This window comes from Trachypithecus francoisi, unplaced genomic scaffold (assembly GCF_009764315.1).
Source record: "Trachypithecus francoisi isolate TF-2019V2 unplaced genomic scaffold, Tfra_2.0 Lachesis_group6, whole genome shotgun sequence".
In the NCBI taxonomy this organism is placed as follows: Eukaryota; Metazoa; Chordata; class Mammalia; order Primates; family Cercopithecidae; genus Trachypithecus; species Trachypithecus francoisi.
The window spans coordinates 71,971,901-72,111,767 of NW_022681471.1; the positions used below are offsets into that span (position 1 = coordinate 71,971,901).

The window sequence follows — 139,867 nt, forward strand, 5'->3', positions numbered from 1 at the left end:
ATAGTTTTATTGTCCCACCACTGCCCCCTGGAGAGGAAAGCCTTGATCTAGAGTTGGAGTCTCTTTCCAAGGGGATTGGTAGAATCTTTTAAGAGAAACCACATTTCTGATGTGATGGTGGGGTTAGCATTTCTCAATGTGGAGAGGGCGTGAGGTTCCCTGCTTCCTCCCAGGACCAGGATGGAATTTTCAAAAGAAAATATTTATCCTGATGTTATGTTGTATGGAGAGGGGATGTGTTTGTTGTATTGTTGTGGGTGAAGAGGATGGATTTCGATAAGAAAAGGAATCTTTTCCACCATGAGGGGTGGGGACCTCTCCTCTGACGGAACATAATGTCAGTTTCTAAGGGGAAAGGAAATTTCTTGTAGGAAAGGAATGTTCCTCTTTTAGGGAGAGGAAGCTCTCTCTCAGGGATTGCTAAGTGTGGTGGAAAGGAATACTTACTCTCTCCTTTCTTTCAATTTTTTAAAAATAGAGATAGGATAGGGTCTTGCTATGCTGTCCAGGCTAGTCTTGAACTCCTGGCCTCATGCAATCCTCTTGCCTCGGCCTCTAAAGGTCTCCTTTCCTTCCCTCCTTCCCTCCCCCCTCCTCCCTCCCTCCCTCCCTCCCTTCCTTCCTTCCTTCTCCTTCCTTCCTTCCTTCCTTCCTTCCTTTGTTTCTGTCTTGACAGGGTCTCACTCTCTGGTCCAGGCTGGAGTGCAGTGGCATGATCACGGCTGACTGCAGCTTCAGCTTCAGCCTCCTCCTGGGCTCAAGTTATCCTCCCACCTCAGCCTCCGAAATAGCTTGGGACTCCAGCACATGCCACCACACCTGACTAATTTTTTTTTTTTTTGTAGAGATGGGGTCTCTCTATGTTGCTCAGACTGGTCTCAAACTCATGGGCTCAAGTGATTCTCTCCCCTTGGCCTTCCAAACTGCTGGGACTACAGGCATGAGCCACCACATCCAGCCTTCCTTTTTTTTTTCTAAAGGAGAAATCTCAAATAAGGAAAATTTCCATGCTTTCTCTCTGAAGAGGAAAAACTGTTTCAAGGAAGAAAAATTCATATGAGATTGTGTCTGATTTTCTCTCCTTTTCTGATATCCAGCACTTCCTACATGGAGTCCACATACTCTCAGAGGGAGTGGCAAATAATTTCTCCTGTTCGGAGGTGAGGAACTGAGGAGGTAACTTGCCATGGGGGAAACTTTTACTCTGAGAGGCTATTTGTGGGGGCAGTGACTCTGAGGAAACCCCCGGAGGCTGCGGGAAGATAATGCGTTGTTACTATGCGTTGTTACTCGGGGAAGTCTTTTAGGAATCCCAGAAGCACAGAGTGTTGAAGGGAGCTGAGAGATGTGCTGGGCCAGTTCTCATTTGCTCGTAAGGAAGCTGAGGCTCGGGGAAGGGAATGCCTTGCTGCTAAGTGACAGCACCAGGACTCCAGCACAGCTTTTCCAAGTCTCAACCTGGGGCTTTTCCTACCACAGCTGACAGGGAAGGGTGATGCTGGTGAGGAAACTGCTGCTGTGAAATGTTTGACCTGTGTGGAGGCATCTCTGGAGTGGGAAGCATTGATTCCTGAGAGAAGGAAACTGGGAAAGAGGATGGAATTAGGGGCTATGTCCAGAGGAAAGGGGCCGGGGTCATCGTGCAACCCAACAGGTGGACTGTGGGACATCAGCTTGTAGGGGATGCTGAGTTTGGAGGGAGTAAGGAGATAGTTCTCCAGGTGTGTGGGGAAGGGGCTCTCACCGAGTACCCCTGGAATGTGTGCCACTCTCTGGGGCATGAGAAATTTCCTAATCATTTCTTGTCTCTTCAGAGGGAGTTGTCATTTTTAATCTTTTCAAAATCAGAGGAGAGGATGTAAAATTAAATCCCAATAAGCTGTTATTAGACAATGAAAAAGACAAGAACCACAACAAAAACAGGGCGGAATGGCTCAGCGGCTGGCCTGCAGCCCAAAGTTAGTGGTTCCTCATTTGCAGCTTCAGCTACTCAAGTAACTACTTATTTTGCCCTATTCCTTTCTTAATCAGTAAAACCCAAGGCCAGCCATCCTGGGGAGGTCAGAGGTTGCAGGAGAAAGAACTTGACAAACCACGAGCCACCTCTTCATTTACTGTAAAATCCTGTTTAATGTGTAACATTTCAGGCAGAGAGAGGCCTTGGGGACTAGAGGAAGAGGCAGCCCTGACCAACCCCCGCTCCAACTTATCTGCCTGCTTCTCCCTCCCTAACTCCCTCACCCCAGACACCTCCTCCTTTTCCTTGTGGCCAGCAAGCACTGTTCCTCCTTTACTAGTGCTCGCCACCCTCCCTTCTCCACCCACATGTCCACAGTACCCCCGCCCTCCGCTCCACTTACCCACATCCCTCCCAACTGATGTGACTCCAGAAACAGGGTATCTGACAGCACGGGTTAAGATTAGTTTCATAATTGGAGACGCTGTCGGAGCATCCATCTCTTGTCCCCAATGGTCCCAGAGAGAGGGAGAGGGAAGAGGGAAGAGTGCAGGCAACAAGGCAGCCCACACTCCCAGTAACCTTGAGCACTGGCATAGGTGGCCTCCAGCTCCCTACCCCTCCAGCTCCTCAAATGGAAGGCCCTGGGAGGAAGGGAACAGCCAGGGAAGGAGGTTTTGATCGAGTAATCCCCAGCAGGCAGAGGCCTGTGCACCAGCAGGGGAGAAGGAGGGGCTCGCCCAGGGCAGGGGCGGGGGCGGGATGGGAGGTTGCCTGGTATGTGGCATCAGCAGGCCGAGCAGCGGTCGCTCTTCTCAGCCAGCCCGGCCCCGGTGCCAGGGCTGCGGCGCAGTATGTCTTTCAGGGAACCATCCTGCTCGCTCAGCAGCTTGTTGATCTCATTCTGCTTGTATTCAGGTGAGAGGCGGTGGCCAAAGCCCGAGCCCTTGCGGGAGGGTGGATTGGAGCGGCGCTGGGCTCGGCGGGCACAGGCCCGGATGATGAGGTACACCACCTCGGCCACATTGAGGATGATGCAGATGCCAGAGGCGGCTAGCATGAAGACGGTGAAGACGGTTTTCTCCGTGGGGCGGGACACGAAGCAGTCCACTGTGTTGGGGCAGGGGTAGACGTCGCACTTGACCAGCCGCACCATGGCATAGCCAGGGTAGAGCAGATAAAAGACATACATGAAGACGGCCTCGAACAATAGCCGGAACACCACGCTGATGACATAGGTCCACCACAGTGTCCCTGAGATGTGGACCTTGTGCCTCTTCACCTCCTCCAGGTGTAGGGGGTCCCCATGGCCCTCAAGCCGTAGCATTTTCTTCTCTATGTGTTGCTGGTGAGCCACGTGCATGGCCACGAGGAGAGCTGGGGTGGAAACTAGGATGAGCTGCAGGGACCACAGCCGCACATGGGAGATGGGGAAGAACTGGTCATAGCAGACGCTGTTGCAGCCAGGCTGGAGTGTGTTGCAGATGAAAGAAGACTTCTCATCACCCCACACACTCTCTGCAGCCACCACCAGCACCATAATTCTGAAGATGAAGATGACCGAGAGCCATACTCGTCCAATGGCAGTAGAATGCCGGTTCACGCCACTGAGCAAGGTGTACAAACCTGTCCAGTTCATCCTGCCTCATTCACACCTGCAAAACACCAGCCATGAAGCAAGCTGTCAGAAAGCTGGGGTGGAAAGTCGGGCGCCATAGCACTGCCTGCGCACTCCCCCCACCCAACTCTTCCAAGAGCCAGTAGCAGGAAAGGAAGGATGGTCATGACTTTCCTCGTCACCCCATCCCCTTGCCAGCTTCTCCTCCTCCTCACTCATTTGACTTGACCTCCCTGAGCCCCATCCCCCTTCTTCGCTTTCATCCAACATTCTTTTCTCGCCAGCCCCTTTCTTTGCCAAGCCCATCTTGTTCCAATATCAGCCATCCCTATGACTCCCTGTCCTCTAGCTCCTTAACTCCAGACCTGGGGCAAACTCAACAAAGCCCTCTTACCTTGGGGAGCGCCTATCCTGAGGCCACCCAGACAGGTCCCCTATGGTCTCATGTCTGTGCAGGGGGAGTGGTCCCTGGGCTCCGCGCCTGCGTCCCAATTCATCACCGCCCGGTGCTGGGGAGTCATATGCTGCTTTATACCCAGTGTCTGCACAATGAGACCTTTGTGGGGCTCTGAACAACGCCCTTTAGAATTCAGATCAAACGCCCTGACTTCCGCCCACCCTACACACAGAGCACTTGTGTCCCAGCGCCGGACACCCAGCCTGCACCCACCTGTTCTGTGCCCCCCGGTCCATCGCCGCACCCGCCCCATAGCCCCACCAGAAGAATGGCCACGCGGGGGAGGGAGATAAAACTCAGGCAGGTGGATGTGAAGAGGGACCTCAGGGGACCCGGAGGCTCTGGGCTGAGGCCCTCCCCCATGGCCCTATCAGAAGTTTAAGGTCAGCAGGATTTTCCCTGAGGCTTAGATCCCCTCCGGAATATGGAGAGGAAAGAGAGCTCATTTATCAAGCCAGGAACTGTGCTGAGTGTTGTTCCATACCTTTTTTCTTTCGACCCATTTAGAAGCCTGTTATCCCATTTTCCAGATGAAGAAGCTGAAGCTCAGGTAAGTAACTCCTTAAGGTCACACTGTTACAAAGCGGTAGTATAAGTAGGATGAAACAATGTATCTGAGACAGAAGTCTTTCTCTACAGCAGGCTGCTTGTGCTTCTGCAGATAGTGTCTGTAGAAAGCAAAGGCTGACCATTTGGGAAAAAAAAAAAAAAAAAAAGGCCGGGCGCAGTGGCTCACGCCTGTAATCCCAGCACTTTGGGAGGCCGAGGCGGACGGATCACAAGATCAGGAAATCAGGACCATCCTGGCTAACAAGGTGAAACCCCGTCTCTACTGAAAATACAAAAAATTAGCCGGACGTGGTGGGATGTGCCTGTAGTCCCAGCTACTCGGGAGGCTGAGGCAGGAGAATCACTTGAACCCAGGAGGCCGAGGTTGCAGTGAGCCAAGATTTCGCCATTGAACTCCAGCCTGGGGGACAGAGTGAGTGAGACTCTATCACAAAAACAAACAACAAAAAAGCAAAGGCGAATGTTAACCATAAGGCACAAGAAGTATGGAAGCTGTCGATCCGTGAGCACATTCCAACTCCAGTGTCATGGAGCAAACCCTGGCCGTCTCTCTTTGAGTTTCAGGAAAGGGAACTCATGCAGGGGGTGGTCAAGTGGGCACAGGGTGAGCATAAGCCAGAAGGAGAAAGCAAAAGGTCACTGAGCAGGCCGGGCGCCGTGGCACACGCCTGTAATCCCAGCACTTTGGGAGTCCGCGGCGGGTGGAGCATTTGAGGTCAGGAGTTCGAGACCAGCCTGGCCAACATGGTGAAACCCTGTCTCTACTAAAAATACGAAAATTAGCCGGGCGTGGTGGTATACACCTGTAATCCCAGCTACTCAGGAGGCTGAGGCAAGAGAATTGCTTGAACCTGGGAGGCAGAGGTTGCAGTGAGCCGAGATCATGCCATTGTACTCCAGCTTGGGTGACAGAGCGTGATTCCATCTCAAAAAAAAAAAAAAGTCACTGAGCAAACAGAGGGTCAGGAGATAGGCTGTGACTCTTACCTACAGTCACATAGCTTTAGGTTTGGATTCTGGTTCTTCACTTGATGTGACCTTGGGCTAGCTACTGAACTTCTCCGAGCCTGCTTGTTCATCTATAAATGGGGTTAATACCCAGGGTTATTGTGAGATTCAACGAGGCCATCTGCAAAAGTTCTTAGCCCAGCTCCAGGATCATAGTTGGTGACCAAAGGGTTAAGAATCTTCTCAGGGGCCGGGCACAGAGGCTCACACCTGTAATCCCAGCACTTTGGGAGGCTGAAGTGGGCGGATCACTTGAGGTCTGGAGTTTGAGACCACCCTGGCCAACATAGTAAACCCCATCTCTACTGAAAATACAAAAATTTAGCCACGTGTGGTGGCGCATGCCTGTAATCCCAGCTGCTGGGTGGGAGAATCACTGGAACCCTGGAGGCGGAGGTTGCAGTGAGCCAAGATTGCACCACTGCACTCCAGTCTGGGCAACAGAGCAAGACTCCATCTCAAAAAAAAAAAAAATCTTCTCGGGAAGAGAAAACAAAGTTGCTTTGGTGGAATAAATGGTCTGCCAAACCCAAGATCTCTCCTTTTTCTCCCTAATGCTGTGGGCTTTTTTTTTTTTTTTTTAATAGAGGGTGGGGACAAGGTCTGGCTATATCACCAGGCTAGAGTGCAGTGGCACAATCACTGCTCACTGCAGCCTTGACCTCCTGGGCTCCAGCGATCCTCCCACCTCAGCCTCTCAATTAGTTGGGACCACAGGTATGTGTCACCATGCCCAGCGAAGTTTTCTTTTTTTTTTTTTGTAGAGATGGGGGGCTCACTATGTTGCCCAGGCTGGTCTTGAACTCCTGGGCTCAAGCAATCTTCCCACTTTTGCCTCCCAAAGTGTTGGGATTACAGGCGTGAGCGACCTTGAGCAGCCCCCGATACTGTTGTTGACCTATAGGGTCTGTCTGAGACCAATCCCCAACCCCAAGTGCATATTGTAACCTCATGGTTTCAGGAGCTTGCCAGTTGCTCTAGGGAGGAAATTCTCCTCCATCCCTTAGGCAGGCTAAGAAGGCTTCTCCCATCTCTTGCCACTTCTGCCATTAAGTTGCAAGGAGATCATACTAGCAGCAGGAAACCGAATGTGAGGAGGACATGCAGGCCTGGACCATAGGAGATGCAGTGATCCCTGGAGTCATTTCCTGACCCCAATGCATGCTCCACAGCAGAGCAAGTGGTTGTGGAAGAAGCCTCATATTCAGCCCTGGGTGGTCCTCTATGCTGTAGAGGAAAGGGGTGGGGTAACAGCAACTGCGAAAGTTGGGAAATGGGATGAAAGAATCAGGGGAAAGGACAGTCCACAGGACATAGATTACTTCTCAGAAGAAGTTTCTTCATCTAACTAAATAAATAAATAGCCTTAGTGAGTTCATGTCATGTGCCAACCAGCATGGGGAAGCAGGGATATGGGTGCCCTTTCTCCCAAGCCTAGGATTCTACATGCAAAGCTGCTGCACTAGGCATCACAGCTAGCCATAAAGAAATGCTTCAGAGGCTGGGCACGGTGGCTCATGCCTGTAATCCCAACGCTTTGGGAGGCCAAGGTGGGCAGATCACGAGGTCAGCAGATCGAGGCCAACATGGTGAAACCCCTACTCTACTAAAATTACAAAAATTAGCTGGGCATGGTGGCACGCACCTGTAATCCCAGCTACTCGGGAGGCTGAGGCAGGAGAATCGCTTGAACCCAGGAGGCGATGATTGCAGTGAGCCAAGATTGCACCACTGCACTCCAGCCTGGTGACAGAGTGAGACTCCGTCTCAAAAAAAAAAAAAAAAAAAAAAAAAAGAAAAGAAAAAAAGAAAAGAAAAAAAGAAATGCTTCAGGTGGTGAGATGTGTTACACTCTAGAACAGGTGGCCAGAGAATTATTAATAACCGGCTGGGTGCAGGGGCTCACGCCTGCAATCCCAGCACTTTGGGAGGCTTAGGTGGGCAGATCACTGAGGGATTCGAGTCCAGCCTGACCAACATGGTGAAGCCCCGTCTCTACTAAAAATTAGCTGGGTGTGGTGGCTGGCACCTGTAATCCCAGCTACTCAGGAGGCTGAGGCAGGAGAATTGCTTGAACCCAGGAGGCAGAGGTTGCAGTGAGTGGAGATCCTGCCACTGAACTCCAGCCTGGGGGAAAGAGTGAGACTCCGTCTTGGGAAAACAAAACAAAAGAAAAACAAAACAAAACAAAACAAAACAAAAACCTAGGCCAGGTGCAGTGGCTCACGCCTGGAATCCCAGCACTTTGGGAGGCTGAGGTGGGTGGATTGAGCCTAGGAGTTTGAGACCATCATGGGCAATATAGCAAGACCCCTGTCTCTATTGTATTTTAAAAAAGAAAAGGCTGGCTGCGGTGGCTCACGCCTGTAATCCCATCACTTTGGGAGGTTGAGGCGTGTGGAAAACGAGGTCAGGAGATCGAAACCATCCTGGCTAACATGGTGAAACCCCGTCTCTACTAAAAATACAAAAAATTAGCCAGGCGTGGTGGCGGGTGCCTGTAGTCCCAGCTATTCGGGAGGCTGAGGCAGGAGAATGGCGTGAATCCAGGAGGCAGAGCTTGCAGTGAGCAGAGATTGTGCCACTGCACTCCACCCTGGGTGACAGAGCGAGACTCCATCTCAAAAAAAAATAGAAAAGAAAAACAAAAGAAAAGGCCAGGCATAGTGGCTCACGCTTGTAATCCCAGCACTTTGGGAGGCAGAGACTGGTGGATTACCTGAGGTCAGGAGTTCGAGACCAGCCTGACCAACATGGTGAAACCTCGTCTCTACTAAAAATACAAAAATTAGCTGGGTGTGGTGGTGCAGGCCTGTAGTTCCAGCTACTCAGGAGGCTGAGTCAGGAGAATCACCTGAACCCGGGAGGCAGATGTTGTAGTGAGCCGAGATCATGCCACTGCACTCCAGCCTGGGTGACAGAATGAGACTCTGTCTCTTAAAAAAAAAAAAAAAGAACAAAATAAACAACAATAGTAGTAATAATAATAATAATAAAAGAATAACCTGGTCAGGTTCTTTTTTTTTTTTAGATGGAGTCTCGCTCTGTCACCCAGGCTGAGTGCAGTGGCGTGATCTCGGCTCACTGCAAGCTCTGCCTCCCGGGTTCACGCCATTATTCTGCCTCAGTCTCCCTAATAGCTGGGACTACAGGCACCCGCCACCACGCCTAGCTAATTTTTTTTTGTATTTTTAGTAGAGACAGGGTTTCATCGTGTTACAGGATGGTCTCCATCTCCTGACCTCGTGATCCACCTGCCTCGGCCTCTCAAAGTGCTGGGATTACAAGCGTGAGCCACTGCGCCTGGCCCCTGGCCAGGTTATTCTTAGGCAACACAGGGAGACCCCTGTCCCTTAAAAAAAAAAAAAAAATTAAAAGGAGGCTGAGGTGGGAGTATCGCTTGAGTCCAGGAGTTCAAGACCAGCCATAGGCCACATAGTGAGACCCCATCTCTACAAAAAAAGAAACACAAAAATTATCCAGGCATGGTGGCTGTGCCATTCACCCATAGTCCTAGCTACTCAAGAGGCTGAGGCAGGAGGATCTCTTGAGTCCAGGAGGTCGAGCTGCAGTGAGCTTCATTGTGCCAACTGCATTCCAGCCTGTCTCAGAAAATAATAATAATAATAAGACCTCCCAACATTGTAGCATTTTTATTAAAAAAAATTATTGGCCAGGCGTGGTGGCTCAAGCCTGTAATCCCAGCACTTTGGGAGGCCGAGACGGGCGGATCATGAGGTCAGGAGATCAAGACCATCCTGGCTAACCGGTGAAACCCCTCTCTACTAAACATACAAAAACTAGCCGGGCGAGGTGGCGGGCGCCTGTAGTCCCAGCTACTCGGGAGGCTGAGGCAGGAGAATGGCGTAAACCCGGGAGGCGGAGCTTGCAGTGAGCTGAGATCTGGCCACTGCACTCCAGTCCGGCGACAGAGCGAGACTCCACCTCAAAAAAAAAAAAAAAAAAAATTATTGAGTACCTGTTATATGCCAGGCCCCTGCACATGCACTCTCGTTTAATCCTCAAAAATACTTTTTGAGGTAAGTTTTGCTTTATCCTCGTGTCACAGATGAGCAAACTGAGGCAAAGAAAGGTGAAAGGACTTATCTAAGAGTCACATAATCAGTTAAGTGATAGAGCTGGGATTTGAGCCAGATCAAGCTGACTCCAGAACACACACTGTTTTTTTTTTTTTTTTTTTTTTTTGAGACGGAGTCTCGCTCTGTCGCCCAGGCTGGAGTGCAGTGGCCAGATCTCAGCTCACTGCACGCTCCGCCTCCCGGGTTCACGCCATTCTCCTCCCTCAGCCTCCCGAGTAGCTGGGACTACAGGCGCCTGCCACCACACCTGGCTAATTTTTTGTATTTTTAGTAGAGACAGGGTTTCACCATGTTAGCCAGGATGGTCTCGATCTCCTGACCTCGTGATCCGCCCACCTTGGCCTCCCAAAGTGCTGGAATTACAGGTGTGAGCCACCGCGCCTGGCCACACACTTTTTTTTTTTTTTTTTTTTTTTTGAGACGGGTCTCACTCTGTAGCCCAAGCTGAAATGCAGTGGTGCGATCTCGGCTCACTGCAAGCTCTGCCTCCTAGGTTCACGTGATTCTCACAGAGCACATACTTTTTCCCATAAGCTCTACTTGGCTACAAGTATAACTTTACTTTCTGTGGGTATTTTTTAGGAACAGGGAGATTAAAAAAAAAAAAAAAGAAGGAACAGAGAGGGAGATTCAAAACTGCTATGTCCTATTTTCTTTTATCCCCTTCTCTCCTTTCCTATCAATTGACAACTCTTTCTTTTCTTTTCTTTCTTTCTTTCTTTTTTTTTTTGAGATGGAGTCTTGCTCTGTCACCCAGGCTGGAGTGCAGTGGTGTGATTTCGGCTCACTGCAACCTCCGCCTCCCGGATTCAAACGATTCTCCTGCCTCAGCCTCCCGAGTAGCTGCGATTACAGGTGCGTGTCACCACGTCTGGCTAATTTTTGCATTTTTAGTAGAAATGGGGTTTCACCATGTTGGCCAGGCTGGTCTTGAAGTCCTGACCTCAGGTAATCCTGCTGCCTCAGCCTCCCAAAGTGCTGGAATTACAGGTGTGAGCCAGTGTGCCTGGCCCAGCTCTTTTTTTTCTAAGGTACTTTTGTTGTAGTAAAATTGACAACTCTTTCCCTCTCCTTCTGTCCCAGGATTTTTTGCTGCCTCTTGATTTGGTCTGCTTTTCCTTTCCTTACCTTTCTTGGGCTGCTTCCTCAAACTGCAAAGCAAACCTTAGCTGTTTCTTTTTTCTGCCCTTCAGGGGTGTGCGTCATAGCCAGTAGCTCCCTGTGGGGCCTCTAAGGACCCTTGTCTGGGTGCTGTGATCTCAATTTTTGCTCTTCCCTTTGGAAGGAGAACTGATCCCTATGTCAACATCAATGCCTCAAGGATTTCATTCTAAAAACATCCAGGGAGTGACCTGATTTTGAAATCCAACTGTTTTTGTGACTTTGGGTTAAGTCCAGGTATTGATATCCTCAGTGTTGCTGCAGGCAGGTGTGTTTTGCTCTCAAGTTTAATTAGACAGGACTTCTCTGGCCTTGTCAGGCTCTGGCCCTAATTTAGATTTGGCCAAATTTAGATTTGCCCTAGCACTCAAGCACAGTGCAAAATCAGGTGATCTCACTTAGTTCTTACAACAATCCTGTAATATTATCCCCATTTTTCAGACAAGGAAGTTGAGGCTCAGAGACGTTAAGTAATTTGTCTCAACGGCAATTGCACTGCTGCTAAATGGTAGAATCAAGTTCCAAGTTTATTTTCTTACCTCAAAGTATTTGTATATAGTGCTGCTTATGGAGGCCTCTCTTCCTTTAAGGAGTTTGCATTCTAACTGAGACCAGGCCTACTATTCAAAAACCTATACACTTTCCTGCGTGTGCTGGCACGTACACACACACACACACACACACACGCACGCACACACATTCGTCTAGTCTGTCTCTGTCTCTCTCTGTTTCTGCCCTCACCTCCTCCCTATCCTTCCAACTACAGGAAAATCCTTGTGATTTGGGGTTTGGGGAAGAGGGATGGGCTGGGATAGATGGGGTTACATTCAGCCTGGGACTCCATGCTCCCTCCCCCATTTCACAGGCAGTCACTCGTCAGGAAGGGACATGGGGTTTTCTTTGAGATTTACTTAGGAATTTCTGGCTGCCTTCATCAGTTTGGTGTGGCTAAGGCCAAACTCCTCCAGCTCTTTTCCCCTTCCCCTGCTTCTCTCTCTTGCCTCCGTCCTGTGGTTTTACAGTATCTCAGTCACTGGACTTAGCCTCTTTACCCTGCCATACATATTCCGTGGCCAGGCTTGGGTCAGGTCAAGTCTAGCTCATTCCAATTTGTTCCTTCCCCTCTCTGCTGCAGTCTTTTCGGAGCGCTTCTGCTTATGCCAGCTCCCTTCCCCATTGTTTGGACGCTACTCCCTTACTCTTCCATCACCCACCTGACTTCCTGTTGCTCTCTGCTTGGGTTATTATAACAGCTGCCATTTATGGAGTGCCCCCTGTGTGTATATTCACAGACTCTCACGCTCACAACAACCCCGTGAGCCAGGAGCTATTGTCTTCAACTCACAGGTGAGGCAATGAAGGCTAACAGAAGCTGAGGCACTTACTACACAGGTGGTAAGCAAGTGCTGGAGCTCAGAGTAAGAATTGTATTGGCCCCTCAACCCAAGCCTGGGTCCCTTTTCCATTGCCAGGCTGCATTCTAATCTATACTTCTCTCCGTTAAAACCTCTCTTGTCTGTATTCTCCTCTCCTCATCTCGTTTTCTAAGTTTACACATTCTGCTGTGCCATTCCCAACAGCTGCAAAACTTTCAAACAGCTGGGGAACACCTCTCCTTTAGATCTCCAAGCTGGCCGGGCGTGGTGGCTCACGCCTGTAATCCCAGCACTTTGGGAGGCCGAAGCGGGCAGATCACCTGAGTTCGGGAGTTTGAGACCAGCCTGACCAACATGGAGAAACCCTATCTCTACTAAAGATACGAAATTAGCCAGGCATGGTGGGGCATGCCTGTAATCCCAGCTACTCGGGAGGCTCAGGCAGGAGAATCGCTTGGACCCAGGAGGCAGAGGTTGCAATGAGCCAAGATTGCGCCATTGCACCTCAGCTTGGGCAACAAAGTGAAACTCTGCCTCAAAAAAAAAAAAAATCTCCAAACCATCAGTTACTCCAAGTTCAGCTTGAGTCTGTCTGCCTCCTTCAAGAAAGTAGAAACACACGCTCCCAAATCCTTGGCCCTGTTGGCTAGCCCTCTGCAGCCCGCTGAGCATGCTTTATTCATCCACTCGCAGCCCCGTGTTGGGTGCATGCCTGGTTTGCCTTGTAATCAAGGAAGGAAAACAGCACCTGGCAGTGCCCAGCATTCCCATTAAACCCTAACCCTGTGCGGCAGGAAATGGCTCAGATAGACAAACTTGGCCACCTTGCACCTAGGGGGTCCCTCAAGTCTTCCTGTGAATCTGACCCTATGGAAATAAGGGGAATCTTTGGCCGGAGGAAAAAAAGTGAGAGGAGAAGCAACACTGAACTTGGAAAGAGGCTGCAGAGAGAGGCTAAGCAAGCCTGGCACCTGGTAGGAGGGGCCTCACCCCAGCTTCAGAAGGAAGCATGGAAGGGACCTAAGTGACTGAAGGCGGAGGTCAATAGAAGGCAAGACCCGGCCCCTATTTCCGGCCCCCTGTGCCACATCAGCCCTCCCTGGCCCACCTCCCTCAGCCCCCAGTCTCCTCACCTCCCTGTCACTGCCACACCTGGCTGCTGCTGCCCTTTCCCAGAGAATGTCTGCAGGTGTGTCTGCCCTATGCCACCAGGTACTGTCAGCCCAGCCCAGGGGAGGGACAACGAGCTCAGGGCCAGAGCCAGAAATGGCCCACAGCCCAAGAGGAACCAGACAAACATTAACCAGCCCCACCTCTTCCCACATACAGTCATTAAACACGATTGATCCTCTGAGCGCCCTATGAGTTTGGAGAGACAGATCACATAGCCTGGAGTCACTGCCTTGTCCCAGAGGAAGAGAGGCATCATTGTCACCCACCCATGTTTAGTCTCTCTGGGAGACTGAGCTGGACCTGTGCTCCTCAGCATCCCTCAGGCTTCCCCCATGCCCTAGCCTTAGGTAGATCCACAGTGTAGGCAAGCTGCAGAGATGGATCCTGTACAGGCTGCCATCCTGGTCAACCCTTCTAGCTCCCAACCTCTGAAACTATATGACAGGGCCAGGCATGGTGGCTCATGCCTGTAATCCCAGCACTTTGGCCAAGGCAGGAGGATCACTTGAAGCCAAGAGTTTGAGACCAGCCTGGGTAACATAGTAAGACCTCATCTCTACAAAAAGTATAAATAAATAAACACATTATATGACAACGGGGAGGAAAAAGCCATGGGTGATGCCTGCTGGCACCTGAGGTCAAGATGGGAGCTGGCAGTGCTTCCCACCCATATGGCAGTACCAGGGTGCCCTTCGGCCACTTGCTTATTGTCCACATCCTGAGTGGCTGGGAACGGACCAAAGTATTTCTAATCCTATCCCAGAACCCTAAAACCTCAGAAATTGCTTTCTACCCTCAAGGCCAAGGCAGTTGAACTGCAAAGTGTATCATGTGCAGCAATGAATCTTGGCAATCATTAAAGTAAACAGAGAATGTCAACCATTAACTGAGGGATCAGTCTAGTTTCAAGGTCTGCACCACTGATGGCTTACCTGAAGACCCTGCTGGGTTCTGTGGCCTGAATGGCAGTGGAGAAATAAGGGAAGTTAGCAGAGAAACTGGCCCCCTGCCTTCTGTTCCTCACTCCAGCTTGAGCTCACTGCTAGAAAGGGAGTCAGAGCCTCAGCTTTCCTTAGCCAAACCTGGGCATATGGATACATCAGTCCATGAGTATTGGACACCTACTAGGAACCCAACAAAGGGCTACGTGCTGGGTGCAGGTGGCAAAGGAGGTGAAAACATCTCAACTGTTCATAAGAGATTTATCAACTTCTTTTTTTTGAGTTGCAGTCTCACTCTGTCACCCAGGCTAGAGTGCAATGGCGCAATGTTGGCTCACTGCAACCTCCGCCTCCCGGGTTCAAGCGATTCTTCTGCCTCAGCCTCCCAAGTAGCTGGGATTACAGGCGCCTGGCTAATTTTTGTATTTTTAGTAGAGATGGGGTTTCGCCATGTTGGCCAGGCTGGTCTTGAACTCCTGGGCTCCAGTGATCCGCCCACCTCAGCCTCCCAAAGCACTGGGATTACAGGTGTGAGCTATCATGCCCTGCCGAACTTCTGGAGGAGAGGGGACCAAGACCCAATAAATTGCTGTGAAAAATATCAGTGCGTATTCAATCGTGTGGTTCTAACTTTGATTCCTGAGAGAGTCCAGAGGAATGATGAGAGGGAATGATGAGAGTAAACTGAAGTAATCAGGGAAGGCTTCCTAGAGGAGGTGAGGTTTGAGTGGAGATGTAAAAGACAGGTAGGAGCTGGAAGGGGAAGGACAGGGTTAGCATTCCAGGGAGGAGGAACAGTGTGAGTGAAGGCACAGAGTAGGAAGGAGCAAGGCATATCTGGGAGCCAGTAAGGAGGCAGGACTATGTTGAGGGGCTGTGGAGGAAACTGTCAGTCAGTTAAGAGGCTTAGAGTATGGAGGACATTTAAAGCCAGATAGGGAATCCTTTAGTTGTGCCTGGTAAACTTGGTGAAAGGCAAAACTGAGCTGGACATCATGGTGGGTGGGGGACAGGCTGAAAACTATTCTTCCCTCTGAGAGTACAAGTTGTAGTGGATAAAGAGGACTGCCGTTTCCCGAGTACTGAATGCATAAAAGGCAATGTTCAAAGTGTTTTGTATTACTTTGTTTGATTCTCAAAATAACCCTACAAAGTAGGCACTATTAATATTCTCATGTTACAGGGGAATTAAGGCACACAGAGGTTAAGTGACATAATTGAGGTTAGCTGGCTACTGGTAAGTAACAAAGCTGGATTTGAACCCAGGCAGTCTGGCTCCAGAACTTGTTCACTTGACCACTATATCACAGCTGATGAGCTCTACAGGGTCCCACTGAGAATCTGAGTTAGAGGTGGTCCCTGACTCCAGGAGATTCTAAGCTAACAGGACAGATGAGACACTCACCTGAGTAACTACAAGGGAGTTTCTCCTAAATGCCATATGCAGATATGAGATGCCAGAAGTTCAGATGCAGAAGAAAAGGGTAGGTTTAACAGAAAGGCAGAGTTGGATGTGGGTCATAAAGGAGATGGAGGGACAAACATTTCAGGTGACAGGAAGCTGTGAGCTGTGTTTGGGGAACTGTAGGCAGACCTGTTTGACCAGAAGAGAGAGCTCCTATACATAGCGGAGTTCATAGGAAGGGAAACTACAGGTTAATATTAGTGTGTACTCATTGTTCCTTGGAGCTCTGGCAGGATTTCTTTGTGGTGCTTATAGTTCTAAACTATAGAAAGTCTATTTGGATACTTTGTAGCTGTATAAAATACACTGTTGCTAGAATTGACCTGTCTGCTGCCTGTTGACTGTTACTTTTTTTTTTTTTTTTTTTTGAGGCGGAGTCTCGCTCTGTCGCCCGGACTGGAGTGCAGTGGCCGGATCTCAGCTCACTGCAAGCTCCGTCTCTCAGGTTTACGCCATTCTCCTGCCTCAGCCTCCCGAGTAGCTGGGACTACAGGCGCCCGCCACCTCGCCGGCTAGTTTTTGTATTTTTAGTAGAGACGGGGTTTCACCGTGTTAGCCAGGATGGTCTCGATCTCCTGACCTCGTGATCCGCCGTCTCGGCCTCCCAAAGTGCTGGGATTACAGGCTTGAGCCACCGCGCCCGGCCTTAACTTGAGCCATCTTCTGGATGGTGTGCGGCTGCTAGAGAGAGGAAAGGCAAGAGAGAAGGGAGGGAAAAGAGGGAGAGCAGGCCAGGCATGTGGCTCAAGCCTGTAATCCCAGAACTTTGGGAGGCCGAGGCAGGTGGATCACAAGGTCAGGAGATCGAGACCATCCTGGCTAACACGGTGAAACCCCGTCTCTACTAAAAATACAAAAAATTAGCCGGGTTTGGTGGCGGGTGCCTGTAGTCCCAGCTACTTGGGAGGCTGAGGCAGGAGAATGGTGTGAACCCGGGAGGCAGAGCTTGCAGTGAGCCGAGATCGCGCCACTGCACTCCAGCCTGGGCGACAGAGCAAGACTCTGTCTCAAAAAAAAAAAAAAAAAAAAAAAGAAGAGGACAAAGGGAAAATGACTACAGCAAACAATGTAAATCCATTTGCTCCTGTGATGCAGCTGAATTCAGCTGCTACCTGGAATCCTAAGCAGACTTCCTTCTTGTTTTTTTTGAGACAGGGTCATGGTCTGTCACCCAGGCTGGAGTGCAGTGGCGCCATCACAGCTCACTTCAGCCTCTACCTCCAGCTACCTCCAGGGCTCAAGCAATCGTCCCATCTCAGTCTCCCAAGTAGCTGGGATTACAGGTGCGTGCCGCCACACCCGGCTACTTTTCAAATTTTTTGTAGAGATGGGGGTCTCGCCATATTGACCAGGCTGGTCTCGAACTCCTGAACTTGAGTGATCTGTCCACCTTGGACTCCCAGAGTGCTGAGATAACAGGTGCTCTGCCCAGTCTTTCTCATTACAATGAATGTTTTGGGGGAATATTTAAAAACTTTACAGCCAGGCGCAGTGGCTCATGCCTGTAATTCCAGCACTTTGGGAGGCTGAGTAGAGCAGATCATCTGAGGTCGGGAGTTCGAGACCAGCCTGACCAACATGGAGAAACCTTGTCTCTACTAAAAATACAAAATTAGCCAGGCGTGGTGGTACATGACTGTAATCCCAGCTACTTGGGAGGCTGAGGCAAGAGAATCGCTTGAACCCGGGAGGCAGAGGTTGCAGTGAGCCAAGATGACGCCATTGCACTCCAGCCTGAGCGACAGAGAGAGACCCCGTCTTAAAAAAAAAAAAAAAAAAATCAGCCTGCTTATTTCCTGATATTCACTCAAGGAAATCTTCATTAAATCTTGTGACAGGTAAGAGACCCTAACACAAGCCTGCTGTCTCCAGCATGGCTCAAACATCAGTCCAAACAAGGGCTTTCCTCATTCCTGTTCCACCGAAGACCAAGAGAGTTGATGGAGCAAACCGATCACATTATTTAAAAGCGCATCTTACTACCGACATTGTCATAGTTCAGAGCTTAGGCCTCATAAACAGAATCGGCAGCCTGGTGAGAGCTCTGCTCATTACATCAGGGAGTTGTGGCAGCTGCCTCAGCAACGGCAATCTTGAGGCTTTCTGGGATGCCAGGCAGCAGCACAGCCTCGCATGTGGAGTCCATCATCCAGCCCGTCACTGGGTCTCATTACTGAACAATGTGGCATTTTGTATGTCTTTGATCAATGAGACAGCATTGCTGTATGACTCAGAAATCAAAGGGACAGCTTCCAATATAAATGTTGTTTATGACACACAGGCAAAAACTCTTCCCAAATGGGTCCATAGGCTTAAGGAGATGGCTAACCCTGAGAAGCTGCAGAACATTTCCCCAATCCCCACTCCAGCTCAGGCTGTGGAAGATCATGCAAACTGTTCCCAGTGAGAGGTGCAAGGGAAACATGGAAGTGGTCTTGTACTCATAATTGGTATTATTTTTCACAAATCCTTTTCAAAAGGCCACATGATTATATGAATGAATCTATGCCCCAGGAATTCATATTCTTTGAAGAGCCAACTAGAGGGAGTTATCAGTATTTTTCCAAGGAGGTTTCTGAAGAATTGTACCAGATAGTGCCCCAATTCACTTGAGAGTTAGACATATACATTTACTCTAAGGACAATTTGGAGTGGAGAACAAAAGCAAAGTTGAAACAGGGCGCAGTGGCTCACGCCTATAATCCCAGCACTTTGGGAGGCCGAGGCGGGTGGATCACAAGGTCAAGAGATCGAGACCATCCTGGCCAACATGGTGAAACCCTGTCTCTACTAAAAACACAAAACTTAGCTGGGCGTGGTGGGTGCCTGTAGTCCCAGCTACTTGGGAGGCTGAGGCAGGAGAATCACTTGAACCTGGGAGGCAGAGGTTGCAGTGAGCCGACATCACGCCACTGCACTCCAGCCTGGCAATAGAGCAAGGCTCCATCTTAAAAAACAAACAACAACGGCCGGGCGCGGTGGCTCAAGCCTGTAATCCCAGCACTTTGGGAGGCCGAGACGGGCGGATCACGAGGTCAGGAGATCGAGACCATCCTGGCTAATACGGTGAAACCCCGTCTCTACTAAAAATACAAAAACTAGCCGGGCGAGGTGGCGGGCGCCTGTAGTCCCAGCTACTCGGGAGGCTGAGGCAGGAGAATGGCAGAAACCCGGGAGGCGGAGCTTGCAGTGAGCTGAGATCCGGCCACTGCACTCCAGTCCGGGCGACAGAGCGAGACTCCGCCTCAAAAAAAAAAAAAAAAAAAAAAAAAAAAACAAACAACAACAACAACACAAAAAACCGGAGCTCCAATACATCTTCATTCTTTTTTGTTTTTGTTTTGAGACAGGGTCTCATTTTGTCACCCAGGCTGGAGTACAGTGGTGCAGCAATCATGGCTCACTGCAGCCTTGACTTCTTGGCTCAAGTGATCCTCCTGCCTTGGCCTCCCAAAGTGCTGAGATTACAGGCGTGAGCCACTGAGCCTGGCCCATCTGCATTCTTTTTTTTTTTTTTTTTTTTGAGATGGAGTCTCCCTCTGTCACCCAGGCTGGAGTGCAATCGCATGATCTCAGCTTGCTGCAACCTCTGCCTCCCAGGTTCAAGTGATTCTTCTGCCTCAGTCTCCAGAGTAGCTGGGATTATAGGCATCCACCATCAAGCCCAGCTAATTTTTGTAGAGACGAGGTTTCACCATGTTGGCCAGGCTGGTCTTGAACTCCTGACCTCAGGTGATCTGCCCACCTCAACCTCCCAAAATGCTGGGATCACAGGTGTGAGCCACTGCACCCCACCCTTCATTCTTTAAATCCATCTTTTTTCTCCCCTCTGGTGCCTGACTCAGGACCCTACATTCATCTTCTAACTAACCTACTCTCCTCAATCTGTTTTTTGTTTGTTTGTTTGTTTGAATATGAGGTCTTGCTATGTCAACCAAATTGGCCAGGCTGGTTTCAAACTCCTTGGCTCAAGTGATCCTCCCACCTCTGCTTCCCAAATTGCTGAGATTACAGGCATGAGCCACTGTGCCTGGTCTTAATTTGTGTCTTGCACCTGAACAGAACAATCTTGCTCCCAAGTCTTCCGGCCAAATATTTTGTCTTCCTATTTCTTTTTTTTTTTCTTTCTTTGTCTTTTTGAGACAGGGTCTTGCTCTGTCATCCAGGCTGGAGTGCAGTGGCACTTCCATCTAAGCCTCCTGAGTAGCTGGGGCTACAGGTGGGCGCCACCACACTCAGATGATTTTTGTATTTTCAGTAGAGATCTGGTTTCACCATGTTGGCTAGGCTGGTCTCAAACTCCTGAGCCACAGCCATCCACCTGCCTTGGCATCTCAAAATGTTGGGATTACAGGCGGGAGCCACTTTTTCTTTTCTTTCTTCTCCTTTTCTTTTTTTTTGGAGAGGACATCTCACTCTGTCACCCCGCTGGAGTGCAGTGGCCTGAATACAGCTCACTGCAGCCTCGACCTCCTGGGCTCAATCAATCCTCCCACCTTAGCCTTCTGAGTAGCTGGGACCACAGGTGCATGCCACTATGTCCAGCTAATTTTTTATTTTTATTTTTGTAGAGAGGGGTCTTGCCATGCTGCCCAGGCTGGTCTCAAATCCCTGGGCTTAAGCAATCATTTCACCTCAGCTTCCCGACGTGCTGGGATGACAGGCATGAGCCATCATGTCCAGCCTCCCTTTGTTTTCATCTTTGCCTTTCCCTTTGATAGACAACTACAGTTTTCCTCTAAGGCTTTGCCACCCTGGACCTCCTCAGGTGAAAAGCTCTTCTAGCTGGATGCCTGTAGGATCCTCCTCCCTCTGCTCATCGCAGAAGCAGACATATCCAGAATAAAGATTCCACAATCTTGGGATCCCCTGCTGCAGATATAAAGCAAGGGCTTTGAAGACGCTTCTGAAGGCTCTCTGAAGGTTCCTCCATTTTGGTTGTTTGCTTCCTACAAAAGACAAGGATCATTGAGCTACTTCATTGTCTCCTAGGAAATGGGTGTTCAGTGGCATTGCATCTGCCAGCATGAGGGCACTTTGCAGAATGTCAAGCAGTTACTTATTTCTGAATCTGAGCTAGTGCTTTCCAACGAACGTAAACAGCTTTTTCTCACTGCTGACGTTCCACTTCACAGTGCTGAGGCTGGGTCAAGCCATAGAATGCACTGGGGTTTGGCTTATTCCTAGAGAAACAATATTGTTTCTGCAAATGAGCTACACATATTGATAAAGGAGCCCTTATTGACGGGGCACGGTGTCTCACACCTGTAATCCCAGCATTTTGGGAGGCCGAAGTGGGCAGATCACAAGGTCAGGAGTTCGAGACCAGCCTGGCCAATATGGTGAATCCCGTCTCTACTAAAAATACAAAAATTAGCCAGGCGTGTGTGCAGGCACCTGTAGTCCCAGCTACTTGGGAGGCTGAGGCAGGAGAATCTCTTGAACCCAGAGGCAGAGGTTTTAGTGAGCCGAGATCGCACCATTGCACTCCAGTCTGGGCGACAGACTGAGACTCCGTCTCAAAAAAAAAAAAAAAAAAAAAGCCCTTATGCCTTATTGTTGTTATATGAGTCATACAAACTTCCATAACTAGTTCATACTCATCACAAGCCTTGGAGGCGGAGTTGGGGGTGGGGAGGAGGCTTGTGTGTGTGTGTTGTGTGTGTGGTTGTGTGGTGGTGTGACGGAGTCTTGCTCTGTTGCAGTGCAGTGGCATGATATCAGCTTACCGCAACCTCCACCTCCCGGTCCAAGCAATTCTCCTGCCTTAGCCTCCGGAGTAGCTGGGATAACAGGCTTGTGCCCACACCCAGCTAATTTTTGTTTTTTAGTAGACACGGGGTTTCACCATATTGGCCAGGTTGGTCTTGAATTCGTGAACTTGTGATCCACCCACCTCAGCCTCCTAAAGTGCTGGAATTACAGGCATGACCACCGCGCCCAGCTGTTTTGCTCAGTTTTAATAATGATAAGTTTATGGTGGGGCACGGTGGCTAACCCTGTAATCCCAGCACTTTGGGAGGCTGAGGTGGGCGGATGGATAATCTGAGGTCAGGATTTCGAGACCAGCCTGGCCAACATGATGAAACTTCATCTCTACTAAAAATACAAAAATTAGCCAGGCATGGTGGCAGGTGCCTGTAATAATAATAATAATAATAGTAATAATAATAATAATAATAATGTTTATCTCTGATTCTGAGGAGCAATTTCTGATGTTTGTTACCCTGAGCTGGCTACCACTTCCATTCTGCATTCTGCTGTATATACCCCTTACACTGAAAATCTGAATGTCAGATGACCTTCATAACCTACCTCCCTTCAGCATGTTCAAAGCTACCACACGTAGTGTGGGATTCCCAAACTGGAAGATTTTTTTTTTTTTTTTTTTTTTGACGGAGTCTCACTCTGTCGCAGAGGCTGGAGTGCAGTAGTGCGATCTTGGCTCACTGCAGCCTTTGCCTCCCAGGTTCAAGCGATTCTCATGTCTCAGCCTCCTGAGTAGCTGGGATGATATGTGTGCACCGCATGCCTGGCTAATTTGTATTTTTAGTAGAGACAGGGTTTTGCCATGCTGGCCAAGCTCGTCTTGAACGCCCGACCCCAAGTGATCTGCCTGCCTCAGCCTCCCAAAGTGCTGGATTACAGGCGTGAGCCACAGTGCCTGGCCCCCAAATTGGAAGAATATCTTAAACTGGGATTCTGCTCTCTCTCTTTTCCTTCTTAACCACATATTTTGAAGACACTTTTTTTTTTTTTTTTTTTTTTTGAGATGGAGTCTCGCTCGTTTCCCAGGCTGGAGTGCAGTGGCCTGATCTTGATTCATCACAACCTCTGCCTCTCGAGTTCAAATGATTCTCCTCCTGCCTCAGCCTCCCAAGTAGCTGGGACTATAGGCGCCCACCACCATGCCTGGCTATTTTTTTTTTTTTTTTGAGACGAAGTCTCGCTCTGTCGCCCGGACTGGAGTGCAGTGGCCAGATCTCAGCTCACTGCAAGCTCCGCCTCCCGGTTCCCTCCATTCTCCTGCCTCAGCCTCCCGAGTAGCTGGGACTACAGGCGCCCGCCACCTCGCCCGCTAGTTTTTTGTATTTTTAGTAGAGACGGGGTTTCACCGTGTTAGCCAGGATGGTCTCGATCTCCTGACCTCGTGATCCGCCCGTCTCGGCCTCCCAAAGTGCTGGGATTACAGGCTTGAGCCACCACGCGCCCGGCCAATTTTTTTTTTTTTTGAGACGAGTCTTGCTCTGTCTCCCGGGCTGGAGTGCAGTGGCGTGATCTCGCTCACTGCAAGTTCCGCTTCCTAGGTTCACGCCATTCTCCTGCTTCAGCTTCCTGAGTAGCTGGGACTACAGGTGTCTGCCACCACACCCAGCTAATTTTTTTGGTATTTTTTTTAGTAGAGACGGGCTTTCACCGTATTAGCCAGGATGGTCTCGATCTCCTGACCTTGTGATCTGCCCGCCTCGGCCTCCCAAATTGCTGGGATTACAGGCGTCAGCCACCGTGCCCCACCCGCTTCGCTAATTTAAATTTTTTTTTTTTTTTTTTTTGAGACGGAGTCTCGCTCTGTCGCCCAGGCTGGAGTGCATTGGCCGGATCTCAGCTCACTGCAAGCTCCGCCTCCCGAGTTTAGGCCATTCTCCTGCCTCAGCCTCCCGAGTAGCTGGGACTACAGGTGCCCGCCACCTCACCCGGCTAGTTTTTTGTATTTTTTTAGTAGAGACAGGGTTTCACCGTGTTAGCCAGGATGGTCTTGATCTCCTGACCTCGTGATCCGCCCGTCTCGGCCTCCTTTGGTGCTGGGATTACAGGCTTGAACCACCGCGCGCCCGGCCAATTTAAATTTTTAAAAAAATTTTTAGTAGAGAGGGGGTTTGCCATGTTGACCAGGCTTGTCTCGAACTCCTGACCTCAGGTGATCTTCCCTCTCGGCCTTCCACAATTCTGGGATTACAGGCATGAGCCACTGCACCTGGCCTCAATACAATCTATATTTGCTGTCTACACTTCTTCATTTCCTATTTACTCTTCAATTCCCCTCCAACCTGGCTTCCTCCACCACTCCCTATTTCATTTAAATGATTTTCGCCAAAGTCACCTGTTGCTGAATCCAATGGACACCCTTCAGGACTAGCCTCACTGCACTTCTTTGAGGTGTTTGATACAGTTGACCACTCCCACCTTCATCAAACATTTCATCCTTTTATTTTTCTCTTTTTGTTTTTTCCCCCAGAGATGGAGTCTCGCCCTGTCATCCAGTCTGGAGTGCAGTGACGTGATCTTGGCTCACTGCAACCTCTGCCTCCTGGGTTCTAGCATTTCTTCTGCTTCAGCCTCCCAAGTAGCTGAGACTACAGGCACACGCCACCACGACCGGCTAATTTTTTGTATTTTGGTAGAGACAGGGTTTCACTGTGTTGCCCAGGCTGGTCTCGAACTCCTCAGCTCAAGCAATCCACCTGCCTCGGCTTCCCAAAGTGCTGGGATTACAGGAGTGAGCCACCATGCCCTGATGTAATGCCTGTTCTTTACAGAAAAACTGAGAAGTACAAAGAAATCACATGGACACAGAGAGGGGAAAAACACACACTGGGGCCTATTGGAGGGCAGAGAGTGGAGGAGGAAAGGATCAGGAACAATAACGAATGGGTACTAGTTTAATGTGTACAGCAAACCCCCATAACACTGAACTTAAAATAAAAGTTAAAACATAACGAAAATAAAGAGAAATAATGGTTTATAATAAAATAAGAAACTGAAAATTAAAAAAGGAAAATCAGCCGGGCATGGTGGCTCATGCCTGTAATCCCAGCACTTTGGGAGGCTGAGGCAGGCAGATCACCTGAGGTCAGGGGTTCGAGACCAGCCTGGCCAACATGGTGAAGCCCCCGTCTCTACTAAAAATAGAAAAATTAGCTGGGTGTGGTGGCACGCACCTGTAATTCTAGCTACTCCTGGAGGCTGAGGCAGGAGAATCGCTTGAACCCAGAGGTGGAGGTTGCAGTGAGCCAAGATTGTGCCATTGTACTCCAGCCTGGGCAACAGAGTGAGACTCTGTCTCAAAAAAAAAAAAAAAAAAAGAAAGAAAAAAAAGAAAAGAAAGAAAAAAAAAAAAAACAAATCATAAGGGTGAAAATAAAAATAGTCACCGGGCACAGTAGCTCAAGCCTGTAATCCTTGCACTTTGGGAGGCCGAGGCAGGCAGATCTCTTAGGCCAGGAGTTTGAGACCACCTGCCAAAATGATGAAACCCTGTCTCCACTAAAAGTACAGAAATTAGCCGGGCATGGTGGTGCATGCATGTAATCCCAGCTACTCTGGAGGCTGAGGCGCAAGAATCGCTTGAGTGGCCGGGCGCAGTGGTTCACGCCTGTAATCCCGGCACTTTGGGAGGCCGAGGTGGGCAGATCACGAGGTCAGGAGATCGAGACCATCCTGGCTAACACAGTGAAACCCCATCTCTACTAAAAATAAAAATAAAAAAAATTAGCCGGGTATGGTGGCGGGTGCCTGTAGTCCCAGCTACTCGGGAGGCTGAGGCAGGAGAATGGCGTGAACCCGGGAGGTGGAGCTTGCAGTGAGGTGAGATCACTGCCACTGCACTCCAGCCTGGGCGACAGAGCGAGACTCTGTCTCAAAAAAAAAAAGAAAAAAAATTGCTTGAACCCGGGAGGCGGAGGTTGCAGTGAGCTGAGATCACGCCACTGCACTCCAGCCTGGGAGAGAGAGCGACTTCATCTCAAAAAAAAAAAAAAAATCCCCAAAAACAAAAAACATTACTAACAGATGTGAAACCTTAAAGTCTTTTTCTTTTTTTTTTTTTTGAGACAATCTCGTTCTGTCCCCTGGAGTGCAGTGGCACGATCACAACTCACTACAGCCTCAACCTCCCTGGTTTAAGTGATCCTCCTATCTCAGCCTCCTGAGTACCTGAGACCACAGGCATGTACCACCATACCCCGGTAATTTTTTAATTTTTTGTAGAGGTAGGGTCTCACCTTGTTGCCCAGGCTGGTCTCAAATTCCTGGCTCAGTAATCCTTCCACCTTGACCTCCCAATTGCTGGGGTTACAGAAGTTAGCCACTGTGCCCAGCCCCTTAAATTCATTTTTCAATAAGAATATATACATCTATATCTATATAGAATATATATGCTTTTTTTTTTTTTTTTTCGAGACGGAGTCTCGCTCTGTCACCCAGGCTGGAGTGCAGTGGCCGGATCTCGCTCACTGCAAGCTCCGCCTCCCGGTTTACGCCATTCTCCTGCCTCAGCCTCCCGAGTAGCTGGACTACAGCGCCCGCCACCTCGCCTGGCTAGTTTTTGTATTTTTTAGTAGAGACGGGGTTTCACCGTGTTAGCCAGGATGGTCTCGATCTCCTGACCTCGTGATCCGCCCGTCTTGGCCTCCCAAAGTACTGGGATTACAGGCTTGAGCCACCGCGCCGGGCCTATATATGCTTTTTAAATAAAATTGTCATCACATGAGACATTATTATTATTTTGAGACAGAGTCTTGCTCTGTTGCCCAGGCTGGAGTGCAGCGGTGCCATCTCGGCTCATTGCAACCTCTGCCTCCCGGGCTCAAGTGATTCTCCTGCCTCAGCCTTCCAAGTAGCTGGGATTACAGGTGTGCACCAACACGCCCGGCTAATTTTTGTATTTTTAGTGGAGATGGGATTTCACTACGTTGGCCAGGCTGGTCTCAAACTCCTGATCTGAGGTGATTCACCCGCCTCGGCCTCCCAAAGTGCTGGGATTACAGGCATGAGCCACCGTGCCCGGCTTTTCTTTTTCTTTTCCTTTTTCTCCTTCCATTCCCTTCCCTTTCCCCTTCGCCTTCCCTTCCCTTCCCTTCCTTCCCTCCCTCCTTCCTTCCCTCCCTCCTTCCTTCCTTCCTTCCTTCCTTCCTTTCTTCTTTCTTCCTTCTTTCCCTCTTTCTTTCCTTTCCTTCCTTCCTTCCTTCCTTCCTTCCTTCTTCCTTCCTTCCTTCCTTCTCTCTCTCTCTCTCGCTCTCTCTCTCTCTCTCTTCTTTCTTTCTTTCTTTCTTTTGACAGGGTCTGCTCTGTCGCTCAGGCTGGGTGCAATGGCGCAATCTTGGCTCACTGCAACCTCCACCTCCTGGGCTCAAGCAATTCTCCTGCCTCAGCGTCCTCCCCAGTAGCTGGATTACAGGCATGTGCCAGCAAACCCGGCTAATTTTTGTATTTTTAGTAAAGACAGGGTTTCAACACGTTGGCCAGGCTGGTCTCAAACTCCTGACCTCAAATGATCCATCCGCCTCAGCCTCCAAAGTGCTGGGATTACAGGAATGAGCTCCTGCACCTGGCCTAGACAAAATACTTTTTAAGGACAGGGACCATTCATCTCTGTATTAGCACCTATGTGCCTCACACATAGTAGGTGTTTAGAATATGTTTGATGATGATTGAATGAATGAATGAATGAATGAAGGTGATCAACAAAGAAATGACTTGAGGCCTTCAAGCTATCCTTCAGCTGTCAGCATGAGAATCCAGTCATCTTTTATCTTGGCCACATTTCAGGCAGCACTTCCAGAATTGGAATGATCTGCACAGCAGCCTTAGCTATTATAAAAGCTGTGTCCAGTATGGCTTGGAGAGACCATAAAGGTGTGTCACACATGCCAACCTACTTGGCCTGCATCATCCATCATGGTTACCCACTCTTCCAAGGTCAAGAATTCCTTTCCAGGGAAAGATTAACTTCTGGATCATGGTAGCCTCTTTTTCCAAATGGCTCGAAGGAGCTTCTGCTTCCACTTCCTCACCTCTTCAGCACCAGTCACTACTCTCTCCAGCAACTTGTAACCCACTGGTTTGGGATGATGGGCCTGCATTGACTTAAGGCTTATTTTATTTTATTTTATTTATCTATTTATTTTTGAGATGGAGTCTCACTCTGTCGCCAGGCTGGAGTGCAGTGGCACAATCTCAGCTCACTGCAACCTCTGCCTTCCAGATTCAAGTGATTCTCCCGCCTCAGCCTCCCGAGTAGCTGGGACTACAGGCATGCACCACCACGCCCAGCTAACTCTTGTATTTTTAGTAGAGACACGGTTTCACTATGTTGGCCAGATGATCTCGGCATCCTGGCCTCATGTTCCTCCTGCCTGGCCTCCCAAAATGCTGATATTACAGGCGTAAGCCAGCGTGCTCAGTTGGACCTCAGCTGATTTTAAAGAATGCATGGACAGGCCACGCTTGGTGGTTCATGCCTGTAATCCCATCACTTTGGGAGGCCGAGGCGGGCAGATTACCTGAGGTTAGGAGTTCGAGACCAGCTTGGCTAACACGGTGAAACCCCGTCTCTACTAAAAATACAAAAATTAGCCGGGCGTGGTGGCACATGCCTGTAATCCCAGCTACCTGGGAGGCTGAGGCAGGAGAATTGCTTGAGCCTGGGAGATGGAGGTTGCAGTGAGCTGAGATCACGCCACTGAACTCCAGCCTGGCCGACAGAGTGAGACTCTGTCTCAAAATAAATAAATAAATAAATAAATAAATAAATAAATAAAGCGTGGACAGGCCAGGCTTGGTGGCTCATGCCTGTAATCCCAGCATTTGGGAGGCCAAGGCAGGTGGATCACCTGAGGTCGGGAGTTTGAGACCAGCCTGACCAACATGGAGAAACCTCATCTCTACTAACAATACAAAATTAGCTGGGCATGGTGGCACATGCCTGTAATTTTAGCTACTCAGGAGGCTGAAGCAGGAGAGTCACTTGAATCAGGAGGTGGAGGTTGCGATGAGCTGAGATCGCACCATTGTACTCTAGCCTGGCAACAAGAGAGAAACTCTGTCTCAAAAAAAAAAAAAAAAAAAAAAAGAATGCGTGGACAAGAAACTTATTTGAGTTGTCACCCTTCCTACCTCATACCTCATCATCCTCAAGCAACAGTCAGGTTGCAAGTTACTGAAGCTGCTCTGAAGCAAATTGTTGGCGATTTTCCAAAGAGGTTTCCCAGATTCTCTTCTCTCAACATATCACTTCATGTTCAGAAACAGGAGTGGGTATTGCTGAATTACTAATGAAACTTGGCACCACAGATTTCATTTCAATAAATATTTGTTAGTTCCTGGTACCTATCGTGTACCAGGAACTCTGTTAGGGGCTGGGAGGATGCAAAATGAATGAGATGAGTCTCATTGGTTGTTTAATAAGTAGCTCTACTACAAGGTAAGTGAAATCAGTGTTATATGCAGAATGAATGAGATGAGTCTCATTGGTTGTTTAAATAAGTAGCTCTACTACAAGGTAAGTGAAATCAGTGTTAACAGAGGTATTAGCAATACGTTATGGGAACACAGGTGAAAAGGGGAAGGGGGATGGGAAGTCACATTTACTGAACACCTATGACAGGAAGTCTTGTCACATGTTTTCACAGAGATTAATTCTGACTAGGGGAATCTGAAATGATTTCATGCACTAGGACGTTTGAGTTGGGCCTTGGATGGTGAGTAGTAGACATTGGATCAGGAGAAAATCAAAGGAAGAACGCTTGAAGTTGAGAGGACAGTGTGTAAAAAGGCAACAGGGCATGAAAGTATATAAGCTGTTCAAGGAACACAGGGTATTGGATATGGCTGGGCCATAGGGTATAAAAGGTAGTGTGGGTAATGAGGCATGGAAAGGTGGGCTGGCACCAGATTTTGGAGGAGTTTTAGGGCCTGGCTTGGAAATTTGAATTTATTTTTATTTTGTAGGCAGTGAGGAACCACTAAAAGCTTTTCAGTGAGAAAGACAAGGTGGAAACAATGCTTTAGGGTGATTAACGTGGCAGGATGCACTGGGGACTAGGTAGGCTGGAGGCTGCAAAGGTAGGTAGGAGGCCGTGTCAACAATCTAGGCATGAGATTATGAAGGTTTAATCTAGGGAGGTGGCAATAATGATGAAAAGGAAGTGACGAATCTAATAAGATTGCAAGAGGCAATGCGGTGTGGTACAAAGTACATTGGACGGAGTTTCCAATATCCCTGAGTTCTAGTCTTTTTTTTTTTTTTTTGAGACAGAGTCTCACTCTGTCACCCAGGCTGGAGTGCAGTGGCGTGACCTCCGCTCACTGCAACCTCCACCTCCCAGGTTCAAGCAATTCTCCTGCCTTTGCCTCCTAAGTAGCTGGGACTACAGGCGCCCACCACCATGCCCGGCTAATTTTTGTGTTTTTAGTAGAGACGAGGTTTTGCCATGTTGCCAGGCTAGTCTTCAACTCTTGACCTCAGGTGATCTGCCCACCTTGGCCTCCCAAAGTGTTGGGATTACAGGCGTGAGCCACTATGTCTGGCCCCTGGGTTCTAGTCTTGACTTCCATTCACAGGCTGTATTGCCTTGCCTCCCACAGACTCAATTTTTTCTTTCAAAAAAGGCAAAGCTGGCCCGGCATGGTGGCTCACGCCTGTAATCCCAGCACTTTGGGAGACCGAGGCATGTGAATCACCTGAGGTCAGGAGTTTAAGACCAGCCTGGCCAACATAGCGAAACCCCATCTCTACTAAAAATACAAAAATTAGCCAGGCGTAGTGGCATGCACCTGTAATCCCAGCTACTCAGGAGGCTGAGGCAGAAAAATTGCTTGAACCTGGGAGGCAGAGGTTGCGGTGTGCCAAGATCGCGCCATTGCTCTCCAGCCTGGGCAACGAGAGCAAAATTCTGTCTCAGAAAAAAAAAAAAGAAAGAAAAAAGAAAGAAAGAAAGAGAAAGAAAAAGGCAAAGCTGGGAGAAATAAATACCTTTAAGGTTTCCTATAGCTGGAATGTGCTTAATGACTACACTGCATGGGGCTTTATGTAGGACTAACTGACCAGACTTGGTAAAGGATTAACTAGGAAAGTGGAGGTGCCATTAATAGATAGTGGAGTCAAAGAGGGAAGCTAGTTGTATGGGGAAAGATGATGTGCAGACATGCTGGGTGTGAGGGTTAGTGGAACATCTAGCTGACTGTACAAAGGTGGGATAGCAGCTCTGAAGAGAGGCAAGGGTGGGAGAGATTTCGATTTGGCAACCAAAAGCCTGAAAGCAACACTAGAAGCTATGCAGACAGATGAGTTTATCGAAAGAGGAAATGAGTATATGAGAGGAAAGAGCGAAGAACCATGGGAAGTGAGAAAAGCTGGTGGGGGAAGACAAGGAAGGAACAACTGACTGTGAGCCTTGAACAAGCTACTTCCATTTTCTGACTCTTTAGTCTCCTCATTTGTAAAATGAGGGGGCTGGAGTAAGTAAGCTCTATAAGGCTCTCAGCTGTGACATCTATGCATAATCACAGAAGATCGAAGTGTACAGAACACCATGGAAACTGAAGAGAGATTCTGAAAGGAGGCTTTAAGAGGTCACTTGCATCCAATGCTGCAGAGGTATCAGAGACTGTGGACTTAAATGAAGCCACTGATTAGCAATTTAAAGATCCTCTCCAAGGTAAGGACCCCTCCCTTTCAAGCCACTAATTTTCTATGACCTTTCTCCTACCATATCTAAATGTGAACATTCTGTAAAATTCCGTTCTCTGGCCGGGCGTGGTGGCTCACGACTGTAATCCTAGCACTTGGGGAGGCCAAGGCGAGCGGAGCACCTGAGATCGGGAGTTTGAGATCAGCCTGACCAACATGGAGAAACCCGGTCTCTACTAAAAATACAAAAATTAGCCGGGCGTGGTGGCGCATGCCTGTAATCCTAGCTACTTGGGAGGCTGAGGCAGGAGAACCACTTTAACCTGGGAGGTGGAGGTTGCAGTGAGCTGAGATCGTACCACTGCACTCCAGCCTGGGCAACAAGAGCACAACTCCGCTTCAAAAAAAAAAAAAAAAATTTCATTATCTGCCCTCCACAGATACTTAGTCACACTCCTATAGCAACTGTTATCTCTACAAGGTGGATCAGAAATCTCTGGTTCATACCTTCCTTTCGCACCTCAGTTCACATTTCCAACTGTCTATTGGACATTTCCACCAGTCACTGAATTGAGCTTGCAGTAAAATTGGTAATACTAATGATAATAGTATGATTTAAATTTAATAGTATTAATTAAATAGTATTATTTAAATTATTAAATTTAGCTTGCAGTAAAATTAATAATACTAATGATAATAGCTAACACTCAGTACTTAATTGTGAGTCCTATACTAAGCATATCACATATGTTATCTTCTTTACATCCTATAACAATCCTACAAGGTAGTATTTTATTATCCCCACTTTGTTGATGAGGAAGCTGAGGGTCAGAGATTTTTTCTTTTTTTGAAACAGAGTCTTGCTCTGTTGCCCAGGCTGGAGTGCAGTGGCGTAAGCTTGGCTCACTGCAACCTCCGTCTCCAGGACTCAAGTGATCCACCCATCTTAGCCTTCTGAGTAGTTGGGACTACAGGTGCCTGCCACCATGCATGGCTAATTTTTCTATTGTTTGTAAAGGTGGGGTTTCACCATATTGCCTGTGGCTGGTCTTGAATTCCTGGGCTCAAGTGATCCGCCCGCCTCAGCCTCCCAGAATGCTGGGATTACAGGCATGAGCCACAGCACTCAGCCCAGAGATGTTAAATAATGTCCAAGGTCACATAACTGGGGTGTCATGTAGTCAAGATTCTTCCTGATTCCACAGCCTGAGAGCTTAATAGTTTCACTATAATCGATCTAAAAATCAAGTCATTATCTTTATTTCCTAAATCAGATCACCTCCCTTACTTCTCTATTTCTACTTCTACTTCACTCTCCCCCAGCATCTTTTCACTGGCTTAGAACAGGCCCTCATCCCCTCCTGCTCAGACAATTATGAAAGTGTCTCAAATTGCCTCCCCACTTGCAATTTTACCCTTCCAATTCCGGACATGTGATCAATCCAGCTTAAAAAAATCTCTGAAGGCTCCCATTATCTAGATTACAGAATAAAGTCCAAACTCCTGAACATGGCTAAAGGAGTCCCTTCACAGTCTAGCCCCTAGCAGCCTGCAGTTTAGCTGCACTGAACTGTTAGTCATCCCCAACCATGTCACAGACATTTACATCTGAATGCCTTTGCTCATGTGTCCCTCTACCTGGAATGCCCTCCCCACTCTTCACTGGGATAACTTCTACTCATCTTTCAAATCCCAACTCTAATGTCATCTCCTCTGTGAAGACTTCTCAGATTCCCAACCCCTTCTTCTGATAGAAATTATCTTCCCTTCTTGTGCTCCTGGATCTCGATGTCTGTCTCTTACTACACTATGAGACCTTGGGGGTGATGACCACATCCTGTTCCTTTTTTTTTTTTTTGAGACAGAGAATGAGGTATGACCAAATAGTTTTAAGGAGCTAAGGTTGACTTTATGTACCAAATGCTAAAAAAGCCCTCGTGAGAAAACTGGCCTGGTACCTTGCTTACAGGGATCCCAGCTTTATTCTTGTTTATAAGACAAGCCTGGTCTCATTAGTCAGTGTTATTGCCCAGGCGTGCGGTGGCTCATGCCTGTAATCCCAGCACTTTGGGAGGCTGAGGCAGGTGGATTACTTGCCCCGTAAGTCACAAGGTCACTTCTTGGCAGAACCCTTAAGATATTCATGGAACCTTGAGAAGAAAGGAATTCACCCAAATTTATAGATACCACAGGTGAAATCTGGTCTCAAGTTCTTAATTTGATTCCTAACCTCCAGAAGGCTTTTAAAAATCTAATATGAGATTCCAGGCTGGGCACTGTGACTCATGCCTATGATCCCAGCACTGTGGGAGGCCAAAGTGAGAGGATTGTTTGAGCCCAGAAGTTTGAGACCAGCCTGGGCAACATGACAGAAACCCATCTCTACTAAAAATATAAAAAATTAGCCAGGCGTGGTGGCATGCACCTGTAGTCCTAGCTACTAGGGAGGCTGAGGTGGGAGGATCATCTGAGTCTGGGAGGTCGAGGCTGCAGTGAGCCAAGATTGCGCCACTACACTGTAGCAGGGGTGACAGGACGATACCCTATCTCAAAAAAAAGAAAACAGGCCAGGCGCGATGGCTCACGCCTGTAATCGCAGCACTTTGGGAGGCCGAGGTGGTTGGAACACGAGGTCAGGAGATCGAGACCATCCTGGCCAACATGGTGAAACCCCGTCTCTACTAAAAATACAAAAATTAGCTGCGCATGTTGTCGTACACCTGTAGTCCCAGCTACTTGGGAGACTGAGGCAAGAGAATCCCTTGGACCCGGGAGGTGGAGATTGCAGTGAGCTGAGATCATGCCACTGCACTCCAGCACTCCAGCTTGGCCACAGAGCTTAATAGTTTAATAAAAGAAAAGCAAAAAAAAAAAAGAAAAGAAAAGAAAAGAAGGCCTGGTGCGGTGGCTCGCGCCTGTAATCGCAGCACTTTGGGAGGCCGAGGTGGTTGGAACACGAGGTCAGGAGATCGAGACCATCCTGGCCAACATGGTGAAACCCCGTCTCTACTAAAAATACAAAAATTAGCTGCGCATGTTGTCGTACACCTGTAGTCCCAGCTACTTGGGAGACTGAGGCAGGAGAATCCCTTGGACCCGGGAGGTGGAGATTGCAGTGAGCTGAGATCATGCCACTGCACTCCAGCACTCCAGCTTGGCCACAGAGCTTAATAGTTTAATAAAAGAAAAGCAAAAAAGAAAAAAAAAAAAAAGAAAAGAAAAGAAAAGAAGGCCTGGTGCGGTGGCTCGCGCCTGTAATCCCAGCACTTTGGGAGGCCAAGGCGGGTGGATCACTCGAGGTCAGGAGTTCGAGACCAGCCTGACCAACACGATGAAACCCTGTTTCTACTAAAAATACAAAATAAGCCAGCATGGTGGTACACACCTGTAATCCCAGCTAAGTGGAAGGTGGAAGCAAGATAATCGCTTGAATCTGGGAGGCAGAGGTTGAAGTGAGCCAAGATCACGCCACTGCACTCCAGCCTGGGCGACTGAGCGAGACTCCATCTCAAAAAAGAAAGAAAGGAAAAAATAAAGGGCTGGGTATGGTGGCTCACGCCTGTAATCCCAGCACTTTAGGAGGCCGAGGATGGCGGATCATGAGATCAGGAGATCGAGACCATCCTGGCTAGCACGGTGAAGCCCCATCTCTACTAAACAATACAAAAAATTAGCCGGGTGTGGTGGTGGGTGCCTGTAGTCCCAGCTACTTGGGAGGCTGAGGCAGGAGAATGGTGTGAACCTGGGAGGTGGAGCTTGCAGTGAGTAGAGATCGCGCCACTGTACTCCAGCCTGGGCAACAGGGCGAGACTCCATCTCAAAAACAAAAAAGGAAAAAGAAAGAAACAGAAATCTGTCTCAAGATGACTGTGTTGAATTTCTTGAGAGAAAGAATGTTGGTCTCTAGTGTGACATACTCCTCATGGATTTTTTTTTTTTTTTTAAGGTGAGTTAGATTATTGTTGCTTCGGAAGAGGCAATATTACAAAAGAGGGAAGGAGTTGATTTAAAGGCAATTTAAAGAAAAATGTTAAGTAAATAATAGTACAAGTAGTCACGCAAATAGAGCAAAAATTGTGAATGTGATACTTGAATAACTAAAGTTTGGGAAATTTTGCCAGAATATTCAGGTGAGAACTAAGCTAAACTGTGTCCTGGGAGAGTCCAGCAAGACACTCTTGCATTTAATTGTGAAAAAGGTTAATTACCAATCCAGTTGGTATGTGGGGGACAGATTCCTCATCCTGACCTGCTGGACTCTAAGGCAAGGCTGAGGGGAGCATAGCCTCAGAGTACAGGTGCGTGGGCAGGCTCATTAGCTAGACTCATCAGCTCGCCCATTAGCTGGACTCATCAGCTCATCGTAGGCAGGAACAGCTGGGGTGGGGCAAGGATGAGGACAAAGGCAGAGCAGCCCGAAACTTGCTAGCTCTAGATCTGTGTTTCCAGTGCTCTTCTAAACATCTCTTGGATGTTCCTCAGGCACCTCTACTGATGTGCTGAAGTCAGCTTGTACTGGCAGCCAATTGTTAATTTTTTTTTTTTTGAGATGGAGTCTCACTCTGTTGCCCAGGTTGGAGTGCAGTGGCGTGCTCTTGGCTCACTGCAAGCTCCACCTCTTGGGTTCACGCCATTCTCCTGCCTCAGCCTCCCGAGTAGCTGGGACTAAAGGCGCCCGCCACCACGCCTGGCTAATTTTTTTTGTATTTCAGTAGAGACGGGGTTTCACCATGTTAGCCAGGATGGTTTTGATCTCCTGACCTCATGATCCGCCCGCCTCGGCCTCCCAAGGTGCTGGGATTACAGGTGTGAGCCACCGCACCCGGCCTTTTTTTTTTTTTTGAGATGGAGTCTCACTCTGTCACCCAGGCTGGAGTACAGTGGTGCGATTTTGGCTCACTGCAACCTCTGCCTCCCAAGTTCAAGCAATTCTGCCTCAGCCTCCCAAGTAGTTGGGTGGGCAACACAGCAAGTCCTCATCTCTACACAATACTTTAAAAATTAAGAAAAACAAATAAAAATTAAAAAATAGGCTGGGAGCAGTGGCTCACGCCTGGTAATCCCAGCACTTTGGGAGGCCGAGGCGGGTGGATCACGAGGTCAGGAGTTTGAGACCAGCCTGGCTGGCATGGTGAAACCCCATCTCTACTAAAAATACAAAAAATTAGCTGGGTGTGGTGGCGGGCAGCTGTAGTCCCAGCTACTCAGGAGGCAGAGGCAGGAGAATTGCTTGAACCCGGCAGGTGGAGGTTGCAGTGAGGTAAGATCACGCCACTGGATTCCAGACTGGGCGACAGGGCGAGACTCCGTATCAGAATAAATAAATAAATAATGAAATAAATATATAAAAATTAAAAAATAAAAAATTAGCCTGGTGTGGTCCTAGCTACTTGGGAGGTTGAGGCAGGAGGATCACTGGGGCCCAGGAGCTCAAGGCTACAGTGAGCTATGATCACATCACTGCACTCTAGCTTGGTGACACAGTGAGACCCTGTCTCTAGAAAAGAAAGAAAGAAAGAAAGAAAGAAAGAAAAGGAAGAAAGAAAGAGAAAGGAAGGAAGGAAGGAAGGAAGGAAGGAAGGAAGGAAGGAAGGAAGGAAGGAAAGAAGGAAGGAAAGAAAAGACTATTCTATTCCAATAGGGAAGAAAGATGGAGTTCAACTCCAAATACAATACAAATACAGTAAGGGCACATGGGGATTTATTTATAGCCAAGGAGTGGGATAAGGGGTCAGCGGATGGACAATTACTGAGAGGTGACATCAAGAGTAGGACCAAGGATTTAGAGATCAAAAGTAGGGGAATGGCCGGGCATGGTGGCTCATGCCTGTAATCCCAGCACTTTGGGAGGCCGAGGTGGGCGGATCACGATGTCAGGAGTTTGAGACCTATGTGGACAACACGGCAAAACCCCGTCTGTACTAAAAGTACAAATATAGTAGCCGGGCATAGTGGCAGTCGCCTGTAATCCCAGCTACTTGGGAGGCTGAGGCAGGAGAATCGCTTGAACTGGGAGACAGAGGTTGTAGTGAGCTGAAATCGTGCCACTGCACTCCAGCCTGGGCAACAGAGTGAGACTCTGTCTCCACAAATAAAATAAATAAATAAATAAATAAATAAATAAATAAATAAAATAAGGCCGGGTGCCATGGCTCATGCCTGCATTCCCAGCAGTTTGGGAGGCCGAGGCGGGCAGATCACAAGGTCAGGAGTTCGAGACCAGCCTGGCCAATAGGGTGAAACTCTGTCTCTACTAAAAATACAAAAATTAGCCAGGCGTGGTGGCGGGCGCCTGTTGTCTCAGCTACTCAGGAGGCTGAGGCAGGAGAATTGCTTGAACCTGGGAAGTGGAGGTTGCAGTGAGCCGAGATCATGCCACTGTACTCTAGCCTGGGCGACAGAGCAAGACTCTGTCTCAAAAATAAATAAATAAATACATACATACATAAATAAAATAAAATAAAATAAAAGTACAACAATTAGCCAGGCGTAGTGGCGGGCGCCTGTAATCCCAGCTACTTCGGGGGCTGAGGCATGAGAATCGCTTGAACCCAGGAGGCAGAGGTTGCAGTGAGCCAAAATCGCATCACAGTTTTCCAGTCTGGGTGACAGAGCGAGACTCCGTCTCAAAACAAACAAACAAAACATCCAAACAAACAAACAAAACAAAACAAAAAGTGGGGCAATGAAGAACTTGATCAGGTATTAACAAGAGAGGGATACTTAGCAGGATTCCCTGCTAAGACTTGACTGGGCAGGACAAGGAAGGACAAGGGCCAACGTAGAGGCCTAGTCAAAAAGAGAGCTCAGAGGAACCTAAATAAAGTTTGGTCAATGAGAGATTCTTTTTTAGTTCCTCCTCTTGTTCAAGGCAAGAAGTGACATTCTTCTTTCCTCTGAACAATTTAAATCATTTCTTATTCAGTAGCCTTTTGTTCATTAAGGACCAGCTGAACCATGTGTTGAGACTTGGTAGTAAGGATATTTGCAATCAGGTATTTAATGAGGGTGGTTTCTGTGAAAACAAAAAAAAAAAAAAGACTGATGGTTGGAGCAGACTATAATTCATGAGTCCAGAGGGCAACCAGTTGAGAAGATTTCTATACACTGGGCTTGAAGCATCTTTAGATGGTGGAGTGAGGACAGCAGTGGCAAGCCAAGGAATTTTCTGATTTGCAGTTTGCATGGTTATTTCCTGGAGCGAAGCATGGAAGAGCACGGAAGTTCCACTGAACTTCCTGAGTGGCCCACACAGCAGCAGGCAGGAAGTTGTTCATACATGATCGGCTTTGGTGACGAATCCTTTTGAAGTTTTATATCAAGGTGTCTTGCTTTCGCTTGTAGGGCTTCTTTAGATCCTGGGGAGAAAGAAAGTCAGCTACAAGACAACCTAGAGTTCCAGTAAGGATCTGGGCAGTTAGGTTTTAGTTCCCAGTGTCACCAAGTCAGGAGGGTGGGAAAATAATTGGAAAGATCAATTTAGAGAGTTGTAGCTAGATATTGAAGGAAACTGGAAGAATTGAGAATTTGTTGAGGACTAACAAAATGCACAGGACAGCAGAATCTAGTCCAACTTACAGGTAGATAACAAAGTAAAACGTAAAATGTAGATTGCCAAGTGGTGAAAAATATTTCAAAGACAATGAACAGGACTAGAATCTAACAACCCACAAGGGTGTGCTAAAGTTTTCTATTGAAACATAAAATTTCTTTCTACAGTCACCCCCCTTTTTGATCAATGACAACCAAAATCAGTGTGCAGAAGGGGGGTTTAAAAACAAACAAACAAACAAGGCCGGGCACGGTGGCTCACGCCTGTAATCCCGGCACTTTGGGAGGCCAAGGCAGGGGAATCACCTGAGGTCAGGAGTTCGAGACCAGCCTGGCTAACATGGTGAGACCCCATCTCTACTAAAAATACAAAAATTAGCCAGGCATAGTGGCACGTGCCTGTAATCTCAGCTACCCAGGAGGCTGAGGCAGGAGAATCGCTTGAACCCGGGAGACAGAGGTTGCAGTGAGCCGAGATCATGCCACTGTATTCCAGCCTGGGTGAGAGAGCGACACTCTGTCTCAATTAAAAACAAAAAGAGGCCGGGTGCAGTGGCTCACACCTGTAATCCCAGCACTTTGGGAGGCTGAGGCGGGCGGATCATGAGGTCAGGAGATTGAGACCATCCTGGCCAACATGGTGAAACCCTGTCTCTACTAAAAATAAAGTGTATGGCCGGAAGCAGTGGCTTACGCCTGTAATCCCAGCACTTTGGGAGGCCGAGGCGGGCAGATCACGAGGTCAGGAGATTGAGACCATCCTGGCTAACATGGTGAAACCTCATCTCTACTAAGAAATTAAAAAAAAAAAAATTAGCTGGGCATGGTGGTGGGTGCCTGTAGTCCTAGCTACGTGGGAGGCTGAGGCAGGAGAATGGCGTGAACCTGGGAGGCAGAGCTTTCAGTGAGCCAAGATGTTGCCACTGCACTCCAGCCTGGGCGACAGAGGGCAACTCCCTCTCAAAAACAAAAACAAAAACAAAAACTAAAAACAAAAACAAACAAACAAACAAAAAATCATCAGAGTAAGATTGTTCTTTTTTTTTTTGAAATGGAGTTTCACTCTTGTTGCCCAGGCTGGAGTGCAATGGTGCAATCTCGGCTCACCGCATCCTCCGCCTCCCAGGTTCAAGCCATTCTCCTGCCTCAGCCTACCAAGTAGCTGGGATTACAGGCATGCACCACCATGCCCAGCTAATTTTGTATTTTTAGTAGAGATGGGATTTCTCCATGTTGGTCAGGCTGGTCTCAAACTCCTGACCTCAGGTGATCCACCTGCCTCGGCCTCCCAAAGTGCTGGCATTATAGGCATGAGCCAGCCACCACACCCAGGCCAGTAAGGTTATTCTTGTTTACACAACAAGTCTGGTTTCATTAGATTTGGTGTTATTGTTTGGGCACGGTGGCTCATGCCTGTAACCCCAGCACTTTGGGAGGCTGAGGCAGGTGGATCACTTGAGGTCAGGAGTTCGAGACCAGCCCGGCCAACATGGTGAACCCTGTTTCTACTAAAAAATACAAAAGTTAGCTGGGTGTGGTGGCAGATGCCTGTAATCCCAGCTACTCCGGAGGCTGAGGCAGGGGAATCGCTTGAACCCGGGAAGCAGAGGTGGCGATGAGCCAAGATCATGCCACTGCACTGCAGCCTGGGTGACAGAGTGAGACCCTGTCTCAAAAATAAATAAATGGGCCAGGCGCGGTGACCCACGCCTATAATCCCAGCACTTTGGGAGGCCAAGGCGGGTGGATTACCTGAGGTCGGGAGTTCGAAATCAGCCTGACCAACATGGAGGAGCCCTGTCTCTACTAAAAATACAAAAAATTAGCTGAGCATGGTGGTACATGCCTGTAATTCCAGCTACTTGGGAGGCTGAGGCAGGAGAATCGCTTGAACCTGGGAGGCGGAGGTTGCAGTGAGCCGAGAGAGATCGTGCCATTGCACTCCAGCATGGGCAAGGAGAGCGAAACTCCTAACGCATAAATACATAAATAAAATAAATAAATAAAATAACTTGGTGGTATTATTTACATAAGAGCAGCAAGAATGGTATATGGCCACATAGGACTTTTTCAGTTTGCTTGCTGTAAGTTTTAATAAGGAAACTCGTATTAGTTTTTTCTTTCTTTTCTTTTTGAGACAGGGTCTCACTCTGTTGCCCCAGCTGCAGTGTAGCAGCACAATCTCGGCTCACTGTAGCCTTGACCTCCCGGCCTCAGGTGATCCTCCCACTTCAGCCTCCCTAGTAGCTGGGACTACAGGTGCATGCCACCATCCCTGGTTATTTTTTATATTTTTAGTTGAGATGAGGTTTTGTCATGTTGACCAGGCTGGTCTCAAACTCCTGGGCTCAAGCAATCCACTCACCTTGGCCTCTCACAGTGCTGGGATCATAGGAATGAGCCATGGTGCCCAGCCTGGAGTTTCATATTATATATATTATATATATATATATATATATATATATATTTTTTTTTTTGAGACGGAGTCTCGCTCTGTTGCCCAAGCTGGAGTGCAGTGGTCGGATCTCACCTCACTGCAAGCTCCGCCTCCGGGTTCACGCCATTCTCCTGCCTCAGCCTCCAGAGTAGCTGGGACTACAGGCGCCCGCCACCTCGTCCGGCTAGTTTTTTGTACTTTTTAGTAGAGACGGGGTTTCACCGTGTTAGCCAGGATGGTCTCGATCTCCTGACCTTGTGATCCGCCCGCCTCGGCCTCCCAAAGTGCTGGGATTACAGGCTTGAGCCACCGCGCCCGGCCTCATATTAGATTTTTAAAAGCCTTATGGAGGCTAGGAAGCCAAGCCAAGAACTTGTGACCAGATTTTACCTGCAGTACTTATAAATTTGGGTGAATTCCTCTCTTCTCAAGGTCCCATAAATATCCTAAGGTTCCTGAGCCTGCCTGCCATGAAGTGACCTTGTGTCTTACCTGGGGAAATGATCCACCCGCCTCAGCCTCTCAAAGTGCTGGGATTACAGGCATGAGCCATCATGCCCGGGGAATAACACTAAATCTAATGAGACTAGGCTTGTTTTGTAAACATGAATAAGGTTGGGATCCCTATAAGCCAGGTACCAAGTCAGTTTTCTCATGAGGGCTTTGTAAGCATTTGGTCCATAAAGTCAACCTTAGCTTCTTAAAACTGTTTGGTCATATCTCATTCTATGCATACTATTCTCGAATATGACATTCCAGTCAGAGTCCTGGATATAGAACCAATGTTTTCAATTATGTCCTGTTAGAAGAGGACAGATTCTTATTGAATTTATGCAAATAATTATATTGCCATGAAAATAAGAGTACTCAATAAGAGTTCCCAAATTCCATAGGAACCAGTCAGGGAGAGAAGATAAATATCTCATTTCTGTTTATAAAAGCCAGGCATGGTGGCTCATGCCTGTAATCCCAGCACTTTGGGAGGCGGAGGTGAGTGGATTACCTGAGGTCAGGAGTTCGAGACCAGTCTGGCCAACATGGCAAAACCCCATCTCTACTAAAAAATACAAAAGTTAGCCAGGCGTGGTGGCACCGCCTGTGATCCCAGCTACTAGGGAGGCTGAGACAGGAAAATCACTTGAATCTGGGAGGCAGAGGTTGCGGTGAGCCAAGATCACGCCACTGCACTCCAGCCTGGGCGACAGAGTGAGACTCCGTCTCAAAAATAAATACATGAATAAATAAATAGGCTGGGTGCGGCGGCTCACGCCTGTAATCCCAGCACTTTGGGAGGCCGAGGTGGGCGGATCACGAGGTCAGGAGATCAAGACCATCCTGGCTAACACAGTGAAACCCCGTCTCTACTAAAAATACAAAAAAAATTAGCTGGGCGTGGTGGTGAGCGCCTGTAGTCCCAGCTACTCGGGAGGCTGAGGCAGGAGAACGGCGTAAACCCTGGAGGTGGAGCTTGCAGTGAGCTGAGATTGCACCACTGCACTCCAGCCTGGGCGACAGAGCGAGAGTCTATCTCAAATAAAAATAAATAAATAAATAGATAAATAAAAGTATAATCTACTAGTTGTTATGAGTATAGATAACTGAAAAGAGAAAAGGGCTTTCTTAAATCCAGCAGCAATATTCTAAATAAAAACCATAATAATCTTTCATCAGTTTATTCAGTCCTATGTAATTAATTCTTGTTCTGCTAAGATACTGGGTTAGCAGTTTTGTGACCCCATCGGCTTCTCCACTGGAGTTCTGGAAATCTCAACTTAGTCCAGTGGTACAGTCTCAAAGTTATTTAAGCAATGCCATCAGAAGCCTGTGCTCTCAAAGTATCTGGTATAGTTCTTTCCATGGGTCTCTGAGACCAGTTGTTAAAATTTTAGGAATTTTTCGAGTGATTGATGTCACATTAGGGGTGGCTTGAAATTAGGGGTGGGAGTATTTACCACAGGAATTGGTTCATCAAGGCTTTTCCCACCATCTAGAGCCAGTAGTTAAATGTCTTCCAGCACACCACCGGGTACCTCCAACTCAACATATGCCAAACTGAATCACTTGTCTCCCTCCGTAAAACCTGCTCCCCATCTTAGATTCCCAGTCCCTATGTGAATGATGTCACCACAAGCCCAGTTTCTTTTTTTTTTTTTTTTTTTTTTTGTTGAGACGGAGTCTCGCTCTGTCGCCCAGGCTGGAGTGCAGTGGCCAGATCTCAGCTCACTGCAAGCTCTGCCTCCCGGGTTTACGCCATTCTCTCGCCTCAGCCTCCCGAGTAGCTGGGACTACAGGCGCCCGCCATCTCGCCCGCTAATTTTTGTATTTTTTTAGTAGAGACGGGGTTTCACCGTGTTAGCCAGGATGGTCTCGATCTCCTGACCTCGTGATCCGCCCATCTCGGCCTCCCAAAGTGCTGGGATTACAGGCTTGAGCCACCGCGCCCGGCCAAGCCCAGTTTCTCAAGCAAAAAATTTTTTGAGTTGTTTATGACTCCTTTTCCCCCCTCATCGACCATATCAATCACTGAGTCTTGCCAATTCTCCTTCAGAAATGTTTTCCCAAACTAATCATCTCTGTCACTATCTTAGCTCAAGCTCTTATCATTTTTTTTTTTTTTTTTTGAGACAGAGTCTCGCTCTGTCGCCAGACTAGAGTGCAGTGGCGCAATCTCGGCTCACTGCAACCTCCGCCTCCTGGGTTCAAGTGATTCTCCTGCCTCAGCCTTCCGAGTAGCTGGGACTACAGGCATGCACCACCATGCCCAGCTAATTTTTGTATTTTTAGTAGAGATAGGGTTTCACCATGTTGGCCAGGATGGTTTCGATCTCTTGACCTTGTGATTTGCCCGCCTCGGCCTCCCAAAGTGCTGGGATTACAGGCATGAGCCACTGCTCCCGGCCGCTCCTATCATTCTTTTTTTTTTTTTTTGCCTGAACAATTGCAAGAACCTCTTGGTTATCCATCTGCCTCCAGTGCATCCGGGTACTGTCTGTCCCTCGTGGTCTTTCTAAAACACCCCAGTGTAATCCAGGTACTTGCTGACATAAAGACCACAGCTGGCTCACCTTTACCTATGGGAGAGTATCCAAGATCTTCAGCAGCTCTCAGAAAAGCCTTTAAAATTTTGCCTTAGGTCTTCTTCAGATTCATGTTCCCCACCCCTCCCTACCATGTACCCGTTGTCCTGTATGAATTGCTTACTGTCCCCGAAATGTGCCTTACTCTTTCAAAACTTTATTCCCTCTGTCTGAAATTCTCCCCACCACTCTGAGCCTGGAAAATTTCTCTTCTTCTTCTTCTTTTTTTTTTTTTTTTGAGATGGAGTCTCGCTCTGTCGCCCAGGCTGGAGTGCAGTGGCGCGATCTCGGCTCACTGCAAGCTCCGCTTCCCGGGTTTGCGCCATTCTCCTGCCTCAGCCTCCTGAGTAGCTGGGACTATAGGCGCCCGCCACCACGCCCAGTGAATTTTTTTGCATTTGTAGTAGAGACGGGGTTTCACTGTGTTAGCCAGGATGGTCTCGATCTCACCTCGTGATCCACTCGCCTTGGCCTCTCAAAGTGCTGGGATTACAGGCGTGAGCCACCGCGCCCGGCCAAAATTACTCTTCTTTAAAGACCCAGCTCAGAGTTAATATTCTTTGTGGGCCAGGCACAGTGGCTCATGGCTGTAATCCCAGCACTTTGGGAGGCTGAGGCGGGTGGATCACTTGAGGCCAGGAGTTCAAAACCAGCCTGGACAACATGGTGAAACCCCGTCTCTACTAAAAATACAAAAATTAGCTGGGCATGGTGGCCCATGCCTGTAATCCCAGCTACTCAGGAGGCTGAGGAAGGAGAATCGCTTGAACCTGGTGGCAAAGGTTGCAGTGAGCCGAGATTGCACCACTGCACTCCAGCCTGGGCAACAGAGCGAGACTCTATCTAAAAAAAAAAACAAAAAACAATTATTTGAGAACTCTGTCAGGATAAGTTAGTATTCCCCACCCCCATCACCACACTGTCTGTGCCTCTAATATAGAACTTATCACACAGTATTGGAGATACCTGTAAAACAGGTCTGGCTCCCCTGCCGGACTGTGTGTTACCTCAGAGCCTAGCATAGTACTTGGAACATGGCAAGAGCTCAAAAAATGAAAGAGTAGACTCAAGGGTGAATGAGTGAAGCTGGTCCCTGCTCTCATAAGACTGTTTCCTGCTTTGTTGTAGAGAAGCCCCTACCTGAAGCACCTGTTCTGGTGCCCCCAGCTCCTGCGTCCTACCTTCGTGTCCTGTCTGGCACCTTCATCTTCACAGGGATAGTGCTTGTCTAGCTCTTGCCAGACCTTTTGACACCTGGCATCCTTCCCTGGGAGCCCAGGCCCCATGGCAGGGCCTCTGTCACTGGCTGCCAGACACTCTGGCTGCCAACCACCTGCCTGTCTGGGCTTCCTCCTGGCTTCTGCTGCATCCTGGTTACCCAGATGCTTGCTCTACCTGCCTGTCTAAATAGCTGGCTGAGGCTCTGCTTCTACTTCTGGGATCTTCTGCTTTACCCTGGACCATCTGTCTGCTCTCACAGTCCTGACCCTCCCTGTTCTAGCATCCCCTGTCACCAAAGGAATCCAATTTCTGTCACTGTCCTGATAAAAGATAAGGTAGAGCATACTGATTAAATGCATAGGCTCTAGACTTTAATTTCTAGATTCAAATCCCACTTCTTTCACTTACAACCAGTTGTGTGGTCTTGGGTGAGTCACTTCATCTCTTTGAACCACAGCTGGCTCATCTGCAAAATGGGCATGATAATGATACCTACATCAGAACGTCACTTTGAGATTTAAGAAGATAACATGCTTAATATAGTAGCTGGCACCCAAGTAAATATCCAAGAACTATTTTCTATCATTATTGTTTTTATGTTTCCAGTATCTACGACAGAATTGGCACTCAACAAATGTGTGTTGAGAGAGGAGGAGGAAAAGAAATAATAATCACTGGTTATTCCATTCCTGATCAAAGTCTATTCCATTTGCTAATCCCATTCCTACCTCAGGAGGCAAGTACCTTATCACCATTTGGTTCTGTCGCTCAGATGTTTCTGCAATCCCATGTCCTCTAGGAATCCTGTGCAGTCGAAAGCCAATAGCTTTCCTGGTCCCAATATGCCTAGATAAATCAAAAACTCTCACAATTGCCCACTCCCACTTTTCATTTCAGTTACATACATTTATCCTGATTTCTTCCCCCTGAAATTGCACTGACCTCAGATGTGTAGCTGGTGTGAACATTTGTGGATTACATATTTTACACATGAACCTACTTCTCCTCACCCTGCATATATGTGCTTTCTGCATTTTCTTTCTTTTTTTATTTTATTTTTTTGAGACAGGGTCTCACTGAGTGCAGCGGCACGATCTTGGCTCACTGCAACCTCCGCCTCCCAGGTCCAAGCGATTATCCTGCCTCAGCCTTCTGAGTAGCTGGCATTACAGGTATGCACCATCATGCCCAGCTAATTTTTGTAATTTAGTAGAGACAGGGTTTTGCCATGTTGATCGGCTGGTCTGGACTCCTGACGTCAAGTAATCCGCCTGCCTCGGCCTCCTAAAGTGCTGGGATTACAGGCATGAGCCACCACGACTGGCCGCTTTCTGCATTTTCAGTGTCACTCAGCCCTTGTTGTCTCTGATTGTCAAGGCAACGACTGCGTGTAAACTAATGTGGACGGAGTATTGGACAGAGAAACGCCTTAGAAATGTTTTGTGATGAAGATGAAGGAGAGGCGCTGGAAGCAGAAGCTGGGGAGGGGGTAGGATTTGTGTCTCCACTTACTCTTCACCCCAGCAGGGACAGAAAGCATGCCTCCTCTTTCCTGTTCATGGCTACATTCCTCTCTGAGGCCAGAGGGGCAAGCTGGACAATGCAAATGAACATTGGATGAGACTTAGCCAAGGGGCCTCCAAAGGGAGAGCAGCAGGGCTGCTTAGGAGGGAATCGAAAAATAAGGTGGCCACCTATTTCTTAGCACCTTCTTTGTTTTCCCAATCGGCAAACTCCTCCCCTCTCCTGGAGATCAATACCAAAATGCAAAAGCTCTCTCAGAATATGTGCCTGAGTCTGAGAGCACTTTGCAGACTGGGAAGCCCCTGAGTCTCTAGCCTTTGGTATGATACTCAGGCTCCAGGGAATTGATCCTGCACCCATTATTCACAAAGCCCTATACAAGGCAGTGTTAAACTTAGGTCAAACTGCAAGTTTTCAATCACATGCTTTAGCTGTGGGATGAAGAGACACAGCAGAGAAGTGGTGATGGTTGTGTGAGCATCAAAGAGCAAATGAGACTACAAGCAGCAGCCCAAAGGGGGCAAACTTAGCCAGTCTCTTGCCAACTTCCCACTATGGATGTTCTATTGACTTCATTTGACCCTATCCAGGAAGCTAGGATTTCTTGTGCAGGTGGAAGTCCATTCATTCGCCTATTTCAAGAGTTTGGGTCCAGAACAGCTTGTATTTCAGTCTCAGTTCCCTACTTTTCTTACTCCCCCTTCCTTTCCCCCTCCCCTATTAACGACTGAAGTCTGTTTCCTCTTTAGGGCTGCAATTTTGCATTTGCAGTCCTCGGCAAAACTGTCATACGTGCCCACTGCAGGTGCCCACTGCAGATGCCCAAGACCCGGAGAAATGTTTGTAAACCTTCAACCCTGACTGTGCTTCCCTGGACTCCTCTCTCGGTGGGGCGGCTGTTGGGGCAAGGCAGCTGACCTTTGCTAGGGACTCAGAGCTGCGGGGGGTCTGGAATTGAACTGGAAACCGAGAGGGAAAGCCTCGCTGTCGTTTCTCCCGCCCCTGCCCCCACCCCGATCTTGCGGAAGGGAGAAAGCTCAAAGAACAATGAGGGGTTAAGCACCTTATAAGGAAATGAACCTCCTCTTTCCTGTGCGGAAATTGTGCTTTTTGCTTCTATATGTTCAAAATACACTGTAAAAAACGATCCTCGATAGGATTCACCAAATCCACTTCCCTAGAGCAAGGCGGCGGAGGTGGGGGGTGGGCGTCAAGTGGGAACGAGGCGAGAGAGGACGGGAGGGGCGGGAATCAGGCGAGCGTGTGAAGAATTTGAGGGATGAGTCATCAAAAAGGAGCTGGGAAAGGGAGCGGAACTAGTAATCCGAGCCGGGAAGCAGACGAACATTCATTAGACGCAGATTGTGTCAATCACGTTTGCTCCGCAAATGACCTGAGAGCCTGCCCGGCCTCTCCGACCGGAAAAAGGGTCTTGGTGGGCGGTCTAAAGCTTTTGAAATCGGAAAAGGCGGAGCGCGAGAGAGCCGTCAGAGCAGCCTGATGCAGCGCAGGCGTGCTCCGCAGAAAGATGGCGTTTGCCATCAAGGTCACATGGCCACTTTAGGGGACTAAAACGAAATACTAGCTGATATCAACAGGAACTGCCAGCACAGGATCAGATTTTCAGAAGCAGTCTCAATTCTAAGTGTCTTTTTCTGATTAGAATCGTAAGCACATTTATTTGTATTTGTCCGAACACATGTCCTAAGTCATCAAAACTATGTGAAGGGGTAGAGTTTTACTGGGGGTCTTCTCTTTCCGGAGGCCTGAAAAGGGTGGGAGGAGGGTGGGGGAAACCCAAGGGCCAGGGTGACTGTAGAACCGGCAAGCAGCACGTGCCAGGATAGAAGGCACCCTCTAGGTCTCTGCACGGAGTTTCTCTCTTGTTGCCCAGACTGGAGTGCAATGGCACGATCTCGGCTCCCTGCAACCTATACCTCCCGGGTTCAAGCAATTCTCCTGCCTCAGTCTTCCAAGTAGCTGGGATTACAGGTGCCTGCTACCACGCCTGGCTAATTTTTTGTATTTTTAGTGGAGACAGGGTTTCACCATGTTGGCCCAGCTGGTCTCGAACTCCTGACCTCAGGTGATCCACCTGCCTCAGCTTCCCAAAGTGCTGGGATTACAGGCGTGAACAACTGCACCCGGCCTCCTCTATGGTTAAGCTTTATTTATTTATTTACTTATTTGAGATGGAATTTCGCTCTGTCATCCAGGCTGGAGTGCAGTGACTCAGCTTAGTGCAAGCTCCACCTTCCGGGTTCAAGCTATTCTCCAGCCTCAGCCTCCCGAGTAGCTGGGATTACAGGAGTGTGCCACCATGCCCAGCTAATTTTTGTATTTTAGTAGAGATGGGGTTAATTTATTTTTATTAGTAGAGACAGGGTTTCACCATGTTGGTCAGGCTGGTCTCAAACTCCTGACCTCAGGTGATCTGCCCACCTCGGCCTCCCTAAGTGCTGGGATTACAGGTGTGAGCCATCAGGCCCGGCCAACTATGGTTAAACTTTAGTTGATACAGGATAAGAAATGTGAACATTATAAGCCCATTTGTTTGTGTGTTCTCTTGTTACCTTTTTTGGTTACTTTCTTATCCATTAGTGTCCTAGCAAATGTTACTTTTCAAAAATTGCAGCCTTGTCTTAACTAAAAGATAAAAAGGAATTTATTTACTTCTTAGCCAGTACAGTTAGAGGGCATGCACTCTGGCAGCCCTGTAATGTAGGGACCAGGGAAGAATTGAGGCAAATAAAAGTAGTGATCCATGAATTGAAGCATTCTAGTCTAGCTGATGGTTTCTTTCTTTTGCACTTCTGCCATTTTCATGCCCCTCACCTGCAGTTGACAATCCAAACTGAGAGCTGGTCCAGGATTCTCCAGCACCCAGAAGAGCCTGAGGTGGACCCACAGAAACTCAGACTTTAAGGGTACCTAGGAATGGAAGTAGTGGCAGAAGGAGTAACCTTTTCATTGGCTCAGTCTTGTCCTTGCTCAGCTCTGGCCATCCCAGTTCAAGCCATCCCCTCAAACTATGCTCTACTAATACTCCTTTATAAGACATCATCAGACCACTCCAGTTTTTTTCTGTTTTTTTTTGTTTGTTTGTTTTGTTATTGTTGTTGTTTGTGTTGAGACACAGCCTCATGCTGTCACCCAGGCTGGAGTGCAGTGGCACCGTCTCAGTTCACTGCAACCTCCGCCTTCCAGGTTCAAGTGATTCTCCTGCCTTACCCTCCAGAGTAGCTGGGATTACAGGCACCCTCCACCAAGCCTGGCTAATTTTTGTATTTTTTGTAGAGATGGGTTTTCACCACGTTGGCCAGCTGGTCTCGAAAATTCCTGACCTCAAGCGATCTGCCCACCTCGGCCTCCCAAAGTGCTGGAATTACAGGCATGAGCCACCACACCCAGTCGCAGTGTCCAATTTTATTGATCCTTTTGAATCTGTTTAGGGGGGCTTGAGGGGAAAGGGGGCCACACATCTGTTCTATTATCAGAGGCACCGTTTCTCCCTCCCCTAACCTTTAAGAGGGGCTGTAGGATTTCTCAGTGTAGTTTCATAAACAGGTTTCTTATGGAGGAGCTATTCTAGCCCAGTCATTCTAGAATAGTATAGCCCACTCAGGAAGAAACAACACTTAAACTTGAGCTGAGTGGGGAACAAGACTCATTTACTGTTCCTCCCTTGGCCACCCTAGACAATCATGACAATTTCTCTTGGTCACGTCTGAGAGAGAGGTATTGTAATAATCTTTTGTGGATACTCAAGCCACCATAAGAGAATGTGTGGGTGTGGAGAGGGGGACATGGCAAACCCAGTCCTGTAGTATTCTGGGGAAAGTACTCTGGAGGAAGATACTCTATTTACCACAGGGGTGCTCTGGGGAAAAAGAGACACTTTGGTAACATAGGAAGGATGGCTATGAGGCCTGGTGCAGGACTTTCCCTTTCCTCCTCCTCTTTTCCATTTACACAGACCCCAGAATGCCTCTGAATGACTGGCTCTATCCTGCTGGAAGGAAGATAGCCCCATCCCTGGATGCTGGGAAGCAGTTCAGTGCTATTGATTTAGGAAGAAGGGGGAAGGCGGCTTCTACACGAGGGCGCTATATTCTGTCTTGGACACCAGGTGGCACCAAATCATAACCATAGCTCCAAAGAACCCATCAGGAAATGGACCTTGAGAGCCCTTGAACTATTTTCCTCTCCCTCCCCACTCCCCACATGAAATTGAAGAGTATGAAGCCTTTCAGATATGGTGGATGACCCTCCTTCAATTAAAACTCTTGAATTCTTAAGCCAGAGCCACTTCCAGCTGAAGATTTTAGGATTTAATTATTATTATTTTTGAGATGGAGTTTCACCTCTTGTGGCCCAGGCTGGAGTGCAATGGCGTGATCTTGGCTCACTGCAACCTCTGCCTCCTGGTTCAAGCGATTCTCCTGCCTCAGCTCCTGAGTAGCTAGGATTACAGGTGCCCACCACACGCCCAACTAATTTTTTGTATTTTTAGTAGAGATGGGGTTTTCACCACGTTGGCCAGGCTGGTCTGGAACTCCTGCTTCAGGTGATCCGCCCGCCTTGACCTCCCAAAGTGCTGGGATAACAGGCGTGAGCCACCGTGCCCGGCCATTTTAGGATTTAAATATGGCCTTAGTCCCTGCTCTTCCCAGAGACCTATTTTTCAGCTTCAGAAGAGAAAAGGATGATTTTCCTAGAACCTTGTGGATGCCTCCACCCTCCAGAAGAGTTGTTTTCTCCAAGGAGGTCAGTTGAACAGTGGACATGAGACCTCAGAGGCTCTGCTTAAATTCTAGTCCTCATTCTGAAGGACTGAATGCTGTACCCTGGGCATCTGAAAATGACCGTGTCTAAAAAAGTTGTGATGTGGCTGACCAACCTCATTACTTCTTACAATCAAACAGGCCTGCTTCCAGCACCGCAGACGCGTTTCCTAAATACCCATTCCTAGACTCCTCCACCTGGAATGCTGTCCTCTCTCAGCCGTGTTTCCATCTGTCAGATCCATCCCATTTGTCAGGGTACAGATCAAACTCTTTGAAGCCTCTCTTTTGGTTCCCCCCAGTCTGAAGGGCCTGCTCCCTCTTCTGAATTACTGTAACAACTTGGACCATTTGCCCTGTTGTACTTATACCATGGCTATTTGTGAATATATCTCCCCTACAGAACTGTGAGCTCCCTGAGGGCAAAGACTATGTCGTATTTATCTTTTTATAGCCTATACTGAGGAACACAGTAGGCATTCGGTCATAATAATAATATCTTACGTTTGTATAACACTTAAAGGTTCTGAAGCACATTCACATACATCTCATTTAATCCTCACAACAACCCTGTGAGGTAGGTGTAATCGCCTGTCCCTATTTTACAGATGAGCAAACAGACTCAGAGACGTTAAACACTTCACCAAGTCATCCAGCTAGGAAGAGGCAGAGATGGATCTGAATGCATGTTTTCTGACCCTAAGTCCAGTTATTTCAACTTTCTACATCTGAGCTGTTAGTTGGAAAATTCCTTCTTGGAGACTGAAGGCACAGGGCTCATCCTGGGGGCTGGGGAGAAGGGAGGAGAAGATCTAAAGGTCAAACTCCTTTCGTTCCCACTCCCTTCTCCTCCCCACTCCCTGTTTCCAAAAAGAATTTCAAAATGCAATCTTGTTTTGTTGAAGAATGCCCTGGCGTGAGATGTCCTTGTAGATAAGAAGGAAAAATGTGGGGAAGACAGGACAGTTGGGTGTATTCACAGCTGGTGACTAATGGATCTTTGTCAGCCTGGAGGGAGGTCCTTTGCCTAGCCAATAATTTAATTAATGACTTGGATGGGACATTGATGGCACGCTGATCAAATTTGCAAATGACAGAAGCTGGCTTCGAAAGAACCCAAGAGTCCATAATGAACGAGGAAGATGAAATGTACAGTTTCATAATCAAGTTTTTAAAAACCAAATGCTTAAGTGCAAGTTAAGAGAGACATGTGAAAAGGTTTTAAGTGTTTGGGGTAATTGTAACCTCATTATTTTTGACACTAGCTGCCCCAAATGCTAATAGTTAGGGTCTGGATGGGAGAGATTCAGTTCTGCTTTCCTGTCTGCTCATTAGACCACAGTGGATGATTGTCTTTAGCCTTGGATTACCATATATGAACAGGGATGTTCGGAACCTGGAGCATGCACAAAAGCAAGAGACCAGGAGTTGGGAAGACTTGAAAATCACTGTGTGTGAATGACTGGAGCTATTTAACCTGGAGTAGGGATCAACAGGGTGATGATGGTGGTTCAGGATCCAGTTTTCAAATACAGGTTTGAAATACTGGGATAGGTCAAGGTGGTTCACGCCTACAGTTCCAGCACTTTAGGAGCCGAGGTGGGAGGATCACAAGAGCCCAGGAGTTGGAGACCAGCCTGGGCAACATAGCGAGGCCCTTCTCTATAAAATATTTTTAAAAAATTTTGGCTGGGTTGTGGCACACGCCTGTAATCCCAGCACTTTGGAAGCTGCTAGGTGGGTGGATCACAGGTCAAGAGATCGAGACCATCCGGCCGACATGGTGAAACCCAGTCTCTACTGAAAATACAAACATTAGCTGGTGTGTGCCTGTAGTCCCAGCTACTCGGGAGGCTGAGGCAGGAGAATTGCCTGAACCTGGGAGGCGGAACTTGCAGTGAGCCGAGATCACGCCACTGCACTCCAGCCTGGATGACAGAGCAAGACTCCATCTAAAATAATAATAATAATTAAAATAAATAAAAAAATTAAAAAGAGAAAACAATACAAGTATTGGAAGATTCCTCATATAGAAGGGGGATTCACCTTGTTTTGCTTTGTACAGCGTGCAATCAGGAGCAATGGGTGGGTGCTGTGGGAAAGCTGATTTTGAATCAACATAAGGTAGAACTTCATATGGTTTAGATGCTATAATATGCACTAGTCTTTTTGGGGAGGACAAGAATTTCCTATCAATGGAAGTATTTAATATTTAAACAGGCAAAATACTACTTGGCAAAGAGATTGCAGAAGGGAATAAAGCACCAGATCATAAGGGAGGGGAACTAGGTAACCAGTAAGGTTTCTTCTTCTTTTTCCTTTTTTTTGAGTCAAGGTCTCTCTATGTCACCCAGGCTGGAGTGCAGTGGCTCGATCACAGCTCGCTGTAGCCCCGACCTCCTGGGTTCAAGTGATTCTCCCACCTCCGCCTCCTGAGTAGTTGGGACCACAGGCATGTATCATCACGCCTGGTTATTTTCTTTGTTTTTTAGAAACAGAGTGTTCCTTTGTTGCCATGCTGGTCTCAAACACCTGGGCTCGAGATCCTCCCCCCCTCGGCCTTCCAAGTGCTGAGATTATAGGTATGAGCCCCGCACCTAGCCTAAAGCTCCTCTGACACTATAATTTGGAAATTCAAGTCGGGGGGGTGGTGGTTGGAGGCGAAATAGTTGTAGCCCTCAGAGTAGTACCTCTGAACTAGTTATTATCCTGCTTTCAGGCTTTTCTCCTCCAGCTCACCTTGCACGTAGGCTCTAGAAATATTTTCTTGAATACTCTACCATGAGACCTTCCAGCTCAAGTATGATAGAATCTCAGTAACCCTAAAGGTCATCTGGTTCAGTCCTTTATCAGATGCTTTAATCGTCTTTGCATCACCAACATGGAGTCCCTGCTTGAATATTTCTGGTGATGGAGAGCTGCCTACTTTTAGGGGCAGTCCATTTTAATTGCAGAGAGTACTACTAAACTAGAAAGCTCTTCCCAAACACAGCAAAATGCTTATGTTTTGATGTTGGGATTAGGACATTTTTCTTCTGTTTCTGAAACTGTTGGTAGTACATTTTAAAGGACTTCAAGAGGCTGGAATCAAGAGCTGAAACTTTTTATAATTTTTCATTATAAAAAAGGAAGGAAAAAGAGCTCTTCCTTATGTTGAACCCAAATCTGCTTTCCTAAATTTCCGTCCATTAGATCTTGGAGCCCTGAAGTCACGCAGAACAAATCTACTGTGAGCCCAGTAATTATTCACTGACAGTAGACAGATTTCTCCTGGGATTCTTCAGTCCTCTCACTCTTCTCTGGATATACTTTTGTTAACATCTCCCTTGAAGTCTGGTGCTCATAACTGAACACTGGGCGTCAGATGTGGTCTGATCAGTGCAGAGTAGCACAAGATGATCACCTCCTTTGTTCTGAAAGTTGTACTCTTAGTAATATGGCCCAAGGTCACAATACTTTTTATAGCAACCAAACCACACTTTCAACTCATAAGCTTTCATTCACTCTAAAACCCCTCTAAGCCACATCTCTCACATCTTACATTTGTACTGCCACATTTTGAAGTTCAAATAAGGGACTTTACCAACTTTGTGTAATTCGTAACTTTGATCTATGACATTAAAACAGAACTATTTTGTATGTAGTCATTCAACCAGTTAAGAATTCGCCTAGGTTTACCTTTACCCACCCCACATGTGTACATGTTGTCCCAAAAGCATTGAGAGAATGTTTGGTGAACTCCAGATATGCTGTGGGTGATAACTTTTCCCTCCTCTACCTCTTTGGTCACTCTGTCAAGGGAAATTAACCCAGGGGGCATTATTTTTTTTTTCCTGAATCTTGTGGGGACTGCGTGATCGTTGCTTCTTTTTGTAAGTGCTCACCAACCATCCTTTAATCATCTGTCCCAGAATCTTGCCCTCCATCAATATCAAATGTATTGATCTAGTTTACCTTTTCCCATCTGTCAAAGTGGGGCCATATTTGCCCATCTCTAGGCTGCAGCACGTATCTCTTCCCTTCTCCATGGGGTTTTCAGGGCCACCACCGTTGCCCTGCAATTTGAGCTGCAAGTCCTTAAGTGCCTTGGGATGTAACTGACTCAGACAATGAAATGGAATTACTCAGGCAGCTTATGTCTCTCTTGGACTAGACTGCCTTCAGGAGCTTCTCTCTGGTGTTCACCTTGTCCTTTCTAGTGTGAAAATCCTTTTCCTTGTAGAAGAGAAGGAGTGAAAGAGGAGCTGAGGAGGTTTTGTTGTTCCCCGTAAAACTATTCGCAAAAGAGTTCAATCAGGGTGTCCAGTTACTCATTCAATAGTAGCCAAACTCTTCTGCTGTGAAGATCTTCATGAGCTGCCTCACCAAGCTGATTTCCCACCATTTTGGCCAGTCCCCTCAAGCACACTAGACCTTCTCATCTCCATGATTTGGCTGTGTTTTCCCTCCAATGCCCACTACTCTATCCACCCACCCACTCCGATCCCATCATAGCCTTTTTTACAGTTTCTTCAATCCCTTTAACCTTTACCATATAATTGAAGCACATGCATTTCATTCATTGATTGTGGTTCCGTTTTGTTTTCCTGACGGTACGCAACCGGGTTCTTCTATCCCCCATAGTATGTAAACTAGCACAGGGCCAAGCCTATGGTCCTGGTAACCATACTTCAAGCTATGGAGATTTCCAGGGACCAACCTCTGACCCTTCACACACACTACAAATTCAGATCGTGTGATAGCTGTGTCCACTCCTTAAAAGACTAAAATAGAAACCAGATAATATCTAGGGATGTGGACTGACCCAATCCTGGCACTAATGCTTTTTGTAATGTTAAATAAAATCCAAGTATATCCTCAACTTCACTTCAAACAAGGAGCTGGGCTTTTTAGCTGGGCCCAGGGCCAGCTGTCAGCAACAGGGCTGAGAACCTGAAGCTACATGGGCATGGAATTGACTGTCAATTAGATTGAAATCCTGCCTGTCTTGGAGATCACCTCTTCCACCTAGACCTTTCAAAAGTGTGAAGACCAATTGTAATCTCTCACTGATGGGTCCCTAATAGGATTGGAGCTGGTTTTGCTATGGCGCCTTGAGTTCTTAGAGGAGAGGAGTGTCTAAATCATCCCAAAATAGAGAGCCCTCCTAACTTGGAGGTACACTCCCCACTCCAGAACGGGAGGCCAGGTATGGTCTTAAATAGGAGGCCACGTAATATCTCAAATGGATCAATCAAAGATGGAACATAAGAACAAAGACTCTGGGGCCAGGCGCGGTGGCTCAAGCTTGTAATCCCAGCACCTTTGGGAGGCCGAGATGGGCGGATCATGAGGTCAGGAGATCGAGACCATCCTGGCTAACATGGTGAAACCCCGTCTCCACTAAAAAAAAATACAAAAAACTAGCTGGGCGAGGTGGTGGGAGCCTGTAGTCCCAGCTACTCGGGAGGCTGAGGCAGGAGAATGGCGTGAACCCGAGAGGCGGAGCTTGCAGTGAGCTGAGATCCGGCCACTGCACTCCAGCCTGGGCAACAGAGAGAGACTCCGTCTCAAAAAAAACAAAAAACAAAAAACAAAACAAAACAAAACAAAACAAAAAAAAAGAACAAAGACTCTGAATTGACTTCAAAAGGTCAATTGAGAGGTCAAGGTGGGAGGATTGCCTGAGCCCAGGAGTTTGAGACCAGCCTGGGCAACATGGTGAAACCCCATCTCTGTTTAAAAAAAAAAAAAAAAAAAAAGGCATATAATCTAGCCTCTGCTTTCAGGAAGATGAGAAATACCAGTGCTGCCCTTAGTAGCCATTCACTCAATTTGGCAAGTTATTGAGGCCTCACTAGGTGCTTGTGATCATTTCCTATTCATAGCAAAGTTATTCCTTGTATGTCACTTGATCTCATTTTCCCCTCTATCATTCTCAAAAGAAATGGAGAACAGGTCATCAGCTCTGTCCTTATTTAGGAGTTAAATTTTGAAGATGGGTATAGCACACTTTTCACATGGTAGGTGCTCTACAACCATTGAATGTTACCTCATCAGCTTTTTCCTTTCTAGATCACACACACACACTCACACATACACACACACACACGCACACACAGCACCCAGTCCTGTGGCATTATTTATACTCTTCTCCAGATCCTCTCTAGCTTTCCACTTATGCTAAAAATGTGTTGGCCAAAGGTAGACCCATCATGCCTTGAAAGGTATGACCAATGGCAAGTAGAATGGAACAAGTTGAGTGGGACCGTGGCAAGGGTCATGTAGTGCTGGGTGGCATCCTAGGTCTGTTTCTAATACTAACTGTGACGGGCTTTTTGGGCCCATTTCCCCAACTATAAATAAATGGGTTGGACTAGATGACTCTCAGGTGACTTCTGGTTCTAAAACTCACACTTGGATGGTTTCTCAGCTCCTCCATGCTGTGTTTTTGTTACTATATGCAGGATCCACATTAGTTTTGGAAAAAAGAAAGGAAAGAAGGGTGGGAGGAAAGGAGGGAGAAAAGCAGTTTTACACCATGGACTCACTTGTGATGTACCCTGACACCATCTCCCCAGTTCTTCTTTTTAACTATACTTGTGTCAAGTCAATCACTGCCCATCTCCCTTCTCCAGTGTGCCATATTAGTGTATTAGTTCTGGGTTTTGGTCTTTGTGCACACTACCTGTGTTCGTCCTCTCTGAACATGGTCCTGCTTGTGATGGTTCATCTCCATCATTTTGTCAGGGTCATTTGAAGAATTCTATTCCTGCTTTCTGAGGTATCAGCAACCCACCCAACTATCATACTTGCCAAGCATACTCCCAGTTCAGTCTTTCAAGTCACTGAGAATAATATGAAATCCCATAATGCTAACCCTGTGGGGCCCCACTGAATCCATGCCCCAGGGTTGACAGGGAGTCACTGATCACAATCCTGTAGAAAAATCGCTCCCAGGGCCCCAAGGACTTTCTCCAGTTCTAATTCACAGAGCAGCAAACAAGTATTCCTGAGGAAGGAGAGGGCCCCTGCTCTGTCAGTCACTCAAGGCCAGGGAGTCCACGTCTGACGCCTGCACTGGATTCAGATAGGAGAAAGAATTCAGCATGTTAGAGGTCAAAACTCCTCCCAGCCCCCAGTCCAAGGTGAGGGCTGGGTGGTTGCAGCAGAGGAGGAGGAGGAGAAGGAAGAGGAGGAGGAGGCCGCAGCGGTGGCAGAGGAGGAAGGAAGTATTTTTGCCATTTCATTACGAGGCCTGAAGTGCTGAGAGGAGGCTTCAGCTGCAGGAACCCAGCGCGCTGAGGGCAGGGGATGGGAAGAGCAACCTGATTAAGATTGGAGAGGCCTTCACGCAGGGGCCGCCAACCCCCTCGCCCAACCCCGCACAGGCAGCCCAGACTCATATCAGCTTAAAGATACAGGCGGCAGGGGGAGACTGCCTGATCCCAGCCCACAGGGGCACCCTGTTGGAGGTCTGCTGGGGCAAGGCCTGTGCAAGGGAGGCAGGTTGGGAGTGCTAACTGGATTTTTTATTTTTATATCAAGACACTGTTTTAAAATTTTTACAAAGGACAAACTCCATGGGTTTCCGTTAGTTTTAAGAACTTTTCTTTAAAAAAAAAAAAAAAAAAGCCAACAACAACAAAAACACCGCCTTTTTGAAAGAGAAATGACAGACACAAAAGAGACTGTAAAGAAAATGGGGTGAATTTCTGATAGCATTTCCCCAAGGGCAGAGGCAAAACCCAGATCAGACCTGGGGGCCCAATAGTAATGTGGCTTCCGTAGTACCTTGTTCACCAAATCTAAGGTCCCCTGGTCTGGCCAGGCCAACGCTGCCAACGCTGTTGGCAAGTCACCCTGCAGGCTCTGCAGCCCTCCACACGGACACAGAGAGCGTTGGAGATCTCTCCCCTACGGCCCTCCAGCCCCATCCAGCGCTAGCCCCTTTCTCCTTCCACCCCATGGTCTTGCTTGAATCTGTTTCCTTCCTGGGGGTCCCGTTCCTTGGTCTGATTGTGTGAGCACTGGGGGTCCTAGAGCCAGAGAGACCTTCGGGCCTAGAGCCCTCCCTTCCAGAGCCTCTTAGCACTCACAGGTTGGAAAAGCATTTGTTCCAAAATTAAAAAAGAAAAATCAACAAAACAAGACCCAGAAAAAAGACCAAGTCCTGGGGAGGAAGAGCTATTCTGCTCTTTAAAGCTCCCAAGTCTGGAGTTGGTCGGTGGTGCAGTTCAAGAGAGGCGAAGGCGAGCACCAAGGGGGTGTCCAGCTGTTGCTTTCAGGCCCCCCAGGAGTGTCTGTGGTCAGGCTCAGGGAGCTGGCTTCAGCTGCTGTTTCATGGGTCCTCGGTTTCCCAAGGACTCATCTGCGTCCCCATTTAAAGGGTTTGTTCAGGTTTACTTCCGTATTTGTGTTTTTGTACATGCGGGTGCATGTCCACATCTGTCTATGTTTGTGCGGGTGGAGCTGCTGTAGGGTGTGGGTGCGTGCGTATACATATATGTGTGTGCGTGTGTGTGTCTGCATGTGTGTGTGTGTGTGTGTGTGTGTGTGTGCATGTGTTCCTGGATCTGGGAGGGAGGGAGCCGGGAGATTGGCTGTGCTCTGAGCTGGAGCTATACCGGGTAGTGGAGTGTGAGTGGGGTAGCCCGGTACTGTTGAACCCTGCAGCAAAGGTGTATAGGGGTGCAATGTCTGCAGCCCTACCAGGGAGTTGGGGATCATAGTGATGGTGTTGGGGGTCATGAGTGGGATGTCATCTGGGGAGCGCCGCAGGGTCAGGGTGTAGTCGGGCAACGCAGTGAGGCGCAGCGTGTCATGGGGGGGACCGGCCTCACACTCGTGGTGGGTGGGGCCCAGTTGTAACGCTGCCAGCTCCTCCTCTGGAGCAGCTCCCAATTCCGGGGCCCCGGCTCCCCGCTGAGGGCTAGGCTGCCGCAGGGGTTCCTGGCGCCGTTTGTCCTTACGGTAGTAGAGGGCAGCGAAGGCCAGAACGTTAAGGAACAGGAGGGAGGCCCCCACGGCGATGGTGACACTTAATTCAGTGGAGTAGTCACGAGGGTTCTCCACCAGGAGTGGCCCTGCATCCTGGTCGCCGTTCCAGGACCCCTGGGCATTCTCGTTGCTGTAGGCAGGTGAGATGGCTGGCCGCTTGGTGCTCCAGGTCTTGCCATTGGGCCTGGGGTGATGGGGAGCTGTGGGTGGTATCCGGAGGCGGCACTTTGGTGGTGGTGGACGTATAGTGGAACATGTCGTGCAGGTTGTATAGGTGGGGCACCAGAGGTTTCCAAAAGGCCACTTTAGTGGCCCGGTAATGATCTCGGACCCTTGGTTTCAGCCCGATGTGAAGGTAGAGGGTCTCGGGGATTGTATTTGGACCAGGCCACTTCCTCAAAGCGGTTGGCCTTGGTGTGAATGAACTTGGTGTCCTGGGGGACCGCTTGTTGGGATCCCTGAAATACCACATGGAAATCTGGGGTCACCACTCTATCTGGTTGAGGAAAAGGCCCCGCATTTTTCCTGTGACAGCCAATCCTCTTTCCCAGTTCAGAACTTCCCACCGTTTCCATCTTTTCAGGGTCCCCCCCTGCTCTGCCCATACTTGCTTCTTCCCCAGGGCCTGAACTCCTATCTCCTCCTTCCCGGCACTCATCCTTTAAGATTAAGGCTATAGATGCTTTTTTCTTTGCACATGCTACTGAGCATTTATCAATCTTTTCAGCTGCCCAGTTTTGCCAGGAGCCCCCTAATAAAGGCTCTTTCTTTCTTTATTAAGCAAGCAGAAATTGCCGAACCTGAAGTCTCTTTCTTTCTTTTCTTCTTTTTTTTGAGACAGAGTCACCCAGGCTGGAGTGCAGTGGTGCAACCTCGGCTCACTGCAACCTCTGCCTCCTGGGTTCAAGCAATGCTCCTGCCTAAGTAGCCAGGACTACAGGTGCCTGCCACCACACCTGGCAAATTTTTTGTATTAGAGACAGGGTTTCGCCATGTTGGCCAGGCTGGTCTCGAACTCCTGAGCTCAGGCAATCCGCCTGCCTCAGCCTCCCAAACTGCTCGGATTACAGGTGTGAGCCTCCGCGCCTGGCCCTGAAGGCTCTTTCTGAAGTACCGCATTCCTATTTCGCATGACCTCTGACCAGCTAACCTTGAATCCTGTAGTTTGTGTGTGTGTGTGTGTGTGTGTGTGTGTGTGTGTGTGTGTGTGTTTGAGATTAGGTCTCGCTGTGTCACCCAGGCTAGAGTACAGTGGCATGATCACAGTTCAGTGTAGCCTCAACCTCCGGGGCTCAAGCGATCCTCCCACCTCAGCCTCCCAAGTACCTGGGACTACAGGTGCACACTACCATGCCCGGCTAATGCTTTTTCTTTTAGAGACAGGGTCTTTCTATGTTGCCATGGCTGGTCTTGAACTCCTGGGCTCAAGTGATCTGCCTGCCTTGGCCTCCCAAAGTGCTGGGATTACAGCCGTGAGCCACTGGGCCTGGCTCAATCTCATAGTTCTTCCAGTAACTCTCATTCCTTCCTAGTCCCGATACTAACTGAGTTCTGAGCCTCAACAACATTTTTGAAGGAAGGAAAAATGGCATGAAAGACTCAGGAAGGGGAGGTAGGAAGATGAGTGAAGGGGTTCCAAGCAAGATTTTGGGAACATCTTAGGAAGGGATATGATGGAAGAGATTTAGCTAGAGGAGCGGAGGGGAGGGCATGCTGGGGTCTCAAAGAAGAAAAAAACCCTATTTTCTCCTTACCCAGTCTTGGCAAAGTTGGTCCAATAGGTCATGACGACAGCACTGAGCATAACATCATTCTTGGAGAAGTTGCAGGGGAAAAGGTCAGTGGGGCCTACCATAGGAACCCAAAAAACATAGGGTACTTCATCCCCATGAGCTGCATCTGACCAAGCAGGCTTCATGAGGCTCTGGCAGTGATGATAGAAGGCGTAGAAGTAGGTAGGTGAGCCGTAGCGGGCGTGCAGATCGGCTGTCACCACTGAGGGCTCTACCCACTGGTGGTCAGTGAAGAGTGCCACCAGTGTTTTACGGCGGGTCTCAGGGTTGTCACGGTCTGCCCAGTCTGTATACATGAACTTGATGGTCTCTCGCAGGGTGTCCTTACCCTCAGGATAGCCATACAGATTGTCCACAAAATTGGAGACAGAATAGTCAAAGTCAGTGCCAGAGACACCATCCTCAGGGTCCACCACCCCTTCCACAAACTTGAGACCCTCACCCTGATTGACACCTAGCATGATGTCATAGTTGAGGAACTCGCCCTGCTCCATGAGGATCTCAGGGTCATCAGGAATGACATCCCATCAATCACAGGGCCAAAGGCCACATGATAGCGGGCTGGTGGATGTCCTGCTCTACCAGCTCCTTGGCACTCTTTTGCCGAAGACAGTCCACCATATCCACGGTGTCCAGCACATTACAGCCCACTTTGTCTGCCAGCAGGCTGGTGTACTTCACTGGTTGGTAGTTCACAGCCCAGCTGGACAGAGCAGAGCCACTTTGGATGATGGCTCTCTGGAAAAGTCCTACAGAAGACAGGTAGCACCAGGTCAGATCTGTCGTGTCATACATAGCCATAAATCCCCTCATTCCTTTGTCACTGAGGCTGCCCCATGGTTTAAATGGGCTAGGAAGGGGGAACAACTCTTTTGGCAGGGGATGGTAGGGCCAAAGAAGGGGTTGCTGAACCCCTTCCTTGACAGCTTCCTCCATCCCTTCCCTGTCCTGGTGCAATGACTGGTAACTTAGGGGTTAAGGCAATGTCAGGAAGAATTAACCCCTTGAATCCCAGACGTTAGCCCCCTTATGCCGCCTCTCTTTATCTCTCCTTGTCTTCCCCTCTTGCTTCCTGCCCAGCTGGGCCCAGCTCTGTGCCAGCGCACCACCAGGGAGCTGGCACTTGCACCACAAAGGAGTCTTTTTCATGAGAGATGAGAAATGCAGGCAGGCAAGAGCCCCACATTCTGAGGGTTTGGGGAAGGAGCCCAAGGGCAAAGGCCTTAGGGTCTGAAAGTCTCCAGGGAATCTGTGCTCCCCGTCTGTGGTCTCCACTGAGACTTTGCTATTTTTTTTGTTTTTGAGATGGAGTTTCACTCTTGTGCCCAGGCTGGAGTGCAATGGCAGGTCTTGGCTCCACGCAACCTCTGCCTCCAAGGTTCAAGCATTTCTCTTGCCTCAGCCTCCCGAGTAGCTGGGATTACAGGCATGCGCCACCACGCCAGGCTAATTTTGTATTTTTAGTAGAGACAGGGTTTCACCATGTTGGTCAGGCTGGTCTTGAACTCCCGACTTCAGGTGATCCGCCTGCCTTGGCCTCCCAAAGTGCTGGGGTTACAGGCGTGAGCCACCGCACCTGGCAGAGACTTTCCTTTTATCTGAAGCTACTGATAATTCAAATTCAGATTTTCCCCCAGCAGAGAGGGAACCAGTCCCCCAAACTCAAAAAGAAGATAATTTTCCCCCTCTAGAAAAAAAAAAAAAGGATATCATTCTCTCCCTGGCCCCAACATTCCCAAGGGAGAATTTGTCCCTTAGGCACACAATTCCATTCCTTTAAGAGAAAGCCGTTTGCATGAGTGGAAAGAGAGGGAAAGAAATGATAGATTACTACTTAAAAGACAGCCTCATTTTCCCAAAGATTATTCTCCATGCATCAATTACAGAAAAACAGAGAGAACAGGTCTTTAAAGAAGTCAAACCTTGGCTAGGCACAGTGGCTCACACCTGTGATCTCAGCACTTTGGAGGCCGAGGTAGGCGGATCGCTTGAGCTCAGGAGTTCGAGACCAGCCTGGGCAACGTGGCAAAAACCTGTCTCTACAAAAAAAAATTCTCCCCAAAATTAGCCGGGCATGGTGGCATGCACCTGTAGTCCCCAGCTACTCTGGAGGCTGAGGCAAGAGGATTACTTGAGCCTGGGAGGCGGAGGTTGCAGTGAGCTGTGATCGCACCACTGCACTGGGAGACAGAGCCTGGGGGACAAAGCGAGGTCTTGTCTCAAAAAAAAGAAAAAAAAAAAAGTAAACCTCCAGAGACACAGGCCCCCTATGAGACAAAGCATAGCACCACTCCAGGAAAGGCTTTCTTCTTCCTGGGGGAGGAGTCCCCAGTCAGAGGAGGCACAGAACGTTTTTTCAGGCCAAGGCACCCTTGCAGCCTGTCATTTCACCCTCCTTTGGGAAAAAGGGGAGATTCCTGTTCCCACTCTGGTCACCTAGGAACACCAGTCTCTCTCTTTAGAGATGCAGATCCCACCTGAGTCCTCCCTCACCATGGTAGTCCCTGGAGGGGCAAAGAGAATTTCTAGGTCAAAGAAGGTGGTTCTTCTCTCTCAGAGAGACAGAACTTCTTCAGAGAGACACAAAGTCTTCCTGTGAGAATGTCCCTAACTCAGGGGGTTAGTGTTTAATTAAAAAAGAAAGAAAGCATCCTCGCTCACAGATTTCCTTACTTCAGAAAAGGGCACCTATTTCAGGAAGATCTTTCCTTCTTGAGAAGCTCAGCTTTGCCTCTCAGAGATAGAATGTTCCCTGTAGTCCAGAGGTGGAGAAAACATTTCCTGCCGAGCAAAAAGGACCTATTCTGCTCTCTTGGAAGGGTCACTGGCAAAGGGACACCCACAAGGAAAGAGGCCAAAAATGAAAATCTCCCCGGCAGCTTGCACAGTCCGGGAAGAGGTCTGGAGTCCGATAATAGACCATTGTCCTATGGAAGGAGCCCACCTCAGGGTTAGTGACTCTCATTTCAGATCCACTTTCCCCTTTAGGACGTTTCCCCTCTTGTACAGACTTGTTCTTCAGAGAGAAAGGCAGAGAATGGTGTTTCTTAGACCTAGAAACCAATTTCCACCCTATATCTCTACTGTGAAGTAACATGTCCTTCCCATACTGAAAGATCCCCCCCAACCCCTGTCAAACTTGTCCTCTGAGGGGACAGTTGTTCTATTCCCACTCCCACAGATAAGACTCCCACATCAGAAGGAGAATCTTGCTTTCCCGGGACATAAATGGGATTCTCTTCCTTCCCTCTCCAGCTTTGGGAGAAGTACTTCTCCCAGAGGAACATTCTCTTCCATTCTTGCCAAAGGGATACAAGCTGGTAGAAGAGAGCTGGCCGATTCCCTTGGATGCCCTGGGGGCATGGATGGAGCACGCTGGGCAGCCAGCACTTGGCTAGTTCATGTTTTGCCCCATGAGTTACTCACCCTCTGAGTGATGTGACAACGTGAGGAGGCTGACGCAGGATGCACCAATGCCCGAGCCAAAGACGGTGATCCGGCGGGGGTCTCCCCCGAAGAAGGCAATATTCTCGCTCACCCAGCGGAGGGCCTGAATCTGGTCAAGGAGCCCATAGTTGCCCTTGGCAGCCTGATCTCCAGTACTCAGGAAACCTGGATTCGACAAAGAGCATGAGGACAATGAAGGCAGAGGGATGGAGGATTTGGGTGATGACGGCAGGCAGGGTCAACAGGGGAGGTGGGGATAGAGAATGAGCACGCAGCGTAGTTCTTCCCACCTAGCTAACTTAAACCAGTGCTCCTTTCTGCGATATCCAGCATCGTCAACAGAGGAGGGGTCAGCTCCCTGCCTTCCACCTGTTCTCCAGCTTGGAAGGAGGGGTCTGCAGACCATTTGAAGTGGATGCCTCCAGGTAGGAGACAAACTGCAGAAACTGCAAATGTCTAGAACTCAGCATTCTCTGCTCTGAGGTACTATTGAGGACCTTACCCTAACATCTGGCAAGATAGAATGGAAACCTTGGAGTCAGACAGTCCTTGATTTGAATCCTGGCTCTATCACATCTTAGCCATGTAGCCTTGGGCACTTAGTTTAAAATCTCTGAGCCATAGTGTCCTCTTCTGTAAGATGGGGATACAAATACCTCACAGGGCTGTAACAGGATAAAACGAATATAAGCATCTATAACATGCTCAGCACATTGTAGCTCTATAGTTACTCCTCTTTCCCCTTTCTTCTCTCTCCAAAGGAAGTGCAGATGATCCCAAGAGGCAACAATCCCTAAACTCTCCTTGGCCTTCCTGCTCAAATCAGTCCCTCTCCACTTCTTTCTGGGGCCTCGATGGCCCCCTTCCCCTCTTTTTCAGGGCAGGTCCTCATTTCCCTCCCTTGGAGACCTAACGAATCAGAAACCCTGGGGTGAGGCCAGCAATCTGTGTTAACAAGCTCTCCAGGTGATGCTGACACCTGCTAAAGTTGAGAAACCACTGGATCAGACCATCTTTTTCATCTGGTGGAGAAATAGGAAAGTAGCGCAGTGCGTTACCACAGAAACAGGTCTTCCCGCCCCCCACTGGAATTTGCTGCTGAGGAGACATGTCACCATGGAGACTACCTTCCCACCCACCTGCTGGGATTTGCTGCTGTGGAGACTTGTTGCCATGGAGACTACCTTCCTGCCCACCTGCTGGCTATCCCACAGAGATGTCCTATATTCCCCCCTACTCTGCTTCCATTTTAGACTGATCCTGCGGCCTTATTTCATCTCTCTTCCCTGAATCCTTGGGTCCGTTGGAAGGCTCTGTCTTCTCCTGCCATAGGCTTTTGGAAGAAGTCTTTGGAGGTGGGTAATTGTGGAGCTCCTACACATTGGAAACCCACACTTGGATCAGTATTTTTTACTCCCCAGTTAAAAGCTCATTCACAGCACCTGGAATCAACTTTGTGAGAGGCCATGTTGGAGAAGGCTCCCAGAGCTCATGGGGAGTTCCTCTGGTGGTCCTTGCAGTCCACAGGCAGAGGCTGAATTCAAATAGACTCAAGCAGTCACAAGGCCTCACCACTGTCTTTCTCAAGTCCTTCTGTACCTAGCTTCTGCAAAAGAGCTCATCTCATCCTCTTCAAGTGTGTTATTAATTTACCTCTGGTACAATTAAGTATGTAAAGTACTTAGTTATTTCTCCCGGGCCCTAGTCACAAGTCCTCTTTAGCCCCAGGTTCCAGAGGAGAAATGAGAATGAATTAGAAAAAGCCTGCATGAGGATGAACAAAGGAACCCTTGCTCTTCCAGACAAGGAAACCAGCTTTTCCTTTGCGTGGACCATTCAGAAATTGAAACTGCTCCTTTGAGTCTTAAAACCTTGGCCAGGCACAGTGGCTCACGCCTGTCAATCCCAGCACTTTAGGAGGCTGAGGTGGGAGGATCACTTGAGGTCAGAAGTTTGAGACCAACCTGGCCAGTGTAGCAAGATCCTGTCTCCTTTTATTTTTAAAACAAAATAAATTAGCCAGTTGTGGTGGTGCATGCCTGTGGTCCCAGCCACTCAGGAGGCTGGGGCTGGAGGATCATTTGAGCCTAGGTGTCAAGGCTGCAGTGAGCTGTTATTACCCCACTGCACACCAGCTTGGGGGACAGAATGAGACTCCATCTCTAAAAAAGCAAACAAACAAAAAAATCCCTCAAAACCCCAACTCTGTTGACCATGATCCAACCCAGCTGCCCAAGCCTTGGGACCCTCTGGCAGAAATCACTGTCCTTCTTTCAGTCCTCCCTCCCTCCTCTCTCCTTCCCCTGTATTCTCCTTTCCTTTTCTTTCATTTAGCAATAGTGGTCTTGGCTTCAGCCTTTTCCAAGGCATCATTTACTGAAATGTGTCAAACATGTCTGCCCTGATCAGCAGGCAAAGCCTGCATTTGGATGTAGTAGAGCAGACTTCTCCAACATGTATCAGTTTCCTGGGTTAGGAACAAAGGCCTGAAAGGGCTGGATGGAGGATATTTTTTTTTTAATTTTTTATTTTTTTAGAAGGAGTTTCACTCTTGTTGCCCAGGCTGGAGTGCAATGGCACGATCTTGGCTCACTACAACCTCTGCCTCCCAGGTTCAAGTGATTCTCCTGTCTCAGCCTCGCAAGTAGCTGGGATTACAGGTGCCTGCCACCACACCTGGCTATTTTTGTATTTTTAGTAGAGATGGGGTTTCGCCATGTTGGCCAGGTTGGTCATGAACTCCTGACCTCAGGTGATTGGATGGAGGCTTTGACCATCACTCTCTGCTCCCTCAGATCCTATGAGCCTCTGGATAAGGGGACCTGAAGCATGTGGATGATGCCATGTCAATGATCCCTACTCCACGAAGATCCTACTTGAAATACCATCTCCAGGCCAGCGCGATGGCTCATGCCTGTAATCCCAGCACTTTGGGAGGCCGAGGACGGCGGATCACCTGAGGTAGGGAGTTCGAGACCAGCCTAACCAACATGGAGAAACCCTGTCTCTACTAAAAATACAAAATTAGCCAGGCACGCCTGTGGCACATGCCTGTAATCCCAGCTACTAGGGAGGCTGAGGCAGGAGAATCGCTTGAACCTGGGAGCGGAGGTTGCAGGAGCTGAGATCCTGCCATTGCATTCCACCTGGGCAACAAGAATGAACTCCATCTTAAAAAAAAAAAAAAAAAAAAAGGAGAAGAAAAAAAATCTATCTCCAACAGGCTCAGGAAGGTGACAGCAAACCTGACCAACCACAAGCACACAAAATCTGGCATTCTGGAGAGGTCACTCACTGCTAGTTCCCAGTAACTCACCATCCACAGAAACCATGTGAGAATGAAGGTGAAATACCCAACTCCATAAACTGTCAGAATAAATCGAAGCCAGTCTCCCTGGGCCCAGGTTTATACTGTAGTTCACAGTAAACTGCTCGTCAACAGAAGATGGGGGAATCTGGCAGATTGTAACAAAACCATATTTGTGTCACTCAAGACTTGATGTTTACTGGGTTTTCGGTTTGCCTGGAGGGTACCTGAGCAAGCACGTAGGATTCATTCTGGAACCTGGAGTAAAAAACGTGGCAAGTTCCTGCTTGCTCAGCCTCAGGATATCCACATCCTATATCCTGCTGGAGTCCCTTTCTTTGTTGGCCTCAAGCCCAGTGGGGCCTTCTCAAATAATAGCTACCCCTCTGCCTTGGAGAGGATTCATGGATTAGCCTGTGACATTCTCAACATGCACGAATCACCCAAGATATCTAGAAAAGCACCTTAGAGGCCGGGCATGATGGCTTATGCCTGTAATCCCAGCATTTTGGGAGGCCGAGGCAGATGGATCACCTGAGTTCAGGAGTTCAACACCAGCCTGGCCAACATGGTGAAACCCCGTCTCTACTAAAAATACAAAATTAGCCGGCGTGGTGGCAGGTGCCTGTAATCCCAGCTACTTGGGAGGCTAAGGTAGGAGAATTGCTTTAACCCGGGAGGCGGAGGTTGCAGTGAGCCAAGATCGCGCCATTGTACTCCAGCCTGAGCGACAGAGCGAGACTCTATCTCAAGAAGAAAAAAAAAAGAAGAAAGAAAGAAAGAAAAAGAAAAGAGAAGAAAAAAGAAAAGCACCTTAGAGTGATCCGCCTGATGAGTTCAGTGCTCAGGAAAGCTGATGAGAAGGAGAGTGAATGAATGCCTGTGACTGGGATCCAAAACGAGCCACCTGTTCTGGGATGCTTTGGGCAACAAAACAACAAAGGCTGCACTACACAGGAAAATTCCCAAGCATCAGGGACAAACCCATGTTCTACATCTGGTGTCAAGAGACAAAAACATCTTATATGTACCCAGGATCCAATACGGGCTTATTGATTATATTTGTGTTCCAAAACAGGAACTGAAGGGTATGTAGGAAGTGGTGAGGAACTTCTGAGCAAATCTCAGTGTAGGACGACTCCTTCTGAGTTTTCAGTAATGTTTGATCATCAACTGCTTAAGCCCAAAGAAGAATGTTCCTGCCCCCCAGATGTGCTGTTCTGGTTATCCAATGACAGGGGGCTGTCAAGTGCGAGTTCTTTTTTTTTTTTTTTTTTTTTTTTTTTTTCTGAGACGAGTCTTGCTCTGGCCGCCCAGGCTGGAGTGCAGTGGCCGGATCTCAGCTCACTGCAAGCTCCGCCTCCCGGGTTTTACGCCATTCTCCTGCCTCAGCCTCCCGAGTAGCTGGGACTACAGGCGCCCGCCTCGACGCCCGGCTAGTTTTTTGTATTTTTTTTAGTAGAGACGGGGTTTCACCGTGTTAGCCAGGATGGTCTCGATCTCCTGACCTCATGATCCGCCCGTCTCGGCCTCCCAAAGTGCTGGGATTACAGGCTTGAGCCACCGCGCCCGGCCAAGTGTGAATTCTTAACCTGATTTTTGTGGATGAACTTAAGAGGGATCTGTAAAATTGTTTTTTCTTTCTTTCTTTCTTTTTCTTTTGAGATGGAGTCTCACTCTGTTGCCCAGGCTGGAGTGCAGTGGCATGATCTTGGCTCATTGCAACTTCCGCCTCCCAGGTTCAAGCGATTCTCCTGCCTCAGCCTCTTGACTAGCTGGGACTACAGGGGCATGCCACCATGCCCAGCTCATTTTTGTATTTTTAGTAGAGACAGGGTTTCACCATGTTGACCAGCTGGTCTTGAACTCCTGACCGCAGGTGATCCACCCACCTCATCCTTCCAAAGTGTTGGATTACAGGCATGAGCCACCGCACCCGCCCTGTAAAATTGTTTTCTTAAGCATGTGCGTGTCTGTGTGTGTGTGTGCACGCATGTGTGCATCGTTCCAGGGAAGAGTCCAGAGCTTTCATCAGAATCTCAAAAGGGTCCAAGATCCCCTAAAAGGTTAAGAACTTCTGGTGTAGAAGCTTAAGGATTAGAGCAGCTGAAGGACTCTGAAGTAATCAGCAAATCAGGATATCATACGGAATGCTCACCAGCGACAGCCTTCTGTGCGGCACACAGTTCCCAACTGACGCTGGAGAGTTCACATCCTACGTGAAATGCCAAACCTCTCTCCAAATCCTAAGTCTCTCCTTCTGTCTCCTCTCTGCTTCCTTTCCCTGACTCTCTCTGTCCTCTCCTTTTCTTCTCTTCCTTGCTTTCTCCTGTCTCTCGCCCTCTTTTCCGTGCTCTCTTTCTTCATTCCTAGCTGCTCTGAAGCATATTTTTAATATTCTTTGTATTTTCCAGTAAACCTTATAGAATGGAGCATTGTGTTTATACTTTTTTAAGCAGCTGAGTTGAGTATTTTCTGTCACTCTAAGAAAAGAAAGTAGCAAAATTACTTTTGGCTTTGAACTACCATGTACATGTGTCTGTATATCTGTTTGTGATTACATTTGCACGTTCATTCCTCTCTAGAAACTGTGGAGCCCAGCTGGGCGTGGTGGCTCACGCCTGTAATCCCAGCACTTTGGGAGGCCAAGGCAAGTGGATCACTTGAGGTCAGGAGTTCCAGACCAGCCTGGCCAACATAGTGAGACATTGTCTCAACTAAAAATACAAAAATTAGGCCGGGCACGGTGGCTCAAGCCTGTAATCCCAGCACTTTGGGAGGCCGAGATGGGCGGATCACGAGGTCAGGAGATCAAGACCATCCTGGCTAACACGGTGAAACCCCGTCTCTACTAAAAAATACAAAAAAAACTAGCCGGGCGAGGTGGCGGGCGCCTGTAGTCCCAGCTACTCGGAGGCTGAGGCAGGAGAATGGCGTAAACCCTGGAGGCGGAGCTTGCAGTGAGCTGAGATCCGCCCACTGTACTCAGCCTGGGCAACAGAGCGAGACTCTGTCTCAAAAAAAAAAAAAACAAAAACAAAATTAGCTGGTGTGTTGGTGCACACCTGTAATCCATAATCAAATTGCTCAGGAGGCTGAGGTGGGAGGATCTCTTGAGCCTGGGAGGTCAAGGCTGCAGTGAGCCATGATTGCACCACTGCACTCCAGCCTGGGTGACAGAGTGAGACTCTGTCTCAAAAAATTAATTAATTAATTAATTAAAAAAGAAAGTGTGCGGCCCTAGTGGTGCGGGTTTCCAGCCACCTTCATGGTACCATGAGATCCAACAGGACAGAACAGCTTACAAGAGCCTCACCATGGGTCTGAGGTAATGCAGAAAGACAGAGGGGCAGGGGCAGAACCATGACATCCCACATCCCAAGCCTACCAGACCCTGGGGAGACCAGCATGAATGCCTGCATGCTCCCTATTCAGTGTCCCAGGTGCCAATGAAGGGGACACAGACTTTGCTTTTTTCAAGGAAACCATTTTGCAGTTTGAACCCCAAAAAGGTACCTTCCTATCTCACATAGTATTAATTGTAAGCCAAGAGAAGATTGCCATTCTGTGCATACAACTGCACCCAGAAGTGAAATGCAGCCCCGGGACCTCTGGGATTGGAACTGACAAAGCAATATAGTCAAGAGAAAATTAAAAGCCAGGCGTGGTGGCTCATGCCTGTAATCCGAGCACTTTGGGAGGCTGAGGTGGGCAGATCACCTAAGGTCAGGAGTTTGAGACCAGCCTGACCAACATGGTGAAACCCTGTCTCTACTAAAAGTACAAAAATTAGCCGGCATGGTGGTAGGTGCCTGTAATCCCAGTACTCAGGAGGCTGAGGTAGGAGAATCACTCGAACCCAGAGGTGGAGGTTGCAGTGAGCCAAGATAGTGCCATTGAACTCCAGCCTGGGTGACAGAGCAAGACTCTGTCTCAAAAAAAAAAAAAAAAAAAAAAAAAGAGAAAAGCAAAATAAATAAGCCGCCGGGCGCAGTGGCTCAAGCCTGTAATCCCGCACTTTGGGAGGCCGAGACGGGCGGATCACGGGGTCCGGAGATCGAAACCATCCTGGCAAACACGGTGAAACCCCGTCTCTACTAAAAAATACAAAAACTAGCCGGGCGAGGTGGCGGGCGCCTGTAGTCCCAGCTACTCGGGAGGCTGAGGCAGGAGAATGGCGTAAACCCGGGAGGCGGAGCTTGCAGTGAGCTGAGATCCGGCCACTGCACTCCAGCCTGGGTTGACAGAGCGAGACTCCGCCTCAAAAAAAAAAAAAAAAATTAAAATAAGGCCCTTGAGGTGGAGGATGATCACTTGAGCTCAGGAGTTCAAAACTGGCCTGGGCAAGAGTGGACCTTCCGGTCAAAAATTAAATAAAATGAAATGAAATAAAATAAAATAAAAAACGTCAGTGTCCCCTAACTAGCCATGGAATAAGCATGCCTAACTGCTGGTTTAGCACCCATATGCCTACAGACCTGACCAAGAGCCTATACTCCCGCTGAACTCTTCCTCCAGGAAGAAGTTGGCTTCTTCATGCCACTACAGGGATGCCGGTCTTGGGGAGCATGAGCAGGCCCTGTGTGCTTAGTCACCCTCTCTGAGGCACTCATTTACCTCAGACCTTCACCATAGATAGGCATGGGTGGTCACCAAGGAGGTACAGGGTCCAGGGGCAGCCTAAATGACTGACACAAGCTTGTGCACAGCAGAGAAGGGGGGGTGGGGAAGTGTATGGGTGCATATGAGGGGCATTTGGGCAATGAGCGCATATGAATGGGAGTATGTGTGTGATGGGTGGGAGTGTGCAGGGACATGCACAGAGAGATACAAGGTGTGTCATGTGTGCATATACGGGTAAGGAAGTGTGGGGGGACTTGGGGGATGCGTTGGGCGTGGGTAGAGTGTGTGTGCCTGTATGTATACAGGTGCAGCCCCATGTACACGGATGTGTATGTATTGTGGGGTGGGGTGAGGGGAGAAGTGCATGAGTGTGTGCTGGGTGTACATATGCAGGCTGTGTATGGAAGAGTGTGCGCATGTATATGCATGCATGTGCGATGTGTGTGGTGGGGAGTGTGTGTGTGGGGGAGTGTGTGTGGGGGAGTGTGTGGTGGGGAGGTGTGTGTGGGGGAGTGTGTGTGGGGGAGTGTGTGTGTAGGGGAATGACATAAGAGCAGTATGTGGGATGTATGTAGATGTGGATATGGTGTGTGTGTAGTATCTGTGTATGTGTAGGGCGGGACAGTGTGGACAAACAGGGAAGAGTATATGTATGTAGGGAAGGGGAATGTTGGTTTATGTTTCTGAGGAGATAGGGACAGGTGTGTGTGGTAGTAGGTGGGTGTGTAAAGTGGATGTGGAAGTGGGGTGTGCAGGGGGATACGGGTGTGTACAGGTATGTGTGCGGGGTGGGTGAAAGGAATATTTATATACGTTTAAGATGTATATGTGTGGAGTTTGGGTGTGGACGTGGATGTGCAGGGTGTAGGTTTTTGTGTGGGCTGTAAATACGGGGGTAAAGTGTGAGTGTGGGTGTGTATGCGTCATGGGTATGGGTGTAGATGTGGCTACAGAGACATGGGGAGAAGTACATGAGCATGTGTATGTGCATATGCAGAGGGTGAGAGCCATCTGCGGGGTGCAGATGTGGAGTACACAGACCGTGTGGGTATGTGGATATGTATTCTGGAGACTATGTGAATGGAGTTACCTGGAGTGCTGGGAGAATGTGTTTATGTGTGAGGGGCCTGGAGATGTGAATGTGGGGCTAGGTGTGTGTACTTTGTGGGGGTGAGTGAGAAATCACTGTCTGCCTGCAGGTGCATGGCGGGGTGGATGTGTAAACACTGAAGGTAAATAGGTGTGTGGCCATGGAGTGGACTGGAAGGAATATCTGTGCATGTGTGGGGTGTTTAGGGATGTGGGGCGGGTGGGTAGAGGTGAAGACAGGACAGTGGAAAATTGAAGCATCCTACAAAACCCAGCCAAGTGAAAGTCGGGAAGCAGAGACCTGGCTTGGGACCTGAAAGAAGGTGTGAAGTTTGAATTGAATTTCCAGTGGCATCTAAACTTCCAAGAAAGGGCCTGGGGATATGGGGAAGCCCTAGCATTTGGGTAGGGGCCAGAGGATAACACCATTTTGACTGTGGTTATTAGCACCAGCTAGAGAAGCAAGGCTATCTGTTTTTAAATTCTCTAGCATTCTTTCCTCCCCTCCTTGAGAAGCCAGTCTTCCTTCCAGGCAGCAGACAGGGAACCATACCTAGCACTCCAACCCGATAGTTGAGGGTGATGACGATGACATTGCCATAACTGGCGAGGACGCTGCCATCAATCATGTTGCCTGTCCCTTCCATGTAAGAGCCTCCATGGATGTAGACCATGACGGGTTTAGCACCACTGTCCCGGATGTCTGCAAGGAGAAGGGGTGAGACACAGGCTGGGTGGGATGCCCTTCCTCCCCAACCCCCGCCAGCCCGGGGGGTGGGTGCGGGCAGCAAAGCTATCCCAGGTGCCAGGACACCACCGCCATCCCTGAGGGCAGGACTCATGAGGCTGCTCAACCTGGAGCTCAAGCATCAGCCTGAGATAGTGGGACTTCAGTGATGTTTTTGAAGGCTCTGGTTTCAAGTGTCTCCCAGCTGAAGGCAGCCAGGCATGTGATATAGCCAGGCCTCAGTGGGCCATGGCTGGGCCCTGGGGGCGGGGGGCAGCAGAAAGGGGAAGGCTGGTCCTTTAGCCACATCAGGTGAGTCGATGCCCTGGGCACCCAGGAGTCCTGGGACCTGACATGGCTTTAGAGAGCAGGAGCTGGGGAGCCCTGAAGCCCCCAAGACTAGACCAGTTACATGGAAAAACGGCCATTGGCAGCAGCTGCCCCAGTGCAGACAGAGACAAGAGGGTGGAATAAGGGGTGGCACAGGGAGAGAACAAGGAAGATGTGGGGAAAGGGAGTGAATGGCAGAGATAGGGTGGGGGGAACCTTGTTGACATGGTTTCTTAGCCATGTGCCCATTTCCCCATTCTCCCCGGGCAGACTTAACCAGAAGCATTGGGGATGGGGCAGAACTAAGAATGACAGAGCCTGCTCCCAGTCAGCACCAAGATGAAGATGGAGCCTCCCCAGAGGCCATTCAACAAGGGACCATCAAGCAGCTGCTCCCAAGCCCAGGCAGCACGGCATCAGGGCTGGGGCAGTCAAGAGAAGGCTCCAGGCCTGATCACCTCTGCCTGTAGCCTGTCAGTCTGTGAACTGGACCAATACTTTCTGCCATGCCAGCACAGCCCTACCCATCACCACTGGGCCCCCCTGAGCTGCCTGGCCCCTTCAGGGCAGAGGGGCGGGGCCAGGGCATGGAGGAGGAAGGGATGCTCTCTGCTGCAGAGCAAACAGAACTTGTTTCTCCAAGGAGGAAGGCTGGTCCGATCATTGCCCAAGGATCTTATGCCATTTATTGATGGCTGTGGTGTCCTGGCCTTATCCTGGCATTTTAGCCCACTCTTTCTGGCCTTGTCTTGTACCTACTGCAGCCCCTGGCCCCGAGACCATCTCTCTCTTTTCTAGGATAAGGCTGGGGAGGTTCTGGTGCTGCTTTTCCAGCCCCTTTGGTTGTCACTGCCTCACTCCCCAGTTCGCCGTCCTGCGGGGTCCCTTTCCCAGAAGCCAGGCTCCCTGTGAGACACAGGGGTCTCTTCACTGAAACACAGGTAATCTCCTTGACGTTCCGTTGCCTTTGTCCTCTCCCCACCCTCAGTGGTCCTGCTTTCTCTCCACTCTCCCTGCTGCTCAGTAGGGGCAGGTGCCTCTGAACCACAGAAGATGGGGAAGGGGCGGGAGACCCAGGCAAGGAGGATGTCCTCCCCATGGCTCTGCTTGTGGTCCCCTGCTCCTGCCAGCCATGTCCATCACCCCGGAACTCCCAGTGGCCAACGGGGCCAAAGACAGATGAATAGCCCAACGGCCTTGTACAGGAACAGAAACACACCAATGGACAGACAGACAGACAGACGGGGCTTCTCCCCATCGAGAAGGGGAGGGGCTCTGTGCCATGCACCAGCCGCCGCGCCCTGCAGCCCCCAAATACCTTCATCTTCATCCCCGTCATTATCCGCTAAGTCCTCGCCCTGTTTCTTAGCGCCGGATCCTGGGGACCAGACACGGGGAGACACAACAGCACAGAACAGAGAACAAAACAGAGAGAGAATTCAAAAACAGCATGACTGCAGTGTGGCCCAGCAAGCCAGCTCCGGGCCTGGGCCCAGGACAGGCAGGAGGGATGGCAAGAACTGAGGGAATGGGTGGGCTGAGGCCCAGACCTTCACCAGGATGATGGTGTTGCAGGTCCCTGCTGTGCTGGCCTCTCTGCACTGCCCTGCCCCGCCTCCCTGTCCCCAACAGCCCATCTCAGCCAACTACCTTTCCAGTGAGGAAGGAGGTAGCAGCAAGTGGGCCAGGGCACAGAGCCAGAGACCCACTCAGGAGAAGGATTCATTCTGGGTGGAAGGGGCTGCTCGTGTGTACACAGGCAGGTTGAGCTGGAGAGCAGGGTCAGGTACCAAGGGTGAGGGCGACATTGCCAGCAAGGGTGGAGGTTGTGGATATGAGGTACTTAGGGCAGAGATGTGTACAGGGACCCCAGGCCTGAGCTCCTGGGGCCCAGTGGGCAGGTTCAAGCTGGGCCTCAGCTGACCCTGATCCCCACAGGAGAAAATGGGAGATGAAGCTTTCCCTCTGGTCTTCCTTGTTGGAGCCCCTGCTCTGGTTAATGGCAAATGGGGTTCCTGCCCACAGGAACCAGTGTTGAGAGCAGCAAGCATTGCTCTGAGATGTAGAGAGAGCCAGAGAGGGAGAGAGGGAGAGAAGAAAGGGGAAGAGAGAAAGGGATGTGAGAGAGAGAGAAAAAAAATAGAAGAGAAACAAAGAGATAGGAATAATGGTCACAGCTCCAACCATGTACTGAATATTTACCATGTGCCAGACACTCTACTTCTGCCATATTGTTTGATCCTTACACCCCAATGAGATAGGTCCTATCCTTATTCCTGTTTCACTGATGGGGAAACTGAGGTTCAGAGGGGTAAAGTGACTTGCTCAAGATCACACAGCTAGGAAGTGCTAGAGGTGCGATTCGCACCCAGGTCTGCTTGACTCCAAAGCCCATGGTCTTTCCACTGCATCATGCCACCTTTCTGGGGTGGGGGAAAGGGGAGGGGAGGGAAGAAATAGATGAGAAAAGCAGTGGGGCATGGAGGGGAGGGGAGAGAAGGGGAAAGGAGGGTAGAGAAAAAAGAGAGACTAGAGGTGAGAAGGGAAACATTTAGGATCTGGGGCTAAGCTGGCACAAATTCTCCTTCCTGTTCTAAGGAGGCTAGAAGTGCATCCTGGTGATGGCCAAGGAGGGAGAGGACCGGCTGTCTGGATGCTGGTCAGTGTGTGGAAACAGAGGGGGCTGTGCTGCCACCCCAGGGCTTGCTCTCTTGCATCTATGACATCAGATACCCTCAGCCTGGAAGGAGCAAAGAGCCCTCTTTCCCAGCCGGTCTGGACTCTGATGACTAGATTTCCTTACAGCCATTCATCAAAACAGGAACTGCCCTCATCCTACAAAATGGCTTTTCAACTAGGACAAGAGCACAGCTCTAGGGGAGAAATTGCCTCTGGCTCCCTGAACTTCCGGTGGCACCTACCGTCTTAATACATTAGCTCAACACCTGCCAGTGCTGTCCTCAGAAACCCAATGGGACATGGGTATCATCCCTCACACTGTGGACAGCCTACCAAACAGAAAGAAGTCACTTATCCCCAGACACGAATTCCTTCCAACTTGATGGGGTGGGGTGTTGGGGAGATGGGGCAGGTCTTCCCCAGGAAACCCTTCATTTCCCATCATCCCTGACTTAGAAGATACATCCCTTGTGAACCCCTCTGAGAGTGTCCCTGGGTTGCTGCATTGTCCCAGCCTTCTTCACACAGATGCCTCTGCTCCTTCAGCCTGGCACTTGCTGGGCAGCTCCTAGCTGCCATGCCTCTTACCCAGGCCAGCCTGACTGCCGACCCCCATTCCCAGACCCTGTGCCGCTGAGGGATCCCAGCCAGGCCGGCCCCCAGACCTCTGCACACCACAACCCTAAGGACCTCCGGGGATGGGTCTCCCTCAAGAGGCGGGATTTGTCACTCTTCCAAATGGCCACCAGGTCCTGGGTAGGGAACTAATTTGAACAGCGAAATGACCAAATGCCTTCCCTTGCACTGTCTGGAACCCACTTCCTGATTGGCCCATGGGACTTAGGGAAACCAGCTGAGTTTTTTTTTTTTTTTTTTTTTGTAGATAGAGTTTCACCCTTGTTGCCCAGGCTGGAGTTCAATGGCACCACCTCAGCTCACTGCAACCTCCACCTCCCGGGTTCAAGTGATTCTCCTGCCCCAGCCTCCCGAGGAGCTGGGACTACAGGTGCGTGCCACCATGCACCTGTATTTTTAGTAGGGATGGGGTTTCACCATATTGGCCAGGCTGGTCTTGAATTCCTGAACTCAAGTGATCCACCCACCTTGGCCTCCCAAAGTGCTAGAATTATAGGCATAAGCCACTGTGCCCGGCCAAACCAGCTGAGTTTTAATACAAGGCTAAGAGCTTCTTCAGAGCAGTGATTAGGCCTTTAGTCATTTCTAGATCTTTCCTCTACCTCACATCCCTCCACATCCCAACAATACCTAGCACATGGCCTTGCCCACAGTCAACAATCACAATCGGTAAATGTGCATGTTTGAGCTGGGGCTTCCAGTCTGCTCTCTGGCCACACTCTCAGGGCTGGACTGGACAGCCCAAGGCTCTTACTGGGAGATCATTCTTCCTAAGAAATGGTTAATGTGAATGCCATCTCCTCTCCTGCGGGTTTCTTTTCTTTTCTTTTTCTCTTTTTTTTTTTTTTTTGAGACGGAGTTTTGCTCTGTCGCCCAGGCTGGAGTGCAGTGGCACGATCTTGGCTCACTGCAAGCTCCGCCTCCTGGGTTCACACCATTCTCCTGCCTCAACTTCCCAAGTAGCTGGGACTACAGGTGCCCACCACCACGCCCGGCTAATTGTTTGTATTTTTAGTAGAGATGGGGTTTCGCCGTGTTAGCCAGGATGGTCTTGATCTCCTGACCTCGTGATCCGCCCACTTCAGCCTCCCAAAGTGCTGAGATTACAGGCGTGAGCCACCGTGCCCAGCCGCTCCTGCAGGTTTAAGAGACCTTCTTCCTGAATTCATTTATAGGCTAATGGAATGCTAAGGCCAGAACTGTCCCCTACCAACCTCAGATGTGGAAACAGAGGTTCTTGAAGGAAAAGACTTGCCTAAGGTCTCGCTGTGAGTTGGCAGCAGAGCTGGGACTCAGGCCTTGTGCTTCCCAGACCTGTACTCTTTCTGGAGCACCATGATGCTTCTGAATTACACGAAAAACATCAATTGCCTATAGTGTGTGAGGTCCTGGGTGGGATATGGGGCTGTGGTGAAATACTACCCCTAGAGCAGCGGGTCTTACTCCATGCTCAGGTGTGCATTAGAAGCACTCAGGGCTCATGTTCAACATATAGATTCCCAGGCTCTGCCCCCAGAAATTCTTATTCAGTAAGGAGCACCCCATCCCAGGAATCCTGACAACCCCATTCTGAGAAACTCTGCCCTAGGACATCAAAGGAAAACAAACTCCCAGCTTGTCAGAGGGTTGTAGGGATCAAGCTGTGATTTTTCCACCTGTTCCTTAGGCTGTTACTGTTCCAATTCTCCCCAGCCCAGCCACATCTCACCATTTTTTTGAGTTGGGGAGATGGGAATGAGCAGATGGGAGTTGCTTCCGTGTGCTACAGTGGAAAGAACATGTCCTGAGGGTCAAGAGACCCAGGTTTTGGTCCCAGCTCTGCCACAGACCAGCGACGGGGGCCTTGAGCAGCAACAAGTCACTCCCCTGGGCCTGTTTCCTCATCTGTAAAATTGGGATACTGATTCCTGCCTTAGATGCTTCCAGAGATATAGGGAGGATTCTACAAGGTAAATGCCAAGGCACTTTACAGAAAACATAAAGTGATATTCCAACAGGAAGAATTATTATACAGGGGGAGAAACTCCTCTCAGCATGAGGGTAAATTTAAAATTCAGGATCTTGTGCCTCCTTTAAAGTCCATAGTTCCCAGAGACCCCCAAGTTCTGCCACCAGAGCAGCGTGGGTCTATCAGCTACACTGTGGCCAGAGGTGGTGGGGTGGGAGGCAGAGGTGTGTATGGCAGGAGTTATTAAACCTATGTACACGTGTTTGGTCTAAGCTTCAGGGTGGGACAATTGAGTCTAGACTTTCAATCCAGGAGAAAGAACACAGAAGGGATGGTCTTCTGGCTCCACTCACTAGGAAAAGGGTGGAGCCTCTGGCTCCATCTTGGCTTCCTAGAGTTTCTCCTGAGGTGTCACCAAGAGAGCCACTGGCTCTGCCTTTGGCACACACTTTAGGGTGGAATTTGGGGCTGGGAAATTGGAAGAAATAGGGTTGCTGCTTCTGCTCTGAGGCTGCCTTAGGCCACCAAATCCTCCCTGCAAGGCAGCCAGGGCCCTCGGATGAGGTGGCGCTTATGCCTGCTCACCGCCCCCTGAGCCTGGGCTACTTGGAGGAAGGCTGGGTCCTGGGGGCAAGGGCAGGTGGGCAGGCAGCCCTCCCTCTCTCTCTCTCTCCCTCCCCGCCGGCTCGCTACCTACCTCCTTTCCTACAAATTTTCTTGTTGGGCTTTCGGGCGCATTCCTTGGAAATCCGCTTTACTGTAAAATGAATAAAAAACTAAAAAATAACAGGAGGCCTCTGCCCAGGGGCATGCACCCCCCACCCCCCAGGCCCCAAGAGCTGAGCTGCTCTGCAGGCGGCACATGGCAGAGAGCCTGTCCCACCATCTCCTTGTTTCTGTCACTTACCTTAGTGTGACCCCCGCGGGAGGAGGCATCAGCTAGTGAAAGAGGAGGCACCTAAGCATTGCCCACCAGGCTTGCCCCCCGCCCCCCACACACCCAGCGTCCTTGGCCACACACACCTACCACCTTTCGAAGCAGGTGGAATGGCAACAGGGGGGCCTGGTGGAGCCAGCATCCTCCCGCGGGCAGCTGCCAGTCGTGACCATACTCCCCCAGGGGACCCCCATCCAGCACTGGACCTAGACCCATCAGAGCTCTCAGGCCGGGCCAGGCCCCTCCTGGCAACAGTGTCACTCACACATGGGAGCTCGGACAATGCTGGGAGAGGGAAGAACAGGGAGGGGGGTGGGAGGCCAAGCAGAGTGATGGTTAGAAGCATTTTCACAGACAGACAGACGCATGCTGCAGGGCACACAACCACATGCAAGCCACAAACACAACAGGGCAGCGGGAGGCAGGGAGGGCACAGTGCCTGGCCGCAGCACTCACCATCCTCCGTCGGCACATAGACGTTCAGGTAGAGACAGTCTTCGTTGGGCTCCTGGATGTAAGTAGCGACGATATCCAAGTTGGCAGTGAACCAGACTGGCAGCATGACTTCGGGCACAGCTGTGTGGATGTTCTGGGGGCACACTGGGGGAAAGTGTGTGGCGTTCCGGATGCCCGACCAGGATGGGGGTGGTTCAGGGGGCAGGAAACGTTTCTCGCCGATCGGGGGAGCTGCGTAGGGCACCCCCAGGTATTGGTCCACAGGCCCCAGGATCTCACTGGGCAGTGGTACCCGGGCACCCCTTAGCTTCCCAAAGTGAGTGTTGACTGTGGGTGCTGGGGCCTGGGTACTGGCCCTCAGCGCCAAACTGAGGAACCACAGGGTGAGGCACAGGCTCCTGCCAACCGTGGGCTTGGGGCTCAGGGACAGCGAGGGCGGGCCAAGCCGCAGCCACATGTTCCGGGCAGGGGGACTGGCAGGAGAGGCAGACTCCAGGGTCACAGCATCAGCCCAATAGGCAGCCCCTTCATGGCCACACTGACTTGAACCTCAAAACTGAGCTCTCGAGGGACACCTACAGGTGCCCAGCAACGTAGAGAGCAGGTCGTCCAAGCACCACAGCTTCAGAAAGGGGACTCCCTCAGGGCCAGACAGGCCTGTGGAAAGAGGGAAGTAGGTGTCATCCAAGATGGTCTGGGAGGGTGACAGAGTTGGTCTTTGGGGGCCCCACTGGGCTTGGGCTATTCTCTTATAGGCAGGAGAGGTTTCACATGGCCAGGGGCCCAGATGATCCACTGCCAATCAGAACCATTCTATGTGCCTGACCATGGCTAGAAAATCCAAGGGGCTTGACAGTGACAGTTGTTGCCACTGCAAGTTCCCGGTGCCCAACTTCAACCCCACAGTCAAAGGGGTTCATCAGGGTCGGTTGGAGCCAGAGTAGCATGTGACAGCCAGGGGGTGGGGAGAAACAAAGATGGAGCTCAGGTCCCCGGGCATGCTGCTTGAGCAGAGCTGTGTAGCCCTTGGGACCTGGTAAGCCCACACAGGGACCTCCACTTCAGGACAGGGTGGGATTGTCAACCTCACTCTGGGACACTAAGACACAAGAACAGAAAGCAGCGAATCGGCAGAGTCCCACAGAGAGACTCCCTTACCCTCAGGCAGGGCAGAGGGCAGGACAGCCATTCACCGGAGTCCCTGGACCCTCCTGCGCCCCTTCTGTACATTTCTCCTCAGCCCTCACTGCTCCCAAATCCTTAAGCCTTGTCCTTTCAGTTGGCTCTCTCTTAATTCACACCGAATTCCAGAAGTGAGGTAGAAAGAGTTCTGCCTAGCACCCTAGGCATTGTGGATGCTCTTCCGGTGTATTATAAAATAAACAACGGAGCGTGGGGAACACATATTCAGAGACTCATAGAAATAAACTCACAAAGACTCAAAGAGGGAATGAGAGAGACCAAGCCAGGATCACAGACACTGCGATATTCACTCACAGAGACATACATTCCAAACCCACAGAGATCCCCTCATATAGTCCCACATTCTGAGACAGAGCGCCTCACATAGCCAGAGCCTCACAGAGTGATACATTCAGAGACACACACAGAGACTTACTGAAATATAATCACACATACCCGCATAGGTAAATATCCAGACACATGCAGCATAATGGTGACACATAGGTGGAGACAGAAACAGAAATAGCAACACACTCAGACACACAGGCCTTCTGACACAGTTACACAGTCAACACATAGACACAGGCACACACAGATACTCCCGCATGCTCCCGCACACACACGCACACACATGCACATGCACGCCACATGCACATTTAGTTTTCCTCCATTTCTCCCGCCTTCCAGATTGCAGGTCTGCTCCTTTAAGAACTGGTGAAGGGGTGGGGGAGGGAGATTGGGAACGCCCGGCAATCAGCCACCACGAGAGGGGAATGAGAATCTGTGTGTGTGTGTGTGTGTGTGTGTGTTGTGTGTGTGTGTGACAGAGAGAGAGAAAGAAGAAAAAGGAAGAGGAGGGAGGGTGGGTAAAGTGGCTTAAGGGTGGGGGCTCAGAGGAAATGAGGAAATGGGGAGCAAAGTATTGGGGGGGAAGATCCCAGACACTGCCCAGAATGCACCCGGGTCGGGGGAGGAGGGGAAGGGGAAGGAAGGGGTAGGAGTAGGGAGGTGGGGCAGGAGGGAGTGGGTGGGTGTGTGTATGGGGGGGGATAGTCCGCAGCTGAGTTCACACAATCCCCCATTCACCGTCTCCATGGCAACTCCAGGGCACAGACCGCTCATTCACACAGCTTCCCCGCCAGCAACCCCCCCACATTAACCCCCTCGGTGCTGCCCCACCCCACAAATTCCATTAACTCTTTCCGGATGACCCCCTCTCCAGTAACCCTTCGGCGCCAAATGCCAAATTCTCCTTTGAGTCAATTCCCTGCAGCCCCTCCCCCGTGAACACCTAGACAATCGGACCGACCCCCAAACGCCCTCTGTACCCTAGGACCCACTGTGAATCCCCAAGGCCAAGATCTCCATCCTTGCCCAACTTGCAGTTTGGGAGAAGACAAGGGGAGGCAGCAATGCCAGGGATGAGAATGGCATCTGGGGGTACTTTTGGGGCTGCAGAGGTGTTGGGCGCGGGGCATTGTGCAGGAATGGACCAATATTGAGAACTGCAGTATTGGGGGCTATGAGGGCTTGGAATGGATTGGGGGATGGAGTTGCACTGGAATGGGGGAGGATAGGATAAAGGCCTCCATTGGGTGGGGGGGCTGCAGAGAGTGGGGGAGGGAGCCTGGCTATGAGATGCTATGATGGAAGGGGGATGGAGCTGCACTGCAGGGGAGGGGGACTGGCAATGTGCAATCCCGGGATGGGGCTGGGGGCCCTCAATAGGGGTATTTTGATGAGCATGCGGGATGGGCTGTGGAAATAGAGGAACCATGGGCGGGAGGATGATAGGGATGCGGGATTTAGGGAGGAGGTAGAGGATAGAGAACAGAAGCGGGGGAGGATGGGGGTCAGGGGTGCCGATGGAGAACATGGGGTTGAGAGGGATGGGGGCCACTGGCTGGGGAGTGGAGGAGCCTGGGATAGGGAGGGGTTAGGATGGGGGCAAGGTATGGGCAGCTAGAGGATGAGAGACCGGGGCAGGCGGCCTCACCTGTTCCCCGGGCTGCTGCAAGCGACTGAACCGGGCCACGGACCACCCATATCGCCTCCAGGCCAAGGGCTCCGCACCCGAATCCCCGAGATCAGCTCTCCGGCAGCCTGGCTGCTGTGCCCGCGCACCGAGGGGGCGCGCTGCGCGTGCCCGGACACGGGGGGGCGCGGTCCCTGCCATTAACTCTTTTGTGCCAGAGATGGCTCAAGTCCTGGGGCATGGCCCAATTCCCCCCATGCTCAGGCACGTTCCGCTCCCTCTCACGCGCGCGCACACACACCCCTCAGATTGCAAGCTATCAGACAGGTGATCTTCCAGGGCAGCTAGCCCAAACTTTACCTGCAAAGCTTGAGACCTTGACCCAAAGGGAGAAACTGAGTCACTGCCTGCAGGAACCCTCAGTCATACTACACAAAAACACACCTCCACCTCAGTCAGCATCCCTTCTCAGCGCCAGCACTACCCAAGCAGCAACCAGTGGGGCCACTCTGCTCTCATCCTGTCACTCTCCCAAAGGTCAGTGCTGTTCCCTTCTGCTGCTTCTGCTGGGGCATGTCAGACTCAGACTGTCAGCATGCCAGTTGTCTGACCATTTCAGTCTCTCCCCTCCAGGTTCAGTGTCTTCATGTCTTGTTTTTGTATGTGGCGCACCTGCCGTTTGTTTAGTAGCCCCAAAGCCCCGCTGAATGTCCCTCATCCCAGCCAAGCCTGTACTCCTGTGACTCCTCAGAATGTTTGTCAGGATAGAGTAAGGGAGAAGAAAGTTTCGGTCATGTTTGCCTTTACGCTGTCAAGGAGTTCCATTCCTTGTGCACGCAACTCTTAAACTTGGTAAGTCCCATATAAGCAAGGGCTTCGTGGGCCTCAAAGAGGGCTATTTTATTTTTTATAACTTGGGTATTGATTGGCGCTCCTGGTTTTGCCAGCACACTAGACACTTCCCAGTAATAGGGTGCAACTATGGCTTGCATGTTATCCTTAAGTTGTCAAACCATCCTGTACCACCCACTCACAAGGCTGAGGCTGATCCTCTTCCAGCCCTAGCTAGGCAGGGCAGAAGACTCCAAGACTCCACTGTAGTAAACAAGTTGGCTCTCCTGGACAGCCTTGGATCTAGAACTCAAACTGGAAAGCAAGAGGGCGAGAATGGCCTGCCACAGCTCCAAATGTGACTCTGGGGTAACAGTTTTGCGTTTTCTCTACTGTAAAATGGGAGAGAGCAACAGTCATCCTGGGTAACTGCCAAGGTGGGTCATGTGAGAACAGGCAGTTCTGGCAGCAGGGCAGAGAGAGAAAGGGTGCTTATTTTTACTGGTCTTTCTTCCTCCTAGAACCAACCAGTCCTTCCACGACCTATTCTATGATGGCACATGCCAATGGAGGGCAATTTTTCATCCAGGCATGTGACTCTCAGAGAAGTTCTCTGTCCTATGAAAGGTATGTCATTTGGTGCATTATGGGGACCACACAAGATGACGAGAAGCGTAGGCAGTGTCTGTCATCTCCACCTTCCCCAGCTTGTTTGAGGCCCAACATCTGGGGTGTTGTGGAAGAATCAGGTTCCACTGATGTTTCCCCTGGCCTAATGGCCCTCCTCAATCCCAGTGGTATATCCCCCATGGAGGAAAGCTTACGTTGCAACATTTAGTTGAGAAGGTTCACTGCCACTTCTTAAAAGACTAAGGGGCCAGGTGTGGTGGCTCATGCCTGTAATCCCAGCGCTTTGGGAGGCCGAGGTGGGCGGCTCACCTGTGGTCAGGAGTTCAAGACCAGCCTGGCCAACATGGTGAAACCCTGTCTCTACTAAAAATACAAAAATTAGCCAGGCGTGGTGGCATATGCCTGTAATCCCAGCTACTCGGGAGGCTGAGGCAGGATAATCACTTGAACCTGGGAGACAGAGGTTGCAGTGAGCCGAGATTGCGCCACTGAACTCTAGTCTGGGCGACAAGAACAAAACTCCGTCTCAAAAATAAATAAAGAGAGACTAAGGGCCTGTACTTTAACGTGTTGCCATGTTGAAGAGGAAGAGAGGGTAGCAATCCAATTAGAATTAAGAAATTTAGGCCAGGTGCGGTGACTCACGCCTGTAGTCCCAGCACTTTGGGAGGCTGAGGCAGGCAGATCACGAGGTCAGGAGTTCGAGACCAGCCTGGCCAATATGGTGGAACTCTGTCTCTACTAAAAAAAATACAAAAATTAGCCGGGCGTGATGGCACACACCTGTAATCCCAGCTACTCAGGAGCTGAGGGAGGAGAATCGCTGGAACTTGGGAGGCGGAGGTTGCAGTGAGCCGATATTGCCACTGCACTCTAGCCTGGGTGACAGAGTGAGACTCCGTCTCAAAAAAAAAAAAAAGAAAAAAAAAGAAAAAAAGAAATTTAGAGTGTAAGGTAAACAGGGGAGATGACTGGAATAGAATGAAGACTCTGACTTGTTGATCCAGCCCCCAGCATTCTCCCAAGAGACCACCCTTCCCAGACATGCAGAACTCACACATTCCCTTGCAAAGAAGCTCTGTGTATTGGGTGCAACAGCTCTGGGGTCTCTATATAAATAATATACAAAATCCAACAGCTCAATGCCTCACATTAACAAAAATACTAAAAACTTATAAAAACGGAGCCTGAGGGAGGGCCCCAATCACTACTGGTGCTAGCCCAGGAACGGGATTGGGAATTAAGAGGAAAGGGTGGGGCCACATCCAGTGCACAAGCAGTTCCTCCAGGTGGCTCAGTAGCGTCCAAATATGTTGGTACTGGGCTGTGGCTGGGTATCTGTGAAAAACCAGAGATTATCAGGGATGGAAGACCAGGCAGGGGTGTGGGTATGCACGAGGAAAGCTGTTCAGGTATCAAGGGAAGGGGATGGAATGGAATGCCTCCTCTCATAACCTGGGCCTGAAGCCATCTTTTCAGCTACTTTGGCCCACCCCGCCCCCTAAATTTATTCCATGGGTTCTCCTTGGGAAGGCAGGCAGGCTTACTGGAGAGCTGTTGTTGAAGTTGCCGGACCAAAGCTGCTGTCTGTTGCTGCTGCTGGGTCTGCTGAAGCCCCTGGCGCTGGAACTGGGTGGAAATAGGAAGTGGAAGACTGAAGTCCAACTTTTCTCCTTCTTCAACCTCCTTTCCCAATCCGTTTGTTTTTGTTTTTGTTTTTGTGACGGAGTCACGCTCCATCCCCCAGGCTGGAGTGCAGTGGTGCGATCTCGGCTCACTGCAACCTCTGCCTCCCAAGTTCAAGCAATTCTCTGCCTCAGCCTCCCAAGTAGCTAGGATTACAGGTGCCCACCACCATGCTGGCTTTTTTTTTTTTCTCTCTGTATTTTTAGTAGAGACAGGGTTTCACCATCTTTGCCAGGCTGGTCTCAAACTCCTGACCTCAAGTGATCCACCCGCCTCGGCCTCCCAAAGTGCTGGGATTATGGGCGTGAGCCATCGCGCCTGGCCTCCCAATCCCTCTTTAGGGTGTCATGCCCTGCCTCCCACCTCTACCCTATTCCATACTGTCCCCAACCCAGTTCACTGGCTGCATGCACAACCTGGGCAGTTGTCCCTGAGCCTGGGGCTCTAGTCCAGTAGCTACCTGGGGCTGGGACTGGGGCTGGGGTTGGGGAGGAGCCGCCTGTTGCTGCTGTTGCTGCTGGTGTTGCTGCTGTTGCTGTTGCTGCTGCTGCTGCTGCTGTTGCTGCTGCTGCTGCTGCTGCTGCTGTTGCTGCTGCTGCTGCTGCTATAAGAACATAAAGATACTTCAGAAGGAGCAGAGGGAGGAAGCTAAGACTCAGAACTGGAGGGCTGAGGCAGGGGATGAGGAAGCAGGGTGGGAGCTCGGGTCTACTGCCTTCCCTTTTTAGACAGCTGCCCAGAAAGAAACCAAATCTAGGGTACCCAGTGGACAATGTCCAACTCTCTCCTACTATGATTCCCAGAAAACAAAAAGGGGGAGGGCAGGAAACTAACTTCTCCAGCACCACTAGAAACCAGCTGCTCTGCTAGGTGTTTTGATACACTGCCTTGTTTAGTCTTGGTAACTGTGTGGGAAGAACTTGTGCCTCTCCTCCTCCCCGGGCTCCAGGTCCCAGATGCAATTTCCCTAGTGCCTTACCCGCAGGATTTGCTGCTGCTGCTGCTGCCGGATGTGGTACTGCTGCTGCTGCTGTTGCTGTTGCTGTTGCTGCTGCTGCTGCTGCTGTTGCTGCTGTTGCTGCTGTTGCTGCTGCTGTTGCTGCTCAGGTAGGATGGCTGTTGAGCGGACGCCTGCCTGGACGCCCTGGGCACTCATTGGAGTCATGGTACTTATCATGGGTGTCTGCTGCAGTGTCTGGTGTGAAAACCTCCAAAGACAAGAGGACCAGAGGTCAAGGCGTGAGGGAGGTGGGGAGAGGGGGTCAGTATAAACTTTGGGTCCCTGACCTGAAAGAAACGTTAGCAGGTTATTTCATTCATTCCTCTTGTCACTAACCAGACTTCCAGTCTGGGGAATAAGTTGCATAAGATGATACTCTATTTTAGTGTCTCATAACCTTAATGGTTAGGAATTTTTCAATTCTGCATTAGCTATTTTTTCTCTTATAAAAATGAAAAATAGGGCTGGGTACAGTGGCTCACACCTGTAATCCTAGCACTTTGGGAGGCTGAGGCGGGTGGATCACTTGAGGTCAGGAGTTCCAGACCAGCCTGGCCAACATGGTGAAACCCCGTCTCTAGCAAAAATACAAAAAAAATTAGCTGAGTGTGGTAGTGGGCGCCTGTAATCCCAGCTACTCGGGCGGCTGAGGCAGGAGAATTGCTTGAACTCCAGCCTGGATGACAGAGCGAGACTCTATCTCAAAAAAAAAAAAAAAAAAAAAAAAGATAGGCATTCTATAAACACTCATTGAGGTTTTTTGCTGTTGCTGTTGTTGTTCCCCATAACATTTCAAGTTGTTCTGCTACACCTGTATATCACTGCAAGAGTCTACTGGCCAGGCTCCCTGTCTCAAGTCTTCTTTTTTATTTTTGAGACGGAGTCTCACTCTGTCGCCCAGGCGGGAGTGCAATGATGCAATCTCAGCTCACTGCAACCTCCACCTCTCAGGTTCAAGCGATTCTCCTGCCTCAGCCTCCCGAGTAGCTGGAATTACAGGCGCCCACCACCACACCCAGATAATTTTTGTATTTTTAGTAGAGACGGGATTTCACCATGTTGACCAGGCTGGTCTCAAACTCCTGACCTTAGGTCATCTGCCCACCTGGGCCTCCCAAAGTCCTGGGATTACAGGCATGAGCCACCACACCCAGCCTGAAGTCTTCTTCTTGCACCTTCCAGTACACATGCTATCCATTCATTCCAAGGAGTCTTGCAACATACCCAACTCCTCCTATCACTCTTCTGATCAAAAGAACCCTTTCTGGGACTGTGTCTCAATTCTTCAGCTGAGCATTCAAGGCCATCTCGCAGCCTGCCCCCTCCTAGCCTAGCCCCAGTGACTTCCCCAGCACAGATTTTACACTCCATCCAGGCCCTTCTCCCCAGACACCATCCTCATTCTTGTCCCCATGTCTTTGTTCATGTTACATCCTCTACCTGGAATGCCCTTTCCTCTTCTCCACAAATCCCAATCACAGCTATTCTTCAAAGGCCAACTCAAGTCTGACTCCTTCATGAAACATTCTCTGATGAGTCAGGCCACAGATATTAGCCCGTACTTTTTCTCAATCCGCATTTTACCTCATAGCGTACAACTGCATACCTGATTATATCTTTGCTCAGAGTGTTCTCTCAATGTTCTTCTGTAAGTCTCATCTCCCAGCTATAGTAAAGATTCTTTGTAGTGAGGAACTATGTATTTTGGGGTTTTTTTTGCTATCTTTCTTCACCTCACCCAGTCCTGGTATAGTGCTGGCACACAATGGGCAGTTAGTCCACTCCCCAGTGTTCTTAATCCCAAGCTTCGGAGTCTCTAAACATAGTTAAAAGGCCTGAACTAAGGCTTGACTAACATTAACCATGGTGGGAGGATTCATCATTAGTCCATCCTAGTATTCAACTGGTATTTAAAGCCGGTACCGGCTTTATGACTCCTTATCATGTAGTTCATCTATGAACTCCAGATATTTTTTTTTCTTTTTCTTTTTCTTTTTTTTTTGAGACAGGGTCTCACTCTGTCACCACTGCAGTGCAGTGGCGCAATCTTGGCTCATTGTGTGATTACAGCTCACTGCAGCCTCAAACTTCCAGGCTCAAGCAATCCTCCCACTTCAGCCTCCTGAGTAGCTGGGACTACAGGCAAGCACCACCATGCCCGGCTAATTAAAAATTTTTTTTTTGGCCAGGTGTGGTGGCTCAGTTCAAGACCAGCCTGGGCAACATGGCGAAACCCCATTTCAACTAAAAATCCAAAAAATTAGCTGGGCGTGGTGGTGTGTACCTGTAGTTCCAGCTACTTGGGAGGCTGAGGCAGGAGGATCACCTGAGCCTGGGAGGTCAAGGCTGCAGTGAGCCATGATCGTGCCACGACACTCCAGCTGGGAAACTGGAGGTGAGACCTGTTTCAAAAAAAAAAAAAAAAATTATATATATATATATATATATATATATATATATGTATATATTTAGAGATGGGATCTCCCTATGTTGCCCAGGCTGGCCTCCAATTCTGGACCCAACTGATTTTCCCACCTTGGCCCCCAAGTGCTGGGACTACCAGTGTGAGCTACCACACAGCCCAGATTTTTCCATGAGTCAGATAAACAATTTCCACTCTCTGGGCCTCAAAGAACTGTTAAGGAAGTACACATGAAACTATTGGTCTCCAGGGTCCCTTCCAGCTCGAGACTTCTGTGGTTATGGGCTATGTGGCCAGATAAGTATTCTTGATGTCTCTAAAAGTTCTGACCAGTCCCATCACCTTCAGGCATGGGCTTTCCCAAGTCAAATGCTCCCTTATACCTCTGCATCTCTTCCTAGCTCACCACTACTTTGGGTACCTTTGAGTGGAGGTCAGTCCATGTCCATAGGTGGGGGCCTGCTGGTGCACATAGCCACTGGGCCGCTGTTGCAGGTGGCGGGTAGGATCTACAAGAGTAGGATTGGTAGAAGGGTGGGTGCTCTGGTAAGGCTGGCTGGAGTAGCTGGGGGGCACCATGGTACCTGCAGGGCCTGTGTGTTGCTGCAATCCCACATGAGAAACATAAGGAGTATAGCCCTGGAGGGAAAGAGAGAGAGAGAGGGAATCAGGGCTGAGAGTATGCAAAGCAGCTTGCCTCATCCCCCGAGTCTCACAATCCCAGGCTCTTACCTGGGAAGTCTGCAAACCGTAGGAAGAGCTGGGAGTCATCTGATGGACAGATGACTGTCCCAACATGCCCTGACTCTGCTAAAGGGAGAGAAGAGAACAACTCAAACTCAGGAAATGCTTGCTGCCATCTCATCTCTTGTGTCTCCTGCTCTGAGTGTCCTTGTGAAGATCCCGTGTCTCCTCAGTCCTGTGACCCTCAAAAGCCCCTCTCCCTGACAGCCCTCCCTACTGCCCTCTCTCACTATCTTTGCCTGGAGCTGTTGGCGAAGGCGCTGTCCTTGGGGCACCGCAGGTTGCTGCTGCCGGTACACAGAGGTCTTATAAGAGGAGGGTTCTAGGCCCATGACGCCAGTCATGGTTGTGGGGAGCACTCCAGGGTAAGTCGGTCGGGTGGGCAGCTTCTGCATTGGTAAGCGCACAGGGCGGTATGGGTCCACACGAGGGCCACCTGGAAAGGAGAGTGGGCTGACCTCTAGGCTCCTCATCCCTCTGTCTCTTGCTCAGTGTCCTTGACATCCATAGCTCCTCAGGGGAATGGCACCATCCTTTGGGCAGGGGGAGTATACACCTAGGTCCCTCCAGCATTCCTAGTGGCTGGCACTCACCTGCAGGTAGTGGCTGGTTCTGGGTGTACAGGCCTATGGAGCCTTGCCTGTAATTAAGGTGGGTTATGGAACCAGGGTTTGGGTGGTGCAGGAGGTCTGGAGGCACTGTCACACCATAAGGGCCGCTCCGACCCGGGCCCATTCCATAGTCCTGTGTGAGTGACAGAAGAAGAGGGTGAGTGGGTTGTAGCCGAGGGGTCGGGGAGCTGGGGGAGAATGAGGTAAAGAGGAGCTGGATTCGTACATGGTTAATTTTTATTATGATTCTAATGGCACCCCTTCCTTATGCGCCCCCACCCCTCCCACAAACCAGAAACTGGAGCGTCATGAAGTAAGAGGCTGTGGGAGAACTGTCATGGGGGAGACGCTCACCTCTGTCTTGGCAGCTGGCTGGCTGCGTTTCTTGCCCTTGGTGGACTTCTTCTTGCGTTCCTCAGTACTGGGTGGAGCAGCCCCCGGTTTGTCAGTTTTAGGGGGCTCTGGAGCCTTTTTCTCAGGCTCTAGCAGGGTAGGAGCAGGGGGCTCCTCATCTTCTGGGGGCAGTGGCAGTGGCTCCAGGTAATAGGCGCGGGGCCGGGGCCTCAGGTGTGTGTGGTAGAGCAGCAACCGCTGCTGCTCCTCTCCTCGAGCCACTCGCCGGTCCACCCGGACTGTTCCAAACCAGCCCCAAGAGAGCGGTGCTGACGGCTTCAACCCCTCAAAAAGATCCCAGGGCGAGATCTTCTGTTTGGTGGAAACCTGTAGACCCTGCTCCAGAAAATGAAAAACAGTAAGCTGTTGGGACTTAGAAAACACAAGAGAGACCGCAAGCACTTGTAGGAGTGGGTAGAAAGTCATAGGTAGAATAGGCCAGGCTCGGTGGCTCAAGCCTGTAATCCCAGCACTTTGGGAGGCCGAGACGGGCGGATCACGAGGGTCAGGAGATCGAGACCATCCTGGCTAACACGGTGAAAACCCGTCTCTACTAAAAACTACAAAAAACTAGCCGGGCGAGGTGGCGGGCGCCTGTAGTCCCAGCTACTCGGGAGGCTGAGGCAGGAGAATGGCGGTAAACCGGGAGGCGGAGCTGCAGTGAGCTGAGATCTGGCCACTGCACTCCAGCCGGGCGACAGAGCAAGACTCCGTCTCAAAAAAAAAAAAAAAGAAAGTCATAGGTAGATTCAGGAGAGATGGTAAGAAGCAGACAGACATGGATACACACATACATGCAGAAGAGAGTTATGCGGGGAGACAGGGAAGGGTGGGGGACAGGGAGAGGTGTGGAGGCGCAAGATGAAGCCAGCCGGGACCAGGAGAGGAGACGAATGAACGGGGCGGGCGGCGGGCATGTGGGGAGAGAAGCGGAGACCGGGAGAGAAAGGGGTTGGGGAGAAAGCCAGAGAGGAAGTGGGGAGGGAGAGGGATTGACATTCAGAGGGAGACAGAGAAAGGAAGGCAGAGAAAGAGAGAGAGGAAGGCAGGGAGAGATTCTGCCTTTAGGCAGGCAGAGAAAGACAGAGTCAGAGAGACAGACAGAAACAGGAAGAGAGACAAAAAGGTGGAGAGACAAAGAAAGGCAAACGAGTCAGACATGGAGAGAGACAGAGACAGAGGAAAAGAGACAGATGGACTAGGAAGACAGATGAAGAGAATGTATATATGAAGGAGTTAGACTTTGGGTTTTAAACTATACACAATAATTATGGTTACTCAACAAATACTGCAACTGACAGAGAGGGAAAAGATAAAACTGTGCCGAGATGGGTGGGTGTAGGGAGAGAAACACAGAAATAAAAGAGATACAGGCTGTCGGCCAGATAGATGGGTGGGGTAGGACATGAGGCAGGTGGAGCAGAGGAAAGAGGAGGGTAGGGTATTGAGAAATGGGTGGTATGTTAAAAGGTGAGGGCAGGGTGAAGGAAAGAGGCTGGGACTCCAGAGATGGAGATGAAATGTAAGGAAAGTTAAGTGATTTGCTGAAAACCCCAGAGATGGTGTTCACTGGCAGAGACTGGATGGGCTCCTGAATCTGATGAGTCTGTTGGAGCTACAAAGCTGATGCAGGGAAAGTTCTTGCCCAAAGGAGAAAAAAGGCAAGGGACATGGGCAGACAATGGAACATGCCTCCTTCTTGAAGATGGAATCGAAGCCAGCAATCTTGTTGCCCTTGGTATCAATAAGGGAGCCCTGTGGCTCACACGTGATGACGTCTCGGGTCTGCTTGGGCAGTGGCAGCAGCTGGCGAACCTTTTCCAGACTGTCTGACTGGCGTTCCCCCAACTCCTTCTGCAGGCACAGGAAGATGGGACAAGAGATACAGAAAACAGGGATGGGAAGTCTCAGGGGACAGCACAGAACTTGGCACAGAGAAGACCCCCCACTCAGTAAATGCTCATGGCATGAGTAACAAAGAAAAGATAGACGTGAGAAGGAAAGGTAGAGGGCTCAAGCCAGAAGCAAGTTCCTGAGGCTGGACAGCAGATTCCGGTACCCGCAAACCTTGTCCCTGCCTCCTCTGCTCACCTGTAGCTTCTTTGCCAGGTTCATGTATGCACGCTTGTTTTCCTCCATGCTACCTTGGGAGATGCTAGACATGTCTGCAGCCAATGTCCCATTGATGAGCACGCTCAGCATGTCCAACACAGTAGTGAAGAGCTCACTGAGACAGGAAGCCAGAGAGAAAACCAGAGAAGAAAGAGGTGAAGATAGAAAAAGGCCTCAGCAGAGGACACAAACAGGGAGAGGTGCTTAATATGTCATCCCGAGGGCACCAAAACCATATGGGGAGCCCAGGGCCATGGAGTCCACAGTAACAGCCACACCAATCTCAGTGGGTGCAACTGACGTGGGAGTAGGGGGAACCTCTTGGGTATGAAACTGCAGGGAGCAGGTGGGGATGCTTTACTTGTTGGACTGCATGTCGACAGTGCCGCTGATGATGATCTCCAGGAGGAGCATGGCCCACTCCGTGGTCTGCTGGGTGCTGCGCTGCACTGTGTCAAACATGCCCCCAACCTGCCAGGGCCACAACAAGTCAGTCAGATGGCTCAGGGACAAGGCCAGAGTTTAAGGAAAGCTTAGTTCAAATCTGAGTTGGGACGCCCGAGTTCATGCTTGAGTTGAACCTATGATTTGCTACATGATCTCAAGACAATGAGGAAATTCTTGACATCTCTGGGCCTCTGTTTCCATACTCAGAAAGTGATGGGAGTTGGACTGAATGATTTCCAGGATTCCATTCAACATTCCACAGTGGGTTTCCAGTACTTCTAGGGCCCAGTCAGAATCTAGAATACTGAGGCAGAGTCCCTGCAAGGATCCAGGGTACATAATCTATTGGACCATGACCACAGTGATACAGCCCCCTTAACCACTTTCAGTCCCTGCATCCTTTCAGAGAACAGGGTTAATACTTCAAGACTCAGGCCGGGCACGGTGGCTCATGCCTATAATCTCAGCACTTTGGGAGGCCAAGACGGACGGATCATTTGAGGTCAGGAGTTCAAGACCAGCCTGGCCAGCATGGTGAAACCCCATCTGCATGAAAAATACAAAAATTAGCCAGGTGTGGTGGCGCACGCCTGTAATCCCAGCTACTCAGGAAGTTGAGGCTTGAGAATCACTTGAACTCAGGAGGTGGAGTTGCAGTGAGCTGAGATGGTGCCACTGCACTCCAGCTTGGGGACAGAGCGAGACTCCGACTCCAAAAAAAAAAAGAAAAAAAAACAACAACTTCAAGACTCAGAATAACCTGGGGCCTCTATCCTTACCCCCATTCTCCCAACCTGAGGCTTTTGCACTCTGCATTTCCAGCCCTACCGTCTTCCTTCTTCTCCCCAGCTGGCCTTCTCACCAGGTTGAGCCGCAGTTTGAGTGCCTCATGCATAAGCTGCTTTGGTTTGCAATCATCTAAGTACTGGTCATCTCGCCAATTATTCACAATCTAGAAGAGAAACAAATAAAATATGCAGTTCAGGGATCTTCGTGTTTCCATCTCACAGTAGCCAATATGTTTATCAGAAAGTACTGAAGTTTCCAAGTACAGAGTAACCCTTAGGTGCATCCTTCCCTGCCCTCCTGCCCACCTCATGGCCCAGAGATCTGTACCTGGTGCACCTGGCTGTAGAGGGAGGTAAGGAGTCCCTCGCGTTGTTCATCCTGCCCTTTCAGACATGTTAGCACCAGTGATAAGAAGGGCTGCTGGCTCAACAGGACATGCTAGAGACAAGAGAAAGAAGAGATGAGAGGGGAGGGGAGGGGAGGGGAGGGGAGGGGAGGGGAGGAGACGGGAGGGGAGGGGAGGGGAGGGAACAGGAGGGGAGAGGAGGGGAGAGGAGGGGAGAGGAGAGGAGAGGAGAGGAGAGGAGGAGAAAAGGGAGACTGTGGGTTGGGAGTCAACTTCCAACCTCATTCTCCAGACTCTATGCTCTTAAGACCTAGCCTCTTGCTCAGCCATGCCCACTCTTATCCTCTGATTTTCCACTTTCCTATGATGCTTCTCCTTAGCCCCAATTTTATTCTTCCCCAGGCCTGCCTCTTCTCCTTTCTACCCCTCAATCTTGTCCACTCCCTAAGCCCCTTTACCTCTTCTGCTTTTGTCGATCACGTTCTTTGCGTGAAGAGGAACCCAGGTGCTGACCCTTCTCCAATTCCTCCCCAGCAGCCTTTAACACATGTCCCTGGACTGAGGTGGGCAGTTTAGCAATGAGGGGGGCCACCAGCCATACACCAGAGCGCTCTAGAGAGCTGGAGAACAGAGGACACAGGGTCACAGGGGAGCCAGGCAACGTTGGAACAATCCATCCTCTCCTTTCCCTGATGGACATGCTGGCATCTCCACGCATCTGACATCGCTCATGCTACCAGCAGAGAAATTCCTAAGGGGATGGGTCCTAACATGTTTCTATCCGACCTGAGCACAGGCTTGGTCTTGCTGCTGCTGGGCATGTTGCTTGCAGTACTTCCAGAAGATGACCCTGTCTCTGCTGACTGTTGGAAAACCTCGATTGTGGCCTTGGCAATGTTCTCCAAGAGGGAGTTCATCTCCTGGGGAGGATGAAAGGCACAGAAGTGCTAAAATAGGTAGCTAAGGGTGAAGGAAAGCAGATGGTAGAAGAGATGGGAGATGAGGGAGAAGGACAGCACTGGCGGAGGTTGATGGGGAGATAGGAACCTAACTCTTTTGGGAATCATGTCCTCTAGTACCTCCGTATTTCTCCGATTCCTCATTGTCTTCTCCTTTATATACCTCCTCCTTACATCTATGGCCAGATAAACAGGCTCCACCACCACCACCACCAAGCTTCCCCACAGCTCAGAGCTCCAACACTCTCAACCCATTTCCCTTATCAGCAGCTCCACTTGTTCACCATTTTCCCATCCCCTCTTATCTCTCAGCTCAAGAGCCCAAGGGTAGGATGTAGGTTCTTCTGTGGTGGACCGCCTCCCTGACACATGGAGCTGAACGTGAACACAGGAAAGGGAGGGTCCAGGCACTACTCACATTGTTAGGGGTCTGCTTGATCATGAGCTGCAACTCCAAGGAAGACTGGCGCATGGTCCACTGGTCCAAGTTCTGTGATAGAGGCCCCACACCCAGGCTAGTCATCATCGTATTACCCCCAGCTACCCACCAATCTGAGGCCAATTCCTGTTCTCCTGCAACATTGAATCACAGACTCCTGGAGGTCTGAAAGGGACCTCTATGTCTCCATCTTTAAGAAAGACTACATTTAGGGAGGCTGAGGCAGGCGGATCACCTGAGGTTAGGAGTTCGAGATCAGCCTGGCCAACATGGCAAAACTCCGTCTCTACTAAAAATACAAAAATTAGCCAGGCGTGGTGGTGGGCGCCTGTAATCCCAGTTACTCAGGAGGCTGAGGCAGGAGAATCACTTGACCTTGGGAGGCAGGGGTTGCAGTGAGTTGAGATCACACAACTGCACTCCAGCCTGGGTGACAAGAGCAAGACTCCGTCTCAAAAAAAAAAAAAAAAAAGACTACATTTAAATAGTCCAAACTAGTTGAAAATCTTTCCAATTTTTAAAAATGTTCAGGAAAGATTTCACATCTTTCCCATCCTTCGTATCAGAAAGTTCTGCTTAATGCTTAACCTTGAAACCCTTGATGTTAAAGTTGAAGCCTGCTTCTCTCGTTTTAGACCAACTGCTCAAAGTCCCTGACAGGACCTTTATAAGACAATCTCTCAAAGTCCTGTAGAGACCAGAAGGCTACTGTTAGCTAATCTCTCTTCGACACTATCTCTTCTGGGCTGAAGAGACTTTATTCCTTAGCTTTTCCTCAACGGCTTTATTTTTCCACTCTCTGGTTATCTGAAGGTGTGAAGCAATGTCAAGTGGAAAGTGCACAGACATGTCTGCGTTCACATATTGACTCTAAACTTATCAGCTATGTGACCTTAGACAAGTTACTTAACCTCTTCAAGCCTCAGTTTCCTCATCGGTCAAACAGGGAGGCTCATCTACTTCATAGGGTCATAAAGATTAAATGAGGAAATGTGTGCGGAGTACCTAGCACAGTACCTGGCACAAAACACATGCTCAGCAAGTAGTAGCTACTACTATTCAGTTCTGAGCCATGGCCAAAATGCCAAATATACAAGGCCCACGCCTAGGCCTCCCAGATGCTATGCTTCCCATTGATAAGCTAGATTCATTCCAGATAGCTATGCCCTCACCTAATACTCTTACACTGGAGTCTAGACCATATAGGACTTACTCCTCAGCCCATGCTGGAGCTGTTTCTCTCGCTACCTCTCTCCTCCACTATATCCTTGTTTGTCTTCCTCTCTATTTAACTCCCCCTCTCCTTTTCTCAAGGTTCCTATTGTTTCTCCCCAGATTGGGCCCACTGCTTCCTCTGCGGCCCCCACAGCCTTGGCCTACCTGAAGAATGCGCTTTATGCGCTGCCGCTGGGGGTTTTCCCCATCCTCATTGTCCAGCAGTCGATGTGGGTAGCAGATGAGCTGCATGAGGCGCTGCGCCTGGGCACTACTCAACACTGGGTCTTGCAGGTCATTGCTGTCCTCACACAGCGACTTGAGGCAACGTTCTCCTACCCATTCCTGAGGAAGCTGACAATCAGGGACTGGGAGCAACCAGTGAGGGGGTTAGGAATATGGAGGATGGACTGGAGTTGGTAAGGAACACAATGTATAGTAGGGAGGTGGTGTGATCATGGGCTGGAACGGGACTATATTACACAGAGGCATTTAGGAGGTGTGGGAGGAAGGTGAGACTGACCTGTTGGCAGATGCTGCGCAGCACGTACTTGGCATAGACATCCAGACTGGCTGTCTCCACAGAGATGTTGCGGCCACCCTGCCTCCGACCACCACTGCCACCTCCTCCCTCCTCCTCTGGAAGTTCTTCTGTTCCTCCTGTCACAGTGAAGCCTGAACCTTTCAGTTCCGCATCCCCTGTGGTTCACGGGTGGGAGATAGGGAGGGCGGAGTGAGATTGGAACACTGTGTGGAGACCCACCCTGGGCCCACAGAGGCAGAAACACCCCAAATCCTGCCCTATGGGACAGAAATATACTTCTCTCCCTCCCCCCTCCCCAAAGGTCAGAGAGACCACCTTCAGAAGGGAGAAAGACTGTCCCTGTAGTTTAGCTGGCATTCCACCCTATACACACTTCTGGCACCACTCCCTTCCTACCCCCGTACCAAGTACAAACACAGCCTTGAGAACAGCAAACACAGCTCCATCCACGATGCGGTTCTGGGAGGCAGCCAGCAGGTGGCGGTCACAGGAGGAGCGGATTCCTACTGTAGGCTTGTCTGGGGAAGGCGATGAAGTCAGGGGAAGCAAAAGTAGAATCCACGGAGGCAGGGGAACCACACTTTCTACTGTTGGCTGGTTCAGATCAGGGTCACTTACTTCCATCAGACTGGCAAGGATTGAGCTGCGGTGTCTTGAAAAGGTGAAGGAGGATGCGGCAGGTAAGCCGGGCCCCTGGTTCAGAGTCCTGTTCACTACAAGCTAAAAGGAAGACAAAACAGATCTGGGAAGGATGAAGCGGAACTGCATGTGGGTTCATACGTGTGCATGCCTGCATGCATGCAAGTGTACGGCAGGGGCACGGGAGAGAAGATGAGGTAAAGTGAAAGGAGAAAAAGCAAGATAATATTGAAAGCGAGGTAGAGCGGAGAACTGTTATGCAGTTGAAGGGTCAGAAATTGCAAAGGTCAGGGCCGCAAATCCAGGGCTAAAAAACAGGTTCCTTCTAGCCTTCAGCATACCAAAGGACTGGCCTTCTGGGGAAGGCCAGGGAGCCGCAGCAAGGTCTCCCACAGTGAACAATGAGAGGATGGCCGTCCAGTGTGTATTGAAATTTGAGGTCTAGAAATGCTAGGGGTTACAGATTGGTAGTTCACCAGCATTAAGGAGTGAAGGGATGGCAGCACAGCGAATCAGATCTTCCAGGAGCAAACACTGCCGAGCGATGAGGATGGCAACAAAAGTAGCTAACGAGTCATGAAAAGACAGGTCACTGACCTGGAGGAAAAAACAGACAGACACCACAACTCAGAGTGGAGGCCCACTCAAAGCAGTGTGCCTCCACTCTACGGAACTCTGTCCCTGATCAGAGGATCACGACCAGCCCCCTGCCCTGGTCACTGCTCCACTAGCAAGACCCCACCCCAAGTCTCACATCTACATTGCAGAGGAGGTCGTTGAAACCACAAGTGCCATTGTTAGAGGAGCAGCACAAGGCCTTAAGCACTCCTAGCCATTCTGCACTCAGTGACTTGCAATAGCCGGTCAGCTCTGCACACAGGATTGCGATGTCATTCACCCTAGGGAAAAGTACAAATGCCCTCAGGAAAAACCTTGCTCCACAAAACCTCAGACCCATTAACTTCTCATCTCTGCCCCAGTACATAATGAAGGTTGTAGTACCTCCCAGATACCTCAGCCCTCCCTATCTCAGGTGGGGGCATAGTGCCCTTCCTCACTCAGTACCCCCCATACCTGTCGGGATCATGGTGCCCCACACAGACGTGCATGAGGGCATTGCAGACAAAGCTGTAGCGGTTAGCAGGGTTCTCACTAAGACTCTTGCCTAGCCCTGTGTAGGTGAAGGTGTGAGCTGCAGGGTTCTCTAGAGTGTCAATCATGAACTCAGGTGCCCAGCGCATATTTGATTCCGATGGCTCCACGTTGCAGTAGATGGTGTTCTTCACCTTTGAGCAAAAGTCGCTGCAGGGATGGAGGAAAGGAGATAGTAGTGTTGAAGAAGGTCTGCTGAGGTCGAGGGATGGTCAGGAAAGGGGAGAAAAGAAAAAAAGGAGAAAGTGAGGGATGCAGGATCTTGGGACAAGAAAAGGGAGATGGGACGAAACGGACTGGGCAGGAAAGGAACCACATGGAATAAGGAACTGGGGCCTCTGAAGGCAGCGAGGAAGAGGGGGAAGAGTTTGGGCCCCACAGATACAGGTGGGGGGCAAGCCTGCTGAGGAAGAGGGCCCACTCTTGGTAATACAACAGTATGTGGAGGACACAGTCCACAAATGACCCTAGACAGGCAGCAGGGTCCCAGGCCATGCTCTCCTCCTGAGTTGGGTGGTTATGGGAAGAAGGGAGTAGGTCCCACTTGCTACCCCTTACCTTCCACCTCTCTTACCTGAAGAGCTCCCCAAATTTGTTCTTTAAATGGCTACAGGAGGTGTACAGATCATAGAGATAAGCAAGGATACAGCGCTCTGCAGAGGAGCCATCGGACCGGTTCATCCCATGCTTCACAACGCCACACAGCCTGCATGAAGAAGCAAGGTTGGGAGGGTCAGCAGATGGTATGCGGGCTCCTCCAAAGGGATTCAAGCCTCTGGAAATACCATTCCTTTCCCATCTGAGTGGCAGGCACTTCCCCAGAGTGTGAGGAAGTGCATGCTCTTCCCAGGCCACTTCCACCAGCATTCGCCAGAGCTTTGTTTCAGTTATTCCAACGTCCTGCTTACCCCTCAAAGACCTGTGCCATCTGGTCCTGGTTGAGGATGAGGCAGGCATGATAGTGCCGCAGGACAGCCACGATGCACAGGCACAGGCTAGTAGTGTAGCTGCCCACCAGATCCGAGGATTTGAGAAGCAGCTCAGCCTCAACTACACTCAGTTCATTCAGCAGCTAGCAGAGTGAACGGGGGTGAGAAATGCAAAGAGGCCCCTCATGTTACATAGAACCCACCTTCCTGTGGGGACGCTGGCAAAGCTGGGCCTGAGCCCCTTCCTGCTGGAGCTACCTCAGGATAGAAGGGCTCGTTACCCTATGCCACGGTCCTTTAGTCTATCAACAACACCTCTAACCAGTGTCCAGGATACAGTTCTGTGAACTCCACAGTGGAGGATGGTCTGTGCCCAATGCTCTAATCTGCCTCTTGGCCTCCCCAGGGAGCACTTGTCTCTATTCCTGCAGTCTCAGCTCATGTTCCACTCCCCCCGTGCTAGTCTTTCTGCCCCTTCAAATAGCCTGGGAAACTGGCTGGAGCATTTACCCCTGTCCTTATGACCCTCCATAGCCCCTATATGGCACGAACTCCTTCCTCCACCCTCATCTCCCCAACTTCCCCACCTGAATGGCAAAGTCGATGAGGCCACTGATGCTGAGTGAATATTCCATGAGGTCGAAGATGAACTGCACATGCTGCACCAGAGGCAAGTGGTATGACATGCCAAGGGCAAAGCTCGTGATCTGCTCCAGAACATTCGGGAGACCTGATAAGGGCAGTGGGAGTGAGACGGGAGTGGAGAGAGGAAAGAACCAGGGAAGCAGGAAAGGATGACAGTGGAAGGGGATGAGACCAGGAGGCTTAGCCTGCCTAGCGGGGAGAAGATAGGGAAGAAAAGGAAAACAGGAGAGGAGGCCAGAATGTGGGAAAGGGGCTGGGCTTAGGCCCACACCTGAGCCGTGACCTGGTGTTGGTCATAATGTGAAAGGTGCTGGAACTTAGCAAAGATATCTTCAGCAGTGGGGAAGGCTTCAGGCCGGTTGCGTCGCCGCTTCTGCCCATCCTCCCCACCTGAGGGGACAGTTGAAAGGGACCAGTCAAGATAGGGAAGATAACTAGTTGACTAGGGGTGGGGAGTGGGGTATGGAGAGAAGGCTATGGGAGGGAGGGAGGGAGGGAGGGAGGGAGAGAGGGAAGGAGAGAGGGAGGGAAGGAAGGAAGAGGGAAACAGGGAAGGGAGGGTCAGGAAGGGATGGGGGAGGAATGAAGGGAAGGGGACAGTGAAGCAAAGGTTTAGAGGACCACAGACTATGTGGACCTTAAAGGAATATGTACAGGGAGGTGCTAGGTTGAGGGAGGGAAGGGAGAGGGAGGGAGGGCAGTATGGGGCTTACTGTGAGGTACCTAAGAATGTCAGGTCTCCAGGATTCAGAGGCACAATAGGAGCAAGCTGGTCTGTAGAGGGGGGGAATGAGGGGGGAAGTTTCAAAAGGACTAGAGCTCTCAGGAGACTCCAGAGACAGGACATTGGGACATGACTGGGGAGTTCCCTATGCTGGGGAAGGGAAGACTGACTAGGGCACTCTTTGGGGGAGATCTGTTTAAGGAGCCTCAAACCCACCAGTTTCTGCTGTCCCCTTGCGGTTCAGAACCTTCAGGATATCCTTGGTGATTTTCTTGATGGCATGGCGGGCATCATCTCGCTGCTTTCCCACCCCAAACAGTACGACCAACCGCTGGTTGCACTCATGGCTGCATGACTCCTCCTGCATCCCAGCAGCACCATCAGACTCCAGCACTGATCTCCTTCCCTCCTCTTGAAATCATGCTCCACACCCCTCAGCATCCACATGCTAAAGCCCTTCCCTTTCCCAACCCACATCCTCAGGAACAGCTCCAACCCCTCAGCAAATTCTTGGACAGCAATCTAGGTTCAAAACAGATCATCACAAGGTGCTGGGGAACAGTACCTGGGGGATGGGAAAGTGGGTGGCATACTGCACGTGTCGTGGCTGGTCGTAAAGAACCCCAAGGGTCCCTTCGATCTTCTCCTTGGGTGGGGGCTTCACCTCCTTCTCGACATCTGGCTTCTCAGGGGATGGACTGCCCTTCCCCTCACAGGGCATAGTAGGGGAGAACAACTGAGAGAAAGGTGAGAAGGCAGAACATGAGAAGATGGAAGGGGATGAGGGGGAATAAAGAAATGCCAAAAGCAGGAATAATGGGAAGATCAAAGGAGCCAGATTCTGCCACGCTCAGGATTGAACTTACTGAGAAATCAGGCTTCTCCATGTCCTCAAAGAGCACACTGGAACTTGGGTCAATATCCATAGATTCTGAAAGCCCTGGATCCTGAGGGCATAGGACATAAGCAAAGTTGTTTTAGCCCTAGGGAGCGGCTCCCACCATCTAGAAAACTTCACGGGGGAATTGGAGAGAGAAGACCAGATTGTGGAAAGCACAGGATCTGGAGTCAAGTCATCCAATCACTTAACCAGTATAGGCCTCTGTTTCCTTCAGCTTGAAAATGGGGATAAGAGTACCTCGCAAGGCTGATGGGAGGAACCAATGAAACAATCGATGTGATAGTGCTTGGACAATCACCAAGTGCTAAGAAAATACTACCCCCCGCCCCAGGCAAAAGAGGCTCTTAGAGGCCTCTGGGAGCCATGAAGATAGAAATGTCAGAAGAAACGATCTAGGGCAAGGAAAAGCCCACTCACCTCCAGCTTGCTGCTGCTGCTGCCTTCAGCCTCCTTGTGCTCTGGGTCATCGGCAGGATCATCAAAGGGAGAGGGAGGCCGGGGACCAGGGGCTCCAAAGGCAAGGTCCCCTCGGGAGATGAGAGTGCAAGTATACATGTTGTGGGAGAAAACATCATGTCGAATCAGTTCACAGAACAGCAGTACTAAGTTAAAGAATTCCACCCGCTCACTCTCACTTCGGGGGTCCGCTGGAGGAAGGGAATGAGGAAACATGAGTTAGGAGAACACAAAAAGGTGGGCCAAAAGAGAGAGGGACACACCTAAGGCAATAATAAGAGTGATAAAATAAAAATCCCAGAAACTGTCGAGGGACAAAGTGTGGTTGGTTACCCCACATGCTGCCCCACACACCATCTCAGAAAGGAATGTAACATCTTTGTGGCGATTTACACAGTGAAAATGCTTCAATCACAAGCTCTTGTTTTAATCCTTCTCTGTATTTCTCTACTTTGACTGTAAGATGATCAGTTAAAAGAGGATCACTAGAACTACATCTAAAAGTCATTCTGCATAGAGCCCAAGAGAGAAATATACTTTTTGATGACAGTGGCGGGTAACTGAGTCTAGGCAGACGCAACTAGAGAGTGGTAGGGGTCCGTACTCAGCATGGGAGCCTGTGTATCCAGAAACTGCAGGAGGACATCCTGGAAAATGGGAGCACTAGGAGCAGAAAGGGAGCCAGAGGCGATGGAACCCTTCTCATCTGCGGCTTCTGATTCTCCACAACGCTGCAAGATGACAGAACAAATTGTAGAACTGACTTTTACCTGCTTCTTCACTCCTCAATGTGTAGGCCTTAAACTACTACCTGCTTGACCTCTACCCCATGCTTTTCTCTTTCATTCCCCTGCTGACCTCCATTTTCTTTACCACCTCCCAACTGAAGCCTTGATGCTATCTCTAACTCTGATAACAATCCACTCTCTCTACTTTCACCTCATGTCCGTTACTTTGCCTTTAGGTTCTCTTCCACTTCTTTACTCTGTTCTCACACCTTCAACTCTGGTCCCTCCACCACCTCCATCTCTTGGTCTCCAACCCCAGTAAATTCCTTCCCATTGGCCAATCTCGTTCTCTTATCTCTGCCCTCTAACCTCAGCCTCAATCTCCGCCTGTCTCTTCTCCAGGAGCTTGGCTACCACCATAGCACGATGCCGACCAGAACGCTTGCAGCTGACAGCCCATTCACATAGCAATGACACCACAGCATCATCATCTGAGGAGATCTGGAGACCAAAGGAAGAGAGGGAGGAGTAAGGTAGGGGTGGGGACAAAGAAATGAGTTCCAATTTCCTAAAGACTGTGCTCCATCATAAAACATTCTGGGCCCAGTAAGATCATTTCTGCAGATATGCTCTGCTTTCAATGCCTCACCATGACTTCCCCTCAGATATATTACTGCTCTTGCAGTTTTTTGCTCCTTCTATTCCCCTTTTCACTTACCTCATGCCCATCCTTGCTAGGCCCCAATCCAAAGATTCGGTTACAAAGTGAGTCAAGAGAGTTGCTGAAGTCAGAGCGCTCAAAACTATGGCTGTCCAGCACTTCCAAAGTATGAAGCACCCGTCCAATGGTGAAGCCTAAGGAGGAAAAGTGGTAAAGGGGACTGAACCAGAGGCCAGTGTATTCTGGCTCTCAGATCTACATGTCCTTACTATCTTCATCCTTTCCTCAAACATACTTCCTATTATCTGTTCTCTGACACATACCTGCAGTAGCTTCCTGGCATTTATCGAAAGACCAGCGAACTTCAACTGCCTGTCCCCGCTCCTTGATCTGCTGCTCGATCTCCCGCAACTTTGCACGGACCTGCAATATAAAAAGGAAGGCTATAAGGATGTACCAAGGCATACAAAAGGCCAGAGCCCCAGGCTAGAAGAATAGTACCAGACTCCAAATCACTATTTCTGAGAGAGTACTTTAGCCTCATAGCCCAATCTGAGAGTACCAGGTAGTGGTCAGACATACCTGCTGAGTGAAGGCACTGTTACCCTCTGGCATGGGCAGGTTGGAGGGGGCAATAGGCAAGTGGTCAAGTGGTGAGCCGGTCTTAATTCTGCTATCAGTCAGTGAGTAGTGCCAAACCAAGGCACTAGGACAACACAGGAGGATGGTCTGCCAGATAGAAACAGCTAAGTCCAACTCGTTCACATGGCTACCCCCCTGGAATCCCATTCTAAGACCAAACCCATAGATTCCAGATCCAAAGTTATTCTGACTGGGCCCCCAAGATAGGCATCACTCCACCCCTGATTCCCTCCCTTCACTCACTTTCCTAAAAGGCTCTGGGCCTACTATTTAGCCTGGAAGGGAGAGAGAGGCTGGTCAAAACCCCCAAAGGGGACTAACACCCCATTAACAAGAAACAACAACCTCCAAGCAAGTACTCAGCACCTACTCCCACATCCAATTTGGAATTACCCCTATTCTCTGGGATGGGCACCCGATTCTTCTCAGGTTATCTCTCAATGCTTCCTTGGGCCGCCTAGTACCTACCTGTAGGATACAGCTGAGGCCAAAAACCAGGGGCCGGTGCTGAGGGCACATAAGCAGGTCACTAAAGGGAGTCGAGGGGGTGCTGCTAGTTGGGGGCTGAGGAGCAGGGGTGGTGGGTAGCGAGCTTGTTGACTGAGCAGATATAACATGAGATGAGTGACTGCTCACACCATCTAGCTGCAGGGCCAGTCTCCGTGTACAAAAGTAGGCAAGGCGGCGGGACAGGTACGCAGACTGAACAAATTCGCCAGAGTACTGTGAAGACATGACCATCAGAGCCCCTAGTTCTCTCCAGGGGACCCTGCTCTGACGTTTTATTCTTCCTTAAATCCTTCTTAGACTCCCCCTGCCCCACTACCACCAAAATTCCAAGCCTTACTCGTAGAAGCAGGGGCAGGAGCAGTTTAAGCAATTCATCCTCTCCAGGGCGGATCTTCTCAAAACACTCAAGCACCCGGTCAGGAACTCATGTCTGTCCAGCATTCCATCCTATGGGTACCAGGGGAGGGAAGGGGGTACTATTAGAGATGAAGCAGATAAAGTAAATGAAAAGATGAAGAGAACCACAACTGGGGCAAGGTGGTAAGCAGATTCTGTTCTCTACTGGCAGAGTACAAGTTCAGGCTCAACCCAATGCCCCACACAGCATGCCCTACTCCCTACCTGAAACATGAACATGGCCAGCTTCTCGGTGTAATCCCACTGCCGGATTGCCACCTCTACATCATGGGGCAAGGGCCCTATCGTGGAACCACAGCCCCCACTTCCTGCAGGCCCTGGCCGGTAGTATTCAGCCATCTTCTGTAACTGCTCCCATAAGTACTTGGTGATGATCTGAGTCCATTCTGGAGGAAACAGGGAAAAAGGGCTATTTGATACTATCCTTCTGCTTAGAATTTCCTTCTACTGGCCGGGTGCAGTGGCTCACGCCTGTAATCCCAGCACTTTGGGAGGCTGAGGCGGGTAGATCACGAGGTCAGGAGCTCGAGACCAGCCTGGCCAAGATGGTGAAACCCCGTCTCTACTAAAAATACAAAAATTAGCCAGGCGCAGTGGTGGGCACCTGTAATCCCAGCTACTCGGGAGGCTGAGACAGGATAATCACTTGAATCCGGGAGGTGGAGGTTGCAGTGAGCCAAGATCCTGCCACTGCACTCTATCTAGTCTGGGTGACAGAGCAAGACTCTGTCTCACACACACACACACACACACACACACACACACACAAAGACTATCCTTCTACTTAGAATACCTTACTCCCATCCCCCATCACCTACCATATTTGTAAATTCAGTTCATCCTTTGTCTCTAGTCAAATCCCACCTTCCTAAAGCCTTTCCGGGTATCCCCATAAGAAAGTAATCTTTTGTCCACTCAAAGAACCTTCTGCTCCTAGCTTGCCGTTCACCACTTTCTGTATTTAATTATGTTATTTGTACATATACCTTAGCAGCCCTGTTAGACTACTAGTATCCTAGGGGCAGAGATTATGCACTGGACGTCTTTGTAGCCCAGTATATGCGCACAGTAGACACTCAAATTTCTCAGTGTTTACTGATCAAGCAAATGCAAGAAACAAGCAGAAACAAGGAATCTAGATTAAGAAGGAGGATGGTTGCAAGGGTGTCTCTATCCCTCCTTGAAGCCATCAGCAGTACACCTGGTGTTAGGAGTTACTCACCCATGAAAGGGTCAACATGTCTCTTCTTAACCTTGGTCTCAGAGATTGCTGCATAGTAGGCACAGGTCATCTTAATGAGCCAGGCAGCCCGCATCACAGGCACTGTGTATTTGGCTAAGTACCCAAACACTTCTTCCTTCTTACTGAAAATGGGGACCTGGATGGACATTGCAAATAGTGAGGTCTCTATGATCCCCATGAGCTGACACCCATGTAGCTTAATATGGGAATAGGAGGGTACTTGGTACCCCATGCTCCCTCCTTGGCCTGAAGGACAGGAAACAGTACCTTACCTTTTTGGCTAGTTGCGTGAGTGGCTTGGTGCCAGCCAAGTCAGTGAACCAAGTATTAATGGCACTCTGGGATCGTGCAGTCACCAGCCAGAAGTTGTCCTTCTGGTTCACTTGGGGCTTCCTGCGACCAGTGTCAGGGAGGGTATTACAACGTAACTTCTCTGCAATAATGCTGCTGAAGTGGAACTGATCTGAGGGAAGAAAACTGTACCTCAGGGTGGGAAGAAGGGGCAGACAGGTGGCCTGCCTTTTGCTGGGCAAATGCCAATGAGATAGCATTAGGTCATGAAGGCAAACTCAGCCACTTAGGTTGTCCCTATAAGTCTTCCCTACCCAGGGCCTTTGCTCCTCAGATTCTTCCAGCCTTTTCCTTCAGCCTGGCAGAGTTGTCTCACCTTGGCAGGATTGAAGCTGACGTTCTTGGCACTGCCATGTTCATCCCCAGAGACAGCAGGCTGGTTATTGAAACCTTGTTTTACATTCAAGGCCGTCAGTTCATCCTGAGGCAGGAAAGCAGCGTTTAGTTGTTTTTTCCTTAGGGGGAGGGGGAGGGGGTGGGAGAGTAGGGCAGGAGAAGCGAAGGAACAAGGTGAAAGGGCAGGAGGAGGGTTCCGTGTAGAACAGATCGTTACTTAAAGCTAGGCCCTTACATTCACTTGGACCCCACCCTCACCCCCATGGTCACTAGGATCCCAGTCACCCAGGGCGCCCTCAAACATCACTCTTCTCTTGCGAACATCCGAGCAGCCGTACCCCACCAAGCTGTCTCAGACAACTTTCTGAGATGTGTGTGGCGGAGGGCGCTTCTGGTGCGGCCCCTACACCACCCCCTATTCATACCTTGGAACCCCCCCACCGCGCCTCGTCCTGCCCTCCCACGCCAACCCACTTTACTCTTCCCCCTTTCGGGACTTTCGCTCTCACCCAACCGCCCCGCTCCCCATTCCCAGCCGTCAATGCCTCCTCCTAGGCTGACTGCGTACCCCCAGCCCCTCCAGAGCCCCGATTTTCGAACGCACCTCCTTCTGTTTGGGGTCCTGAGGGTAAACATCGGGAGGCCCCAGCCGCGGCCGCTTCAGGGGCCGGTGTTCGTAGCTCAAGATCCCGAAGGCCGCCATCTTGCCCAGCCCGTAGCGCCTGAGGCGCCAGCAGGGCCAGGCTCACTGGGGGAACGGGAAGGGGAGAGGGAGCCGAAAAGGGGGGCGGTGGTTGAGAGGACGGCGGCCGAGAGACAACAAGGGGGCACGTTAGAAACTCTCGACCATTGCCGGAAACTACCGAGGGAAGCCGAGGGACGCCGGGAACCATCGGACAATACCGACCGCAGAGGGGGTGGGGCCTGGCCCGATGGGGGCGGAGCTCTGTGCCCCGGGAGTTTTTCGGCGGCGGCGGTGGTAAGTTGATTTCACTCAGCAAAAATCTATGAAACGTTCCGGAGGCGCAGAGTGAGCTGGGGATGCAAACCAGGGAAGAGGGAGGCCTCTGTGGTGCTGAGTTCTGACTGGAATTCGGTTCCCACAGCCTAGCTCGGTTTTGGCCTAGAAAAGTCTTCAATAATATTTGCCTTGGTTAGGAACTCCGTCTATTACAAATCAGTTCGTTTCTTAGTTCCGGCATCTGAAAAATAGGTGCGCTAACACCTCCTTCAAGGGGCTATTGGGAACATTTGAAACTACGTATGCATGAGAAAGAACCTATTAAACCCTGAAAGGCTGGCTCTAATCCCTCAAGGTCTACCATCGAGTTGTCTAACCTTTTTTTGTTTGTTTTTTCTGCCCAAGGGTACCGCGGACTGACTTTTTTGATTCACAAACTCTTAAAGGTGCTGATGAAAGCTATGGACCTTCTTCCCAGAAATAATAATAATATGCATATATTGACATGCAAAATGTTACTTTAGATTCTTAGATCCCCTGAAGCTCATCCATGTATCCCCTAAGGGTCCATGAACTCCAGGTTAAGAACCCTTGGTCTAGCGAAAGAGGCACCTACTGTGTCAGATGCTTTTCAGACACTATCTCCTTTAATCTGCTCACAGCCTCATGAGTTAGGGATTATTATTGGCTCGATTTTGCAGATGAGGAAGCTGGTTTTCAAAGTGTGAAAATTCACTTACCCAGTATTATACAGCTACTGAGTAACTGAGCTGGCACTAAGATTCTCAATTCCAGAGCCAATGTCCTATTGTCGTATTGCTATCTGTTTATTTATTTTGAGGCAGGTTCTCCCTCTGTCGCCCAGGCTGGAGTGCAGTGGCGCGATCACGGCTCACTGCAGCCTCAACCTCCTGGACTCCAGCGATCCTCCTGCCTCAGCCTCCCTGTAGGCGGGACTACAGGCGTGCGCCACTGTGCCGGCCTTGTATTGCCTTTTAGAGAAAAGACAGCCATTGTGCTATAACAAAAGTAGCAAATAACAATAAACAAAAATAACACCAGTAACAAAAATAAAATGCTATTGAATCACAATGGAAAGAAAAAGTAATTCAAGGCGGGAGCGATGGCTAACGTCTGTAATTCCAGCACTTTGGGAGGCCAAGGCGGGCGGATCACTTGAGGTCAGGAGTTCAAGACCAGCCTGGCCAACGTCGTGAAACCCCATCTCTACTAAAAATACAAAAATTAGCTGGTGTGGTAGTGGGCGCCTGCAATGCCAGCTGCTCGGGAGGCTGAGGTAACATTTGAACTAACTCTGAAGGATATTTTTATTTTTGTTTATTTTGTTTTATTTCTTTATTATTTTATTTATTGCTTTTATTTATTTATTGTTTCGCTCTTGTTGCCCAGGCTGGAGTGCAGTGGCATGATCTTGGCTCACTGCAACCTCCGCCTCCCAGGTTCAAGTGATTCTCCTGCCTCAGCCTCCCCAGTAACTGGGATTACAGGCTCACGCCATCACGCCTGGCTAATTTTTGTATTTTTAGTAGAGACGGGGTTTCTCCATGTTGGCAAGGCTGGTCTCGAACACGTGACCTCAAGTGATCCGCCCACCTCGGTCTCCCAAAGTGCTGGGATTACAGGCGTGAGCCACCACGCTCAGCCTGAAAGATATTTTATTTATTTATTTATTTATTTATTTGTTTATTTATTTATTTATTTTGAGACGGAGTTTCATTCCTGTTGACCAGACTGGAGTGCAATGGCACGATCTCAGCTTACCGCAACCTCTGCCTCCCTGGTTCAAGCGATTCTCCTGCCTCAGCCTCCTGAGTAGCTGGGATTATAGGCATGCGCTGCCATGCCTGGCTAACTTTTTGTTGTTGTTGTTGTATTTTTAGTAGAGACGGGGTTTCTCCATGTTGGTCAGGCTGGTCTCGAACTCCTGACCTCAGGCGATCCATCTGCCTTGGCCTCTCAAAGTGTTGGGATTACAGGCGTGAGCCACCGACCTGAAGGATATTTTTAAAAGATAATTTTTCTTTTCTTTTCTCCTTCCTTCCCTCCCTCCCTCCCTCCCTCTTTCCCTCCTTCCTTCCCTCCCTCCCTCCCTCCCTCCCTCTTTCCCTCCTTCCCTCCTTCCCTCCTTCCTTCCTTCCTTCCTTCCTTCCTTCTTCAGGGTCTCACTCAGTGGCCCAGGCTAGAGTGCACCTCCTTCCTTCCTCCTTCCTTCCTTCCTTCCTTCCTTCCTTCCTTCCTCCCTCCCTCCCTCCCTCCCTCCCTCCCTCCCTTCCTTCCTTCCTCCTTCCTTCTTCAGGGTCTCACTCAGTGGCCCAGGCTAGAGTGCAGTGGTGCAATCTCACTTCACTGCAACCTCCATCTCCCGGGCTCAAGCAAATCTCCCACCTCAACCTCCCAAGTACCTAGGATCACAGGCACCAGCCACCACACTTGGTTGATTTTTGCTTTTTTTTTTTTTTTTTTTTTGGTGGTGACAGGGTTTTGCTGTGTTGCTCAGGCTGGTCTCAAACTCCTGGTTTCCAGCGATCCACCCACCTTGGCCTCCTAAAGTGCTGGGATTACAGGCGTGAGCCACAGCACCCGGACTAAAAGAATTTTTTTTTTTTGAGACGGAGTCTCGCTCCGTTGCCCAGGCTGGAGTGCAGTGGCGCGATCTCCGCTCACTGCAAGCTCCGCCGCCTCCCAGGTTCATGCCATTCTCCTGCCTCAGCCTCCCGAGAAGCTGGGACTACAGGCGCCTGCCACCACGCCCGGCTAATTTTTTTGCATTTTTTAGTAGAGATGGCGTTTCACCGTGTTTGCCAGGATGGTCTTGATCTCCTGACCTCGTGATCCGCCTGCCTTGGCCTCCCAAAGTGCTGGGATTACAGGCGTGAGCCACCGTGCCCGACCCTAAAAGAATTTTTTAGAGCAGTTTTAGGTTCACAGCAAAATTGAGAGGAAGGTACAGAGAATTCCCATATACTGTCTGCCCTCACACATAGATGGTATATTTGTTACAGTTGATGGACCTACCTTGAACATCATTACCCAAAGTTCATGGTTTACATTAGAGTTCACTCTTGATGTTATCTTATACAGTCTGTGAGTTTGGATAAAAGAGTAACATGTGTCCACCATCGTAGTATCTTACAGAATATTTTCACTGATCTAAAATCTTTTTCTGCTCCACCTATTCATCCTTCCCTCTCCGACAACCCCTGGCAACCACTGATCTTTTTACTGTCTCCATAGTTTCGCCCTTTTCCAGAATGTCTTATAGTTGGAATCCTATAGTATGTGGCCTTTTCTGAATGGCTTCTTTCACTTAGTCATATGCATTGAAGTTTTCTCCCATGTCTCTTCATGGCCTTAATAGCTCATTTCTTTTTGCACTGAATAATATTTCACTTTCAGGATGTACCACAGTTTATGCACTCACCTACTGAAAGACAACTTGGTTGCTTCCAAGTTTGGGCAATTATGAATAAAACTGCTATAAACATCCGTCTGCAGGTTTTTATGTGAACACAAGTCTTCTACTCCTTTGTTAATACCAAGGAACATGATTGCTGAAAGAGTATGTTTAGTTTTATAAGAAACTACCAAACTGTCTTCCAAAGTGGCTGTATCATTTTTGCATTTCCACCAGCAACAAATGAGAGTTTTTCCTGTTGCTCCACATCCTTGCCAGTATTTGGTGTTGTCAGTGTTCTGGATTTGGGCTTTTTTTTTTTTTTTTTTTTGATACAGGGTCTCACTCTGTCACCCAGACTGGAGTGCAGTGGTGCAATCTCGGCTCACTGCAACCTTCACCTCCCAGGCTCAAGCAATTCTCCTGTCTCAGCCTCTCAAGTAGCTGGGATTACAGGAATGCGCCATTACTGCCTGGCTAATTTTTGTATTTTTAGTAGATGGGGTTTCACCATGTAGGCCAGGCTGGTCTTGAACTCCTGACCTCAAATGATCCACTCACCTTGGCCTTCCAAAGTGCTGGGATTACAGGTGTGAGCCACTGTGCCCGGCCTCTTTTTTTTTTCAAGCAAGAGATGGGATCTTGCTGTGTTGCCGCGGCTGGTCTCCAGCTCCTGGGCTCAAGCAATCCACTCGCCTCAGCCTCCCAAAGTGCTGGGATTTCAGGCAAGGTGTGAGCCACCTTGCCCAGCTGATTTTGGCTATTCTAATAGGCATGTAACCCTGAAGGATTTATTTTTTATTTTTTAGGCAAAGTCTTTTTTTTTTTTTTTTTTTTTTTTGAGACGGAGTCTCGCTCTGTCGCCCAGGCTGGAGTGCAGGGGTGTGATCTCAGCTCACTGCAAGCTCCGCCTCCTGGGTTTACGCCATTCTCCTGCCTCAGCCTCCCGAGTAGCTGGGACTACAGGCGCCCGCCACCTCGCCCGGCTAGTTTTTTGTATTTTTTTTTTTTTTTTTTTTTTTTTTTTTTGAGACGGAGTCTTGCTCTTTCGCCCGGGCTGGAGTGCAGTGGCCGGATCTCAGCTCACTGCAAGCTCCGCCTCCCGGGTTTTACGCCATTCTCCTGCCTCAGCCTCCGGAGTAGCTGGGACTACAGGCGCCCGCCACCTCGCCCGGCTAGTTTTTTGTATTTTTAATAGAGACGGGGTTTCACCATGTTAGCCAGGATGGTCTCCATCTCCTGACCTCGTGATCCGCCCGTCTCGGCCTCCCAAAGTGCTGGGATTACAGGCTTGAGCCACCGCGCCCGGCCTGTATTTTTAATAGAGACGGGGTTTCACCGTGTTAGCCAGGATGGTCTCGATCTCCTGACCTCGTGATCCGCCCGCCTCGGCCTCCCAAAGTGCTGGATTACAGGCTTGAGCCACCGCGCCCGGCCAGGCAGAGTCTTGCTCTGTCACTCTGGCTGGAGTGCAGTGTGCAATCTCAGTTCACTGTAACCTCTGCCTCCTGGGTTCAAGTGATTCTTGTGCCTCAGCCACCTGAGTAACTGGGACTACAGGTGAGTGCTACCAAACGTGGCTAATTTTTGTATTTTTGGTAGAGACGGAGTTTTGCCCTCTGAAGGATTTTAGCCTGCGGAAAGGAAGAGACTAATTCCAGAGAGAGTAAATGCGTATGACATATCCTATGTGGCTGGAATTGATCACTGGAGCTTGGACTTTATTCTGAAGGCCATGAGTAGCTTTTGAAGACTTTTAAGTTGGAGAATGCTCTCTGTAGTGGGTTGAATGTGGCCTCCAAAAAGATATGTTCACTTGGAACCTGTGGATGTCACCTTCTTTGACAAAAGGCTTTTAGCAGCTGTAATTAAGGCAAAGCTCCTAGGAGACAACACCCTTGATTAGGGTGGGCCATAAATCCAGTGACAGGTGTCCCTGTAAGAGAAGAGAAGGATAAAGGAGATGTAGAGAAGAAGAAGAGGTAATGCAAAGATGGAGGCAGAGATTGGAATGATGTGTCTGCAAGCCAAGGAGCACCAAGGATTGATGGCAGCCACCAGAAACTAGAAGAGAGGCATGGAACAACTTCTTCCTCAGTGCCTCCAGAAGGAACCAACCCTGGCCACACTGATTTCAGACTTCTGGGCTCCAGAACTGTGAGAGAATAAATGTCTTTTTTTCCCCCTTTTTAAAAAATATTTATTATTTATTTATTTAAGACAGAGTCTCACTCTGTTGCCCAGGCTGGAGTGCAGTAGCACAATTTTGGCTCACTGCAACCTCTGCCTCCCAGATTCAAGTGATTCTTGTGTTTCAGCCTCCCGAGTAACTGGTATTACAGGTGTGCACCACCATGTCTGGCTGATTTTTGTATTTTTAGTAGAGACAGGGTTTCACCAGGTTGGCCAGGCTGGTCTCAAACTGCTCAAGCAGTCCACCTGCCTTGGCCTCCCAAAGTGCTGGGATTACAGGCATGAGCCACTGCACCCAGCTGAGAGAATAAATTTCTGTTGGTTTAAGCCACTCAATTTGGGGATAACTTATGGCAGCCCTGGCAAACTAATACATACTAAAGATACATACTAAATACTAAACTGGGCCATATAGTCCAGTTTTCCTGAGACTCCCAGGCAAGTGCTCTTTTTCTTTGCTTGGTATCCTACCTCACTTTCTGTCTGGTAAAATTACACTCATTCTTTTAGATGCCACTGAAATAGCACCTCTTCAGCACAGCCTTCACTAAACTACCCCTCTCTCCATCTTGGTAAATTTAGTTACTTCCTCTTCTGTGCTCACATACTTTGTAGTATCTCTACATTTATGCTATAGGACTTGTTACACTATATTGTATTACTTGTTTATGTCTTCCCCACTTTTTTGTGAGCATTTGGAAATATGAGGATGTCTTATTGGTCTATTTCCAGAACATAAGCACAGTGCCTGGCACATATTAAAGACTTAATAAATGTTTGCTGAATAAATAGTTTCTGTAAGCGGCTTCTCCAATCAGCTCTGTGTTTTGCGGGAAGGTAAAACTGGCAACAGCTTGAAGAATGGATTAGAGAGCAGAGGACCTTTTGAAAGGGAGGCCAGTTGGTGGAGTCTAGAAAGAATCATGACTAGAGCTAATGAAAGACTGATTTAGCAGAGTGGCTGTGGTAATGGAAAGGAGGAAACACCACAGGAGCAGAATGGGTTATATTCTCCGGGCGAGAGAGGAGGAGAAATTGAAGCTGATTCTGAGGTTTCAAGTCTGGGTGACTGAGAGGGTGACGATACCATCGACTGAGGTGGGGAAGGCAGGAAGAGAAGCAGAGTTGGGGGAAGATGGGAAGCTTGAAACTAGGATTGTTGTTCCTCCATTTCTAGAATCTTTTTCTATTATAAGTCACACTTCCTCACCAGTCTGAACAGGGACCCAGCTCAGGCAGCAGCTAAGGGTGGGTATTCTGGTTTGGATTAGATCAGAGGAAAGACAGCTGTATATGTGCCCACAGGAGCCAAGACGGTATTTTCCATCCTCCCCAAACAGTAGAGCTTGACAGAGATTTAAGGGTGACCGAGTCAAGGAAGAGGCATGGCATAGGATGGTGATGTCGGGGTTGGGGTTCAGAACTTCCATTATAGAAGGTAGTGATTTAGAGGAGAAGGTGGTTGAGAATGGTGCTAGTGGTAGTGAACAGATCCTTCCCAGGATCTAGGTGGACTGAGGATTTTTGAGTCTGTGACACTATTGTATATCCAGCCTTAGTTTATGTTTACCACCTTACAGCAGCACCTAATCTCTGAGAGGACTTGGCCTTTGTCACACAGCACACATTTGCCACACCCTCTGTAAAGCCCTGGTTTATAAGGTTCTTTCCACCGGAAGCTATGACAGAGGAAATGTGTGGGTGGGGAGGGGTGGTGGGTGAGGGACCCAGGTTCCTGACACAGACAAACTACACCCAGGGAATGAAGAGCAAGCGCCATGTTGAAGCCATCATTACCATTCAGATCCCTCTTAGTCCTGCAGCTGCCCCTGCTGGGAGTGGCGCTGAACACAACAATTCTGACGCCCAGTGCGAATGAAGACGCCACAACTGGTGGGAAATCTGGGACTGGAGGGGGCTGGTGAGAAGGGTGGCTGTGGGAAGGGGCTGTACAGAAATCTGGAACCTGCCACTGGCCATTACAATCATGTGGGCAGAATTGAAAAGTAGAGTGGGAAGGGGAAGGGGAAGGGGGAGGGTTCCCTGCCTCATGCTACTTCTTCTTTCTTTCTTTTTTGTTTGTTTGTTTCTTTCTTTTGAGGCAGGGTCTCGCTATGTTGCCCAGGATGGTCTCAAACTCCTGGCCTCTAGTGATCCTCCTGCCTCAGCCTTCAAAGCACCAGGATTACAGACATTAGCCACCATGCTCAGCCTCTTCCTTCTGACCATCATTTCTTCTCTTTCCCTCCCTGCCTTCATTTTCTTCCCAATCTAGATTTCTTCCTGACCTCTATGCCCACTGACTCCCTCAGTGTTTCCACTCTGCCCCTCCCAGAGGTTCAGTGTTTTGTGTTCAATGTCGAGTACATGAATTGCACTTGGAACAGCAGCTCTGAGCCCCAGCCTACCAACCTCACTCTGCATTATTGGTATGAGAAGGGAAGACGGGGAGGGGAAGCACAAGAGGTGGGTTAGATCAGAGACCAAGAAAGAGGGTAGCAAGTCTCCCAGGTGCCCCACTGTTTTCTCCTGGGGTAAGTCATAAGTTGGTTGAGGGGAGATGAGGCTAGGCTCTGGATAGCTGCAGTACCCAGATTGGCCCCACTGTTCCTCTTCCTTCCAACCTTTCTCCTCTAGGTACAAGAATTCGGATAATGATAAAGTCCAGAAGTGCAGCCACTATCTATTCTCTGAAGAAATCACTTCTGGCTGTCAGTTGCAAAAAAAGGAGATCCACCTCTACCAAACATTTGTTGTTCAGCTCCAGGACCCACGGGAACCCAGGAGACAGGCCACACAGATGCTAAAACTGCAGAATCTGGGTAATTTGGAAAGAAAGGGTCAAGAGACCAGGGATACTATGGGACTTTGGAGTCTACGAAGTAGTGTTATTTTATCATAAGGGTAGATGGGCAGAAAAAAGGAGGTAGGGGATCAGGATGGGAAGGGAGGAGGAGGTATTAGGGGTACTACCTTCAGGATCCTGACTTGTCTAGGCCAGGGGAATGACCACATACACACACATATCTCCAGTGATCCCCTGGGCTCCGGAGAACCTAACACTTCGCAAACTGAGTGAATCCCAGCTAGAACTGAACTGGAACAACAGATTCTTGAACCACTGTTTGGAGCACTTGGTGCAGTACCGGACTGACTGGGACCACAGCTGGACTGTGAGTGAGTAGGGACGTGAATGTAGCAGCTAAGGCCAAGCAAGTGGGGCTAAAGGATTCAACCAGACAGATAGGAGGACCTAATATCAAGCTCCTGTTCTCTGCCTCCCAGCTTCTCTGCTCACCCCCTACCCTCCCTCCTCCAACTCCTTTCCCTGTAATCCCCAGTGAGTTTTCTTTTTTTCTTTTCTTTTCTTTTTTTTTTTTTTTTTGAGACGGCCTCACTCTGTTGCCCAGGCTTGAGTGTAGTGGGGCGATCTTGGGCCCACTGCAACCTCTGTCTCCCGGGTTCAAGTGATTCTCCTGCTTCAGCCTCCCGAGTAGCTGGGAGCATGCACAACCATGCCTAACTAATTTTTGTACTTTTACTAAAGACAGTGTTTTGCCATGTTTGCCAGGCTGGTCTTGAACTCCTGACCTCAGGTGATCTGCCCACCTTGGCCTCCCAAAGTGATGGGATTACAGGCGTGAGCCACCATGCCTGACACCAGTGAGTTTTCATTAGGGATTCCCTACCCATACTCTTCCTGATACCAGATAAACAAGTAAATAAAAGGAGGCCATTAAGGGGATCCAGAGGGGAGGCATTAGATTCAAGTCAGTGAAGGGAGCAATGTGGCTTGAGTACTCAGGAGAGAGAAACTGGGAAGTAGCAGAGATGACACTGGTGGGTGTTCAGGGGTATGTTTTAATTCTCTCTTCTCTCATAGACACCTACTTTCCCTCATCCTCTTTTTCCTCAAGGAACAATCAGTGGATTATAGACATAAGTTCTCCCTGCCTAGTGTGGATGGGCAGAAACGCTACACGTTTCGTGTTCGGAGCCGGTTTAACCCACTCTGTGGAAGTGCTCAGCATTGGAGTGAATGGAGCCACCCAATCCACTGGGGGAGCAATACTTCAAAAGGTAAAATGGGCCCACAAGACCCCAATCCATAAGCCCAACACCCCAGCCTTTCTAACACCACTGTGTTTTGCTCCACTCCCCTATCACTAAAGCCCCCAAACTTGGTGCCCCATCTCCCCACAATGTCCAACCCCAACCTCTAGAAATCAAGGTTTTTCTGTGTAGGGTTGGGTTAGTGTGTTGTTAGAGGGTGTGGATTGAGAAGGAGGCTTAGGGGTACTCAAGGGGGCTATAGAGTGTATAGGATTTCCCTGAAGCATTCCTAGAGAGCCTGCAAAGTGAAGATGGCTTTGGAACCAGCTGGATCTAGGCTCTGTCACATACTACTACCTCTTTGGCCTTGGGTACATCACTAAACTCTTGGATTCTGTTTCCTGAGATATAAGATGGAGATAATTGTTCCTGCCTCACAGGAGCTGTTGTGAGGATTAAACAGAGAGGATGTCTTCAGCGCAGTGCCTGGCACCAGTGCCTGGCATGTAGTAGGCGCACAACAAATATAAGGTCCACTTTGCTTTTCTTTTTTCTGTAGAGAATCCTTTCCTGTTTGCATTGGAAGCCGTGGTTATCTCTGTTGGCTCCATGGGATTGATTATCAGCCTTCTCTGTGTGTATTTCTGGCTGGAACGGTGAGATTTGGAGAAGCCCATAAAAATAAGGGGAACAGTAGCTGAGAATAGCGGAGGAGGGTTTTGCAGGGTCTTTAGGAGTAAAGGATGAGACAGTAAGAAATGAGAGATTACCCAAGAGAGTTTGGTGATGGAAGGAAGCCACAGGCACAGAGAACACAGAATCACTTTATTTCATATGGGACAACTGGGAGAAGGGTGATAAAAAAGCTTTAACCTATGTGCTCCTGCTCCCTCTTTCTCCTCTGTCAGGACGATGCCCCGAATTCCCACCCTGAAGAACCTAGAGGATCTTGTTACTGAATACCACGGGAACTTTTCGGTGAGAACGCTGTCATAAGCATGCTGCAGGCTATCAACTGCCAACTGCCTGCCAGCAAGACAGACAGAGTGTGGGGGTGGGGGCAGAGAGGAGAGGGAAGGAGGCTCTGCACTAACTGTCAGGATGTGGCCGACCAAATGGGGGATGGACTATACAGAGAGAGACACACACAGGAGCGCAGATTACAGATTGAGTGAGGCAGATAGAAACTGGTATTGGGGGCCCAGGAGTCTGTGTATCCCTTCTGTAATCAATTACAGTGGTTGCGGACATCATGAGTAGTCCTTTGGCACAGAGCTCGGTATTTTACTTCCTGCCCCTAATTGACCCCTGACCTGGACATATCTGTCTTTAGGCCTGGAGTGGTGTGTCTAAGGGACTGGCTGAGAGTCTGCAGCCAGACTACAGTGAACGACTCTGCCTCGTCAGTGAGATTCCCCCAAAAGGAGGGGCCCTCGGGGAGGGGCCTGGGCCCTCCCCATGTAACCAGCATAGCCCCTACTGGGCCCCCCCATGTTACACCCTGAAGCCTGAAACCTGAACCCCAATCCTCTGACAGAATAACCCCAGGGTCCTGTAGCCCTAAGCAGTACTAACTTTCCTTCATTCAACCCATCCGCGTCTCATACTCACCTCACCCCACTGTGGCTGATTTGGAATTTTGTGCCCCCATGTAAGCGCCTCTTCATTTGGCATTCCCCACTTGAGAATTACCCTTTTGCCCTGTACATGTTTTTCATCTCCCTCAGTCTGGCCCTTCCTTTTCACAGGATTCTTCCTCCCTCCCTCTTTCTCTCCCTTCCTCTTTCCATCTACCCTCCGATTGTTCCTGAACCGATGAGAAATAAAGTTTCTGTTGATAATCATCAAAAATGTCTGTCATGGGGGTGAGAGTAGGGAAACATGGGATACAAGGAGGGTGGGAAGGGAAGAAAAAGGAGTAGTACATTTATGCTGTGGAGGCAGGAGTATTACCAATTCGCTAGAAAAAGAGTACTGTTCTGGAAACTGACTTTTTTCCAGGTGCCCTGCACTCATTCCAGGGTTTAGTTTAGAGTTAGACTTAGAATGGGCTGGGCGTGGTGGCTTATGCCTGTAATCCCAGCACTTTGGGAGGCTGAGGCGGGTGGATCACAAGGTCAGGAGATCGAGATCAGCCTGGCCAACATGGTGAAACCCTGTCTCTACTAAAAATACAAAAATTAGCCGGGCATGGTGGCGCGCTCCTGTAATCCCAGCTACTCGGGAGGCTGAGGCGGGAGAATTGCTTGAATCCAGGAGGCGGAGGTTGCAGTGAGCTAAGACTGTGCCACTGCACTCCAGCCTGGACAACAGAGGGAGAATCCGTCTAAAAAAAAAAAAAAAGAGTTAGACTTACCATGTTGCCCCCCTTTCCAACTAATCTTTAACATACCCCACCCAGGTTTTTCTCTCCTTATCATTACTCCACTTTTTGGCCACACCTGCCACTTCTGACCTCATAATCCCTCAACTGCAGCCTCAGGCCCCACCCCTGGGGATACTGGTTATCCACAACTACCAACAGCTCTCTCCTGCCTGTCCAGCCTGGGCATCCTCAGCCTGTGAAATCCATCTGCCTCTCCAGTCCACCAACCCTATAGGCCTATTTGCCCCACACAAGCTTCTAGAACACCCTCCTTCTGCATGACTCATCAGGGCATTTTGTGAAGAGTGAGACGATCTTGAGGGCATGTTCATCTTCATCAAACATGGAGGTGAGGGGCAGCATAGAACTAGAGTCTGTGGATGGGGGTGGAGGGATCTGAGGGCAGTGGAGATCACAGAAACAGGTCCATGTGTCCCATCCTGTCTCTTCTCAGATAATCAGCAGTTTCTGGTCAATACCAACTGTGCTGTCGTCGTGTTGCTGCATTACATCCGCAGTAAAGTAAAGTTGCCTAAAACAAGTGAGGAGCTTGGGGAGGGGACTAATGGCCAAAGGTCAGAAGGAGTTGGGTCATCTCTAACCCCCAAGCCCTCCTCCTGGCAAGAAGGGAGTTCCTCATATCCTTACAGCTTCCTCCAACCCATTCTGTATAGGATCACTGGCCCCTTTTGCTCCCACTGTCTTTCCTTAGCTGCCCCAATTACCCTGTGATCTCCCTCCAGGCATCATCGATTTGTGTGAACAAACGGGGAAAATGAAGATGCTTTTCCTGATGAAGCCCACCCATGCAGAGTATGCTAGCAAATACCTTACAGCTCGAAGCACCTACTACGTTTGTAAGGTGGAGCGTGGGCCACCAGGTAGAGGCTCAGGAATGTTCTCCAGAAATGGAACAATGCCTTCAAGATAGATTATGAACCTTATCTTTAAAACAAGGCATCCAAGGCTGGGCACAGTGGTTCATGCTTGTAATCTCAGCACTTTGAGAGGCCAAGGTGGGAGAATTGATAGAGGGCAGGAGTTTGAGACTAGCCTGGGCAACATAACAAGACCCTGCCTCCAAAAACAAAACCAAAACCAAAAACAACCAAAACCAAATTAAAACAAAAAACAGAACACCCTCAAAAAACAGAACGCCCTCAACTAGATCCAAATTGACCATCTCTAGTCAGCCTAAGGAAGGGCACTACCTCTATAATAACAGGTTATCTGACACATACTCTCCCCTAGGCCCATATCTAAGGGGAAGAAGTAAGATCCACCAGCTCAAGGTAGTTTGTTTGTTTGTTTTGTTTTGTTTTTTGGAGACGGAGTTTCGCTCTTGTTGTCCAGTTGTTGAGGCTGGAGTGCAATGGGTGATCTCAGCTCATTGCAACCTCCGCCTCCCGGGTTCAAGCGATTCTCCTATGAGCCTCCTTAGTAACTGGGACTACAGGCGCCCGCCACCAGATCCAACTAATTTTTTAGTAGAGACGGGGTTTCACCATGTTGGCCAAGCTGGTCTTGAACTCCTGACCTCAGTTGATCCACCCACCTCAGCCTCCCAAAGTGCTGGGATTACAGGCATGAGCCACTGTACCCGGCAAGGTAGTCTTTATTTTTACTTATTGATTGATTGATTGATTGATTGTGATGGAGTCTTGCTCTGTCACCCAGGCTGAAACAGTGGCATGATCTTGGCTCACTGCAACCTCCGCCTCCTGGGTTCAAGTGATTCTCCTGCCTCAGCCTCCGGAGTAGCTGGGATTACAGGCGCCCACCACCATGCCTGGCTTTTTTTTGTTTGTTTTTTTGTTTGTTTGTTTGTTTGTTTGTATTTTTAGTAGAGACTGGGTTTCACCAAATTGGCCAGGCTAGTCTCAAATTTCACCAAATGGCCAGGCTAGTCTGGAACTCTTGGCCTCCCAAAATGTTGGGATTACAGGCATGAGCCACCGCGCCCAGTGGGTAGTCTTTAGTGTTGGGGCCTGGAATCTTGGGCTTCTGAAGGGTGGAGACTGGTTGACGGGGTGGAGATAGCACACGGCTATGTTCACAGGAACCAGGCTGGAGAATGGTTACAGAGCTTTTGTGCCTCTCCTCAAGAATCCGGAGCCTCAGCTGCTCGGTAAGAAGTGAAATGGAGGAGGGAAGAACATGAAGGGTACAGTATATAGCTGTGTGATGGAGAATGTAGGGTGGGACTAGCGAGATATCGTAGGTCAGATGATAGGAGCCTAGGAAAAAGGGGGCAGGGTCCAGGTCCACTTTAGGAGGGATGTTTAGCTCACACCAGGTGGAATGTGCATGCGTTACTCCCTGCTTCCCCTATTTCTTGGCCATCTTCTCCGTATATCTCCCTATCACCATTCCAGCATTTCCATCTTAGGCCAGGTGGGGTTCCAGCTGATGGTTTGAACAATGAATGGGAGCATCGGGAAGGGTAAGGTCTCTAGTTCTCAGAGGTGCAGGTGCCTTTTCCTTGTTCTTAGTTGCACTGCGCATACAATGTGACACCCTGGAGAGGAGACGAATTCAGATACTTAAAATGCAAGAAGCCAAGAAGGTCCTTATAATTGAACCTACTACGAGCGTCCCGGTAAGACTCGCCAAATGTGGTCTGCCCCAGCACCCACCTCTCCCACCAGCCGACTGAATGTTCCTCCATCCCAGCCCTCTGAGATGAATTTCCTGCCTCCAATTTCTTTTTTCCTTCCTTTGGCCCTGGGTTGTAGAAACCTTCCCTGCAGGGGCCTCTTTGTTTACTTACTTTCTTTTTCTAGTCCAAGCTATCAGGACGATCAGAGAAAAAGAAGTCCACTCGCAAGTCTGCGACCTTTAGGAACAGACCAGACTTCAGGAAGGATAAACGTCGCCCACTCAATAAAACCACCAAGCAAAAGAAGTAATACTAGGTGTGAAATTACTGGAATTTAACGTGAGATTTCTTTTTCTAGAAAGACTCCTTCTCCCAGTATCTGCACTAAGGCTTGAGTACGTAAGCCCCAGGCACCGAAGAGGCTCTGAGGTGGATGGGAACGGCAGGAGAGGGCTGGGGCAAGCACATGGGTGGGAGTGAGGAAGGCTGTGAAGTCTAGTACAATGAGCCTTTGAGGGATGGAGTAGGGGGTGGGGTCTTCTCAAACCAGACTACCTCCCCTTGGGAGGCCTATCTCACAGCCCGCCTACTCCTGCAGGGGTTAGGTGTCCCTCCACCCCCACACTCCACCACCTCCCGGGGCTGAAATTCCCCCACCCTCCTCCATGTCTCTGCCTCTGGGCAGTTTCTTCCTCCCGCTCTTTGCCTTTCCCCCTCCCTCCCCCTTATCCAAGGGGAGAAGCAAGGCAGCAGAAACCAGAGCTGGTTATAGGCATTTATTGAATTCATTCATTTATTGATTTGACACACTTCCCCACTCCAATCTAGCACATGATACAATCTGGGTAGGCCAGGCGCTGACACAGGAAATGATGGGAACCCACAGCAGGGGTGGGGGAGGGGACAATGCAAAGGGCACTGGGGGAAGGGCTGCTTTGGGGGCTGGGGTGGAGAAGGAGCCCCAGATGGCCTCCCTGGCAGGTGCTAGTAAACCTGATCCACATTCCCCCCCATCCCTGCTCATTTCCCAGACCCTCAGCCAAGCTCCCCAGCTCCCCCTTCCCCGTTGCTCCCCTCCCTGCTGCCTGCTGCCACACACACTTCCACATAACCCCTGCAGTCAGGGAAGGGGAAGAAGGGCAGGGACAGCTGTCAGGGGCCTTGAACAGGGAGGTCTCTGTACCTAACTTTACCATCCTAAATCCTTCCCTCCTCTTCTCTCCCCTCCCAGTCCCTTCCCTGGCCCCAAGCTAATTCCAGGCCTTCAATTTACTCTCCCACTGTAGCACTAACCCATGCTGGGTCATAGAAGAGTGTGGCTGCGCCCCAACACCACACACTTCCAGGCACAAGTTGAAGGAATGAGGGGACCTGGGTTAGCTTTTTCCTTAGGGAAACTCCAACCTATTTCTGCATAGACCTTTCTCTACACCTGGTCCACAGGGGAGCTCTTCCCTGTGTTTACTATTACTCCCCACTTCTCCCCACTTCCCTGTGTCTCTCCTAGCATTTATTGTCTGTAGTGTTTGTATCATGTCACTATCACAAAGCCTTCAGAAAGAAAAAAAAAAGCATTCTGCCCACCACTAGCACCCTGCCACGGTTAAAAAAATCTCTATATTTGTGTTTGTATTTCTTTAAAAGTTTATAAAAAGCCTTTCTGTTATCTGCAGCCTTCTAAGGGTGATTTGGCCTGGCGAGCCACTCCGGTGCTCAGACCTTGGCCCTTCCAGATCCCCTAAACTGCCCACCCACCCCACATCACTGGCCTAAGGGGCCACTGCATAGAAATCCCAGGCTCCAGCTAGCCTGGCTCAGCTAAGACTCTCTACAAAAAATCCTGCTCCCAAAGGCAGGGGTAAGGCCACTGGTGACTTCGCATTTCCAACAGCGTTGCTCATCTCGCTACAAAGCCTAGAGGGTAGGAATAGGGAAAGCCGAGGATGGCTCCTGAGAGGGGCCTTACCCCCTAATTGGCACAGTGAGAAAAACCCTCTCCCCTTTCCCCTCCCATCTCCCTCCCCATGTCGTCCCCAGATGGGGCAGCTGTATCTTTATAATTTCTTCAACACCTGTGTGTGACCAGACCCACCCTAGCTCTAAAGCAGGGTCCCAAATTCCTGGGGAGGGCTCAAGGGTAAAGAGTAGATATGGACACGCCTGGCTCCACCTCTGCAGCAGGGGACAAAGCTTCCAGCCATGACTCAGGGATCTGTGGGAAGAACGAACGGAGAACAAGGTAAGAGGCTTATCTGGGGCTTGCCAACATTCTATCATCCAGATTCCCACCAAAGAAGATGGTGGCACCTACCTCGCTTCCACACACTTACCTTTTCTGTGCTACCTTGCAGGGGTGGGCACAGCTGAGGGGCCTGGAGGTCCCATCCGGAAACTATGCTACTCTAATATGACATCTTCCCTCCAGTTCCCCAGGAGATCTGGCTACCACTTGTCCTAAATCTCCCCTTCGCCCAGATCATGGGACTAACTGGGCACCTAGGAGTGGTCACAGGCTATGAGGTGCTGTGGTGATTAGGGGATACTGTACCTGGCTCAAAGTTGAAGTCCAGTCCCTCGCCCCCATCCATGAGGTCACTGATGATGTTATCCATGTCACACTCCAGGTTCTCCATATACATATCAAGATCTAGATCCTGAGGCATTCTGTCTTGGCTTGCAGCTTCAGTAGGGGGTGTGAGCACAGGAGTCCCCAGAGCCTTGGGGATGGGGGCACTTGCCATGCCTGGAGGTGGTGCTATCATAGAAAGGGTGGGAACCAGACTGCTGGGGCCTGGAGCCTCTAGGGGCTTGGGACACAGGCCGACACCCGTGGCCAGCTTACTGGAGGAAGGAAGCCCCCCCAGCAACAGAAGAGTAGGAGCCTGGGACAGAATGGGATCTACCTGGGTCATGAGGACGTCAGCAGGGGGTGGTGGCGTATCAGAGGTGAGCAGGGCCTCCAGAGCCTGGGAGCTGGAGAAGCACCCTTCTCCTGCTGACAGGGGCCCCTCTGCTGGGCTGAAAAGGGAGCTGTTGTAGGTGTGTAAGGGGCCGGTAACCCCAGGATGCTGCAAAGAGAAGCCAGAGAGACCACTCCGAGATAGCAGGGAATGGGAAGAGGTGAGATTGAGCCCATCTAACAGCTCTAGACCTTCATTGAGGGTGGGAGGGACACCCCCTGCATAGCTGCTGACTGAAGCTGGTATTTCCTCCGCCAGCACCTCAGACTCTGGCCTCAAGGGGGACAGCCGGGTGCTGACAGTGCTGGCATTTGAACTGCTTCGTGGACGGAAGGTGGTCCACATATCGGCTTCTTCACGGTTGCGAGAGCAAGGGCTGCCTGACCACTTGGCAAAGTGGCCGACAGGGCTCGTCGGAGTGGCACCTTCGGGTGGAGCTGGCAGCACAGGTGGTTTCTTCTTGGGGGCTTTACTGCGGCCCCGGAGCAGCTTGCTGCTGCTATCCATGGAGGCGGCCCGGCGGCGGGGGGCTTTGCCGCTCTTGCCTCCCTCGGGGTTCAGCATCCACCAAGAGCTTTTGCCAGTGGCCTCGTTGTGAACCTTGATGAACTTGCTGTGCAGGGACAGGTTGTGGCGGATCGAGTTCTGGAGGGGCAGAGACGGCAGGAAAGGGGCGTGAGGTGTGTGTAGGGGAGGCCAGTGGCCAGCGGTCAAGTCTAAGAGGATGCTGGTCCACAAAGATCTAGGGGTTAGGATTTGGTGCCACCACCACAGCGGGGTTCATTTCGGGGGTCATTTCCCAGGTCATTAAAGTTTAAGAAAAACTTTAAATAATTTACAAAAAAAGAGAAAAAAGATAAAAGATAAAAGGATGCTGGAACACAGCAGGGGTATTCCTGGAGACTCAAAGAAAGTTGAGTCCAGGGGGGAAAACTGGTAGAAGTAGGGATGGGGGTGGGGTGTGAGGGGAGACCACACACATTTCCCGCTCCCAGACAAGCTGCTCAGCCTCTGTTCCAGACTTCTCTGTACAGCGGGTGGGAGATAACGTGTAATAACCCACTGCAAAGGGCACGGAGTGCCCACCCTGGAAAAGCTCCTGGCACCGTGCTCCTCCCAGGGCTCTATGTGTGTTTTGCTGGGGGTGGGGGGTACCTGGGGCTGGTGGGCATTGGGGAGACGTGCTCCTCGCCCAGCAAGAACTAGGTTCAGGTGGGAAAGAGCATTCCACCCCTTTCCTTGAGTGCGGGTTTGGGTGGAGTTTACCGGACAGTGGTACAGCACCAGCCCAGGATGGACCCGCCCTGCCCAGAGCCAGTTCTCTGAATAGGCTGAAGGGCAGGAATCTCAGCACAGCAGGTGCTCCATTCCCCACAGAGCATTTGGGCCACCCAGCTCTCTATAGAATTTAAAGATTCCTTTTTCCTCCCTCCCTGAATCCCAGCCTTATTTCTTCCAATCCACAACACACACCCTCAACTACATTCAGTTCAGGTTCAGGCTTCTTGCTGTGCCTCAAATGCATGAGGTGCAATCTTCCCCTCCCCTCTTTTCCGAAGAGGGATCTCCCCTCTCTAAGTTACTAGTTTCGTCAAGACCAAGCTTCAGTTCCACCTCTTTTGTAAAGCGGCTGCTTGACTTTGGCAGCCAAATTTCTAGTATAGTATTTTTAAAATCTGCACCACACAATTTTACCCAATTTATATTGTGTGGTTTACGGTTTCATGTAATTTGTCTCATCGAGTGTAGTGCCAAGTGTAATGTCCTCCAGTCCCACATCCCCCAACAGAGCCCTCCCAGAGCACCAAGCTCACAGCACATACTCAATACCTACTCAAGCTCACAGTACATAATCAATATTTGTACCTGATTGGTGGGTTGCCCCTGGTTTGACAATGGTGAGGCTCCCCTTGAGGCTCTGCCAGCTCTTCAGTGTCTTGGGTATTGGAAGCTGTATGTTTTCCCTTCCTCCCTTACTGGTGACATTCTACTAGAGAGACGATGCTGTCCAGTGGCCAGGGAGCTGAGATTGGCAGCTTCTTCAGCCCCCAGCGCAGCTTATATTTACTGATTGCCGCGGGGCAGGCTAGTTACACAAGGGGTTTGGCCCTCCCCTGGCCACCCCCCCTTTCCCGAAACCTGCCTTCTTTTCCCTACCTCCTTCCCAATGCCTTTCCCCTATTTCTCAGGAATTTGTGCATAAACTCTTCAACCTTGGGGGCATTTGACCTCCCACATGGAGCTCTTTAGTTTAGAAATTCAGGAGGAGCCCAGAAGTGCTTGGAGCAACTAGGAGGCTGAGGCCATGGGACAGTCAGAAACTACTTGTTTCTCTGACTGGTGCTCTTAAGATAAGGGGACCCTTTGCCTGGGGAATGATGCTTCTTGTTCCAGGGCTCTTTAGCCAAAGAACGCCTTGTGTTCCTGGGACCCTGAGGTAATGGCATTTCAACTGTGCTGACGTTCCTTCAAGGAGTGGCACTTATCCATCCAACCTCACCTCATAGTAACTAAGGACCACAATGACCATGACCTGGCACTATGATTTCTCCTCTTTTTATCTTCTAATTCTGGATCTACTTGAGAAGGTCCATTCCTTTCTCTACTACTTAATAGCCACAAGGCCCATTTGTCTCCTCTTCTTTAGGCCTTGGCACTAGCAAGTGGTACACAGCCTCTTAATTGGAGAGGTCAGTTCCCAAAAGCCCATAACTCTTACATGTTGGAGGGCAGGGTGGTGGGGGTGACTGCTAATTGCTCCCCAAACCACCTAATCTAAACTTTCTTGTTCTAAGTGAGTGCCGCCCCCTGGTGGGGTGGGAGTAACCTTGGCATATCATCAGGGAGGCCAGTTCAGGCATGAGACTTCCCTCAGAGAGGGGCGGGGGGGCCTTGAAGTCCCAGGCTCAGCCTGATTTGATTTTGCCATCATTCCAATTAGAGCAAGCCAGGCTCTTCTTAGAGAATATGATTTATAGTTAGACCTGAGTTCAAGTCCTCACCCTGCTGTTATTAGGTGAGTTTCCTAACCTTTCGGTACGTAGTTTCCTAATGTGTAAAATGTGGAATCTCAGAATTGCTGTAAAGATTAATAAAATAAAAAATTTAAAAACTACTTTGTAAACTCTAAAGCCCCACATAAGTGTAGATTATAAGGACGGACTATACTCCCACAATATAACTAACAACTTGTTATTTCCTCTACACTGGAAAATGAACCTAAGGGAAAAGAAAAACAGCTGTGTAGGCTGGGTCCAAGGAGTTGAGCTTTTTATGAGCTGAGACTGTGGCGTGGCAGTCTACCCAGAAATAGTGCCAAGGGTCTCAGTCAGCTGTCCTGTCTTCTGTTCTGCCCAGCCCCTAGGGACAGCACAGATCTGATCCCTCAGTCTCCTATACCTAGGGGAAGTTCCTTTGCTCATCCAACCCTCTGTACTTGGTTATATGCTGACCTCACCACCTACAGAGGTACAAGCCAGCAATAGGGCTTGAGGCTCCCCAATTTTGTAATTAGAGCCCCATATTTCTCAGGACAAGTTTTTCAGAGTATTTTTTGAGATCTTCCCTCACAGTTTCTTCACGGAAGGCCAAGGGAACTCCCAACTTCGTGCTCTAAAGTCAGAGCCCTACCTCCTCTTTATGACTAATATTCCTTAACAGTAAAGGATGACTTCCCCCCAAAACTTGGATAGCCCCTTACAAGGGAGAGTTTCTTGGCAGCACAGGGTAAACTGAGACAGGTGGCAGCTCACAGCCCTTTTTCTTCTTAGTGCATAAGATCAGCTACCTTTCCCCATGAATATTATTGTTTTCACCCTTTGCCACTGCACTCCCTCCTCCCGGGTAGAGCAGTGCTAGAACAGTACCACTATACTGAGGTATTGGGAGGCAAGCAGGGAATCCAAGTAATCCCACAGGAATGGGAGAAAAGGTGTTGGGGTGGGAGGTGGGGGAGGAGGGAAGGGTAGGTTCATGTGGAGAATCCACACAGTTCCTGCTGTACATAGGATAAAGACTTCTCTGTGGGAATAAGTGTTTGGGGCAGCCCAAGCCAAAGTGCTGCGAGTGTTGAGCAGTGAGCAGAGAATTCGATTTTCTCCAGGGCAGGGACAGTGTCTTATTCATCTGTGATCCTTCAGCATCAAGCACCGAGTGTGGCATATACTATGTACTAAGTAAATGTTTGTCTAACTGGAGATTGAAGGTGGATCTCTGGGCTTCCCAAAGGGGGTGGGGGTGGGAGGTAGTAAAAGGGGCCCCAGAGTAGAAGTAAGGGAGGCTAGGGAATCCAGGGGCTAGATGGTGTTGGGAAGAAGGTAAGAGGGTCATAATTACCTTCCATCCTGCTGAGCTGTTGCTGTCACCCTTGTCCTTGAAGTAGGGTACAGTACGGACCATCCACTCGTAGATCTGGGCAAGCGTCAGTCGCTTCTCCGGGGCGCTTTCAATGGCCTGGCTGATGAGTTCTGCATATGACTGATTTCCCCAGGCATTCCGGCGGGAGCCTCCCTTCCGAGGACCTGTTACAGCCCCCAGGATTCCGGGCTGGGGGCCCCCGGCCGGCTCTGGGAGCCGGGAGGGCAACAGGATCGGCTCTGAGCGCCCCTCCGTGTGTACCTTTTCCCCCAGACCTGGCTCCACCTCGGGCGTCTCGGACGGCTGGTTAGCGATCTCTGGTCGGGGAAGGGGCCAGGTGCAGGAGCGGGGACGGCTCTGGGGTTCGAAGTCGGGATCGAGGTCTATGATCGCGGCAGCCTCTGTGGCTGAATTCTCATTCCCCGGATCCATACGTGGAGTTGGACCTCCCCGGCTCAGCGTTCAGTGAAGCCTGCCACAGTCCCTCACGATGCCTCCCCTCAGGGGGGAAGCATTGAGGGCCAGGAGGCACATTCCTGCCAGTCCTCAGAAAGTCGCGAACTTCCCCCTAGTCCCAGGACGCTAGTCCCTAAGCTGTCCCTTCACACAGTTCTCCGATCCCCTTCGCGACTACAGCCTCAGAGCTCTTTCCAAGATGCCACCTGTAACCTCTGCCGAGCGAAGACACTTTTTCTGCAACCTCTCACTCAGCTTCCTGCTCTTTTAAACCTGAGGCACGGTATCCCCTCATACATTGCGCTCCCATCACCGAACGTCTCCTTAGCCGCAGTTCCCTCCCCCTTTTAAGTTGCTGCCCCCCGGACACTCCTCCCAAATTTCCTCCACCCGGATTGCTGCCCTCCCCCCCCGCCCCGCTCCCCCGCGTCACTTGCCCCTCCCCTGACTCCCCCTTCCCCCGCCTCTTCCCTTCTCGCCACTCTTAATCGGGTCCGGGTCCCCGCGGCTGCGGCCTCCCTAATTCCCGCACCGATTCCCCTATCAACCCCCCCCACCCCCCGCCCCCCGGGTTTCCCTTTTGTTTTGCTCCAAGCAGCAGCCCCCTCCTGACGTCTCTGTTTACCACTCGCCGGGGCAGCCATCTGCGCACGCGCCTCGAAAGCCAGTCGGGAAACCGAGTTCTTCAGTCGTGCCACCCTGGTCACTCTTGAGGACTACATCTCCCGTCCTGCTTCGCGGCCAGGAGCCCGATACGGCGGCAGGAGAGCGGCGTGGCAGGATATAACGAGGTGGAACTTTAATTATTGGAAGTCGTCGCGGACTCTTTCTTTTCTTAAGAATCGTTTTTCGCCCTTTCCCCCTTTCTATCGTCTCCCTTGTGATTCGGAGTCGCCTAGGTGACCAGATTGAGAGGTGCTAGCCCTTTCCCTCCTTCATTTAGGAGAGGGCAAAAGGGAAAAAAAATCTTCTCTTCAAGAAGCAGGAGGCCAAGAAGCAAGAAGCAAGGAACTGACTAGAACATAGGATGTATGCACGTTGGAGAGTTGAGTGGAGGGCTTGTGTAACATAAACAAGTGGTTAGCCCACGGTGGTGTTCCCCGTCACCCCCTTCCTCCTCCCTCCACCCGCCTTCATCCCCCGATATGCAGTTCCCACTGACAGTGAAGTCTCACTTACCAGTTTCCTCCACTGGCTCTTCTGGCCTTCCCTTCAACACTGATATTCTCCAGGTTCACATCTCCAACGGCTTCACTTTCATTCAACAGGTCCCAAACTCATTATCTATTCCTGCACCCATACCACTATCCTCTGGCTACCCTTATCTCTGAATTTGGCTTATGGTAGTCCTGATCTACCCAGTCTCCCAAGCTAGACTTACCCGTTACCTCTTCATCTCCGTAACTTTCTACATCCAAATCCCAGTTCAAGACCTATTTATAACTGCATTTAAATTGTAGTATCAGCTGGGTGCAGTGGCTCACTCCTGTAATACCAGCACTTTGGGAGGTCGAGGCAGGCGGATCACTTGAGGTCCGGAGTTCAAGACCAGCCTGTCCAACATGGTGAAACCCATCTCTGCTAAAAATAGAAAAATTAGCCTGGTGTGGGGCATGCACCTGTAGTCCCAGCTACTTGGGAGGCTGAGGTGGGAGAGTCGCCTGAACCCAAGAGGTGGAGGTTACAGTGAGCCAAGATCATGCCACTGTGCTTCAGCCTGGGTGACAGAATAACACCCTGTCAAAAAAAAAAAAAAAAGGTGCAGTATTGGATCTCCTTCCATCAGTCTTTTCCTCACTACAGTTTATGTTCAGAGCTGCCAACAAGGTTACCGTTCTAAGAAACATGTCTGGTAATTATGGCTAAAATTTATGGAGCCCTTTTTATGTACCAGTCTTTGTGCAAATTGCTTTATGAACATTAGTTCATTTACTCCTCACTTACTCCTCAATTCAACCCCATGAGGTAGGTACTACTATTATCCCCATTTTATAGATGAAGACACTAACGATGCTCAGAGATTGACTTGCCCAAGGAGGCAGAACTGGGATTATATAACTTACATGTGATCGTATAATCCCTTCCTTCTTTCCTTCCTTCCTTCCTTCTTCCTTCCTTCCTTCCTTCCTTCCTTCTTTCTTTCTTTCCTTCTTTTTTGAGACAGGGTCTTGCTCTGTCACTCAGACTGGAATGCAGTGGCGTGATCTTGGCTCACTGCAGCCTTGACCTGCTGCACTCAAGCAATCCTCCCACTTCAGCCTCCAGAGTAGCTGGGACTACAGGCATGTGCCACCACGCCCAGCTAATTTTTTTTTTCTGTAGAGACGGGATTTCACCATGTTGCTCAGGCTGGTCTAGAACTCCTGACTTCAAGTGATCCACCTGCCTTGGCCTCCCAAAGTGCTGGAATTACAGGAATGAGCCACCGCGCCCAGCTATAAATTTTGTTTTTTTGATCATGTAATTTCCCTGGTTAAATCTTCCTCTGATTTTCCCCATTGCCTGTGTGACAAAGTTCAAATTCCCTAGCAAGGCATGCCAGGCTCCTCAGATTCAGGCCACTTTACACCTTTCCTGCACACTAAGTTACAAGCAGAGTTTCACACTATTTCCTGGAAATACCATGCCCTTTTATACCTTTCTCTCTGCATCCTGAGATATCATCCCTCTTGTCATTCCTTTCCATGTCTCTTATTTTTGAAAACTCCTATTCAGCCTTCCCTGTCTCCCTTAGGTGCGATTAGTTCTCCTTTTTTTTTCTGCATTCCTAAGCACTTTGTGCAGTCTTATGTTACATAGCACAAACTATATTGTATTGTAATTATTTGTTTACTTATCTGTCTCTCCCAATAAACTGTGATAGAGTCTCGCTCTGTCACCCAGGCTGGAGTGCAATGGCACGCTCTCGGTTCACTGCAACCTCCACCTCCCAGGTTCGAGCGATTCTCCTGCCTCAGCCTCCCGAGTAGCTGGGATTACAGGCGCCTGCCACCGTGCCCAGCTAATATTTGTATTTTTAGTAGAGACGGGGTTTCACCATGTTGGTCAGGCTGGTCTTGAACTCCTGGCCTCTGGTGATCCACCCGCCTCGGCCTCCCAAAGTGTTGGGATTATAGGCATGAGCCACAGTGCTTGACAAATTATCATTTATTAAATGAAATATCACAAATAGCACTTGGACATTTAACTTTTATTTTATTTTATTAATTTTTTTTTTTTTTGAGACGGAGTCTCGCTCTGTCGCCCAGGCTGGAGTGCTGTGGCCGGATCTCAGCTCACTGCAAGCTCCGCCTCCTCGGTTCACGCCATTCTCCTGCCTTAGCCTCCCGAGTAGCTGGGACTACAGGCACCCGCCACCTCACCCGGCTAATTTTTTTTGTATTTTTAGTAGAGACGGGGTTTCACCGTGTTAGCCAGGATGGTCTCGATCTCCTGACCTCGTGATCCGCCCGTCTCGGCCTCCCAAAGTGCTGGGATTATAGGCTTGAGCCACCGCGCCCGGCCAGACATTTAACTTTTAAATAAACATGTCCTATGCATTTTTTGCCTGACCCTGTTCCAATTGTTAGACAGCAACCTCTGAGGGGCAGAGACTGTAATTTGACTTGTCTGCCACTTGCAATGTTGCTATTATGTTCTGTGATGACAAGGTCTTCCTCCTGTGCAGAAGGATCTCCATGCAACCCAGGATTTTTCAGCGGTGGCAGCACATTGGGCCTTCAAAGTGATATTAGCCTGATCATTGTAAAATAGCCATATTGGTTCTCCATATTCCTGTCTTCTGCTCCAGCATGCATTTATCCTCCACCTGTCACCTAGGTGTATACAGAAGGCCATATATTCCCATCTGAGGTCCAGACTAGAGAAATGAGACATAGTTGCTCACAATGCCTGCAAACATTCCCTGCACATGCCCCCTTTTCCTTCACCCCAGCTAAGGGTACTTGGTAAGTGCTGCATGAGTGGTGAATTTGGCAGAGGAGAGAGCCTTGTGGCCCTAGGTCACAAGGAGCTCTGTTCTAAGTGAAACAGGTATGGTGGCAGATCATGCAGAGTTACTGAGACAGGGAAATGGAAGGGTGGGGCAGGCACCTGTCCTGGCCTGAGTTATATCTTGCATTGTCTGCCTTTGTACATTTGTTTGAAAAGGTCCACCTCTCCACCAACTCATGTCCATCACGTCCTTAAATTTCCAATTCAAAGCTCAAAACTAACCTGCCCTTGGAAACTTTCCCTGACTAGCTCAACCTGACAGGTCACTTCTCCAATTTGCATCTCCTGAACCTCTATGAACTCAGTTTGTATTTTTATTTATTATTATTATTATTATTCTTTTTGAGACAGAGTCTCACTCTGTCACCCAAGCTGGAGTGCAATGGTGCGATCTCAGCTCACTGCAACTTCCGCTTCTTGGGTTCAAGCAATTCTCCTGCCTCAGCCTCCCTAGTAGCTAGGATTACAGGCGAGGGCCACCACACCTGGTTAATTTTTGTATTTTTAGTAGAGACGGGGTTTCACCATGTTGGCCAGGCTGGTCTTGGACTCCTGACCTCAGTGATCCACCCACCTTGGCCTCCCAAAGTGCTGGGATTACAGGCGTGAGCCACCGTGCCTGGCTTGTATTCTTTAACTTTGTGCTTCTGCTTACATGACTTTTCATTTCATGAGGGCATATTGTCTCCCCAACTAGATTATGAACTTTACCATCAATCAACAGATGTTTGTGGAGCCTTTGCTGTTGAGAGTATACCTTGAAATCCTGGACAGATAAAAATGACCACACGTCATAGGACGAGATAATTTAGGAGGACGAGCTAAAGGATTGGTGGGATGGTAAAAACACCATCGTGACTTTAAAGCACGCAGATAGAGAGGTCAGGGTTGTTCAGCTGTGAAAATGTTGCAAAATAACATTAGTCAGGAGACAGAATTAGCAAGATGGTCTTGGAAAATAAAAGACATTGGGCAGGAAACAAGATTAATAGGAGGCCCCCAGAAACCAGTGTAGCTGTAAGCTACAAACAGATAATGGCAGGATTTAGAGGACACAGGCTCTTCTCCCAGTTTGAA

General features: G+C 49.7%; 6 protein-coding genes and 1 long non-coding RNA gene across 10 annotated transcripts; 3 read left to right on the forward strand and 4 right to left on the reverse strand.

Moving 5' to 3' along the window:
• Positions 1–2,093: 2,093 nt before the first annotated feature.
• Positions 2,094–13,467, reverse strand: GJB1 (gap junction protein beta 1). Of its 2 annotated transcripts, none has more exons than XM_033201523.1 (2): positions 13,381–13,467; positions 2,094–3,612 (listed from the first exon to the last, which is right to left on the reverse strand). In XM_033201523.1, the coding sequence occupies exon 2, from the start codon at positions 3,594–3,596 to the stop codon at positions 2,745–2,747; it is 852 nt and encodes a 283-aa protein (XP_033057414.1). In that variant the 5' UTR covers positions 3,597–3,612; positions 13,381–13,467; the 3' UTR covers positions 2,094–2,744. The 2 variants fall into 2 exon arrangements, with proteins under 2 accessions (XP_033057414.1, XP_033057415.1); XM_033201524.1 differs by lacking the exon at positions 13,381–13,467 and adding an exon at positions 3,970–4,119.
• A 17,425-nt stretch (positions 13,468–30,892) lies between these two features.
• LOC117077622 lies at positions 30,893–68,031 on the forward strand. Its single transcript, XR_004434814.1, has 4 exons — positions 30,893–31,263; positions 46,591–46,693; positions 66,379–66,473; positions 66,810–68,031. It is a non-coding gene; the product is annotated as an uncharacterized LOC117077622 (long non-coding RNA).
• NLGN3 (neuroligin 3) lies at positions 59,319–87,763 on the reverse strand. Its single transcript, XM_033201311.1, is given in 14 exon segments — positions 59,319–60,493; positions 60,496–60,995; positions 60,997–61,170; positions 61,172–61,253; positions 61,256–61,266; positions 62,563–63,127; positions 63,130–63,168; positions 63,171–63,350; positions 66,028–66,213; positions 75,621–75,770; positions 77,443–77,502; positions 82,085–82,144; positions 82,781–83,437; positions 85,959–87,763. Coding segments are annotated over 13 exon segments (2,697 nt in total). The 5' UTR covers positions 83,238–83,437; positions 85,959–87,763; the 3' UTR covers positions 59,319–60,260.
• Positions 87,764–88,460: 697 nt separating this feature from the next.
• Positions 88,461–112,367, reverse strand: MED12 (mediator complex subunit 12). Its single transcript, XM_033201386.1, is given in 47 exon segments — positions 88,461–88,736; positions 88,946–89,027; positions 89,545–89,688; positions 90,064–90,292; positions 92,928–93,145; positions 93,239–93,316; positions 93,490–93,686; positions 93,844–93,994; positions 94,216–94,590; positions 95,947–96,108; positions 96,346–96,481; positions 96,728–96,837; positions 97,676–97,765; positions 97,930–98,040; positions 98,285–98,309; positions 98,407–98,568; positions 98,735–98,868; positions 99,326–99,397; positions 100,727–100,906; positions 101,085–101,260; positions 101,510–101,623; positions 101,724–101,825; positions 102,221–102,341; positions 102,499–102,643; positions 102,819–103,046; positions 103,471–103,602; positions 103,805–103,968; positions 104,413–104,551; positions 104,737–104,860; positions 105,194–105,244; positions 105,411–105,555; positions 105,760–105,930; positions 106,061–106,141; positions 106,513–106,742; positions 107,156–107,282; positions 107,649–107,780; positions 107,998–108,134; positions 108,264–108,363; positions 108,523–108,669; positions 109,051–109,305; positions 109,430–109,506; positions 109,509–109,539; positions 109,714–109,895; positions 110,732–110,888; positions 111,025–111,210; positions 111,420–111,524; positions 112,044–112,367. Coding segments are annotated over 47 exon segments (6,558 nt in total). The 5' UTR covers positions 112,143–112,367; the 3' UTR covers positions 88,461–88,692.
• Positions 112,368–119,699: 7,332 nt separating this feature from the next.
• On the forward strand, positions 119,700–123,912 carry IL2RG (interleukin 2 receptor subunit gamma). 2 transcript variants are annotated; one of them, XM_033201315.1, is made up of 8 exons: positions 119,700–119,901; positions 120,284–120,437; positions 120,646–120,830; positions 121,042–121,181; positions 121,926–122,088; positions 122,621–122,717; positions 122,970–123,039; positions 123,395–123,912. In XM_033201315.1, the coding sequence occupies exons 1-8, from the start codon at positions 119,787–119,789 to the stop codon at positions 123,578–123,580; spliced, it is 1,110 nt and encodes a 369-aa protein (XP_033057206.1). In that variant the 5' UTR covers positions 119,700–119,786; the 3' UTR covers positions 123,581–123,912. The 2 variants fall into 2 exon arrangements, with proteins under 2 accessions (XP_033057206.1, XP_033057205.1); XM_033201314.1 differs by having other exon boundaries at positions 119,723–119,913.
• Positions 123,913–124,395: 483 nt separating this feature from the next.
• Positions 124,396–128,581, forward strand: CUNHXorf65 (chromosome unknown CXorf65 homolog). The gene is made up of 6 exons (XM_033201316.1): positions 124,396–124,775; positions 124,881–124,967; positions 125,170–125,307; positions 126,486–126,554; positions 126,919–127,025; positions 127,210–128,581. Exons 1-6 carry the CDS (start codon positions 124,751–124,753, stop codon positions 127,333–127,335), a joined length of 552 nt encoding a protein of 183 aa, XP_033057207.1. The 5' UTR covers positions 124,396–124,750; the 3' UTR covers positions 127,336–128,581.
• Positions 127,787–135,440, reverse strand: FOXO4 (forkhead box O4). 2 transcript variants are annotated; one of them, XR_004434815.1, is made up of 4 exons: positions 134,321–135,220; positions 129,929–130,630; positions 129,574–129,780; positions 127,787–129,237 (listed from the first exon to the last, which is right to left on the reverse strand). XR_004434815.1 is itself a non-coding variant. In XM_033201313.1 (3 exons), exons 1-3 carry the CDS (start codon positions 134,771–134,773, stop codon positions 129,230–129,232), a joined length of 1,518 nt encoding a protein of 505 aa, XP_033057204.1. In that variant the 5' UTR covers positions 134,774–135,440; the 3' UTR covers positions 127,787–129,229. The 2 variants fall into 2 exon arrangements, 1 of the variants encoding a protein (XP_033057204.1); XM_033201313.1 differs by having other exon boundaries at positions 129,574–130,630; positions 134,321–135,440.
• Between the last annotated feature and the right edge of the window lie 4,427 nt (positions 135,441–139,867).

Coding starts and splice junctions, on each gene's coding strand:
- CUNHXorf65 (XM_033201316.1), top strand. CDS start 124,751: ATGTTCATCTTCATCAAACATGGAG. Junction 125,308..126,485: donor GGTGGAGCGTGGGCCACCAG/GTAGAGGCTCAG, acceptor CTATGTTCACAG/GAACCAGGCTGGAGAATGGT. Junction 127,026..127,209: donor AACCTACTACGAGCGTCCCG/GTAAGACTCGCC, acceptor TTCTTTTTCTAG/TCCAAGCTATCAGGACGATC.
- IL2RG (XM_033201314.1), top strand. CDS start 119,787: ATGTTGAAGCCATCATTACCATTCAGATCCCTCTTAGTCCTGCAGCTG. Junction 119,914..120,283: donor CACAACTGGTGGGAAATCTG/GGACTGGAGGGG, acceptor TTCCCAATCTAG/ATTTCTTCCTGACCTCTATG. Junction 120,831..121,041: donor GCTAAAACTGCAGAATCTGG/GTAATTTGGAAA, acceptor ACATATCTCCAG/TGATCCCCTGGGCTCCGGAG.
- GJB1 (XM_033201523.1), bottom strand. CDS start 3,596: ATGAACTGGACAGGTTTGTACACCTTGCTCAGTGGCGTGAACCGGCAT.
- FOXO4 (XM_033201313.1), bottom strand. CDS start 134,773: ATGGATCCGGGGAATGAGAATTCAGCCACAGAGGCTGCCGCGATCATA. Junction 130,631..134,320: donor ACAGCTCAGCAGGATGGAAG/GTAATTATGACC, acceptor CTGCCCCTCCAG/AACTCGATCCGCCACAACCT.